We start from the raw sequence: 144,179 nt of genomic DNA, 5'->3' as shown, positions 1-144,179 counted from the left end.
AACTGTTTGCAGAAAACATTGTTGCAATTCATTTATAAGGCTAGAATAACAACTACGAGTGTTTGGATTTGGGGGTTCTGTTGTTATAGAAGATTGAAATGAGAAATAAAGTATGTCACTAAAAACTCTTTAATTTGCTTCTCCACTTGGGCAACCACTTAACCCTTCTAAAAAAGCGAGAGTCTACCTGTGCATTGGACTGGTCAACCTTCTCAGTGTGTAACCTTTCCATCTAAAGGCCCCAAAATAAGGGATAGAGGTAGATTATCACTATCCATACGCTCTTCTATCCTAAACTGGATTAGAAGATTTAGAGTGTCCCGCGAGACAAAAATGTAATCCAGTACACTCACCCAGGAACCAGACCAGCATGCGAATTCACCTGCGGCATCACCAAGCATTGTACCATTTAACCCAAACATCTCTAGATCAATCATTGTTTGATCCAAAAACCAACCTGCTAGATTGCAGCCTGGATCTTTAGATTGTCTAGGATGCAGAGGGGACGGGCAGTCCATTTCCGGAGGGAAACTATGATAACTAGAGTAAAGGTGAATATCACTATCCCTTTATGGCATTAAAATCACCTCCCACTATATAGTGGGCACTTGGAAATTGGTCCCACAAAGTGAGAAGGTACTATTTGAAGCCCTCCCATATCTTTCTAAGCCTAGCTCAGGCATTCTGAGGCAGGATGTACACATTTGTAATTACGAAGGAATGTCCTTCCATTTTAAGAGCTACTGAGTTAGCAAAATGCAAATAACAAATAATTTTTCCAATTCTACACAAAGTCTGGAAGAGATGAGAAAGCCCAAACCCCCTCTTGGCCTGCCCCAATATACACCAGGTGTAGCTTCCAGACCAAAGGATATAAAACCTTCCATCTCTACCAATCCCATCAAACATGACTCTTGTATCAGAACAATATCATAGCTAGATAGTTTATGAATGAAGGATCGCTTTTCTTCGTTGCCCAGCCAGCCACGTTCCAAGATAATAACTTCAACACTTGAGCGCTGGAAAGTCATTGAGGAGGTGTCTTTATCATACAGGGCATTACTGAAGGATCTGACGTGAGTTCACCTTGCTCCTGAGTTGTTGAGGGACATAAATCTGTACTCTGCTTTTTCTGTAAGCACAGGGAGCTTCGAGTCAAACAGGATGTTAAGGACTCCTCCCCCTTTTGATGCTCCACAGACATTAGTTGGGTGTTGTTTTGCAATGGCAAATCAGCAGTTAGTAACACATTAGGGAGAGCCAAAGGATCATTTTCACTGTTACTAGTATACATAATCAGGGGACTGGAGACCTCCAACATGCCTTGAATGGCCCTCTCCCAGGAGACCTGTGACATATCACCTTCATTTGTTACTTGTGCCTCTGTGTTAGTTCAAATATGACACAATGTACACAAGTACAGCATCTCAAAGTGGGTCTAGAAGTCCCAACTGCCTGTCACTCATTCTAGGCAGCACACTGCTCACAGTCACAGTGAGGGGCATGCTGTAACCATGATAGCTACCATTTCTATTATCAGGGTCTGTTGGTATGGCATATGCACATCTGGACAGATTTGAGAGTTCACATCTTGTGCCAGATTAAGCCGGGGGTTAAATATCAGTGGCTCATGAGAAAAAGGTGCTTACAGCATTCAATTCACAATGCCAGCGGTTGGCACTGCAAAGAAATGAAAATAAGGCACAACCCTGACTTCAGTCTTACAAACTGAAAATTGGGTCTTCCCTTGCTCATGTCTTGGTGGGTGGAAGTAATGCAACTACTTGAGAATCTATGGCACTCTGGATAGTGAAGGGGGCCAAAGCCCTCCCCCTAACCCTCTACAGTCACAATGCAACTCACAATTAGAACATTCTTGCTAGGAGGGAAGATAATTCTGTGTGCTCCAGAGGTGGGATGCCAAAGACGAGTTTCGCCTACCTGGCAGCACATGTCACCTTGCTGCACCTTCTTCAGGGACATGACAAGGTATGAACTGAACATTTGTCATTGTTCCTCCTTCTGCTCTACATGGATTTGAAAAGGAAGAGGAAGGAAGTGGGATAGGAAGTATGGAGGAGAAGAGAAGGTAAATATGTCTCCTGGATAAATGTTCTAGTCCACCACTCTTCCTCATCCTCTGCATTCCCCTCCTCCATTTTACATCTAGAGAGAGTGGAAAGAGAAACAGTAGTGGCAGTTAGCAGAAGCCCACAACAGAGGAAAGAGTAGATGTGAGGTGGACAAAGGCAGCCCCATGCTTCCTGCCTCTTCCTGCTGCAACTGCCTCATTCTACTCCATGAACATGGGAACATTGGAAGCTGCCATATACTGAGTAAGACCATTGGTCTATCTAGCTCAGTATTGTCTTCGCAGACTGGCAGCGGCTTCTCCAAGGTTGCAGGCAAGAATTTCTCTCAGCCCTATCTTGGAGAAGCCAGGGAGGGAACTTGAAACCTTCTGCTCTTCCCAGAGCAGCTCCATCCCCTAAGGGGAATATCTTACAGTGCTCAAACTTCTAGTCTCCCATTCAAATGCAACCAGGGTGGACCCTGCTTAGCTAAGGGGACAAGTCATGCTTGATCTGCTCATTATCTGCTAATGGCTGAGTCTAAATTGGTCATCCCTTTTTATGGTAATCTTCCAGTGCTCCTTGGTCCTCTGGCTGGTAACTAAAGCCAGAGTGAACTTCCCCTCGCCTCTAAATGATAGATCAACTGAAAAGTTTGGAAGAGGAAAGCAAGTGTCAAAAAAGGGTGGTTTCTTATTTATTCATAAGCATGTTCCCTCATTTGTATATTGTCTGTCTGTCTGGTGGCTTGCCTGAGGAGCTTCAAAAGAGATGTGAATTCAGCTACTACCTGTCTAAAGGCAAGCTCTGCTTGTGTTTAACCCTCCTATTTCCCATTTGCAGCACTGAATTGTACAAAGTGGCACATTTGGGGGGGGAAATGAGCGTCTTCGTACACGAGGTCAAGTACCGTTTAGTGGGGGACCCAAGAGGTGCAAAAAACCAAACATTGTTCAAGTGCCATTTACTAAGGTGTTCTATTTTCACTCTGCTTGACTGAGCTGGACAATGCCAGACGGCATGTACCTTGACACTTGACTCTTAGTGATCCTAGAAGCTCAGCAGCTACACTAGCAGTATTGTATCAGCACCGCTAAAATTACTTTCCTGTTTATTACCACAGTTTACTTTTGATTCCTTAATGAAAGAGGAACATTTAGTATTCTCTTGGGGGCCCCATGTTACACTGAAATCCTTTGCTTAAATTGCTCTGGCTCACACAGCAAGTAGTCAAGCAGAAAATAAAGTGTCACTTTCAACAAGGCTACTTAGTTTGTGGGAGATGTTATTAAATAATTCAAGCAAAAACAAATGTAGTGTTAATTAATGGGGCAGAGGAAATGGATTCAATGTAGCAATATTTTTGAAAGGCTATTAGAAGGAACTTGAAGATCTACTCAGCTTTATCCCGAGCAAAAGTTATGCATTGTGAAATGCAGCATAAATATCTTTGTGACTAGAAACTATTATGGATTGGTGATTTGAATGTTAAATGTAAGCATTATTAAGTCTAGCTGAAAGCCACAGAATGAAATTGAAGGGGAGGCTAATTCATTTTCTGTTTAACATCAATATATATCCTTCTGGCTGTGCCTTAAAACTACTCTAGAAACTATCCTTAACAAATATCAAGGAAGAGAATTGAAAAAGCAGTGCTTGTGATCTGTTTTCTTGCTTTGGATGGATTTTAGGAAGGTTTGGAAATCAAAACTTGGTCATTCCCATTTCGGTAGAGTTGATATAGACACATGTGCTGAGCTGATGTCTCCCTAATCCTTGAAGTGATTCAACCACTTAAACAACACAGAGCATTTGTTGATTCAAACTCTAATGAACATAAATTGAACATTTTTGCAATTAGTTTTACAGTGCACAATTTTTCCTCCATATCCTTAAGGCCAAGGTAATGAAAAGGAAGAATTTAACACATTCAATACTTGCAAGTTCTTATTGATAGCTCTTGGATGGAAAGGCTGGGGGAAAAACCTTTGCCCGAGACTTTGGAGAGACACGTGCCACCTTTGGACAGAATGGCAAACCGCGGGTCCAATGAACTCACAGATTGCCTCCACCCCGCTCTCTCCATGCACTCCCAGATGATAAGAATCTGAAGTCTGTGAGCTGGCAAAGGTAGTGGGTCTGGCTGTGTGGTCTTTCTCCAAACCTAGAGGGACAGCCCGCGCCAGCCAATGGGCTGGCTGTCCAAGGGAGGAGCTTCCTCCCTTACCTTCAGTTTGGGATGAAATCCCAATCTGGACATAATGGAGGAGGCAATGGACCTTTGGCTGGGTGAGTGGAACTCACTGCAAACAGAAGGTTCATTCCTAGGTTTGGGTGCAAAATCGGAACCGTGGTTTTGAGAATTTGGGCATCATGGGGGGCAAACCAGAGGTGAGTTCACCTATGGTTTGGTGTGATGTCTGAAGGCAACATCAATGTCTGTATTTGGTAAACCTCTTGCCTGAATTTTATTTTAAACTAGATCTTGTCATAGCTTTCTTAGAGACCTTCTGGGAGAGGGGGGACCAAGTTGTTCTAGTAAGAACTAAACTGCCTACTTTCCTTTCACTCTCCCTTCAACTGGACTAAATTTAGTCTAAATCAGTCTAAATTAGTCTAAATCAGGCAGTTAACAAGTTAGCCCACTTGCAGCTCAAACATTCATGCATCTTCCATCTTGAATGGGAGTGGATGACATCATCACAAACTATGTGATGATATGTAGAGACTCTATATGTCCCTACAACTGTACCAAATTTTGTCCAAATCAGTTCCCACTTGCACCTCAAACATTCATGTGTCTGCCATCTTAAATCAGGGTGGAAGACATCATTACAAACGACATCCTTGAGCCATCCATATATGTCGCTACACCTGTAGCAAATTTCATTCAGATCAGTGAAGTGGTTCATAAGTTAGCCCAATTGCTCCTCAAATGTTCACTGGTCCGCCATCTTGAATTTGGGTGGATGACATCACAAACCACGCCATTGAGGTGTCCCTATGTGTCACTCACTACAACTGTACCCAATTTGGTTCATATTGGCCCAGTTATTGTGAAGTTGATAGGGGGAGACACACACACACACACACACATACATGGCATGCTGGGTGATCTCTTAAGCCTTCTGGAAAGGAGGCTAACAATACAGATTTCTGATCTAATGCAGTTGTTTACAATTATGCTGAAAACTCCGTGGTGACTCCAGAAGGTCACGAGTCTCAGGTCTCTCCCACTAGTCACCATTCTGCCCATTAGATTATGGACTCACAGGGATCATGCAGGCTCCACTGAAAAATAAATATATACAGAGCTTCTATTTTGCAGCACTGTATTGATTTCAGCATGACTCTGTCTGTCCTTAGAAACACATCTTTCAAGATTTATTGCAAGGTCTGTTTCATTAACTGGACATTTTCTTGGTTAAAAGTATATAGCTAATCCAAATGAAAGTAAATATGGCATTCTCGGTTGCTCAGGATACTGTGAGCACTAATTATCTTTTGGAAACCCTTTTTTCTGTATTGGCAGTACATCTGAAACACTGGCGGAGTTTAGTTTAGTTTTTAAATTAGTTTGGTTAATGCAGATTTCATGTAGGGTTTTTTTGTTTTTTTAAAGGACACCTAATGAACAAGATAGAATTTTAAGTATTGGGTTAACAACAAGAATGTGTGGTTTCTGCAGCACTGCCTTAACAACATTAACGAAAAGCAGTGCTTAATTTAACTCAAGGCTGTAGAACTCCAAATAAAGTGGTGTGATCTCTTCTGAAGTTTCATAAGAAGTAATGACTGTTAAATAACTCTTGCACTTTACCAAAGCAGTGCTTTTACAATACAATTTGCTTAGAAAAGAGATTTTATGAATATAATGGCAGCAGATGAATTTTCACATGTTTTTTAAAGTTACATTTCTGTGACATTTAAGACATCTTATTTACCTCCAGTTAGTGGTGTCATTATTGTCACTTAATGCATCTGTGTCAAAGTGAGTTCCTTTTCTCATGCAGCTTCAGTTAAGCAACTTGGAGGCAGCTGCTTCTGCTCAACCAATCCTTCTGAGCAGGTTGTGGGAGGGGGGAGATTTCGGTGGCCTCATGATGACGCACCCCTACTGTGTCTTGTATCAGATGTCAAAAAAGAAACTGGTAACGGTAACGTCTGAGGCAAGAAGTAGAAATGGAACCCTTCCAATCCAGACAATATCTGCACAGAGCAAGGGCTGCAGCAGGGCTCTATTCCAAGCAACAGGCTGAAAGCCTCCCCTAGATGCAGATCTACTCATGGCTAAGCCCCCTGGGATGCTACTAGACCTATCTGAAAATTCCATCTGCATTTCAGAGTGCACAAATTGAGTGCTTGCATTTCTGCTTTCTTTGTCTAACAAACTGTTCTTGTTTTATTCCTGGCAATCTACTGAGCTTAATACAGAGTCAAAACCAGAGGGTGCTTGTAGAGGTTTTCTTCCAGTAATGTTTCTCCCCTTTTGTGAAACAGTGCAGAATTACCCCTGCTAACTTGGCAAAGAGGCAACTTTTAATATGGTGATTCTCTTTATTTAGCAGGAAGAGAGTAACTGGCCCTATCCACCCCCAGCACAGTACCTCCAGTGACCGTTGCTGGTGTCTATCTTATGTTTCTTTTTAGATTGTGAGCCCTATGGGGACAGGGATCCATCTTATTTATTTGTTATTTCTCTGTGTCAACCGCCCTGAGCCATTTTTGGAAGGGCGGTATAGAAATCAAATAAATACATAAATACATTGCTCACAACAGGGCAAGTGACTGTCAGGTGGAAGGACTGTATCCCACTTGCCAAGCGAGCTGTCACCCTGATCCAGTCAAGTTTAGCTTGACTGTTTGTACTAGAACAGGGCTGCAAAACTGCAGCCCTTCAGCTGTTTTTGGACTACAATTCCCATAAAAGCCAATAGTCAGGGAGGATGAGGATTTATTTATTTAATGTTAAATTTTTATATCACCTTTCATTAAAACAATCTCAAGGTGGTTTATACAACATTTAAAACAATATAAGACTTTAAAATTATACAATGAAAATATTAAATTAGAATATAAAAATACAAATCTGATTAAATGTTTACAAAACATGCACAAAATAACCATAAAATGGAAAGCAGCAGCAATAGAAACAGCACTCATATAAAATCCTGGGTAAAAAAAACCCCAAGATTTCACTTGCTTTCTAAAAACTGTGATGGAGACTGATGAGCAGATACCCACTGGGAGAGCATTCCAAAGTCTGGGGGCAATGACTGAGAAGGCCCTGTCTGATGTGCATGACAGCTGAGCCTCTCATTGTCAGCACATGGAGCAGAGCCCTCTCTGATGACCTTGTCAAGCAGGCAGAAACCCTTGGGAGCAGGTGGTCCCTCAGGTATCCAGGGCCCAAACTGTTGGCTTTAAAGGTCAAAACCAGCATCCTGAACTGGATTTGGAAACAAATTGGAAGTCAATGTAGCTGTTTCATAATGGGTGTAATATGATTACTACTTTCAGAAGTAACCAGATCTGATTGACTACATGCTGCTGTGACATCACGTTGGTTACATGATCTGTGATTGACTGGGATCAATCATGCGATCATGCTGTGATGAAACCCTTTTATGTTAAAGAATGTGCTCCATCTGCAGCAGATCAAGAGAAACAGTGGCTCTGCAAACAGATATGAAAAATGTGGGGGGGGGGAATCAAAAATTGCTTTCAAACACATCCAGATTACAGCTTTTTGCAGACCTCACTAAAATTTAGCATGCCATGAGGAAAAATTATGTATGTATGTATTTTATTTTATTTTATTTTATTTTTACATGTATATCCTGCTCTTCCTCCAAGGAACCCAGAGTTATGGTTATGTTTCTCCTCACAATAACCTTGTGAGGTAGGTTTGGCTGAAGGATACGTGACTGACCCAGAGTCACCCAGTGTGTCTCATGGCTAAATGGGGATTTGAACTCAGGTCTCCCCGGTCCTGTTCCAACAAAGAAACAAGTTAATCCAACATGGAACATTTTGTGCCATGTGACTTACAGATTCCTGCCAGTTACGCAATAGTCAAGCTTCTAATGCCATTCTAGATTTCTGCAGTCTATTGTCCTTTCTCCATTTTGACTTGCATTCAGTGCATAGGTTAATGGTAGGTCATTGGCTTTGCAGTGGCCCTGCATTGGTTGGAACATGCAAAAGTAGTTTTGTATCAGCTTTAAATAGTCCTTGTATTCAGTAGCGGCTTCAGAATTGACCAGAACAGTCATTGGCCTGATGACTTGTGAGATCTGTATGGAGGGTGCTGGAAGAAGGCAACAGTGGCACACAAGTCCACACAGCAGCCTACTCCAGGTACCCTCCCCATCTGCACACAATAGTGAACATGGAAGGCACCAATGACCTGGGAATTCCAGGGCCAGCCAATGGGTGTCTACCCAGAGGTCCATGCAATGACACAACTGCAAAGAAAGGAAGTTTGTTGGCCAATGGGGAAATGGGGAAGAAGGAACAAATGTGTATGCAGCAGTGGCATCAGCAGTTCAGCTGCTGCATCTCCTTTCAAGAAAAGGAAGATGGAGCCCTCCTGTGGAGGAAGAGACACCAGAAACACCAACACTGCCCAAGCCCCTGATGCCAATTCTCCACTTACCCACTTGTATTCATATGCTTGAGGGCTCCTGCTGGCGTGGAGCAAGCTCTTAGCATTTATGTGTTGGAATTTTTAGGTGGAGAATCTCATTGTGCATCTTTACAGCCATCTCCGATTTCTCCTCTTCAATTGCATACAATCTTTTTTCTTTCTTTATTTATTTATTTGCAGCAGGTTGTTTCTCCCATCACCAGGAAAGAAAATGGGAGACTAATGTAGCCATCAATACCTCCTGAAGCAGGAAATACAAGCAGCACACTTCTGAAAGGGCAGATAAAAACTAGTCTACAGTAATAATCATAGCACTTAAGATCTGTTCAATTTTTTATTATTGCCTTTACCTTGCACCTGCTGTGTTCCTACTGTGCAGCCTGGAGAACATATTAGTTGCAAGTACAAGAGCAGCCCACAGTTCAGTTAACACCACATTTCAGATACCAAGAGTGATCACTGGTGTTCAGCAGAGAGAGGTAACAAACTCCAGCCACCAAAGAAGCCTGGCTGATGAAAACATGCAGTACATTTGGTTCTTGTAGGAGTTCTAATTAGAGTAGCCAACCATAGGTTTACAAATAACTCCCACATGTGAAACTTGAGATGGATCACTCGCCTGTGTGAATACTGTACCACCTTAATTAAATACATTCGGATAAGCTCCGAGTGTTTAGCAATTCAAAACATAAAGGTATGTCCTCAATTGTGAAGTGATCAGAATACAGGCGTTTCAGCAACTGAGACTGCATTTTATATATAATATCATTTTAACCCTATCTTTTTCTCAGTGATAAGCAAATATGTTTCTTTTCTATCAAATTAGGATCATAGTTATCTTGGGGAGAAATGGAAGTGAACCCATGCCTTTATGTAGCCAGTAAAAGGAATCTAAAATGGATTGCAATTTAAATGCCAATATACAGTAGTACTTGTTTTGTTGTTCTTTCTGTTTGACCATGTGCCAGCCAAATGACGAATGCGTTAATGTGTATTGCAGTCACTTTCTATAGAGAGAGTCACAAATCACAAATCAAAATGGAACATTTTGCCCTATAAGTTTTAAACAAGAGACTTCTTAATGAGGGCAGAGAAGGTGAGTGGGCATTAGGAAAGGTGTATTATTAATAGCAGTAAAAAAACAGAGGTAATGATTGGTTGTGTTGTAGCAGAAAGTAATTATGTGTAATGAAAATTTCTTCACATTTCTAATAGAAATGTGGATTGTTATTTTCTGATCCAACTTCTATTAGTACAACAGACCAAATTGGCTTCTGGAACAGGTTGTGTTCTGATCAAATAATTTGGAGCAAACTTTGTGGATAATTGCCAGAGTTTCGTAGTTTGCAGATTCTGGTTTGAGGCTGTAAATTGTCAAATACCTTTTCAGAAATTGTGGTATTTGTTTATATTCTCTTTCTCTCATCTTGATCTAATTGTTACTGCTAAACTAGTGACAATTGTATGGATCATATGCAGTAGTCCATTAATGGTAAAATGATCACAACACTTATTTGTTTACTTATTAAGAAACATCACATTTAAAAAAAAAAAACCCACTGCTATTTTGCACTTAAAACACCCCTGTGAGATTAATTTTGTTATCTAGAACTAGAATTATATGATCAAATTATTTATTTGCAATACTTTTCTAAATTTTATATCTTTGAAAAGGTTAAATGAGTAAATGTTATATGCGCACATGACCCAGGCGGTGTGCTCCCTTGGACTGGGGGGAAGGGAGGAGCCTGGCCTCCACTGTGCCATGTGCCCACATGAGTGGTGGCACAGCAGAGGCCAGAGCTGGGACCAAGAGGAGGAAGTCCTCCCACATCCCAGTGTGCCCCACAACAAGAACGCAGTGGCTGCTCTCTGAGTAGAGCAGCCACTGCGCTCAGCTGGTCCACTCCTTCCCTGCCGCTTTCTGCCCAAAATGGTGGCAGGTTAGAGGAAGCCATCTACCCAGTGGTGATCTCACAGACAATTGCCTGCTGAGGTAGAACAAACCCATGGTTCATTCTGCTTTGGTAAAATGCCAGGTACAAAAGGCGGGTTCCACAGGGGTAATCCAGGCAGCTCATGTTGTGTGAATGCCCTCCCTAAGTGTTAAATATGTAAGTAAATGTTAAGATTTCCCTTGTAATAAATTATTACTACATCAATTACTACTTTACCACATCTTAATTATAACTAAAATATAACATTAACTAATTAACTAAATTATAACTAACATCTTAGAAAGCAATTACAATTGTTGTGCAAATTTGTAACTATATAAAATAGTATGGTCAGTGTAGAGGAAGGATGTGGGGCTGAGGCTGGTCAGACCTTGGCTGTACATCCCCAAATTTCTGCCTTAAACTGGGTTTTGCTGCGACCAGCCAGACTGGGACCTCCAAAACCATAATCTGGGCCTCCCACACTCACAAGGGATGGTCCAGTGTGTCAACACGGAGGTTCCCCATTTTGCCAGGAAGGGGTAACCTCAAAATTATATCCCAAAGCAGTGGCACATGGCCTGCATATGGCAGAACTGAGTAATTCCAGCACAGGCTAGAACAGGATTATAAGACGTTAAGAAGCAGGATTAACCTGTTTTGTTTGTTTGTTTGTTTAGGTTTTAATCTCTGGTTTATTTTTAAATTGTTAAATTGTTTTAAGTTTTTTGTATATATATTTTTTAACTTGTTTTATGGTATTGTTAACCGCCCAGACACGAGAGTTGGGGCGGTGCACAAATGTGATAAACAAACAAACAAACAAACAAATGGTCGATGAGGCCACCCAGCAACAAGAAGAGGCTCATAAGTGAGAGAGGTAAGCTTTCCGAGGCTTCCTCCCCTCGCCCCTTTGAGCCCTTCTCACGGATTGTGAGAAAGGGATCCGTATCTTAACAAAATTCAAAAACAACTAAGACTTGGTAAATTAACTTTTTTTTTTTTTGGTCAGGGCCTGACCTCAAGTTGCAGCCAGGGCCAGATTAAGGCTTTGCGGGGGCCTGGGTAAATTATGGACCTGGGGCCCTTGCTGTGGTCTTGTCCACATGCCTCCTCAGAAGCACAAAGCTATGAAATGGCTGGAGAGAAAGGAAAATAGCTTTAGGTACCTTCCCCCCGCATAATGTTTTCTGCTTTGGGTGTGTTTTTTTTTCCTGTGGGGGGCAGCACTGGTGTTCTGTAGCAGCTTCATCCATCCTTCCCTGAAGGACTATGGCATCTTAGCTGCTCATCTTTTTTTTAATATGAGCTTCCCCAGCCCCAAACACACACACACACACACACACACACACACACACACACACACACACACACCCTGAAGACTGATAAGACTTCTTCCCCAATAGGTATCTTCTCTCAAGGAACAGTTTACATAACTTAGATTACAGCTACACCACATCCACATTCCTTCTTGCCACATGCAGACTCTTATTGCCAACCAAAATGGCAGCAGCACAGAAACAATAGATTACCCAGTGAAACTAACTTTCCCATTAGTGGCTGGCTCTCTCTGAGTCCCATCCCAAGTCAGACGAGTGAGAGCAGTACAGCAATCTGCAAAGGCACAGCAGGAGGCAGGTGGCAGCCTCAGCTGTGTGGGTCTCCCTCCCCTTGGCAGGAACAAAACTCCTGTTAGCTTACCCCACTCAGGGCTGCAGCAGGCTGGCTGAGGCAGCATCATTGCTTATTGGCTCATTCTAGCCTGCCTACCCCAATTCAGGAAAGGCATTTTATGTGCATGCATGGCGGCCTTCAAAATTGCTGCTGCGAGCCGAGAGAAGGCTGACATGGCCCCAAAATGGGTTGACCGGCCTGAAAAAGACTTGGGGGAGGCCGGCGGGGGAAGGGGAAACCTTCAGAGACACACACACACTGTGGCTGAGGCAGCACCCCCTGGAGGCCGCCAGACCTGGCCATAAGTTTTTTTTTTTAATGGTTTTTTAAAGAACTTACTGAACACCTGAACCAGCCCAGGTGGTTTGGCTTGAAGTTGAACCCAACCGAATCCTGTCTGGCTTGAGGATGTGTCATTGAAAAGGCCTGGTTCAATGGTAAACTGGCTCGACCTTGAGCCGGTTCACACATCCTATCATCTATAGTTAAGAAGCTAAGGCTTGGCCAATAACCATGAAATAATTTACAAACACAGCTGTGGCTGGGATGTATCATAACACATCAGTTATACTGATTCTCGGTATATGTTGCCATAATGTGTAATTACTAGGGATATGCATGGAACTGGTTTCCACAGTTGGGTTCAAATTTGAACCAGAGCACAGGTTTGAGAACCAGATAGGCTGAACCAATGGCTGATCGGGTTCAAATTCTATTTGAACTTGAACCAGTTCAACCATAGGGAATAATGGAGATATTGAACCATCCTATTATTCTCCATGGGTAGTACCCAGGGACACCAAAGCAGGTTGGGTGGCAGGGCATGGTGGGTGCTACCTACTACTCAACCTGCAAAGCAATTAGGCAATTTTAATGAGTTTTTGAATTAGGGTTGACCTATTGACCTAGAAAAAGGACTGTTTTGGTGTCCCTAGATGCTACCCATGGGGATTACTGGCAAACCTTGTTACTCGCAAGGCTTTCATTCCTTGCCTACTGAGTTCCTCGCCTATCAGTAACGAGGCAATATGACTATGGGAAAGGGTGAGGTTAGGTTCCAGAATGGACACAAAAGGTGGGGAAATGCAAAAAAAACAGTGAAGAAACATGAAAATAATTAAAACTATTTACTGTATCATGCTCCCATGTGCTCAGGATCTGCTCCCCCCCACATACAAATGCCCCCCAAACCACAAAAAACGCAGGGAAAGCATTTTTTTTTTCAAAAAAAGAAATAAGCCACAAAATGGCTCCTGCTGACTCCACTAGAGAAAATGGCAGCTGGAAGTGACCTCCATGGTCACTTCTGGCCCTCAACTGTGGTTATGTGGGTTTTAACCCTTTCATATTCACAGGTAGTGAAACCTGATGTCAATTAGACATCCACGAATACAAAAAATCACAGATATAGACTCCACAAGTGTCCACGCTGCATCATTGGCACATAAAGCACACTGTCTGACACAAACCATTTTGACTCCATTGCAGCAGCATTTTTGCAAGCCTAGCTCAAGTAGAAGAAGAACCTCTTTATCTTCAGCCACATTGTGACTGATCATACATCTCGCAATGCAGAATGCAGATTCCAGACAGAGCACAGACCACCAGACCAGACTAGAGCACAACTTGGTTAGTCAAGAGGACAGATACATGGAGCTAATCTCACAGCAAATAATCACCAAGAAAATATTGCACACACTAGGAAGAGCTGAGTTCCACTGTCCATTTCTTCTTGCCACAACACCACCATCTCACAGACCAAACCTCAACAAGTCTCAGGCAACCAAATTCTGCCTTTGTCCATCTGGGATTCAGCAAAAGCAGATAGTCAGTCATAATAAATTGTAGCAGCAGCAATAGCACAGCAAGCATATTAGACACTGCTGCAAAAAACAAACAAACTTCGCTACCTTTCCTGCAGGTGCTGGAGCAAGAGAAAGGTGGAGTTCCACCAGCTCTCAACATCCCTAGGGATAATGTGTCCAGGTGAGTGGAACTCATGCTGTCTCTACCTGAGCATGTGCCTATCCTTCTCTCTCTGGTGGAAGTGGCCTGCCATCTTGCAGCACTTCCCAACAAGAGCAGCTGTGGCAGCAGCAAGCCCTCCGGGGAAGGGGGAGGCCTCAACATTATCTGGCCCTAGCCTTTGTGAGGCCAAATGCATCAGTCAAAACCAGGTGCAGAGTGTGTGCCATACAATTTATGGACACAAACTGCAGCTGGTGGATTGCCCACAGCATGTTGTCCCAATTCTCAGTGACCAGGAAGCCTCGGCAAAGGTTTGGCTGCCTAGACAGACATTCCTCCATCTGGCATCTGATAACTATCAAGAGATCATCTGCCATGTGGTCGGTGTCCAGTGGCTCCACACACAGCAGAGCCCACCTGGGCTTTGCTGCATGGGAGGGGCTGACCACACCACCAGCAGAAGATGATGCTCTCTCTCCTGCCTGTACCAGTGCACTGTGAGGGACAGGAAAGCAGCCTTTATCCCACTACAACTGATCCACAGATCTGTAGTGAAATGCGGCTGGTGTCAGCCTGCTGACTCCAGCAGCCCTGAGACAACCTCCCTGAATGCCCAGTACAGGGAGGGCACATGCCTACTGAAGGTCCCCACCTTCAGTAGGCATGTGCCCTCCCTGTACTGGGCATTCAGGGAGGTTGTCTCAGGGCTGCTGGAGTCAGCAGGCTGACACCAGCCGCATTTCACTACAGGGGATGAGGGGATCTGGTAGCTGGTGGAAGCCAGCATTCTTCACCATCTGGAATTCCTGTCATCCAGAGTCATCATCTCTCCAATGGCCTGAGTAACAAGATGTGATTCTGGGTGGCCAAACCACTTGTCCACCAACTGCACCCACTGCGGAACTGGCAATGTCCTCTGTTTGAGAGCAGGGACATGTTCTTTGCCACCGCTAGTTGAGGGCACACCTGGTGGCCTAGTGCTGCCAGCAGGAGCAAGGACCTCTGGAAGACACCATTGGAGCTGCATCCACATCAACAAAGTCCCATGATGCTCAGTGCCCTTCTCCCTGCTTATCTGTGCCCTGCAATGGTTGCAGGCAGCATGTGTAGAGTCACCTTAGCAGTGCTCAAGTGCTCCCACATCATGTTGCTGTCTGTCCTGGAAATTTTTGGTGGTGACAGTACTACTGGAGCTGCTGGTTTCTGCAGGGGACCAGCACCACCAACACTGCCCTCGGTCCAGGGCTGAGAAGGTCCAGGAAAAACAGGAATGATTTCCTCCTGCTCCTGCTCAATCACAGACTGGGTGGGGGTTGCACTGAGGAGGAGGATTAGTGGGAAGGAGGATGGAGAGAGCGATCTGGCTGCTGGGCTAGCAGCCAACAACACCTCTTCCTCTGCTCCCACCAAGGAAAGAGCCTCTTCCCTAACAGGGGAGGGTCGCCCTTATTTCTACCTCAGCTACCACAGGAAGTTATGCTGTGGGAGCAGGGAGCACAAGATAGGTGAGCCTGCATGCAACAACCTCTAGAGAGACAGTGGTGACTTGGGGAATGGACCCTTCTCATTGCCCTCACCCTCAACTAGCATCACTCTTCTCTCTATCTGCAACCCTGTACCTAGCTCTTTCCTGCACCCTCCTGGAGGACATGCCTTCCCTCAAACTAGGCCCTATTTAAAAGAAAGTACTCGAGTCTCTAACCTAAAACCAAGGGGGTCACTCTGTGGTTGGGGGCTTACCAATCTAATGTCGTCTTCTTTCAATGTCTTCAGTTGGAGTCAGGAGGGACCTTGGGCAATCAGACTGAGTAGAAGACACTGCTCAGCCCGATTGGCAAGGTTCAGCAGCCGGGGGGCCCAGCAGCAAGGGGGTCCAGCAGAGCAAGGCAAGGCAGGTGGCAACAGCAATGCAAGACAGCTCTCTCTCTCCCTCCAGAATCCAGAGGCAGAGTGAAGCCAGGCAGGCACTGCCTGGCATTAAATACACTTTGAAACTCCTTCCTTTCCCCCCTCCCCCCACCAATGGGGGCAGAGTTGCCCTGCCAACACTCAGATTTGAATGATAACAAGTCAACTAGGAGAAAGGAGATTGCTAGCCAATTGGAAGGCAAGGGAGAAAGCTTGTAAACACAGAGAGAAAATGGTGGCTGCCAGGCTGTTTGAATCATCAGACTGGTTTGATTTGAACCAAGCTCGGTTTGGTTTGAACACAGATCAGCCACCTCTTTTTGAGGCCAGCCCAGTTCACATTTGAACCGGACTAGTTCAAATCAATCCCGGTTCTTCACTCCCCTAATTGCCTCATTAGAATTTGCCCGGCCTGTGATACTTGGATACAGTATGATTTGAATGTTATTTCTCTCTAAAGCTTCTTTACAGCTTGGAATGGAAAATAAGATTCTGCACAGCTGAAGGAATGCTTCTTAACTTAAAATGGCCCATGTTCTCCACATCATTAGGAGACCCGCAGGGACATATTTCTGGAAGCAAACTGGTCTTCTGCACAAAAGGGAGAGAAGCAAAAATAGCTCCCCTCCCCCTCCCTGCACAGCAAGTCATACTATATACAACTAATGTCCTGGATCCCTGTAGGGTGGAGCTATTGGTCCGCCCTCCAAATGCTGCAGAGAATATGTGCCAACATTTTTAGCCCTAAGTTCTGATTACCAATTAGAGACCTAACAAATTAAGTAAATGCCCTTCCCACACAAAGGAGTTTTAAGGCTGCTGGGACCAATCTAACCCTTTGTAAAAACTCATTTCACAAGGTAACCTGCCCCTTATCAAGCTGCCCATGAATTTCCTAGTGCTCAGCAAAGTCAGAAGTGCAAAGTAATATTTTTTTAAAAAATGAAACAACATTTTTATTGCATTCAAGGAGTATGAGAAAATCATTAAAAATGATAATTGTTCTCTTAAAGATATCCTAGTTATTCTTTATTCAATTTATATTCCTTGACTTTTGCACTCTATTACTGTAGCTAAATTATGCTAGTTAATGCTTGTACTGGATGGGAAATATTTCCCTAACTAACACATTAATGAAGCTGTTCTGCATATGCTGCTTTAATGTTCCAAAGTAATTAACCATCTTGTTTGTTAATCCAGAATATTTTTTCACAGCCCTTATGGTAATGGGGTTGCATTGTTTATCACACACTTTCTACATGTCTCAAAATCCAATTGATATTTCAGCCAAATTTCTCTCATTCTCCATTGCGTGTCACTATTTTATTTGCTTTTAAATTAGATTGGCATGTCTGTTTTATGTGCTTTCCAAATTAAACCCCATGGCCCAGTTTTTATTCAATTGGTATAGCCCAGTAGCTGCAGACACCATTGGTGCAAGTTAAGAAATTACATCCTGGCTTAAATCCAGGTTAATACTGCACTGCTGCTATGGTGGAGGGATGATTTCCACTGATCTCCCTTTCCCTCTGAAGCTCACGATACCTCCCAAAAATATGTCCTTGAGTGTTGCACAACATCCAGGGACATATTTCTGGGAGGTACAGTAGACTTTAGGAGGAAGGAGAAAGAGGTGAACATCATCCCTCCCCTGTTGCCCCAGCACAGCATTCGTCTGCTTGCCAACACATGTCTTTGTGCTCTTCATAAATTGATATTAAGGGGGATGTATTTGTTTCTTCTGGAAACCTCAGAGAGTGTGCCTTCTGATCTATGACTGATTAAACTGAGCCAGTACACTTTTGTCAGTTCTGCCTAGAAGATCACCCGGTTTTCTCTGTGTGTGTGTCCATGTGTCCCTCCCTATCAACTTTGCAACGCCTGGACCAATATGAACCAAATTGGGTACATTTATAGGGACACCTCAATGGTGTAGTTTTTGATGATGTCATGCACCCCAATCCAAGATGGTGGACATATAAACCTTTGAGGCACAAGTGGGCTAACTTGTGAACCACTTAACTGATTTGAACCAAATTTGTGACAGCTGTAGGGACACATAGGGATGCCCAAATGTTGTGGTGTGTGATGATGTCATACACTCCAATTCAAGATGGAGGCTGCGTGAACATCTGAGGCACAAGTGGGCTAATTTGTAGACTGTCTAACCAATCTGAACCAAATTAGGTACATTTGCAGTGAGTGACACATAGGGACACCTCAACGGCGTAGTTTGTGATGATGTCATCCACCCTAATCCAAGATGGCGGATGTGTAAACTCTGGAGGCACAAGTGGGCTAACATGTGAACTGCTTAACCAATTTGAACCAAATTGGCTACAGCTGTAGGGACACATAGGGATGCCCAAATGGTGTGGTGTGTGATGATGTCATCCACTTAATTCAAGATGGCAGCTGCATGAACATCTGAGGCACAAGTGGGCTAATTTGTGGACTGTCTAACCAATTTGAACCAAATTGGGTACAGTTGCAGTGAGTGACACACATGATTCAAGATGGCAGATGCATAAACATTTGAGGCACAAGTGGGCTAACTTGTGAACCGCTTAACCGATCTGAACCAAATTTGCTGCCACTGTAGGGACACACAGGGACACTTCAATGGCATAGTTTGTGGTGATGTCATCCACCTCAATCCAAGATAATGGATGCATGAACATTTTGAAGTGGGTTGAATCAACATTTTACTGTCTGGAGTCTATAACATAATGCAAGGTGAACAGGCAGTGTGGAAAATTACAGCCAGTGGACAGCGTTTGGCTAATGCAATATTCACCAGTCAGGGTTCTAGATCTAAGAAAACCATACTTCTATTTCACAAACACAGTCTTGTATTGAACATAAGTGCAATTGCATGGAGTAAAGGAAAGCAGCATGAGCTTGTATAAGCGGCAGTAGCTATGCACCTTTGGCCTTATCTCTTCATGCAGAAGAATTTTATTGCATTGTATTTACTGTTGATGATCTAAGATATAGTGCTGCATTCACTGCAAGGCTCAACAATTAAGATAGTCTAGTGAGAAAGGAAATGTAGGTGCCAGCCCTGACATAGGAATGTGTTGTGGTCTTCAGCTGATGGGTAGAACTTATATTGCTGCTATTTAGAGGTAAGGGTACTACAGGATGGGGAGGGGAGTGCAAACTATTATTAGAAATGTGTGGAAACTGCTGAGGTACACAAAATGTCCAAGTTTACAATTAATATCCACTGTAAGATATCTCCCTGTCATTAAACCCTACAGAACAGGGGAAGAAAATGTTCCATACAAAATACAGAATACTTGTGGGAGTTAAAAATTGCCTTTGAAATTTGTGAATGCAGCTTTTAATTCTTTAACCACTAATTGAGCTGAAGTGCAGTTCAAGCACATTGTTTTACAATATTAAATGTGCCCCATAATTTTCATTGTTCAAGATGTCTTAAAGTATATAGTGAGACAAATCAAGAGTTAAATAGATAAAGAGATAGAATTAGACAGTGGATGTTTTAGGATTAGAATGATTTTAGCATGAATTTCCCATTTGGGGGCAAACATCCATCAATGTTGCTTTGTGAGAAAGAGATTCAAAGTGTGGTTTGAAGGCATGAAGGGGGGATCCGCTGCTGAAACAAAGGGTGTCTGGCCCTGAGGGCCAAACTATACATGATGATTAAAACATTCTCACTCTGACAATATTAATTTGGAGAGCCACCCTTCATGGATTAGGACCATGGGTAGGTTAGGGAGGTCTTAACCCTATACCTTCACCATGATTCCAATCTGCAGGAAGCCTCCTCTGGTTACTATTAACTAGGGATGTGTACAGAACTGGTTTTGCCAATTTGGTTCGAATTCAAACCAGTTCAGCTTGAATTGATTACTAAGCTTGTAAATTGCTCAAACTGCAGATGGGCAGAATTTATATCAAGAGGACCTGCTGGTAGACTACAAAATGATTTGCAGAAGATCAGCAAGGGTTTCTGACAGCCATTTGTTTAAGAGTGGGTAAGATGTATATGTCTGTGTCTCAGTGCTTTCCAGCTGTAAAATCATGTCTTTAAGAGAGCTGGTCCAACTTACTGCTCCATATAACTATATTTTTAAAAGTCAGTAATGGCTGACCTTGTGCATTAGCAAATAGCGTTGGAGCTAGGACCCTGGCAGCATCAGCTCTCAGTTTCAATGTCTCAGTGACCATTTGCAGGGGGGTAGGGTCATGGATAAAAGTGCTGGATTCCTCCCCTCTTTGTTCTCCCAGTGTTAGTCTCCATTTTGTCTCTCCAGAGATGGCTGTTATTGTTTAGTCTCTCTCTCTCCTTTCAGCCTTCAGCTCAGCTTTCCTATCCTTTTGTGACTTCTAAATAAATCCTTGTTGTTCTTTGAACTTAAAGAACTGTCTCCTGACCTCTTACTTGGCTGAATTCTCCTCAAACTGGCTTTGCTCTGCTAATGGGAGTTGAACTGCCATTCTTCCCCTACAAATAGCTCATCTACAGTGTCCTTCACTTGTAAAATAGGAGTTTTAATTGGTTGCCTTTGACTAGGACTTTGTGCAGCTCTGCTGGCCAGTTTTGGAATTTCTGTTCAAATATTTCATCTGTTGTAGCAGAGTTGTACTTGTACTTAGCAAAGTTTTAGAGATGTATAAACTATATAAGCAAACTAGTAGTAGAGTTTTATAAGCAAACTATCCCAGGATCTGGCTTATGGGGTGCAATAGGTAATGGCTTTGCCTTGTCAACCACCATGTTGCATCTGGCTCCAGTTGGTCTGGCCACCTCTGGCCACTTCTGGCTTAGAGATATGACAACCACTGTTGGAAACAGAATTATGTACTAGATGGAGCCATTGTTTGATCTAGCAGAGTCTTTTTCTTATTCTTATCCATCAAGAGCCCTACTCAGATATTTTAATAAAGATGCTGTACATGGAAGCACCTGCCATCATGGATATGGCATTCACCTCTTCAGATAAAAGCTGCTTTAACTCTGATCTGCATCCCGCTAGGGATGACTGATGGGGCCAGGGTGGGACTTCTGGCCCCATTTTACAGCATCTTTTCTAAAACATTTGTATAGGGCAAAGGTTAAAGTCGTGATAGCATGAAGTCATATCTCCCCCACCACTGGAGGGAAGTAGTCTGTTTAAAAAATTGTTTAAAACCAAGCACTTAGGAAATGAAGGGACCAGTTAAATTTTAGTGGCAACTTTGTTCATCAGACTGTCCCATGAGCTATATTAAATCTAGACCAGAGAATAACATTGGAGTATGTTGTAATGATTAGTTTCTTCATTATAGAAGGATGACTTTCACAACTGAAGCAGTCTTTCTCCCCCTCTTCGTTTTCCTGTCTGAAGGATGTTGCTGGTGACCTCGCCGGTTACATGTGTCAGACTGCTATTACAAATTTGAAATTCCCATTTAGCAGAATAATAAACCACGCTGTGCTCTGCACTGAAGCACTAAAGCTTAGTAAAGTACATTTAGACCCCCCAAAGTTCACCCATGCTGTCTGTTCAATATATGAGCTTTAGGCACGGCAGCTGAATTAGCATTTTCAGTTGTATTAAAGATTTTTGAGCAATGCATTATCTGAACTTAAAGACCTTTTCTTTTCGAACTTGTCTAGTTGTAATGAACATTAAACTTTTTAATTAAGGGTTTATATAATTTTCTTATGATTACTGCAACTCTTAAGCTTTAATCATGGCTTGTAATAGCATTTAAATTAAAAATGACTTTTTGCCTTTAAAAAAATCTTTATTTGTCCAGGAAGAAATCATTGCATATCTATTTTACAGAAATTTGTTATTAAGGTTTCTAATTTTAAACTTGAAAGTAGGGCTTTGATTCAAGTAAAATGGCATTAATAATGACTTCGTTCTTAACACACACAAGCCTGTACCTTGGGGGTCCCCCCCTCTGTTTTTAATGGTGGGGTTTATTTTTTTATAAGATATAAAGATATGAGTAATTACACTTTGAACAAAACATAAGAAGCCTTCTGAAATGTTTGTTTGAAAGATTTGCTTTTCTTTTAAAAGAGAGAGAGAGAGAGCTTGAAAGAGCAAACACAGAAACACAAACACGGTTGTGGACAAATGCCAAGTGTGTTCCTGAGCATTGACCTGAAGGCAACCTGTCTGCACTTGGATCAATAAACCATCTTGCAGAGTGTTTAGATACAGGCATCTTTTTTCCTCTAAAACTATACTACATTTAAAGGGATTGTGCACACTTTTTTCTTAATTCCAAAATAATGAATTATTTCCACAAGTCAATGTGAGGTTTTATACAGCAATGATTTCTCAGTGGTGGGTCATGGCAGACTTTTAGACTGTCCAAATGTGGATTCTGAGGCTATACATTACAAAGAAATAAGCAGGTCCCATTGGGGTGGCAGAAGGTAATATGTTGATTTCAGTGCAGGGCAAAGATTCCATATGTTAAATAACCATTTGAGAACTATTCTTGTTTGGCATACCAGAATCATTATAGGTTCATAAACTAAAAATGAATACCACCCCCCCAAGGTTATTCAAATTGCTGTCTGTTGATTTATTTTATTATTTATTTATATACCACCCTTCCAAAATGGCTCAGGGTGGTTTAAAGCTCGATAAAAACAATTAAAACAAGTTAACAGTTAAAATCAACTATAAAACAGAATAATACCAATTAAACAATTCAAACAACTAAAAAACCCTGGAAATCAGGGTTAATTTAAAACAATTTAAAACATTTTGTCAATCATTTAAAAATCCTGGAAGGCCAGGCCAAACATAGGTTTTTAAGGGCTCTCCTGAAGGACTGTAATGATCTCAAATTACGAAATTCTGCCAGGAGTGCATTCCACAGCCCAGGAGCAGCTACAGAGAAGGCCCGCCTCTGCGTTGCCACCAGACGAACCGGTGGCAACTGGAGACAGACCTCCTCAGATGACCTTAACGTGTGGCGGGGATCATGTAGAAGAAGGCGCTTTCTAAGATAACTCGGACCTAAGCCATTCAGGGCTTTAACCGTAATAATCAGCACTTTGTATTTTGCCTGGAAACATATCGGCAGCCAGTGTAACTGTTTCAACTGTTGTTGTGTTCTTAAAATGGATTCAAAATTTAAATAAGTCTATAGATATGCAGCAATGGGATTATCAGTGGAAGACTAATATTAAATTTACTGTGAATAGCATATTAAGAGAAAATTGGTATAAGACATTTTTTCGTTGGTATGTTACTCCAGTGATGATTACAAAAATGGACAATACATATTCAGAAATGTGTTGGAAATGTAAAAATCAAATTTGAACATTTCATAATATATGGTGGCAATGTTGTAAAGCAAAAGAATTCTGGGAAAAGATTTACCGTCAAAGCCCTGAATGGCTTAGGTCCGAGTTATCTTAGAGAGTGCCTTCTTCTACAATGAAGAATGAACTGCGCAGGCGCACCTCGCAGTTGGGAAGCGACGCCGGGCCAGACAGCAGGCCTCGGCGTCGCTCTGTACTCAGTGATCCGCCGCCTCCTGCCGCCGCCGCGCGGTCGCTAAAGGATAGGGGGGCTGATGGCCTTGGTACTCACTCCCCACAAGCCATCCCAGGGGGCACACGACGACTCCGTCGGGCCACTGGCCAGGGCGCAGGTAGCAGCGGCGCGAGCTGACGATAGGGTGAGGATGTTGGGGGGGGGCCGGGGGGCACAATTTCAGAGGCAGAGCTTGCCCTGGGCACCGTTTTCCCCAGTTACGCCTCTGCCAGAGGCAGAGTGAAGCCAGGCACTTTCTGCCTGGGCTTTAAATACACTTTGAAACTCCTTCTTTTTGCTTTCCCCTCCCTCGTTCTTCCCTCTCAGCCAGTGGGGACAGAGTTGTCCTGACAACACTTGATTTTGAATGACAACAAGCCAACCAGAGGAAAGGAGATTGCAAGCCAATTGGAAGGAAATTGCAGAAAACCAACTCGCAAGGGGGGAAATCAAGTAAACATGCAGATAAAAAGGCAGCTACCATAGCTGCTCTAACCTTTGAACCAGTTCGGACCAGTGTTCATCACTGGATTTGATTTGGTTTGATCATGGGCTGGCTGCCTTTCCTGAGGGCAGGTCTGGTTCTTAGTAGAACCAAACTGGTTCTACTCTAACAAATACTAGAGAACCAAATACTTGAACCAAAATGAAGCTTTTACATTTCGATTGTTTACACTGCTAAACTCCTGAGGGGAAAATGTTGAAACCAAAACAGTACTATAATATATAATACTATAATATCTCAGTGCTTCAACAATAAATAATTAAGTTTAGTGGATAATCTATCATTGTATGAATATTTTTTTTCTTTCCTGTCTTTTAAAATTCTGTTTATGTATATATGTATATATGTACAGGAAGGTATGAAGTTATGCCTTAAAAGATAACTCTAGCTGTGAGCTCTATAGCTTGATTCTCTACTCACTGTTGGTTACTCACTCATATACTACCATGTATTAATAATTTTGGTAATAATAATTACCAATTTTCCAAATGGTAAAACTGATACTGATTGATAAGGCTGCCAACCCTTACCAAAGGACAGAATGAGTCGGGTGGGGGGAGCACATTTTCATTAATATAGAACATAAAGGAAAAATGTGCTAAAAATCTACTTACTTGGAAAGCTGTTATATTGGACTTTGGTTGGTCTTGAGGTACCCCATCTGACATATGCAAGAAATGTTCACCAGCTTAGAAAGTGTCTTTCACAACCTAGATGCTGGTTCATTCATATTACCTATAAGTGGGCTTAAAAAGTGATAATGGGGGATAAGTAACTTGCCTATGGTTTATAGAATTTTTATGGTCATATTTCATCTATTCTGTATACCATAATATGTTTGCATCTTCTCTTCAAATATTATGTCCAAGGTATGCTGGTGAAAAAAGACAAACTTTTCATTATTGTATAATGAGTTAACAAAATATGATACTAAATTGTTACTGCAATGGTTCCCTGGTCAAAATCCAGCCACTTGCCGCCCGAATGGGTGGCATGGCTTGTTTGCCCCAGCCCGCTTTGCAAGGAGCCCGAGGCTGAGGATATGCCTGATTGGCTCCTTCAGGTGAAGGGGTGGGGCTTAGGGGCGCAACAGCTGCAGCAGCATTCTCCCCTGCCCAGTCTGTCTCTTGTAGGCAAGGAGAACAGACGTGGTGTTGGGAGCAGCAGGACCCGGACGTGGCAGTGAAGTCTGGGGCGCAGAAGCCAAGCAGGACCTGGGTGCAGTGGTGGCGCCAGGAGGTCGAAGGCCAGGATTTCCTGAGCTGTGGTGATTGCGGGGCATTTCTAGGCATTTCAAGAGCAGCAGCGGCTGGACTTGGCTTCTTGGGGGACACTGTTGGCTAGGCTTGCCAGCCCAGGTTTGGAGACTATGGGGGCAGGGGGATTGCTATGCCACACACGGGGGAACCTCGCAGGGTGGGGGTCTTGGCAACACGGGTTTAAAAGCGACTGTCTGGGGCTAAAATGCAGATTGGGAACCAGGGCCTGGGGGCTGTGCTTTGGAGCAGTGTTTCTTTTAGGCTTTGGACACTTGTGACGGGGTTGGGTGCTAATATGGGTCTAAAAAAAGCCACTGGTAAACAAGAGGGGAGGCCTGTTTGTCAGCCCAAGAGGCCTGCTCCTTCTCCTGAGTCCTCATCCGATGATGATGTTGATAATGATATGGGGACCATTAGGGCACTCATTATGCATTTGGAAACCTTGGAAAGAGAGTGCAAGGCACCTGGAGGGGGTCCGGAAAAGGGAGGTCCATCTGCGGTCCCAGCACAACCAAAAAAAGCTTACTAGGGCAGCTAAGTGAGATAAATTAATGCAGGGGCTTTCTGAGCAGCGTTGCTGCTCAGCAGCGTTGGCAGCGTTGGAGGCGGATAAAAGGCGTGCTGCACCTGTTTAGGTGGGAGCTGTGCTGAATTCCAGCCCAGCACCAATTGACCTGAACGCTGATTCTTGAGTTACTGCACCAACGCCTGAGGCGCATATTGGAGAGGGACGTGAGTTGGGCGAAGCTGGAATAGGTGGGTATCCCCAGGGTCTTTGGCCCTGGGGCATGCACACATATGGCATTCTGCCTAGTCCCTACGGATGGTACCCTGGTGCCTTTGTTGCTCCTTCACCTTATGCTGCCTGTAACCCGGTCTAGCAAGGGGTGCCAGGAAAAGAGTGGCGGGGGTACACCTCGCAACAGGTGTACAGAGTGTACAATGGGGCCATCTGCTTCAACACAGGAACCATATCCACCAGGAGACACGGCTCTAGGAGGGGATCATCTCCTCCCAGCAGTCAAGGAGAGGATCTGGAGGGTGGGGGGAATTCATTGAAGTCGTTCAGCTCCTCTTTCAAGTACCTGAACCAGTAGGCAAGGAGCGGGAGAAGGATAGGGACAAAGAAAAAACCTAATGAAAACCTATAGAACACAACTGGGCGAATTGGGTGTCAGGGTTCACTATTTACATGGGCATTGTGATTCAGATGCAGATACAACCTGCTAAGGGACCTGCACTGGTTAAATGCTTTGATATTATCCATAGGGGGTTTATGGACTTCATGGGTTCCCACCCAGTGTTATGATCGCTGCTTCTGCCTGAGGGCCACTCTGAATCCGGTGATACCTTGGGATAAGCAATATCAAGAACTCTGGCTGCTTATTATGACCCCGTCCAGGCCCATTCAAGGGGAGAGAGCAGACATCAGCCATTTGATTTCTAAGGTTCCAGCGGCACCGGCTGCTTCCATGACAGGTGCCCAAGGAGTTCAAAGTCCTTTGATTTGCTAGGAGTTTAACAGTAACAGGCGATGCTCACATTCCCCCTGCAGGTTCAGACACAATTATGGGTTCTGTGGGGGGAAGCAATCAGGTGTTAGCTGCCCCCGCACAAGAGCAGAGGCGTATCTAGGGAAAATAGCACCTAGGGCAAGCACTGAAATTGCACCCCTGTCCAAACGTCTGACAGATAACTTTACTAAGCATAGGGGGGAGGAAATCTCAGAGAGGGAGAGAGAGCAGGGGTGTAGCAAGGTTAAAGTGGGCCCAGAGACAAGATTTTAAAATGGGCCCCTCGCTGATACACACACACAAACTTCACAATATATAGTGCAATCACACTCACCTCCCCATTATTATTATTATTATTATTATTATTATTATTATTATTAACATTTTATATCCTGCTCTTTCTCCAAGGAACTCAGAGCGGTGTACTACATACTTAGGTTTCTCATCACAACAACCCTGTGAAGTAGGTTAGGCTGAGAGAGAAGTGACTGGCCCAGAGCCACCCAGCAAGTATCATGGCTGAATGGGGATTTGAACTCGGGTCTCCCCAGTCCTAGTCCAGCACTCTAACCACTACACCACGTTGGCTCCACATTATGAACATGGTGAATATTTATATAGTTATATTTATAACTATATTGTTATATTTATAACTATTTATATAGTTATATAGTTAATTGCCAGAACTATGTCCTTTAAAAAACATTTTCAAAAACGTGAGTACATGCGCATTGCGCACACCTTAGAGGGAACACTGGTGGTGATGGTCACTAGCTTGGATGGCTTTAAAAGGGGCTTAGACAAATTTATGGAGGACAGGTCTGTCATTGGTTTCTGGTCTGAGGGCTAGACCACCTCCAGCCTTATAGGCAGTGGTGCACCTAGTTAAATTTGGAGCCTGGACCTAAAGGCCTTCGGAGGGCCCTTCCTCACCGGAGGCCCCCTCCACCACCACCACCGCCATGACAGGTGACTCCAAACTTTTCAGGAGTCATTATTTATCTCTAGTCTAGTAAAAATATGTATTTATTTATTAGTTACCTTCCTAGTGTTCACATTACACATGTCTTTAGGAATGTCTTTTTTACTTCTAAATTTATTCTTCCTTATTTTTAACTTCTGTAAACGTTTAGCCTGGATCTCCAGGTTTTTAACTGTTAATTAGTTTTGTGCCTTTTTATAGTTTTATTTTTAATTAATTGATTTTAATTGTTTTATTTTTATGTAAACTGCCCTGTGCCATTTTTGGAAGGGCAGTATATAAATCGATTACATACATACATACATACATACATACATACATACATACATACCACTCTACAGGGGGACATGTCTAACTGCATAAAGAGAAATCCTGCCCTTTTATTAAGGCTCCTCCACACCAGAAGAAGGCCATTCTATGTGCAGCCACTGATTATTTAATCATGGATACATCAGAAATCGTGTTGAACACCTTAAAAGGGAATATTCCTTTGTCCCTTCAAAAAGTTTTTCTTATTATTAAGAAAAAGGTGCAGCATAATTAAAAGCTGAGTAACAAGTGTGTATCTCTAAGAAATAAGCTTCTGGTGAAACAATGGGGGTGGGGGTATTGCTCCACTTGCCATCCCTTCGCTAGCCACTATTGCTCCGTTAGCCATCCTCTGATAACAGAACTTTTAACTAATCAATAATGGAATATGCTGAAAATATGTACTTGGTCCCCAAACACCAACTAGAACAGCTAAAAGGGCCGTCTCCTAAGGAGGAAAACATCAGAATAGTACAATCTGCACTTTAGATGCTGATGTGCAAGTAGTTCTTCAGAGGTCTGGCTTAACTGAATATGAAAAACCTAAACTTTATGAGACCCTGCTTCAAAAATATCTAACCCACGTGAGGTTGGAAGAAGCAGAAAAGGGGTAACTAAAGTTGTTTCTGCCCCAGCCGAAGTTCCCAGAAATTCTGATGCCCTCTTCCAAGAGGTCTTGGATAGTTTGCCTGCAAGGTCCAAAAAGTCAGCAAATAGTCTGTTAAACAAGTTGAAGCGAACACAGAATTTCTTCGTGGGATGAGAAGGGCAACTTTGTAAGAACACAAGAACAGGCCAGCTGGAACAGGCCCAAGGCCTATCTAGTCCAGCATCCTGTTTCACACAGTGACCCACCAGATGCCTCTGGGAAGCACACAGGCAAGAGGCAAGGGCATGTCTTCTCTCTTGCTGTTGCTGCCCTGCAACTGGTATTCAGGGGCATCGTTGAGTAAAAGGGCAAGACTGTTAGTGGCTTCAACATACTAAATCTGGTCAAAGCAATCACTCACGTTCACAATCTACCACCCAGCCGCATTCCTAAATGCTGGGATGTTTTTTAGGAGGGCCATGATTGAATTAAATGTTCCAGCATCCATAGCAGGAAATTGTACCACCAGGGATGCTTTAGAATATCTAAAAAATCCCACCGGTGTGTCTCTGTCCTAGCGTGTCTTGATGGTTTTCTTTAAAAATATAGGAAATATAGATGGCTAAAATTTTTAAGTATGTTTTTCAGATGTCAGATACAATTAATTGAATCAAATTACAGGGTGCAGCTTGCTGCTCTGTGGGTAAGGAAAAATATATACACACACATAAAGAAAAGAAAATGTGGTGATTTGGTGGGTATCCATAGGAATAAAAAAATTCTCCCCAGTTGCCCTCTGTCAAGTAGATGGCTAACCAGCATTCTCCTAGGAAGTTGTGGGTATGGGTGTTAACTACAAGACCCACTGGTCTTGGTAGCAGTCTCTTTCTAGGCAGCCAGTCACAAGGAAAATCTACAAGGAAAGTCTTTTGGGTGAAAGGGTTTGCAGAAAGCACATGTGTTAACTGTATGCTGTCCATGTCACATATAGTCAAACAGGACATTCCTCCTGTTGTTTATCTCAGTGAGGTTGTTGAATATTCATATTCTGCCCGATTAATGAGCAGAGCTCTGTCTTCCAGTAGTTTGCCTGTAGCCTGCACCAGTCCCATATACTCAAGGGCAAAATTACGAGATTGAAAGTCAGGCTGGTAAGGTTTCATGGGCACTGGGATGCTGTAAATATAGAGGCAGGCAACATTAATGTCTTAACAATATAAATTAAAAGCCTTCCTAGAGAAAGCCCCACTAAATGCATTATTATCTATGAAACTGATTATGACAGTTTTTGGTAATTGTCCTAAATATAAATTTTCCTGATTGCTGACATGACTTCCAGCCAGAATGCTAAACACTTTCCTACTCACACGGTCCACCAGATATTTTGCATGGGTTGTGAGCAAACATGGGTTGTGCCATGTACTAACTATACAACCATATTCAGTAACTATACTAGCTGAGCTTATTCTGCCTGGCTCCCAGAAGCCTCCCTGTTTACAGCTGCATCTCCAGGCATGGAGATTGCACTTTTGCTATGCTCAGGAGCTGCACCGCAATGTGAGCTCCCAGTTTATGCCATACAGGGGGACAAGTCGCTTAGTTGGCAGTGGACTGGTCACCCCTAGATTTGGCTGCAAGTAACACAAATTGAAATGGAGATTAGCTTCACACACCCTCTCTCTATGTGCGGGCCCAACTAAGCAGACTCCAGAACTAGCTATTGTGAGTAATCTGGCATCTGAGGTCATTTTGGAACTAGGATGAACTCTAAAACATCCTCTCGCAAGAGAGATAATGCCTGTTGCTAATGAAGAAATTAGGCTAGGAAGGCAAATTGCAGCAGCAGCTTCCATCACAAAAAGGGTGAGTCAGTGACATAACTTTGAAAAGGTGCCCATTGAAACTAACCGCCTTGAGCCATTTTTGGAAGGGAGGTATAGAAATCGAACAAACAAGCAAACAAACAAACAAACTTTTGATAGAATTATTGGGAAGCCCTTCCCAACACAGGATGTTCTTTGATGCACTGGCATACTCTAGTTTTCATCACAACCAGCCTTGCACACAATAGGTGATTCACACCCTATCCTACCCAAGAAGGATGATCAGACATAAAGCATTCCACGCCAGCCTGTCTGGGCTCTTCTATTCAGCAAAGTATGACAAAAGAAATATGCCTCCAAGGTACATTTAGGGATATAAGTATCCCTAATTCCATGACCCAGTATACTTCCTTGTCCTTCCAACTCAGGATTCACATCCGCCTGGCTAAACACGGCCGCAATTGGGTAATTCACCAAACCTACATACGTATAAAAGGGTGTTATTCAAGTCCAGATAAAAATCCCCAGTCCCAGCCATGAAGAAATCCAGAGGGCAGTATCTGTCAGAACAGACAGGGGCGGAACCTCAACATGCATACTTCTCTCAATATTGGTCTGCGTAGGGACAATTTGGAACAGGTCCAGTTCAGATCTGGTGCACTCTTCGAAGCTGCAGCATATAAAGCCATTGTAGCTTGAAAGGTATCTCCAGCAGAGGGCTTCCTCTTTCTCTTTGGCCTTATCTGGTCCTTCTGAGGCTTCTGCTTGCTCACAATCTTTCTTTTAAGGGAGCAGAGAGGACCTGTTAGTTGCACACATGATGCTTTTCATTTTTAAATATATACATCAGAACTGATCCTCCTTGTGAGGAAGAGCCCTTGTTCATCCTATTCAGAACAGCTTGAGAGACGTGGCCTGCCACATCTTTAGCAATGCCCCGAGCTGCTGTTTTAATGTGTGGCTTAAGAATTTCCAATCCCTGCCTCAGAAGAGGGATTGCTATCCAGAAAAGGCTCCCAAAGATGACACCAGTTTCTGCCCCATATATGATGGGTGCACCTTTGTAGCCAGGAATGGCACTTCCTGCCTGGGCCCTGTAATAGTTTTTTTAAAGGGTGGGGTCACCATAACTTTTCAGAATTGGCATTTTTTTTAAGCTGCAGACCTCTCTGGGGGAGAAAATGTAGCTCCAAAATCACCTTGCCAAAACAGAATGGCATGTTTTTGTTCTTTTACGTTTTTATCTCCACAGTGATGGTGTCAATGTTGCTCTCAGAAATGTAGTGTGGCTTGTCACAAACAGTGTTAACATGCTCACTGTTCTGCTCAGGAACCAATATGCAGCACAAACCAGAGGGACATAAAAGGCTCCCTCTATCTGATGCTCTACTATAGTGTCCATATAAACAGTGCTGAAACCACCAGTTATGTCTGCAGGGGAAAGGCAACACTTTGGTGGGTATGTCAGGAAGGAGTCCTAATATGTGGAATAGTTCGGCTCCTGCAGAAAAGATGAAGGCATTGTCAAGGCTCAAAAACTGGATATTTCTAATCACAGGGTCATAAAGCATGGCTGTTCCCACTAGGGCACTCTGGTTGCTTGTAATTAAATTAATATCATCCACCAGATCGGTAATGGTGGAGTAATACCCCTTTCATAAGAGGAAGGACTACTTCATATTCAAAGTGGGTATCTACTGTAATAGTGGCCCAGCTGTGCAGGTACTGTATCTTAACCAGTCCCACTTCCCACTCCCCAGGAAGATCCAGGTGCCTTGCTAATTGGATAGTGAAGGCTGAACTAGCATTCTGTGGAAAAGCCTTCTTGCTAGCATTACTGAGAGTAATGTAAAATCCTCTGTCACCCATTCTATACCCATTCACAAAGGTCTGAAGCAGGCACCCAACCACTGGACTTGTCAGGCCAGCCTAACCACTTCACTAAATGTTTATTTTATTGCATTTTCTAGCTAGAATTTGGCTACTTCCATGGCCTGAATTTGGCTACTTCCCTGCCTGAATTTGGCTACTTCCCTGCCTGAATTTGGCTACTTCCCTGCCTGAATTTGGCTACTTCCATGGCCACTTCCCTGCCCGTATTTTTTAGCCTACTTTCCAGTAGGCTTATGAGACCATCCAGCATTTTGTGTGTCCGTGTGTGTGTGTGTGTGTGTGTGTGTGTGTGTGTGTCCCCATCAACTTCGCAATGCCTGGACCATTATGAACCAAATCAGGTACATTTGTAAGGACACATAGTGACACCTCAACAGCATAGTTTATGATTATGTCATCCACCCCAGTTCAAGAAGGCAGACATGTAAACATTTGAGGCACAAGTGGGCTAACCTGTGAACTGCCTAAATGATTTGAACCAAATTTGCTAAAGCTATAGGGACACATAGGGATGCCCCAAAGGTGTAGTTTGTGAAGATGTCATCCAACCTGATCCAAGATGTTAGACATGTGAACATTTGAGGTACAAGAGGTATAATTTCAATTTGAACCAAATTTAGTCCATTTGTAGGGATAGTGAAAGGAAATTAGGCAGATTAGTTCTTACTAGAACAACTGGTTTTTCTTTTAGAGGTACACCTCAAGTGTATTTAGATAGAATACCCACCACTATCAAAATGTAGTTGTAGCCTTTGTTGTATTTACAACACTGTTGCATGTCCACTAAATCTGCCTGCCATTGTACATCCATAGCTGAAACAACAGTCTTATTTCTTTTAAAATGAATCCTCACAGGCTTATGCAGAATATATGCATCCTGCTCTTAATGCTGTGCCTCAACTTGCCTTTTATTCAGCGCTTTACTGTGCTGCCTGGCCTCTTGAAATAGTGGATTTACAACCCACCCACCCCAGAGGTCTGTGCCCTCAAGCCCTTCCAAGCTCTGAAACCTTTTTTTATTTGCCCATGGTGGTGGAACGTATTTGTAGAGGGGTCACATGCCCATGTTCAGGGCATGCCCTGGCATATTCTGAGGTGAGATAAGGACAGAATTTCTGGGGTGAGGGCATACACCTGTTTCTGTCCATTTCTGTCCATAGGCCTGCCCCTGACAGCTTCCAGTGACATCAGGAAGCATGTAGTTTCCAGTGTAAACAAATGCACATGGCTTTTGTTTTAAACAAAAACACATTGGACCGGGTCTCATGATTCGTGAGACCTGGTTTGGGGCGGTGAGCGGGAAGAGCGGGCTAAGCCCGCTCTCCCCACTCACGAGCAGGGAGGGAGCCCTGGGCGGTGGAATCGGCCACCCACACAATTGCCGGTTCTGAGACGGAGCTGGCAGGGGATGGGGAGCTTGGGGGCCACGCGGCCCCCAGAAGCCCCAGTATGCCCTTCGCAAGTGCACAGGGCATACTGGGGAGACCCCTGGAGCTGGGAGGTGGCTTTTCACCTCCCCTCTTGGGGTCTACTCATGAGTAGGCATGGCGCAAAGGCGCACTGCAGCTACTCATGATAATTAAAACTAGGTTTGCGGAGCGCTCGGTCCACAAACCTGGTTTTAAAGCAGGGGTTCTCGAGCAGGTTACCTACTCTAGAACCACCGGGTTCTCGAGCAGGTTACCTACTCTCCTAGCCCGATTTTTGCTGATCGTCTGAATAGCTCCATTGTTTTTGAAAGCTAGTATGTCTCTTAACTACTGCCAGAATATAATCTGATCCAGTTTTGTTGGATGAATTTCAATTGTTGGAGTCCAAGGATGTGGACAAGGTGTTCAGTCAAGTTTGGCCAACCATATGCATGTTTGACCTTTGAACTTCATGGCTTTTTCAAGCTAACAGTCTCCTCTCCCCCACCTTCTGTCCCAGTCTCCTCTCCCCCGCCTTCTGCCCCAGTCTCTTCTCCCCCCTCCTTCTGTCCCAGTCTCCTCTCCCCCCACCCCCTTCTGCCCCAATTTCCTCTCCCCCCACCCCCTTCTGCCCCAATCTCCTCTCCTCTGCCCCCTTCTGCCTGGCACCCCATTCCCCACCACTGCAAAGCAGGCAAACTTCGCAGCAGAGCCACTTGCCGTTTTGCAGTCCCTCATGTCATCGCTACCAGCCCCAGCCATCCCCTCCGAGCTGCCCCCAACCACCAAATTTCCTCCCGTTCCTTAAGGACACTCCTTGAAACCGGGTGTCCATTGTCTCTGTGCCCTCAGGCAAGCTCCTTGGGTCTGTTTACCTCACAGGAGTCCGGTTTCCTCCTTTCTCCTTTAGTTTTCCTTCTTCCTCCTTTCCCCCGACTCTGCTGATGCCTTGCTAACTGCTCTCTCCTGCCTGCTGCCCTCACTGCGATTGCCACATGAGAGTTCCACCAGGCATCCAGACGCATCCCTACATCCCCATGCAATTCCCTAAGCGGTCAGTGGTAAGAGAATTAAATATATAGATAGGCCTATGGCTAATATCCCCTTCCTGGAAAAGGTGTTTAATTCCCTTGGACCTCTCTATACCATTCAATACCATTGGCCTTGAAATTATTTTGGATAGGCAGGCAGAACTGCAAGGCACCGATTGTTGGTGGTTCCACGCCTACCTGGATATCAGTTTCCAAATGGTATTGCTGGGGGATTAGTGCTCAACCCCTTGGCTGTTGTGCTTGGGGGTGCCGCAGGACTCCATTCTTTCCCCTATGATATTGAACATCTACATGAAACCTCTCTGAGAGGTCATCCAGAGGTCTGGCTTAAAGTGCTGTCAGTATGCAGATGACACATAGTTGTATCTCTCCTTTTCATCAGACATAGGTGAGGCAGTGACCACTCTGAATCAGTGCTTGGATGTCATAATGGACTGGATAAAGGTGAACAAACTGAGGTTCAACCTTGACAAAACGCTAAATGATGTTCAGTTCTAGATGGGGTTGCACTCCCCCTTGAAGGATCAGGTTCACAGTCTGGGGCTGCTAAATGATCCAGCACAGTCACTAAAGTCTCAAGTGGCCTCTGTGGCTTGGAGCACCTTATATCAATTTTGGCTGATATGCCAGCTGTGACCTTACCTGCAGTGGTGGATCAATGGAGAGGCAAAGTAGGCATTTGCCTAGGGCAGCAAAATTTGAGGAGCTGCAAATGTTGCCCCTCCTCAAATTTTGCTGTCCCTCTCTGTGGGCAGCGGTGGCTGCAGCAAGGGTGGAGTGGGCGAGGAGAACCCTCCCGCTTTACCTTATATAAAAAAAGACAAACCTGTTTTTGTTTAAGGTAAAAGGGCAGCAAAAGCCTTTTTGCCTATGGGCACCAAAAAACTTAATTCGCCCCTGCTTACCTGGATGGAGATAACTAGGCCAAAGTTACCCATGCTCCAGTAACCTCCCACTTAGATTACTGCAATGCATTGTACATAGAACTGCCTTATGGCTCTGGAAACTATAGTTGCTCCAAAATAGGGCTGCAAGGTTATTAACTGAGCTGGGCATTTGGATCATATCACACTAGTGCTTTGTCAGTTGCACTGGCACTCGCTCCATTTCCGAGCCCAATTCAAAGAGCTGATTTTAACCTTTAAAGCCCTTAACAGCTTGGGACCAGGTTACCTGAGAAAACTCCTTGCGCCATATGTCCCTACATGGATTTTGAGATCCTCTTCAGAGGCCCTGCTCTGAGTGCCCCCACCAAATGAAGTGAGGTGAGTGACTATTAGGGAGAGGGCCTTTCCACTGGTGGTATTCCATTTATGGAATAGCTTCCCCAGCGAGACTAACTTGGCATTGTCACACTCTTCTTTTAGATGACAGGTGAAGACTTTTCTGTTCACTCAGACTTTTAAAAATTGGTTAGTTGTTTTTTTTTAAATGTATTTTTTAAATTGTATTTTTTCTTTGTTTTGTGTGTTTTAATTGTATGTTTTATTCTGTGGTTGTTTTTTTGTGAGCCACCTAGAGAACAATTTGTTATGAGGTGGCTAACCAATAAAGTATTATTGGCATTACCCCTTGAAATTTTTAAATGCAGGAGAGCAGGATAAACTCTGATGGAGGAGGAGGAACAGGAGCAGGATCGGTAAGGCCTACCACTACCAAATAAGGCAAAATCTGGTGCAACTGGTCCATAGCCTACTCCAGACACTGTGGGGTTGGGGTGCAGTGGGGTGGGGGGACAGCTCTTCTTATTCACTCAGGTTACAGTGTACTTGGGCCAGGCATGGGAATTTTTCAGGAATGCTTGTAGAAATAAGACATCTGTGTTGTATTAAAGCTGACGACTAATACGGAATAAAAATATTTTGAATTCCTGAAGGTGGTAGGAGAAGAGAATCCTAATTTTTCAGTCTCCTTTTGCTTTCTTTAAAGGTATAAATCAAATATGAAGATCAGTGCCGTGTTATTCTTCTGCTGGGATCTGGCAGCAAAAGCTGCTGCTTGCTGTCTTGCCTGACCCAAGATGTAACTGCAGGGTAAAGGAAGAAAATGTCCCTGCTGCTCCCTCTGTGCTAAGGTTATTGTACTCTGTGAAGAGGAAACGAGAAAAGGCATAATGTCTGACTCTGTTATTTAGGTGTAAATGTGACTAGAGGGCATAGAACTGCAAATGCCATCCCTGTCGGTAACAGGAAACGAAGCACATAGCTCTGACATTGCAAACTCCCCAAGGGTTTGTTAGAAGTGGGGAGAAATGTTTAGGCTCAAGCTGCTGGAACCTGCTGCTGTTCAAATTAGGTTTGTGTGTGTGTGTGTGTGTGTGTGTAGGTGTGTGTGAGCACGCACACACATGTCTGCATGCAAACATGTGTAAGTACATGCCTCAGACCCTTTTAAAATCTAATTACTTCTGGCCTTTTAGGCCAGCCATACTGCCTTCATCAGGTGCAAACAAAACCAGGTTTCCAAAAGGAGATTTAATTCCTTTTGCCACCCCACCCCCTCACCTCATTCAGAGATGAAAATGCTTTTATTACTGGTAAAATTCCAGTTCACAGCATGCCATGCCAACATGGCTGCTTTTCAGAGCAGTTGCCTTATGAAAGAAAGCAGGTAGAGGAATTGGAAAAGTAAGGAATACAGGAAGAGGGGGAGGCAGTCGAGATGCAATTATGAGTGACCTTGCAATACTAAACTGGCACACACTGCAAAATCAATAGCCAGACAAGTTTCTGTGGCAGATCCAATAAAAGGAGAGCGAAATAGCTGGCATGGGGTAGGTGTAAAAGAAAGTAAAGCATGTATATTATATTAAAGTGAAGTGGTGATAATAATACTGTTTGTAACACACTACCTATGATTTTCTTACATGTATTTTTGAAACATATATTTTGATTAAGGCAAAAATGACAGCTGTTACCTCTTTGGCCAATTAAGAGGACCAAAGATGTGGTAATTATATGCTCTGCTTGCTACAAAAATGGGTATTTGAACACCAGGATGCTAGTTAACATGCAGGTTATTTCTGGAAAACAGGACTTTCCCCTATATTATTAGTAAATATCTAGCTTCTGTAGGAAAAAAAATGATCCTGGAGAACTGTACATGATAAAATAATCTTTTAAAAAAAAAAGATCTTGAGTCAAATTGGAGAGGCAATTAAGCTGGCTGGCAGGTTGTGAAATGTATAAGGTTTTCCTCAATGCTATTGAAGTATGGAATTATTATTGAAGTGGATTTATATCAAAAGACTATCTGCACATGTTCAGTGGGGCTCAGTCTGATTTGCCAGAATGTTTGAAAACAAATTTGACACCCCTAGGTGCATCCCCTGTTCTTATAGTGGTGATAATTCATATCTTTAAAATGCATGTAACCTGAGAAATGGTTCTGAATTCAAACAGTTTGCTAATTATAAGGCCTGACTCACTGCTATGAGCTGAGTGGTGTGTGTGTTTGAAACAGTGGCACAATATCTGATTACTAATAGCTAGTTGTTGTTTTTCCCCAGTGCATACATAACCAGTCAGGAAGCTTCATAATAATTATTTCAGCTCTTGAAATAAGAAAAGTCTGGTGTTTTGCTGCTGGAGTGGAGATAGTGCCAGAAGTGGAGCCCAGCAGTTCTTGGTGTGTCTATGTAATATCTTGTAAAGAAGACTGCAGGAAAGTTTTAAAAGAACATGTTTTCATCATTAACAGAACTCTAAAAACAAAGAGCTCTGACTCAGGATAGTGCTCTTCAGAGGCACTCTTACCTCTGGACTTTGGGGATGAAGTCTAGGACCTCCACAGCCCCTGGGCCCCCCCAAAATCCTCTTTAGTCTGTCCCAGGTGGTGTGGTTGCCATTTGGAGCATGATGCTGCTGAATTTGCAGGGGAGGGGGGCGGGCTCCAAAGGCCTTTAGGTCCAGGCTCCAAAGTTACCCAGGTGCACCTCTGATGCTCTTCTTAGAAATCAAGAAAACCCAAGTGGACAAACTAGCCATAAGCAAACTCTGCAGAACAATGCCTCTAGTGATCATTCTACATTATGATAATTTGCAGGATAAGCCTAGCTTTCTATTCACATAAGGCAAGGGTACACAACTCTGGTGAGCCAAAACCAACCAAGATTTGGTGTGCAGGAGATGAGGTAATTCTTCAGCGCATTAATGATTACATCACAATATCTATCTATCTATCTATCTATCTATCTATCTATCTATTTATATGCTGCCTTTCATAAACATTTATCCCAAGGCAGTTTACAAAAATTAATTCAGTAAAATTCCATACAATCACATTAAAATATTAAAATTAATTAAAACCATAAAAATATAAAAACACCAAAAAGCAACAAGGGTAATAACAAAACAGAGCAGCCAGAAAGGAGAGGCTGGCAACTCCTAAGGAGTAAAAGCTGGAACAAATAAAAGAATTTTCAGCTTAATTTAAAAAACAACAACAGCCACAGACTTAAAATTAAAAATATTAATGAAAGCAATTATTAGTTACCTAGCATGAGGAGAGAAAAGGATGCTGCTAGCAACCATTCCTCCTACCTGCTGCCATGCACTTTTAAAGCTTGCAGAGGTCAATTTTCAAACAGGGCTAACCCCCAACAAGGGCCATGGGGGAAGGCGACATTTTGCACTTTGTTTCAGGCACTGATGTGCCTAAATACACCTTTCTGGGTTCTTGTCAAGGCTCTTATTATAAAAGTAACCAGACAGACGAGAAACATTTCCAAGGCTTTATTTTGCTCTGCTGCAGACAGAGGGTGCCAACTGTTTCTCACCAAGCTGGGACCCTAAGTTACAATTTTCATAAGTTTTTATACCTTTTAGTATACAGTTTACACAGTTTACACAAACATTGGCCACACAACAATGATTAAACAAGCTATACCTTATCAGCATGAATCACAGACTTCTGTCTCCTAATTAAGACATCACTTAATCATTACAAGACTCTGAGTTTCTGTTAAGTTAAACACATGTACCTAAACATGTACACAATTATCACTTTTTGTGGATTCAAATACATCAGTACCACAAAACTTTGGGCCACCCCTGGGCCACCCCTAGGGCCAGCAAAAAAAGTCCCTATAGGCTAGATTTGGTCCCTAGGCCTTAGGTTGTGCAGGCCTGACATAAGGTATACAGCTTTTGAAAAAACAAAACAGCTTAGAGAACATATCTTGTTCCTTAAATTTCTGACAAGTGTCCCCAAAAGGGAAAAGAAAACAAAAACCAAACTCTGTCCAGGTCATCCCCACCCCACCCCCAGCTGTCAACTCTATTTCATGAAGGCAACTTCTTGGAGACTGTAGATGTGAGATCTTCTTCTTTTCACAATACTTGGGCAATTATCACTGCAATAGTAATAAAATAACAGTAGCATTTTATCATAACATCATTTTACTAAGTGACATGCCATGGATTTCCAAGGTATTCTCTAGAGAGTGTCCTGTAAGCTTAATGGAATTGTGTGCAGTAAATTATCACACAACTTTAAAGAAGTACATTATATTTTTGATCTGAAAATGTTCCATGTGTTAAATGACCCTTTTCTTTAAAAGCCAGTTAAAAAGGGCTCTGTCTCTAGATGTATTGAAATAGTGATATTTATATCTAGTGATTTGCTAAGTTATCTATTTTTTAATTTAGAACACAATCAAAATGAATATTTTTAATAGCTATAAATCCCACTCCTTTAGAAGAAACAAATGAAATATTTGGCACAATCAATTCTGTAAATTTATTACTGCTGAAATTAATGTTCATGCAGGTTTATCTAAAACTTCAGGTATAAAAATTAACATGATTGTTAGACCTAATCAGCTACTTTTCCATGGGTCTATTAGCTCAGGTAGCAGCTATCAGGAAGTTATAGTTGTGCCTCTTACTCTAGTTACTTCAAGAAATGGAACTGAATGCCCAAGTTGTCCTACAATGATATCACCAAGGCAAACAGAGATAGGAACAGAGTCTTGGATTGTTTAGGGACAGAGGCATTTCTCCTTTCACATCCACCCACCCACACCCCAATAATTCAGAGGTTCAGAATACATGCAAGTATACCTCTGGTCAACTCACTGATTGTGTGTGTGTGTTTGAAAAGTAAATAAATACATTTAATTAAATAAACAGTTGTATGGCCTCGGCATTAGGTACTTCTTAAATTGTACTCTGCTTTGGAGCTTACTTCTTGTTTTCTTTTTTGCCTCTCAGTTCAGCAAAATGAAGTTTACCATAAATGTTGGATTACTATGAGTTATTTGGAACTACCCTTGAGGCTACATAAACTACTGGAGTCTGCCAGATGCGCAGATCTCTTTTCTTAAATTAAAAAAGGGCTACAGTTTGATCTGTGTCAATTAACATTGCAATAGTTCTTGCAAGGTATATAAAAAAGTAACAAATGCTCCTTTACACCAACGTTTTCTGAAATTTAACCTTAAATATATTTAAGATTAGACTTTTGGAAGGTTTTCTGATTCTTGATGACTCTACTGAGATATGAGCTGGGACCCCAGAACTGACTGGTTTTGTTAATCATGTTGACAAAACTAAGTACATTAAAGTGTTATCCATATGCTGGTTCACACAGATATTTCCCTTGTAGATCTCAGATATGTGACTTGGAGAGCTGCTAGGGAAATATCTACTGAATTTATGAATTTGTCATTGTCTTCTAGGTTCATATGCAGCCTGATAGTTGATGCTGAATAATAGGTAAAGCATTAATAGCACCAAAAAATGAAGACAAGAGGCAGCATATTTGGAAGAAAGAGGCCAAAACTTTATTAATCAAAGCCAAATGTAAAAGAGAGCATAACTGAATTGGACTCTGCTCCTCCTTCACAGTGCAGGAACTATAGCTTCTTTGAGCTATGATGAAGCTTCTAACTCTAACTTTATTTGGCGATTGCTCCCCAGCCTGAGTGGCATCACAGCTCAGCTTGTACTAAGGTAAAGTGTGCCTTCAAGTCGATTTTGACTCTTGGACCCCACGGAGCCCTGTGGTTTTCTTTCGTAGAATACAGGAGGGGTTTACCATTGCCTCCTCCCACGCAGTATGTGATGATTCCTTTCAGCATCTTTCTATAGCGCTGCTGCCTGATATAGTACCAGCAGGGATTCAAACCGACAGCCTTCTGCTTGTTGGTCAAGCATTTCCCCGCTTCGCCACTTAGTATTAGCCACCTCAAATGTCTGTTGAAGCATCACCCTGCAACACACACCACCCTTTTCAGCCTTTAAAGTTGCTGATGCCCCCATGCAGTGGTTCCCAACCTGGGGGCCTCCAGATATTACTCCCATCAGCCTCATCAGTCCCAGCCACAATGAATTGGGAATCAGGTTGGGAACCACTTACCCCATGCCAGAGAGAAGTCCCATTCAAGGTTCCTCAAGCCACAAAGCCTTTAAGGAATGAGGCTCATTCTCATGCCAAATACTTGCTACTACGATGGCGGTGGCGATGAATATTTATATACCTCTCTTCAACAAAAGTTCTCAAAGCGTTTTACATAGGAAAATAAATAATACATAAATAAGATGGCCCCCTGTCCCCAAAGGGCTCACAATCTAAAAAGAAACATAAGGTAGACACCAGCAACAGCCACTGGAGGGATGCTGTGCTGGGGTTGGATAGGGCCAGTTGCTCTTCCCCTGCTAAATATAAGAGAACCACCACTTTAAAAGGTGTCTGTTTGCTCAATTAGCATGGGGCTCACTTTTTGTGCTCACCTTTCGCTTTCCTATGATTTCCCCAGTCCTGTGCTCTACCTGCTGGTTGTAACAAATGGAACTGTAACTGACTGCGGAGAACAGTGCAAGGTAGGAACATACATAATGTCTGAACAACAGTATATGAGTTCCGGTCTGTAAATGTCTATTAAACCTAATGCCTTGGGGTAGAATAAATAGGGCTACAATTATTCACATATTACATAGGAACATAGAAAGCTCAGCCAGATCATTGTTCTGTCTAGCATTGTCTGTTCCTGCATTCATGTTAAAATTGAACCTGGGCAGGGCCTTCCCTAGGGGGGTGAGGGGCTGGGGGCGAATCAGCATGTGTAGGGCCCCCTTAATATTTCATATGATTATAAAATCGTACTGACTGATGACATACTGTGTAAATAGTGTGAGTGAGCAAGCGAGTGAGTGAGTGAAGTTTTGGGACATGTTGTCCAACCAGCTTCAACATATAGTGCATTTGTAAGTGAAAAACCTTAAAAGCACAACACATGCCCCTTGATTCACAGTTCTAACTCAGGCATTTTGGATCATAAACCAACTTGAGCACAGTGCACTTACAAAAGAAAGAAAGAAAGAAAGAAAGAAAGAAAGAAAGAAAGAAAGAAAGAAAGAAAGAAAGAAAGAAAGAAAGAAAGTTTATTCAGCTCTTTAGGTCTCGACACACAAATAGCCCACATGCATGCACAGAGGCCTTCAAAATGGCCGCTGTGAGCCAAGAGAGGGCCGGAAAGGCCTGAAAACAGGCCAAACCAGCTCCATAAAGACGGGAGGCTGACAGGGGAAGGGGGAGGGGGAAGGGGAGGGGGAAGCATCAGAGACACACACTCCTGTGGCTGTGGCAGCACCTTTTTGAGGCAGCAAAGTTACCCTAGGCCCGGCAGTACATTTAATTTTTTTTTTTTAAAAAAAAATCGAAACCTGGACTGACTCGGACGCGAGCCAAACCGGGAGCGGGGGGGGGGGGGGGCGATGTTTAGGTGTGCACAAAAACAAACATGCCTGGTCCATTCTGGACTCAAACCAAACTTGGCAAACTGGTTTTGTGCACACCCCTAAACAGGCTCTCAGCACAGCCCAGGGCTGCAGGACTGGAGGGGCAGAGAGAGTGCACAGGACTCTCGTGGGCCGCCAGCACATGCCACTCTGCCTCACATCTAGGCTGGAGAGCTTCAGGCAGGGTCAGGGACTGAGGACCCGGGAAGACCTTCAGGAGAACTGCACTGGCAGAGAGGCCCCTGGAAGTATCACCCACCTGCTAAACAGCTGAGAGTTGGCAGCAAGAGAGAGAGAGAGAGAGATCTGAAGCAGCATCGCTACAGACTACAGAGAGCCTTTCTCTCTTGAGGTACAGGCCCATCAATTGCATGGTACAAATAATAAGTGTACTGCTGTACCTGTGTTCAACATAACATGTGAATAACTGTACCTGTGTACAGATCTGTACCTGGGTAAACTGTACACTCGTACAAGTGTTGAACATAATGTGTGAAATGGGCTTTTCTCACAATGAAACGTCCAAAGGTGTAGAACAAGCTTTCTGCTTCATATTAGTTTCTGGGGGGAGTGAATTTAAAGCATGGTTTGTTTAGAGAATGTTAAAGGAACGCAAGCAGCATCTGCTTGCCCATTGAACTGTAACATCCGACATTGGACTTGTGGTGTTCTACACAGATGATTGACAAGTCCCACCTCAGGCATTTCAAGAGAAGCTGTAAAAGGAGAAGCACAAGCCGTTTAATCTCAATGTGAACAAACTCCCCACATAATCAGGCACTTGGAGTATGCTTCTCTATGAATTGCAATCTGTGGTGAACACACCCCTTCCCAGTAAATTGTCTAGTTGTTAAAAGAAGGTGTTTCACTAATATATCATCAAGGAAACAGTAAAACTCCAACAGAAAAATCAGTAATATATAGGGGAGAGAATTATGTGAAGAGTAAATTTCTATATCTGCAGTTACAGACTAGTATGTGATAAAAAGGTTGCTTTGCTGAAACTTTTTCTGCTTCTCCCCCACCCCCACCCCCCCAAAGGGCTCTAATTATTTTAACTGTCCAGTAATGTCATGTTACAGTAACTCATCATCCTGTTTTATCATGTCATTTGCACTTGGTATAACATAGCGACAACATCTGACAGGCCACAAGCTTCCTATAATATTTTCTCTTCACCATGTCCCTGCTTAAGGGTATTTTGGCCATTTGCAAATTGCTTTGTTCCTAGCTTCACACAAGGAATGCAGCCACCTTCTTCTTGAAAATCCTATCACCTGAAGACTTGAAAATATTCGTTTAAAAACCAAGTTCATTGTGTCCTATATCCTCTTTGATCACACAGGGTTTTTCCCCAGGTCTGTGCTGTGCTTAAGTATTCACTGTCTTCAGCTTTAGGATCTCCTGAAATGAATAATATAAACCATGGGTACTTCAAACTTATGGAATCTACTTTTTTTAAAAAAACACCCAGAAACCTAGTTGTTTTACTAGGGGTGTACACAGAACCATTCTGGGAGGTTCGATTCATGTTTGAACTGAACTTGAATTGAACTGCCTCGTCTGCAAGACTCATTAAAACTGGCCGGTGGTTTCAGTTCATGCCCTGAAATTGAGGCAGACTCCCCTTATATATTGTCTGTAGGTCTTTTCCAGCCTATGTGACTATATTTAGAGCTAGGATGTGACCAGTATGTGACTTCTATATTTAGAGCTAGGATGTGACCAGTATGTGACTAGCAATTGGGCAGCTACCTCTTGGAGTCAATGCTCAGGAGCTTCCCAGAGTTGTGTCCTTTGCCAAGAGCTTAGGGATTACTTAGTGCCCCAAAGCATTCTCTTAAAAAATATCTTTGTGGCCTTTTGCACATATCCTTTCCCCCCACCCCGTATTTGGATGACACATAGATGAAATTTGGGGGCAGAGGCAGAAGCTGAATTCACTGAAATGGAAGCTTATTTTGACAATTACAAACATGAAAACAAATTCAAAATGCCAACATTACGAGTAGAAAACTTTCAAAAAATAGTAAAAGCGTTTTCTGAGAGTTCTCCAGGAAAGCTTATAAGTACCAAGCCAATACCAAATGAAACACTAGTTGATTCACCTCTTGGGGTAGAGCACATCCTTTGAATGCAGAATACTCTACATTCAGTCTCTGGCATCTCCAGGTAGGGCTGAGAGATAGGTCAGTATATAACCCTGAATAATTACTGTCAATCAATGTAGACAACACCCACTAGTTAGATCAATGGTGTAATTCAGTAGTGGACAGCTCTCTATGTTCTAGACATTGAGGCTGTGACCATCTAGACAGGTTGTATCGGAGGGAAGTTGTAGATTTTCTGTATTGTTCAGATGTGTGCTTCGTATGGTGTACACATGCTTAAAACTGTGTCAGATTGCCACTTTCTGCAATGTATATGTGTGGGACCAGCAGCAAACCTGTTGGCTTGACAGGTAGCAATCTTTGGTTGCCATTGCCCAGCACTCCAAGAAGACACGAGACACAAAGGTGTTGGTGTAAACAAGGGCCACAATTTTATTTAAACTTCAAGGCAATGTCATTAAAGAACAGGGGTTGGCTCTCTACCCCTACAGTGAGGTAACTAGAGGCATGCACCATCAGGGCATATCTATATAGCATAGGGTGATGCACCTTGGATCCAGGCAGCCCCCATCCTAGGAGCAGGAGCTGCCCATCCTAGCCCATCCTAGCCGGCCTAAGCCAGGCCTCTGCCATAGCAGCAACCCCCGGTAGCCATTCAGCATGTCCGGGGAGCTTAGCCTGACAGAGTAGATTGGTCCAGGCCAGATGTCCCTGAGCCGCACAGCCTCTCTGGAGTTGACCTATCCGACCTATAGCCAAACGCTTACCTGAAGGTGCTCACCAACCTCGGATGTTATCCCCTACCGCACTGTACCTGCCACAGCAGGGGTTAGCCTAGCTTACCAACCACTGCTCACCAACCACTCAAAACCTCTGCCAATCCCTGCTTGAAATCCCCAAGAAATACTCATCCCCTTGGGGGAAAGGTGAACTCCATCCCCTCTAAACAATTCAGGTGCTGAAAAAACTATGTCAGGGTGTGCCAAAGACCCCACCCCTCAAGAGACCAGGCAAAATGTGCCATGTGGGCGTTAACTTGACGTCGGGCCTGTTCAATTTTATAGGGGTCCCTGGTGCCCTTCCAAACTCTACGCTGCAGCATGTTGGACCAAATGATTATAATCCCAGGAAACCATTCCTGAACCTGCACGAGGTCTGCCCGGATGTTATGGATGATGGAAAGCCCTGACTGCGTAACTAAATCGTTCTCATCCATGTGGACCACCAGGATGTCAGGTGGTGGGTTAGCTGACAGGAACTCTTGCAGTATGGGCATGAATTGGGCAATTACCATACCCTGCTAACTGATCCAAGAGATCGATGCCCACTTCCCAAGTCCTAGCTGTTTTCCAGGCAGCGCCCCACATGCAGTCCTGTGGGCCCAGAACACAATCAAATGACCCAGGATGAGGACCTGTACCCTCGTGCCCAGTTGTGCTGCGCCTACAAGGAAAGAACAACCAGTGACCAAAGTCAAACTCTTATTGCACATATCTGTCATGGCCCAGACCTCAGAGTCTGAAGAGTCGGAGGAGGAGCGGGAGGACTTGGTTGGGAGAGCAGGCTCAGAAGCACAGCAGGAGGACTTGGCTGTGAGAACAGACTCTAGAGCTGAGGTGAGGCGGCAGCAGACAGGGGAATCTGAACAACTGGCAGAGATGAGGGCTGAGGAGACTGATCAGGAGGAAGCTGGAATTTCACCTGTGTTAAGAAGACGTCTCAAGAGAAAGGCTCAGTGGAAAACATGCAGGTGCAAGATCTCACAGGAGAGGAAATAGAAATGCTGAGTCAGGAAAGCCTGATTGGCTGCCCTATATCAAGCGGACGCTGTTCCTGAGACGGAACTGTCAGCAATGTTGCCTTCCGCAGACAGTGTTCCTCGTACTTAGAATTGTTCACCTTTTCTTGTTTCAGCCTGTCCTTGTTCTGTTCCTTCTTTGCTCCTTTGTTTCAGTTATTGCTCAGATATTGTAGAGGGGGGTATCTAGTTTAGTTTCAAGGGACTTTATTTTGCTTATACTACTTTATCTTTGACAGTCATTCTTCACTTTCATCTGTGCAGCTAAGCTGCTATTCTTATCTACAGAATTTTCATCTTGACTCACAGAAGTGGAGCTGGAGGAATCGTAAATCCTGTCATGTCAGCCGTGCCAATAGATTTACGACAATATCTCTTGTACATGCCCGACTGCCAAGGGCCAATATGTTGGATGTCCTCACCAGAAAATCCCAGCTGGGGAGCCGCGGTGGCTTCGCCAATGTGGAAAGAGCGAAGAGACAAGCACTCGGTGGAGAACCCCGCTGCTGCCAAGGGTCTGCACACCACCCAGAATGTATATTGGGAGAGGGGCTGCCCATCCTTGTTGACAAACAGGCACCCTGCACTCTGCCCATTCAAGGCCACATAATTCTTTAATGCCAGTACTGGGCACAAAGTTGGGTTGCTGAAGGGGTGCAACACCACAGACTTCCCCCTACCCCTCTGGTCGGTCTTAGAAAACCTAAGCTGCAACCTAACTGAAACTTGTCCCAGGATCCTCTCCCCTAACTGGACCACTCTGGTTGTAGAGCCCCCTTGCCCCCTAGGGAACTTGCACGGAAGGTCCCAAAGAAAATATCCAGCATGGCAGCATGGAAAAGCGACACCTCGTAGGGAGACTGGCAGATGGTGTTGAGGCATTCTATGATGACCTGAATGGCGGGGGGTGTAAGTGTCCTACAGCTGTTTGCCTGTACAGGATGCTCCCTAGCCCAACCTTCCAACATCCTCCTGACCCTGAAGTCTCCTGTGGTGTGCCGAAAACCTTGTGCCTTAGTAAAGAAAGCGACAGTAGCAAGGTAACCCGCCATGGCTCTGGGGGACAAACCCTTATTCTTTAGGGGCACCAAATACTGAATAAGATTCTGGTTGGGGGCCATTCCTGACTCACTTCTACCTGCTCCCTAAAGTCCTGGAAAGCCCTGCACTGCCTACTATATGTGGCCCAGGTGCTTGGAGCCAAGGGCGGCTCTATGTGCTTCTAGGTGCCAAGGCTCCACAGCCAAGGGGGCATCCTGTTGGGTAACGCCTCTGCCTCCAGCACCAGCTGCTGAAAGCGGTGCACCTGGAAACGAGACAGTACATCCGCCAAGCTATTCTGGATGCCTGGCACATGGCAAGCCACAAACATGATGTTATCAATCAGACACACTAACACAAATGCCCTTACTAATGCCATAATTCTGGAGGATCTAGATGGCTGTCGGTTAATGAGGCTCTTCTCACGATTGATGAGAAGAGCCTGGGGAGGGTCCCCGCACAGGAGCAGTCAGTCTGCTCCAGGCGGCCGAAACAGCCGCCCACACGACTGCCGGCTCCATTACGGAGCCGGTGGGGGCTGGGAGGATTGGAGGCCGCATGGCACCTGGAAGCTTCAGCATGCCCTGCATGAGTGTGCAGGGCATGCTACAGAGACTCTCAAGCTGGGAGGCTGCTTTTCAGCCCCTGGTCGGGGGTCTACTCTTGAGCTGCTGTGGCAACTCACTATTGAAAAGCCTGGGTTGGCAGAGCACTCGCTTAGGGGAAGGTTGTTTTAGCGGGTGACCCGCTTTCGTGAGACCGGGCTCAGCTGCAAGCCCAGTGGTTCTCACGGGCATACAAAATCGGGCTAGGCTCCCTTAGCCCGATTTTGTATGACCATTAGAATAGCCTCAATGACTTGTACTGTGACCTGGTTGTCGCAAGGGGGCCGATGCAAACTGGCCGTGCCTCCCATTTGGGCGGTGAGCAGCCTGATTCTTGTGAGCTTTTAAAATATGGTTTCTTTAGCAGGAAAAAGTCCTCAAGCATAAAGCTTTCATAATAGGGCTTGCAAATTCCCAGGTGTCAGGGAGACATGGCAACTTGAAATTTAACCATGGTGCCTAGATTAGGAGAGTTAGAGGTAGAGTAATTTAATTTTTGAAATTTAGTTGTCCAAGGCAGCCCTATCTCTGTTCCAAGTATACTCCTTCTAAAGGAGATAAAGCTAAACCCATTTACCCTCCCCCTCCACAATGGCTCCATAAAGTCCAGCAATTTTGTCAAGTGTCTATTGTGGTTCCCAACATCTATAAACTACTTCAAATCTAGGTTATGGATGTCAGGTTCAGAACGGCAAGTAAGGTGACACTGATGGGTTTGAATGACAGGACCAATGTTGGCATATCCATCCTGACACTGGAAGTCGGGCTCCTGTGTGTGCTTCAGGAACTGGCAATTTGCAGCAATTTTACTTGCCACATTACATGTGAAACCACTTTAAATACTTCACCAAGGGTCGAATGGTAGAGACTAATCCTTTGAAGATTCATTGAGAACATACTTAGAAAAAAAAATGTTTGAAGCTATTGTTGTATGCCCTTTGTAGCTCCAGGGAACGGCTGTCTCACTGATAACCTGTTATATGGCTTGTACTTTCATCTGTAGTTTGTTTACAACTACTTCTCTCTATTCCCAAAAAGTCATTTGGCACGTTTTAACTACAGCATGAGAAAGACTTTCTGTTTAGCAGTAAGGGGTCACATTTTAATAACCAGTTAGTGTATAATTTAATTCTAAGCAGTTTAACAAAACAGCTCATAAGCAGAAAACAAGACAATTTTATAATAAGAGAGAGGTATTACAGGATTTTTAGAATAATGGGATGCCCAAGATAATTATTTAAGCACTGGAGAATCACTGTTGATTTCCATTCAAAAATACTGTTTGTTTTTATTGAAAGCAGCATGCCAAATCCTGATTAAAAGAGATCAGCAAGCAAAGTTCACTGAACTAAATGAGCTGAAGAACGTAGATTTTATATTAGTAATGCAGCATATGCTATCCTTAGAGAAGAATCACAAACACATTTCACCCTTGCTGAAGGTACTTGGAGGCCCTGGACATCCACCTGGAAACATCAGACTCTACGGCCACCTCCATGTTTCAGATGAAGACCTTCTCTGAACACCCAACTTCTGTATTACTCTGTGTGAGGAAAGGTCCAAAACATTATGATTTGCATTCTGGAGGCCACAAGATTCACTATGGCTTTGAATATTCCCAGACATGCATCATGTATGCTGGGCAGTTAAGCATCAGGGGAGATGCAGTTCCTTTTAGGCCTGTAAGTAATTGGGAGAAGAATGTATTTTAGACATCCAAAATATAATTTTCAATCTCCAAAATATATATCTGAACTTAATATTGATCTCTGGATAAATAATTAGTACTAGCTGACCTGGCACAGAGCATCTGCACCCCTAGTTCTCCCTATCTCCCACCCTTCAGCCCCATTTCATTCTTCCCCACCTTTAGCCCCAGTTTGTTCTCCCCCCCAGCCCCAGTTCATTCCCCCTGCCCCAGTTTGTTCTCCCCCCTCCACCAGCTTGTTCTCCCTCGGTGGCAAGCCTGCCTAGCCACCACTTCCCCTCCACAGCAGGCCAGTCTGGCCACCACTTCTCCGTGGCCTGAATTCTACTCCAGGTTTCAAAGTCTGTGCATGTTTCATCTGAAGATATACATCCTGACTAATGCTGCACACGTGCAGCCAAAAGAAATATGCAGGCTGCATTCTTGCTTTGGATTAATGGGCACGTGCACAGGGGTAGGGGACAATATTTGCCAATCTCCACTTTCCCCACAAAGTGCTCGGTGTAACCTGCCAATATGTCCCTGAAGGTCACGCAACCCTCAGGGGTAATTTGTGGGTTGCATCCTGGAGGCCACAAGGTTCACTACAGCTTTGGATATTCCTGGACATGCAGCATGTATGCTAAATAGCATAATTATCAGGGAAGATACAATTCCCCCTGTGGTCCATCTGTGAGCAAAGTTGCCTGATTTGAAACTGATTGCCAAGAAATTTATGACCAACAAAAGGAAGTTCTTTTTCACATAATGCATAATTTAGTTAGTTAGTTAGATTTATACGTCTCCCTACTCCCATAGGACTCAGGGCGGCTTACAAGCAATAACATACACAACAACACAATTTTTAAAAAAATAAATCTTACATAGCCTCATAAACCACAACTCCATACAATACTCATTCCACATGACATAATAATCATGGATTACAAGATCACTCTACAGCCAGCTATTTCAGCGACTGAACACCCAGCGGAACATTTCAGTCTTACATACCTTACGGAAAGCCAACAGATAATGGAGAGCTCTGATATTATCTGGGAGACTGTTCCATAGAGTTGGGGCCACCACTGAGAAGGCTCTGGCTCTCATTGATTGCAATTTAATGTCCCTAGGGCCCGGGATCACCAAGGCATTACTTGTGGCTGATCTCAGGACCCAGCGAGGGACATATTGAGCAAGGCGGTCTTGGAGGTATGGAGGGCCCATACTGTGTAGGGCTTTAAATGCTAAGGTTAATACCTTAAACTTAACCCGGGACTCAAGCAGCAACCAGTGCAACTGAACGAGCAAAGGTGTCACATGTGCTCGCCAAGGTGCCTTAGTAAGGACCCTGGCAGCTGCATTCTGCACCAGTTGCAATCTCCGAGTTAAGTGCAATGGCAGCCTCACATAAAGCGAGTTGCAATAATCTAACCTAGAAGTGACTGTCGCATGGATCACAGTGGCCAAGTCCAGAGGGGACAGATAAGGGGCCAGCCACCGTATTTGGTGTAACTGAAAGAAGCCTTTTCGAGTGACCTCCATGATCTGAGCCTCCATATTCAAAGAGGCATCAAGAATCACGCCCAGGCTCTTCACAGTAGGCTGAGGTATCAAATAAGCACTATCAAGGGTCGGTAATTGAAAACTCTCCTCTGACCTCTTCAGGCCCAGCCACAGAACTTCAGTCTTATCTGGATTAAGCCATAGACGACTTTGCCTCAGCCAGTCTGCAACTGCCTCCAAACACCTGGTCAGCTGGGCTATGGTGTTCTCAGCCCTGCCATCCGTCAGCAGAAAAAGCTGGGTGTCATCCACATATTGGTGGCACCCTAGCCCAAAACACCTCACCAGCTTAGCTAGCGGCCACATATAAAAACTGAACAGCAAGGGTGAGAGAATAGTCCCCTGGGGGACACCACATGTTAGTACCTGACGTGAAGACCTCTCATCGCCCATTGTCACCCTATATCCCTGGTCTTGTAGGAAGGAACACAGCCACAACAAGGCCACACCTCGAATCCCAGCATCAGCTACGTGGTGGACCAGAATATCATGGTCCACAGTGTTGAATGCTGCTGTGAGATCTAACAGCAACAGCAGCGCCAACCCTCCCCTATCAAGCTGGCGATGGAGATCATCAGCTAGGGTGACAAGGACTGTTTCTACCCCACGCCCAGGCCGAAACCCAGACTGGAAGAGCTCGAGAATTGCTGAATCCTCCAAAAAGGTCTGAGGTTGTACTGCTACCGCTTGCTCTATCACTTCACCTAAAAAAGGCAGTAGTTAGCTGGCTCCGAGGCATCCAACGATGGCCTCTTCAAAAGTGGCCTAACAAATGCCTCCTTCAGCTCTCCTGGGAAAATCCAGGGAAAGATTGATAATATTCCCAAGGGAGGTCTGCAACCCCTCCCAGGCAGCCTTCACCAGCCAGGAGGGGCAAGGATCTATGGGACATGTAGCCATCAGACTTTTTTCAACATCGACCTCCGAAAGTTGGTTAAAATTCTCAAAAATTGGCCCGGTAGACAACCACGGAGCCTCCAATTCCTCAATTGCATCAAAAGTGAGGGGGAGGTCCCAGTGGAACAGTGAGATTTTATCTGCAAAAAAGCCCTTAAAAACCTTACAGCCAATACCCATTTCTCTAACTTCATGATCTGTACCAGAAAAATTTGTCAGAGATCGAACTATCTCAAATACTTTAGCTGGCCATGAGCTTGCGGATGCAATGGCAGCCCCAAAAAACTCTTCTTTCATGTCCCTCACTGCTACCTCATAGGACCTCATAAATGATCTATAGGATGATCTCATTGCTTCGTCTTGGATTCTCTTCCAGCCCCGCTCTAATTGTCTGAGACGCCATTTCATCTCCCTCAACTTCGGAGTATACCACGTAGCTGGGTTCCGGGGACATCTCAAAAGACGTTGTGGTGCAATCGTATCAATAGCCTCAGAAAGCCGGCTATTTCAGTTGGCAACTAGGGCATCCAACGAATCATCAAGGGGCATTGGATCCCGTAAAGCATGCTGCAATTTCAACCAGTCCATTAATCTCCTCGGGTGAACATAAACTTGCCTTTCCTCATAATTAACATGGAATTCTCTGCCACAAGATGTAGTGGCAGCCAACAGCCTGGATGGCTTTAAGAGGGTTTTAGATAAATTAATCTTAGACGACAGGCCTATCAATTGCTTCCAGTCTGAGGGCTATAGGTCATGTCCAGCCTCAGAGGCAAGGTGCCTCTAAATACCAGTTGCAAGGGTACGACAGTAGGAGAGAGAGCATGCACATACCTCTTGCCTGTGGGCTCCCCAGAGGGATCTGGTGGGCCACTGTGTGAAACAGAATGCTGGACTAGATGGGTCTTGGGTCTGATCTACCAGGGCTGTTCTTATGTGCCCATGCTTCAAAAGCAGAAACATAGTTGAACACATACTTCTTTTGGCTGCATGTGTGGAGCATAAGTCCGGATGTTGGCCAATGTGTCTAACTCACAGATGAACAAGGCAAGGCTTGTTGGTCATATCCGTTCCCCATGGCTTGTCCCTGACATTGTGGTGCCACCATGTGGTAACTAATTGTTGGATCAGTCAACCTGGGCAAAGCCTTGGTATTCCAGATAAAGCCTGTAAGCTTACATTGTGTGTTCCTTGTTTAGATTATTAGTTAACTTTCTGCTACTGGTTTATAAAGTTCCAATTTTTAAAATGTCATACCTTGTGATAAACTGAAGCCGGCTTCTATATTACATTTTTCATACACAGCCATACATTTGCTAGTATAAATACTATTAATGTGTATGTCCTATATCTAATATAGTGTGCAGACCTAATATAGTGTGTGATCATATTTTTCAGTAGAAAAAAGTTATGGTGGCGGCAGTGAATAGTTGAAAATCTACCCATTCCCTTCTCATTCTATACACGCACCGTGTGATTATCTACTTTAGAGCTATTTGTATTCTGAGGCGAATGCCACTCTGGTGATGGCTTTTAAATGCATCTCCACTACTTATTTAGTAGGTGGAACAGGGCCCCCGTTCCTTATCAACAATAAATTACACTCCTGTTAAACTTGCTGCTAAACAAGGAGTTACACTCCTATTAAAATCCAATTAAACATGCATCACAATTGATGGATGTAATTAGAACAACTGTAGAGGGTAAATGGTTCAAAGCACAGTAAGTGAAAAAAATAGTTTGGTGTCCAAAAGGGAAAATACCCAGTCCCATCAAAGGAAATAGATTCCTTCTCCTGCCTGTTGATGCTTAAACCAAAGATTATGGCTCTTTGGAAGAAAGTCAATATTTTGTTTCTACCATCCAGATGGATGCTACTTTCTCTGACTACACACGAGTGAACTGATTTACACAAATAGAAGTGACTTTGGAAACACAGATGTAGATGCCTGTGTAGCATGTAGAGATGCCTATACAGATTCACATATTTCTGTCCACCTGTGTAATACAATCCTCTATATTCTACACAAGTAATACGGCACATTCCCATTTGTCTCTCTATGAACATTGACATTTATATTTGTATAAGTGCCACTGTGAGTGCATAACAGTGAATGCATAATACTATTTGCACAAAACACTTTAATGTATGCAGCTACTGTAACTCCATGTGGTAATTAACAATTTCAGTCACAGAGAAGTCTACCAAAGGACAGTCAAGTCTGCAAAAATAAACCTATGCTTTCATCCTTAATGGAAAACTGGCATTCTTGAAAGATTCAAAGTCTCAAGTTTTCATGAAAGTGACCAATCTTCTGTTGAACAGGACTTTGTTGCCTAAATTAGCAGCTTTCTATTTTATTTTTACAACAAATCAAATTTATTAATTTATCTTAATAGCTTCAGAGATAATAGAAATTACTTGCTATCCAAGTAAGATTGGCCCAGATTCTCTTTGACAGATGCCACTAACTACATAGAGGAATCATGGGTCTCAGTACCAAATGCAAAGATTGTGCTGTGATAAGAAGGATTAGAAAACATCCTTCAAAAGTTTAAGCTCTTTCTCTGAGAGGAAAAAAGAACCTCAAGGGTAAAATTCTGGCTCATTTGAAGTTAAAGAAACATGGCCATGGATTTGTTTTTTCTCCACCTTTAGAGTTAGAAGTTATTCTAGGGACAACTAAACCAACTAGTACATTATAAAAAGTATATTTAAAGGCTAGAAGCTTTTCTAATATATTAGCTGCCTTCCCACTGTTGGAGATTTTGCAACCTTTATTTTCCCAGTTAGGAATCTTAGGTATTCTGTATAATACAATGCTACAATAATCAACACATTGTCTCCTGATCTTAGTAATGTTTAAGAGATATTCTCCATCTTATGCAGCAACCATTTAGAGCAGTAGAGCCAATACCTTAGCTCATTGATTCAGTTACTTACCAGCCAAATTGCCCAGGAGCCAAATCTTCCCTAGCTTTAATATGACTGCCAGGTTTGGAATCCAGTGTAATATAATGCAAGTTCCATAGTTCTTACAGCTACAGGGAAGGTGGAAGTGGCTTCATTTTCCATTCATATAAGAAATGAAGTTCCTTCACAACCACCCACTTATGCTTGGTGTAGAGGACAACATGAGGGTATTCTGCAGGAAGCCAAATCACCACTGGAACTGGTAGGAAGAGAAAGCCACTACATTTCTGTCCTCATTCAATTTTCTTATTTACAGTCTTCAGTTTTGTCCATGATCTTCACAATGAGCATTTTAAAAAAACAAAAGAAAAAAACCCTCACTTTCTGGGTCGATATTCTGCACCTAAAGTAAAGAGCCTTCTTTGCACGTGAAAATTTATTTAGGAATGGGGAACAAGATGTTAGGAGGATGATGCTACCATCACTATCAGTGTCTCAGAAAGTCAGCTTTCTCACAAAATTGGAATGCTGCAAGAAGGTTGTTAAAAGTCTATGGAATTCTGGCATAATCATAGTTAAGGCATTTAACATGTTCTTGACCAGCTGCAAAAAGAATTTTCTCTAACTGGAGCAGATTAGCAGAAATAGCAGGACAGTATTTATCTTGAATGCCCAAACTGGTCAAGGGATGCCTCCCCACAATTGCTGTTCTTAATGCTCCTGGATTCCTAAATATCTATTACATATATTGAACTTGCCCAATCAATTACAGGCCTCCTCCACTGGAATTTACTGTGTAACATTGTCTTAGTTCTTGTCCTAGACATGCTTGTCTATATGTATATATCTATGTTCAGGCTTGGGGGTGGAGTCTAAGTTAAGCTTCTTATTTGTTGTTCAGAATTCAATCAGGAGGTTCTCTCTCACTTGCATAACAGACTGTTATGTTTGTTAGCTAGTGTTTAAGAAAAAAATAAATGTTCAGGCTTTTGTTAGCAGCAACTAAAACTAAGCTTCCTGTGCAATTACTTGAAGAAGAGGGGTAATCACTCTGCAACAAGCTCTGCTAGTTACAATTAAAATACAAATGTCATTCAAGTCTAAAGCACAGTGCCAAAATGAATTCACCTGCTCAATTGCACCAAAACATCATTCCAGTCACAGTGATACCCCAGAATCACTGATAGAAAGTTCTTTCAAATAAGAAGCACAAATCTTCTTTGCTGCTATAGCAAATAGAGCTACATAATATATAACTTTTATGCACATCACACAGAAGAAAATTTTAAACTTCCTGCTCTGAACTGTCAGCCATATTAAATAAATAAGTCAGAAATCTCTTTCTTGGAAGCCTGTAAAGTGGATAGAATAGAATACATCCTATAGGATAATATGATATAATAAATCCTTAATTTGCTCTTAGTGTTTCCTTAATCCTTAATGTTGCCCAGACTATGAGAAACACCTATATTGGGCAGCAGTGATAAAGGAAGATGCTGAAAGGCATCATCTCATACTGCACGGGAGGAGGCAATAGTATACCCCTCTTGTATTCTACCAAAGACAACACAGGGCTCTGTGGTCGCCAGGAGTTGACACTGACATGACAGCACACTTTACCTTTACCTTCCAGCAGAGGCGCTCTTACCCCAGGACTTGGGAGCCGAAGTCCAGGGCCTCCACAACCCCTGACCCCCCCCCAATCCTCGTTAGTCTGTCCTGAGTGGTGTGGTTTGTTCCCTCAAGAACCTACATGTTTAAAAATGATGATTAACTTGCAGTGGGGAGGGGGGGGGATCCAAAGGCCTTTAAGTCCAGGCTCCAAAATTACCTAGATGCACCTCTGCCTATTAGAACCTTAAGTGGCATGGCCTGGAATCTTAATTCCTTGAAATCTTTCCTTGTGTGAGGTAACTGGTTCTGAAGCAAGCACTTAAAAACAAAACATACCAGAGAGAAGCCTGCCGCCCGCTGCCCTTCTAGGCGGCGTGGCTTGTTTGCCCCACCCCCCACCTAGGAAGAGCACGTGATGCCGGGAGCCTGCTCCCATTGGCCCCGACGTGCCTCCTGGGTGGGGCCTGGAGAAGCGAGCCCACAGCGCACCTGCGCCGACTCAGTCCAACTCTCACAAGCACAGAGAGCGGACGTGTGCTGGCGAGCTCCCAGGCGGTCGTGACCACGTAGCCAGGCCTGGTCGGAGCGGGCTGCACCGGGTGCTGTAGCGGCGGCTGCAGGCTCTTGAGCCGCGCTGCCGAGGGAGGCAACGGGATGGCTGGCCACTCCAAGGGCGGGCTTCTAAGCCCGGCCCTCGGCCACCTCCCTCACATTGCCATGGACGCGGCGCCATTTTGGCCACTCACAGCTAGGCCTGCGTGGGCCTAGTGGGTAGCTGGCCGCGCCAGGTGGCACAAGCCGCACCGGAGCGAGCCCCTGGAGGGCCCGATCGGATGGCTGGCCTCTCGGTGGGCGGGCTTTTAAGCTTGGCCCGCAGCCACCTCCTTTCTGTCTCCGCAGACGCGGCGCCATTGCTGCCACCCGCGGCTAGGCCTGAACAGGCCTTGTGGCTGCCTGCAGCTGGGCCAAGCAGGCCTTGCGCCCTTGCTCCCCTCCCACTTGGCAGGTTTCCTGGGGCATGGCAGGACTTTTTAGTTGAGGTTTGCAGCTTTAGCTGCTCTCGACCCCCACTCCCTTTTTGCTCTGTTTTGGGGGCTGGCAGGGACACAGAAGGCCTCCTAGTTTGGGGCAGTGCACCTCGGTCACTGGACCTAGTGTGGGCCTGACAAGCGTGCATCCTGCCTTGGGCCTCGAGGGCCTGAGGGGCCCTAAGTGGGACCTTGATATGGCGGGCCTTTGTTCCCTGTCCACACTATTCGCTCTTCACTGGATCAGCACACTTCAAGAACACAGCAGGCCGGGTTGGCCCGGCCCGAGGTTTGGAGTACAGGAGAGGGCAGGGGGCAGTGCAAGCCTGTGGGGGGCTGAAGCGGGGAGAGCCTCAGCAGGTGGGAGGACCGGGCTTCCTGGGCACACAAGGGGGTGGACCTGGTACTGGGGAGGAGTCACAGGCGCGGCCTTGAACCGAGTTCTGATACGCTTACGCCCAACAGCAGCAGCCACCTGGGTTCAGGGGGCTGGTGAGGTACCCCGGGAATAGCAGGGGGTTGCACTGACATCTTCTTTGGTACATGGGGTGGTTTCTTTGTGACATGGGCCCAAAGAAGGCCCCAATTAAGAAGGGCGGTAGGCCCGTGCGGCCTGCTAAGAGGCTGCGCATACCAGTAGATTCTTCTTCCGATGACGAGGGGAACCTTGAACTGGGGGCCATCAGAGCGCTTATCACATGCCTCCAGGCCCTAGAGAAGCAATGCGTGGCTCCCATGGGGGATGGGGCAGGGGGTGGCCCGTCTGGGGTACCGACACACCAACATAGAACATCCAGGGTGGCCAACAAAGCAAAACTAATGCAGGGTTTCACTGAACATTTGGCAGCACTCGAAGTGGCCGGGCCACCTACACCTGGCCCAGGAGGAAGCGGGACACCCCAACCTGAGCCCGCGCCGGGCGGCAGTGGTGAGGACCCCAGTGGTGACGGATCTGGCGGAGGTGAGTAATTGCAAGGGGTCTGGCCATGGTGTATGCCATACAGTCCCCCCCTGTAGGCCATATAGGTGGTATCCTGGCCCTATGAACTGGGCATTGCCACACGCCACCTGCAATCAGGTCTGGCAAGGCAGGGTGGGTCACGGGGTGGCCCCGGAGGGTGCCGCCATTGCCCCCCACGGGATGGCTTCACAAACGTGTCCCAATGGACACGCAGGCGATGTGCCAGTACCATTGGGTGATCACCTGCTGCCTATGGTCAAGGAACGTATTTGGAAGGGTGAATGCATGGATATATTCCAGTTGCTTTCCAAAGAGCCTGAGCCGATAGATAAGGGCGGGGTCCAGGGGAAGGACAAGGAGAAGGCTAAGAGGAAACCCATTGAATATAACTGGGCCAATTGGGTGTCAGGGTTCACAGTATACATGGGAGTGGTCACTCAGAAGTACCCTGGAAAGGGCCCTGCACTCATCAAGTACTTTGACATCATTCATAGGGCTTTCATGGACTTCATGGGCAATGCCTGGGAGCGTTACGACCAGGCCTTCAGGGAACATGCCTCGAATGACACAGCTATTTCTTGGAAGAAGCAGCATCCGGAGCTCTGACTCCAGATCATGACTCCCGCCAGGCCTTTGGCCGGGGAACGCACGGACAGTGGACATTTGATTGACACCAGCAGCGTCAGCGGCCTCTGCTGCAGGCTCCCAGGGGGTTCAAAGTCCCCTCATCTGCTGGGAGTGCAATAGAAGTGGGAAGTGCGTCCGCTCCCCGTGCAAATAGAGGCAAGATTGTGGTTGATGTGGAGGCCGACATGCAGGCCTCAATTGCCCATGGACGAAAGCCTACAGAGCAAGGGGGGGCTACCAACATCCCGGGGGGGGGGGAGAGGACCCGAGACCACCCAAGGGGGAAGTGTGGGAAAAGGGCACCAGCCCAATTAGGATTCCGGTACTCCGGCTCCTGTTGCACGACTACCCCGACAGGGAACGTGCACACTACATAGAGGCTGGTTTCACAAAAGGGTTTAGGATACCATGTCAATTCACACGCACCCATAGTATCGCTCGCAATTTAAAACCGATAGATGGTTTGGAACATATAGTGGCTAAGAAAATTGCTAAAGAGGTGGCGCTGTGCAAGGTTTGGGGCCCTTTTCCCCAGCTCCCGCTGCCAACTCTGAGGGTATCCCTGTTGGGCGTGGTTCCCAAGAACAGCTCAGCGCCCTGCACCCAGTTGAGTACCCCTGTGTGAGAAAGAAACGTGGTGAGGGAGGTGTAGAAAGGAATAGTGGTGAGGAATTGGTGACCAGTGAGGGAGCATGGCCTTGTGGAGGGGGGGGTTCACACCCACACCCACCTATCACACATATTTGCGGTAAACCTCGGACCGCCACCTTCCCAGACGTTGAATTGCAGCGCCTGAGTAGCCCATGTGTACAGCCGCGGAGGCTGCACCAATACGGAATGAATGGGAGGATAAATTATGTGTGGGCACACCAGCCATGGCAAACGTCTTCTTCATTACTGCCCAGAATTGAAACTGGGTCAGGTGTCGCCCATCAGCATGGACGATGAGGAACCCCCCCATCTCTCCCCTGACAGACAGGTAGGTTCCCAGTACTCGTACTGGGCACATGCCTTGGTCATCTGCCCCGTGCAGGGTAACCCTTTGGCCTCTGCCCTTCTGGTCTGTCTTTGAAAAGTGGAGATGAAGCACCGCAGAGGAAGGCCGCAGGGTAAGGTCACCCAACGGCAGCTCCCTGTCCGCTGGACTGTGGGCGCCCTTGGGGAACATCTCGCCAACCCTGAAGGCCCCGAAAAAGGCCACCAGGGCTGCAGCCCGCAACAGGGCCTCCTCGTAGGGGGATGAACGAACCCATCCCAGTTCCTGGAAGGCGCGCTGCAGCACCCCTGGTGTGATTGGCCGATGCTGATCGGATTGAGCTGGCATCTCCCTTGCCAGCCCTCCAGCATGTGTCTCACCCTAAAGTCACCCGAGTGGTCTGGAAGCCCCCTGGCCTTCCCAAAGAAAGCCAGCGCAGTCAGATGGTCGACCATGGTGCTTACCGCCAATCCTGGAGATGTACCAGGTACAGCATAAACTGCTCAGGTGGGACAGGCCATGCGTGCTCAATTTCTACCTGTGACCTAAAGTGGAGAAAGGCCCTAACCCTTTTGTCCTAGGCTAACCGGGTCCTGGGTGCTATCGAAGCCTCAATGGCCCTGAAAGCCTCTACACTCCAAGGCTCCACAGCCATTTGGGCACCCTTTTGGGCAGATTGGTGGCTTCGGGGGCTAGTTGCCAGAAGCGCTGCATCTGAAAACGAGACAGGGCGTCCGCCACTTCGTTCTGGGCAGTAAAATGTATGTTATGGTGTAAGCAGGTTAATATCAGTGCGTTGGACAAGCCCCATAACACGCTGTGACCTGACTCTTTGACTGTTGACGATCTGGACAACTGCCAGATTATCGCACCAGAAGCGTACCACAGAGTTCCTAAAAAGCTCCGCCCAGATGTGCGCTGCAATGACTATGGGGAAGAGCTCGAGGAACGTCTCCACCTACCCGCTTGGTCAGTGCTTGGCACACCATTGCCCCCTCAGGTACAGGCTGAAGCCTAGGCCGCCGGCTGCATCAGACTGGACCTGGAAATCAGCCTCTAACAGCTGCTGTGAACACCAGAATGATACCCCATTAAATGAGTCCAGGAAGGTCTGCCAGAGCCTCATGTCCTCCCTCATGGTGGTGGTCACCCTGATTAAGAAATGGGGCTGCTGCACCCGACAGCAGCGTCGCAGAGACATCTCAGGAAGAGACGGCCAGGGGCCACCACCCAGCAGGCGAAGTTGAGGTGGCCAATCAGCGACTGCAGCTGGCGTAGAAAGACCTTCTTGGACACACTGCACAGCCTCAATAGCTCCCTCAGGGCATTGAATTTGCTGTCAGGGAGGCGTGAAAGCTGGCCTACGGTGTCTAACTCTATACCCAAAAAGGTTAACCTGGTGGCCTGCCCCTCAGTTTTGTCTTTTGCCAGGGGCACCCCCAGATAACAATCTGGGGGTGCCATAAAAGTGTGTAGCAAGTGTGTGCATTGGGTAGATCCGGCCCTCCCTCCAAAAAGGAAGTCATCTAGTAAATGAGCCAAGGAGCTGAGCTGGGCCTGGCTGTTGGGCCTTGGTGGATTGGCGCAGACGGCGGGGCATGAAGAGAGCCCTCCTATTGCCAATGCTGCGTGAATTCCTGGAGGGAAATCAAGCACCGGATATCCTACTGCTACATTTCAGGGGGAACGACCTAGTTAGTCAGTCCCGTATTTCACTTTCTCAGCAGGTAATACAGGACCTGGGGATTGTATTAGATTGATGCCCTGGTCTGATTTTAATTTGGTCTGATATCACCCAGCACAGAGTATGGAGGGGAGCCATTAAACAGAACAAGGTGGATAGGGCCAGATGCAGGGTTAACGTGGTGATTGCACGCTTCTTGGCCTCTAAAGCTAGTGGCTGCATACTGCATGATTACATCAGGTTCTCACTACCCCTCCTGTACCAGGGCGACGGGGTTCATCTGTCGCCTACGGGCATGAGGCTATTTGTTGATGTCCTGCGTCTGGGATTGGCTCTGGTTCTGGAAGGTTTGTGGGGCGTGCAGGGTGTTAAGTGAGGCTAACGCCTGCCGTGGCAGGTGCAGTGCGGCAGTGAACAGAGAGAAAAGCGGTGCTGCACCTTACGTAAGCATTTAGCTTTAAGGAGGAGGGGCAAATCCCTTGAGGCTTAGCAGATCAGGGATGCTGCTTAGCTCCTACCTCTCTGCAAACGGCATCCTTCCGTATGGCTTGACAGCATCAGGGGGTGGCATCAATAACAGAGACCTGACCTTAGGTTGGTGAAGAAGGGCACCCCCCGCTTGTGAGTGGTGGGCCACCTGGAGCCAAGGTTCTAGCACCATGGGCTTTTAGGCCAGGGCGGCCTTTGAATTGGCCGACCCGCTAGGGACCGCACTGTTACTGGGTGTAGCGCCAATCCCAGCTGTAGTGCCTTGCGGGCACTGGTTCATCTGTAGCCCCCAATAAAGTGGTCAATTTCACCAAAGCAGAGTGTGTCCATGTCTCCTTGGGTCTGGGTGCAAAAAGTAGAAGTTTGTACTTGAAGAACATCAGCATTGACATCACAACCAAACACCCACTCACATGATTTGCCTGCTCTTCATCAAAGTCCTTAAATGAGGGCAACTAGTCCAACAAGACAATACTGGACCCAACCACCTCCTGCAATTACTCTGACCAGCACTGTTTGGCAAGATAATGATCCTCCAGGTTGTTAATGCTCAAAGCATGGCTTTGACTGAAACCAAATAAACAGCCACAACACAGCTGCAGTTCTACCAGGGTGTAAGTCAGCAGTTTCCTTAGCAATTTGTTCTGAACGGTCTCCAAGTCCATGAGATTTATTAAACCCTAAAGTTCAGCTCTATATTTGTGGCAATACTTAAGCTGTATAGATTTTTAATGTGGGATTCACCAGCTGACCTCCTCTGCAATAATATAATTTCCAGAGGGGTTGGGGTTTTTGTTGTTGTTGTTTTGTAATGTGGGCAGATATTGAACTTCTCTCTGTGGTGTTAGCCTTCAATTCACCATTATACTGTGGTCATGGTGTAGCTGCATGTTTGAACCAATCTAATGATTTCATTAACAGGCTGATTTCACTTACACATTCTGTAAGGAGACTATAATCTTTGCCTAGCAACCACGGGAAACTGAAAAATGAACTCGTAAGAACATAGGAAGCTGTCTTATACTGCATCCATTTAACTCAGTATTGTCTGTATTAACTGACAGTGGCTTTCCAAGATTTCAAGCAGAAGTCTTTCTCAGCCCTTCCTGGAGATGCCAGGGATTAAACCCAGGACCTTCTGTATGAAAAGCAGAAGCTCTACCACTGAGCTAAAATTCCATCACTCCATTTCCCTATTTATTACAGCTTGGAGCATGAGATGTGCATTCCATACATCCATGTCTTCCATGACGTGACTGATTAAATAGCAAAGCATCTCTAAACAAGAAAACTGAATAAGGATTTAAAAACCAAACCAAACCGTGTATTTCATATTCTTTTTATATAAAGTTGAAAGCCATCAGTTTTAAGAACTGAAAAATGGTTGGCTGAGTCAAATAGCTCAAATATTAGTGCTGTTCTCTAAAAAAAATACTTCATTTTCGAAGGATATTGCTTTGTTATTTCGATAGTGGGCTGTGAGCTGGCTAGTTCAGACAAGAGCCAAAAAGCTGCTGCAGCTCAGGTACTCTGGTCTGCTACTGCAGCTGTTGCTACAACTATTTATATGCTGCTTACCAACAAAAATAGTCTCAACGTGATTTATATAGAAAAGTAAATAAGATGATTCCTTCTCACAAAAGGGCTGACAATTTAAAATGCTACCAGCATTTTAACAAACTGAGGCTGAATCCAATCAAGATGGAGGTACTCATTGTGGGAGGTTGTGTCTTAGGAACTGGTTTAGATCTGCCTGTTCTGGATGGGGTTGCACTCCCACGGAAAGAGCAGGTACGTACTCTTGGAGTACTTCTTGGCCCAAACATCTCTGATTTCTCAGGTTGGGGCAGTGGTCAGGAGTGCTTTCTATTAGCTTCGGCTGATTTGCCAGCTACATCCATTTCTGGAGATAAATGACCTTAAAATAGCATATGCTGGTAACATCCAGGCTTGATTACTGCAATGCACTTTACATTGAGCTACCTTTGTACACAGTTTGGAAACTGCAGTTAGTGCAGAATGCAGCAGCCAGGTTGGTCTCCGGGGTTGCCCAAAGAGATCATATTACACCCATTTTTAAAAAACTACACTGGCTGCCAATAAGTTTCCAGGTAAAATACAGAGGACTGGTTATTACCTATAAAGCCCTACATGGCTTGGGTCTGAGGTATTTAAGAGAGTGCCTTCTTCTTCATCAATCCAACTCCTGTTAAGATCATCTTGGGAAGCCCAATCGTGGTTGCCACCGGCTCGATTGGTGGCAACTTGAAACCAGGCCTTTTGTAGAGTTGCCCCGGGACTCTGGAACATGCTTCCTAATAAAATTAGAGTTTCCCCTTCTCCGAATGTTTTTAAGAAGGACCTAAAAACATACCTGTTTAGTCAGGCTTTTAGTTTATAGTTTTATAGGTTCAGTTTTAGAGTTTTTATTGTATTTTAAGTTGTTTTAAGTATGTTAATGTTTTAATGGTTTTATATTGTGAACCAGTCATTTTCTATGGGGTGGTATATAAATGTACTAAATAAATAAATAAAATAATACATTGAACACAGTAAATCCATAGAGTTAAGCAGAGACAAACATTTCCAAACCACAGTGTCCAGTAATGGCTTCTCAGCATGTATTTCAATTCCTTCACCGAATGGGCTGGTTCTCACAATCTGATCATCGTCGTTATGCCACTGAATGTCAGGCAGCAGAGGAGGAGGAGGAGATGCACATGTTCACAATTCCCAGTTGTATGTGCAGTGAAAAGGACTGGGAAGTGATAGTATGTGCGGGCTCCATCATGGTTGCTTGGTGTGGACAACCAGCATCAGGTGCCTTCGATTTGAAGAAGGGTGGCTGATGTCAGTTGCCCATGCCAAGCAACCTCAGTGGACTTCTCTCACACTGTCATTTCCTGGTCCTTTTCACCAAGCAATTCACTGGGAATTAGGCACATGTGTGGCTCCTCCTCCCTCTGCCACCTAACGTTCAGAAGCAGAAGTATGATCACTGAATCGTGGGAACTGACCTTCTATATGCTTACATTGCCAGTGCTGGTTTTCTACTATATCTAGGCTACTTTGTGAAGTAGCACTTGTGTGGGGAGGGTGGGGATATCAAGTGGAAATGCTTGGAGTTAAGAAAATATTTAGTGAAGAGGTAGCTGCCTTTCCTTGCTTCTTTTCTTTTCTTACAAAAATTGATTAAAAACTGTTGGAGTTAGGACCCTGACAGCATCAGCTCTCAGCTGCATTGTCTCATAGAGACTACTGGGGGTGGGGTTAGGGTCATGGATAAAAGTGTTGGACTCCTCCCCTTTTCAGTCTTCCAGTGTTAGTCTCCATTTTGTCTCTCCAGAGATGGCTGTTTGTTTTCGTCTCTCTCTTCAGCCTTGAGCTACAGTTGAAATTAAGCTGCAGGCGTTTTCACATTTGTTTGTAACCCTTTCTTTAAATAAATCCTTGCAGTTCTTCAATACTAAAGAAGTGTGTCTTGCTTTGCTGCTTTCTCACCAAATTGGTTTTGCTTTGCTATTTGGGGACTGAACCGCCATTCCTCCCCTACAAAAACAGGGTACTGAAGAAGATGTTTCAGGAGCAGGCAGTGTTATTTTCAGTGTGATGGAGTGCAAGGGATAGGGACATCCACCCTACCTCAAATCTCAATTCAGCCTGAAGTTCACTGGGCCTATGTCTAGCATATGTCACATAGTTTTTCTGAGGTTAAAACAGGGATGGGGTGTGAAGGGTAGAATACAAATGTAATAATGAAAATGATAAATCACATAGATTCCATCATAAGAAGAATTGGGGACCTCTTATAGTGTTGGTTGTATGTGACTATAATATTATTATTATTTCCAGAGAATTGCCAAATAATATCCAAGTCTATATGTATAATACAACGAACAGGATAAATGTGAGTAGAACTGCTGGCAGTATGTACCTGAACCTTTAGCGCTTTTTAAGTGCTGGAATTGTAGAGGGAACTAAAATATTTCACAGAATGATTAAAGATAGCTATAACTTGGGAGAGTGTCAAGGATTTGGCATTACCGATTGATGTAGGTCCCAATCAATATCAAGCAATTGCACCTTATTTTACATCAGTCAGCATGCTAAATCCTTGCTAGAATAACTAAAGTACCAATCAATACCTATGTTTGACTGCACATCCTTCCCAAGCCAAATAGTAAAATGGAAGAAGGACTTTATAGTGATACCTCATTTCACAGTGATCCTCCATGGGCACTTGCACAAGCCTACTGGTGGCTACTAGTAAGTTTTTCAGTGAGGTTACTGACCAGTGAAGTTGACTTATCTTTCTCTGGCCCTGCTGAGCAAGTTCTCTTTCTGCTTCTGCTTTGAGTGACAGTAAAGCCACAATTCTGTAGCTGAGCCAATGACACACCCAGTTAATCACATCCACAGACTTCTGGGTTCTCATGGCAGACTTGCAAGGACTTACTAGCATTTGCTGACTGCAAACAAGTGGGGCTGCTGTCTCCTTTCTCAGTGGACATCAACTTTCACAGGAGTGACTGTTTGTCTTTTTGTCAGGAATATCAACAATATGGTGAGGCATACTGGCATAGTTTGGAACTTTTATTATGTGATAGCCTCAATTCATGCTGTGATTGCACTGATAATATGGCCAGGTGTGTGGGGAGAGGTGAAAATTCACATGGGGCCTGTCTAGATGATACTTTTCTGGTCCATGCAATTAAAAGAAGGGAGCACTGAGACCATCCTCCTTTCCTGGACATCCTGACGTTTGCCTGGACAATTCCTTTATTGTATGGGAATCTGGTTCATCCAACTCATGTTCTACATATGACCCAAATATTTGTTTAAACTAGAGGGGTTTGGTCATGACCCTTAGGAATGTGCACGAAACCAGTTCAGTTCAAAGAACTGGCAGTTCTGCTGGTTCAATGGCGGAGGGTGTCTAGCTTTAAGAGTGGAGGGGGGAGGGTTCACTTACCCCTCCCGCCGCTTCCCCCCTGCCAGCATCAGGGTTTTTTTAAAGCCCATCGGGGCGGCAGCATGCCTCCCTGCTGCCCCATTGCCCCTGTCTTCCAAATACGACCAGAAATGTCTGATGTGCCTGCTCGCACCAGCACATGCATGGGCAGGCAGGCGCGCTGGAGACTTCAGGGGGAAAGCGGCGGGAGGGGGTAAGTGCATCCTCCCCCGCTCTTAAAGCTGCACCCCCACCACCTCCGAGCCTCCCTGCCGCAGTTCCATGCACATCTCTAATGACCCTAACTACTCAGGATTTCATATTTAAATCATGAAGAGGGTTTGATATATCCACAGGAGGCAAAGATATAGGTAAGAAGTAGATGATGCTACATATAGACCTGCGAACGGTTTCTGTTTGTGTACATATGGTGATGCTTGTGTTCAGGGAGAGCACCTAGTTGATGTCTGAGTTGAGCTAAGGATTAAAACGGTGGAACTGGACAAGGGAGTCCATAAAGGGACAGGATGCTTTCTAAGGTAGTGTTTTAAAATAATATTATCACAACAAATTCAGCTACAAATCTCTTAGACCCAAACTTCAAAGGTAGAAGCATTGATGTATGGGAGGCAGACAGGGCGGGCAGAAGGGCTTAAATTTCTTTTCAGTTCAGATTAAAGTCCAAACTGCAAAACAACTGCTGAGTCATCATGCCCATCTCACTTGAGCATTATGAACATGCCAGTTTCTGCTTTTGTGATGTGCAATAATGTTTGGTGACACACTAATAAATATGGGTCAAAGATAGCTGATTGTGTTTACATTTACTCTGGCAGTGTTTATTACGATGCTATGACACAGCAGGGAAGTAACCTGCCTAGAGAGCAGGAGTCTATTGGTTCACATCCCCGCTGCTGTGCCTATAATGGGCAGCCGCGATATAGGAAGGTGCTGAAAGGCATCATCTCATACTGCACAGGAGAAGGCAATGGTAAACCACTCCTGTATTCTACCAAGAAAACCACATGGCTCTGTGGTCACCAGGAGTCAACACTGACTCTATGGCACAACCTTTCCTTTTTTACAGTATTAAATAGTTCTGCATTATTGAATTAAGGCTGTGCAAAGCAGACCTGCTTCAGTTGGGGAGCTGTCTAGGCTCCCCTAGACAATTTGAATCGGGAATACCCCTGATTCAATTTGGATCTTGGGGGGGGGGCTTCTCTAAGGCCATGGTTGGGTCTCTGGAGGTTTCCCATCCCTCACCAGCCTCCATCATGTTTCAAATCTCCTTGTTTGGGCAGTATTTGGCCCATTCCAAGCCTCACCCCTATGGTTGTAGCCATTTTGGAGACCACCACACATGCCTTCAGCGATATAGGAAGGTCATGACCCAGGCCATGCAGAGGCCCATTGGACATGTGTGGCAGCCTCCAAAATGGTCACCGCCACGGGGGTGAGGCCCGGAATGGGCCAATGACTACCAGAACAGGCTGAAACATAATGATGGCCAGTGGGGGAGGGGAACTTCCAGAGACCCCCCCTGTGGCCTCAGGGAAGCCCCTCGCCCTAATGGCTGGGCGGGGGGGAATCCAGTCCAGTGCTGAAGTGAACCATGGGCAGGGGGAGGTTCAGTTCGACACTAGACCATCAAACTGAACAGGTGGAGAATGCAGACAGCTGAAGATAGTCCATTTTGCTCCTAGCAGTCCCTGAGCTTGGGTTGTCTAACCAAGCTTTGGAGAAAAGTTTCTATATTTTTAAGTGAGAATTGTAGTGTAAGATTTTCAATAATTTCAAATGTGTCTTTTCAGAAGCCCTTTTAGGTCAAGGTCAGATTTTTTGGAAATGTGAACTGAACTTGAAAGGAATATGGGAGGGAGTCTTTTAAGACAAAAAGACACCATTTCCAGATACCTTTGGAAGCTCAATGCAATTGTTATCTGTATTGAACAGTCAAGGAATCTTGGAGCAAGTATTTTGGAGCTCAGAAAAAAATTGAGCGTAATCTAAAGGGTCACTGGCAAGACAGGTCTGGAGTGGTTCCAAGGCTTATACTAAAGCTTTTTACCAAAAAAAAAAAAAAATTAAAGTCTGAGTGTTTTGATGTAGTTTTACAGAGCTTCTTTAGACAAATTCGGGGATTACAAGGGCTTCTCTGTCTTTCCTAAGGTTTGGGAATAATTTCATGGCTTGTCCAGGGATCCCTATAACCTTATGTTGCCCCCCGCTTTCTAAGCTATATTGATTCCTAAGGCTTAGGTTATAGATGATAATTTTTCAGGCACAACTTCTAATTAAGGGGTTATGTTTAAGGGGGTTAATTAAAGGGATTAATTTACTTACTCTGCACAGTGAAACCTTGGCATTAGGAAGCCTCTGGGACTAATGTGGAGGCAGGCTGTTGAGAAACCTTTTAAAGTATTGCACAAGCACTTGTTTCTACTGGATATAGCACTGCGGACATGCCTGTGTGTTGTTTCAAGGAGCTTTGCAACAGCCCAATGCACAACAGCCCTGGGGCTGCCTTTTATGTGTGCAGTAGCCTCGGTGGCTTGCTAACATTGGCCTATGTTTAATAAAGCCAATTTCTACATTTTATTTATATACAACTATTACCATACTATGTGCCATCTGAGTTATGTATAATATATTTCATGTTCTTAAAGCTGTAAAGAAAACTTATGTCTTATAAGAAAGGAAGGCTGCATTCTCACATAGCACAGAACTGGAGATCTCTTCACCTCTGATTTCATAAACTGTACGTCCAAATGCAGGTTTGAATTTTCCAACACTAATTTGAAGATTTTTCCTGAAAAATATTGGAGAAAGGGGGATAATGTTGTTCTTTCATACTTTTTCTGGGAAACTGTTTGGAATACTTTGCTTAGTCACTGTTATCTCATCCTGATGGGTTATTTAACCCCATATGTTATGTCTGCATCTTCATTCAAAGTCATGTGAAATAGGACTTTAACTTCTGCATTTCTCTTTCACATACTTTTCCTGTACTAGTTTAAAAGTTTTAATAAAAAGCTTTTATTCCACCCCAAATAACAAAATTCTTACAGGATCATGAGCTGACTAATGTACTGACTATGCTAGATCAGAGCACTTGGTTGTTCTCCAGTTTTCTAGTATGTGAAATGAAAATAATCCCTCCTCTCACCCACCAAAAAAGTCTCATTAATGTTTGTAAGGAATTGCAAAGCTTCACCAATTAATTAATAGATGCAACGTGAGAATTATAAAAATTATCTCCAGTGGACCCTAAATTAGGATCGAATCACAGGCCTGAGACATTTTATTCCGTACCATGCATGCATTCAATTCATTGAGTCCCTGAGGGTTCTAGTTCTTTTATTTGCAGCCATATTCATCGTACTGACTTCAGAAGCAATTTCCATGGCTAAACTATAATCCCCTGTGACCATCCTTTCCTATTTGCAGATAATTTGATTGACATGGCAAGATGAATTCCCTAGAGATTTCGTCGGAGCTCAAATCTGTCTTCAGTCTTCTTTTACCCTCATTGTCTGTTTCACTCAGATCAAACTATTTTAACTTTGGGGACAGTAGGTCATGAGGGCAGAATTCCACACCCAGGACTTTGACTTGTACCCAGTTTTGGCTGAGAATGCAATGCAGTGAAAAAGTGACAAATGACTAAATGCCTGCAGATGGACGATCACACGCTTGATGCCTGGAGGCATTATTAGATGAGGTGTTCAAACAAAGTCCTTCTTGGCCCGTCTCATGAGCCCTGCCTGACAGAAAGGTTAAAAGCTCATCGAAGATTATAGTTATAGAATATAAAGAGTTCATAGGGATATAAGTTTAGTTAGTTCATTATTTGTTTCCTGCTTTTCTGCACACTGAAAGAAAGAAAGAAAGAAAGAATGTTTATTCCTTACAGGCAAAGACCAGCAAAGAATTAAAGAATAGAATACAGTCAAAACATAGAGTTTACCAAGAAGGGTTTACAGATAGCAAATCACTGCAGTTAAAGGGCTTTTTCTCACACCAGCAGCTGGGTAGGAGAAGCATCCTACCAAGCTCCAAGCCCCATGCACACTCCCAAGGAACAGTTGTGTGTCAGCAATCATTGAGGTAGGAGGAGGGGAAAATGCTTGTGTGCTAACCTTCACCTAGGTTGGGCAGCATTGAGTGTGCTTTTCTTCCACCCTCAGTAAAATGCTGGATAAAACGCTGGATTAACTATCGCCATCCCATCCAGATCAAGGCTAGCACACAGTCATTCCCCCTCCTCCTACAGAGGCGTAATGAGGGGGGGCAGGCAGGGCACGTGCCCTAGGCGCCACCTCGGGGGGTGCAAAAGTGCCACTGACCCCCCCCCGCCCCGCCCCATCAAAAATCCAACCATTTTGGGAATCGGGGGGAGGTGGCCGCACTGGTGAGCGCTCGGCTCCAGGGGATCCATCCATTGGATGGCGCTCTGGGCTGGCACTCCCTGTGCACTCGGACGAGATCTCTGTGCTGCCAGAGCATGACGCATGTGATCAAGCTGCTATTGCATCACATGTCATGCACTGCATACTTCCGAGAGGTGTGCTGGGGCGAGAGCGTCTGTTTGCTGGCTGGCTCTGCTCCTCTTCAACTGGAGGAAGGGAAGGCTGCTCAGGCTGCTGCAGAGGAGAGAGAGGATCGAGGGACGCGACGACAAGCCTGCTGGTTTTTGCTAATTTAAAGAGGAGCACTTTAATAAAGTGTGTTTATACAGCATCCCAGGTGTGTGTGTTTATTTTTTAAAAAGTCTTTATTTTACCTGGGGATTGGGGGGAGGTGTTGAGGAAAAACGGTTGGGGTGCGGGCGCATGCTTGCTTGCTTTTGCTGGCTTCATTCTTGGGGCTCAGGGGCCAAGGGGTGTCTGGGGGGAGGGTTGTTGAGGGAAACAGTGGTGGGAGCATCGTTGTGCTGCTGCTTTTGGGCCAGGGGGGACTCTCAGCCGGAGATGGCAGGGTGAGCCTGGCGGAGGCAACCATAGCCGGGCAGGGGTTGTCTTCTCCTCCACCTCCCCACATTGCCGCAAATGTTTGGAGGAGGCAGCAGGACTGGGGGCGGCCCCGGGCGGCAGAGCCTGCTGCCTGCCCTTTCAGCCTGATCAGGCAGAAGTGTCTGTGTTGTTGCACCTGGCTGCCGGCATTGCAAGAGACTCGTCCTCCTTGAGCAAGTGAGGTTCTGTCCTTCTTCTTCTCTTCTTGGCTCGAGCCGAGTGCTAGGGTGGGGGACGCCGCCACACGTGGCACTCCACTCCTCCCCCAATGAAAATGGCGGCCGGGCGGCAGCTGGCACCTTAAGCCCCTGGCCCCCTGCCCCTCTCCTGCTCGGAGAAGCTGCTCGTTGTTTCTCTGTCTCAGGGTGGTGGCGTGGCGGGGCGGCAGTGGGCCCGGTGGTGACCTCCCCCCACACGCCACACGCGCCTGGGGGAAAGCAGGCTGGCTCTGCCTCTCGCCCTCTCCAGGTGTTTGTTGGGGCTCCTAGAGGCGTGTGCAGTGGAGCAGCAGGAGGAGAGAGAGGATCTTCTTCTTCTCTTGGCTGCAGACTCATGTGCTGCTGCAGTGCACTCACTGCTCAGAGACAGAGACTAGAGCCAAAGCCCGTGTTCCATAATTGTGGAGGCAAGGTAGAGATTGCATTTCATCTTCTGTGTCTCTCGTCTCACTGGCTTCTGGATGAACTTTGCTTCAGAAAACCTGCTTGGATTAAAAGTGGCTCTTTTCTTTCCCCCTTTGAACCCATTCCAGTTCTCCTGAGGCGTGCCCTTGTTGTATGCAATTAAAGCCACACACTTCCCTTACTTTGAAACGCCTTGCCATCTGGGTGGCAGGCAGCCGTTTTGTTGGTGGTTGTTTTTGTTGTTGTTGTTGTTGTTGTTGTTGTTGTTGTTATTATTATTATTATTATTATTATTATTATTATTTTCAAATAGAATTGAGAAGAATATGCAGGCACACAAAATTATTGCAGAGCCACCATTCTTGTGATAAAGAATTTTGTGGTAAAATTCTTCTTAAGTAAAGATTGTGGTAAATTATTAGGTAAATAATTGTGGTTAAATTATTAGGTAAACCTAAGGTCTGCTCTGTAAAAAAAAATTAAAAATGGCTGCAGGGAATCGGTATGCAGCCCTTGTGTAGACTGACTTATTTGCTAATAATTTACCATAATCTTTATTTAAGAAGAATTTTGCCACAAAATTCTTTATCACAAGAATAAAGACTTCACTGTGGGTGTTAGCAGGGTTGTTTGTGGGGTTTTTTTTGTAGGAGAGGAGATCTCAAGTATTGATATAAAAAGGCTTATTTTTCCCTTCTGTGGGTTGTACATCATGTTTGTTTATTTGTGTATTTATGTATTTTTATTTATTTATTTATTTATTACATGTATATCCTGCTGTTTCTCCAAGGAGCCCAGAGCAGCGTACTACATACTTAAGTTCCTCCTCACAACAACCCTGTGAAGTAGGTTAGGCCGAGAGAAAAGTGACTGGCCCAGAGTCACCCAGCAAGTCTCATGGCTGAATGAGGATTGGAACTCAGGTCTCCCCAGTCCTAGTCCAGCACTCTAACCACTACACCACACTGGCTGTTTCTGTGGGCTGTACATCACGTTTCATCATCCTAAGTAATGCAGCACCAGTGATGATTAAAAAAAAAAAGCATGTTCCTCACATTCTGTATCAGGCATAATTTAATTCTGTTTCTTTTGGGAAATATATGCTGCCTGTTGGGTTCATTGAAAGCTTGATATGAAGTTTATTAGAATCAATTATGAACATAAACCAAATATCATTGATTTGCATGTATGATTACTAGCAATATGCTATGGAAAATGTGTGAGAAATACTACTTGAAAGTACATATTAATATTAGCTAATGTTCCATATTTTTTATTCTATCTTATTTTATTAACATTTACAGTATATTCTGATCTTCCAAGGAGCCCATCATGATTGACTCTTCGTGTGTTTCCCCCTTATTTTCATTTTTATGCTGTTTTCTTTTTAGCTGAACTTAAATAAAGAAGCAAAAAGGAATGCCTTGAGTAATCTTTGAAATTAGTATAATTTATATTAAGCATGTCTAATTCTGTATAAGTTGGGGCTTTGTTGTTTTTGTTAGAATTTTGGAAAGAAAAAAAAGATCTTCTCCATTGCAAGCTGGAGAATAGATTTATTTGCTTAACTTAAACATCAGAATGTAAACGTAGACTGTAGAAAGGGCTTCTCTTGCTCTTATAAATAATTTATACCAGTCTAGTGTTAGTGCCCTGTGCCTATGCTGATCAAATAATAATATATAGGGGAGTGGTACTAAGCATCAACAATACAAAATCATTTCAATACCACTAAATGAACAAGATGTGAACTTGCAAAAAATACTCAGATTGCTATTCTGAAGTCGGCTTCTATCTCATGGCTTAAAGACGGTCACCTGTCTCTAAGCCGTGACAGTCCATGAACATCTATAGGTGCATATTAAGGATTCTAATCCCATTGTCTTGAATAGCTCTATTTTGGCACACTGGTTGGACTAATCACAAATGCTGTATCTTTCTTAGGGAGACAGGGGCTTTCAAAAGTGGAGGTGGGGGGAGAAGATGTACAAGGTGAGGAATAGGTAAAGAACAGCCTGCTCTTTGAAGGAGACTTGGTTTCACTTGTTGCAGGTATTAGACAGGGTACAGTATAGGCGATATATACTATGCCTAAGAATTACACATAGCCACACACCCCTTGGGTACTAGTACCCCTGGAGAGCCAGAGTGGTGTAGTGGTTAGAGTGCTGGACTAGGACCGGGGAGACCCAAGTTCAAATCCCCATTCAGCCATGATACTTGCTGGGTGACTCTGGGCCAGTCACTTCTCTCTTGGGCTAACCTACCTCACAGGGTTGTTGTGAAGAGAAACTTAAGTATGTAGTACACTGCCCTGGGCTCCTTGGAGGAAGAACGGGATATACATGTAAAAACAACAAACAACAACAACAATTGTGCTAGAAAAATTATGTGCCCCCTTTAGGCTCACCAAAAAAAGGCCCATCCGCTTCATGCAATCATGCCAGCCAGCTGCAGATTTTTAAAAATGGCTGGCTGTCCTGTTTTGAAAAGGGAATCGCAGTGTTTCCTCCAGCAGACAGGAATAGTTTCTGCTCTTTTGGGATTTTATTTCATGAATGAGGGTGGGGCTTATATGAAACAGCAGGGAAGATTGTGGGCTTATCCTGGATGGGGAAAAAGTGGTGGTGGGAGGGGGGTGTTGTGCTAGTAACAAAATGCCAGAATCTTTTTGGCATTTTCAATATTATGGTTAGTATCCACAGTGGTACAAATTTCTTCGTATTCATACATGTAGAAGAGCTTTTTGGTTGCAGTGCAGCCACCTAAGGGTGCAGCAGGGAAATAACTTGACTTAGCAAGCCAAAGGTTGCCAGTTCGAATCCCCGCTAGTATGTTTCCCATACTACATTAACATGCTCAGAGGTTGCATTACTAGTTTGAAGTATATCTTTCCTTTTGCTAGATGAGATAAACCTCCACCTCCAGAATATTATAAGTGTTCTCTAAATACTATTTTCTCTCAAAAATCATTAATAGCACCTCTGCTGACTGGAAGAATTGCAGCTACACGTCACCGTTTAGCATTAGCAACAAGCCTTCCAGGGGAAGACTTCTAATGTAAGTAATTCAAACATTTCTAAGTCAAATGCAATTTAATGTTATGCAATGTAATTTATTGTAAGTGAATTAATTGAAACACTTCAATGCAGAAACAAGTGTGAGGGTGCTGGCTCTCAGGAAGTCCAGTGTACTGGAAAGCATTATTGTGTAACCAGGGGTGTCCAATGCAGAGACAGGTGTGGGGGTGCTCTGGGCTCCTTGGAGGAAGAGTGGGATGTTGACATAACAATGAACAAATTCCCTTATAGATTAGAACATCATGATGCCACAAAAGAAGGAGAGTGGAGCTGAAGGACGGAAGAGGCGGAGGTTCAAGGCAGAGGAAGCCAAGAGGTTGAGAAGGTTCTTCATGCCCTTCTTTACAAGGCCCAGAACAAGCAGCTCAACACCACCTTCCATAGAGTCGCCAGCACCTGCTCCAATGTTGTTGGAATCCGAAGGTGGATCAAGTGCGCATCCGCCACAAGCGGAGGAGGCAGTCCAGTCAGATGAATTCCAGTATGAAGAGGCTGCCACAGAGAGTGTGGACATGACAGGTGGTGATGTTGAGTCTACTGAAGAGATAGAACCCAACGACATTACACCCAGTGATTTGGATGCTGCCCAAGAGCCTCCAACTGTTAGGCCAGAAGTGATCAACCAGCATGACATTGGACTTCTGAAGTTTGACAAGGATACTGGAAGACCAATTCTGCCTGACACGCTGAGAACAGAAATAATAAAGCTGGGTTCAAAGTATTTCCAGAACACTGAGGGGCCTTTCCTACCGACAAATAACCATGCAATGAACAAGACTTGGTTCAGGAAGAGATTGGGAAGTGGTCGTGGTGAGGAGGTGGCTCGCACATGGCTAGTCTATTCTCTTCTAAGAAGTCTGCATTTTGCTTCTGCTGTCTTCTCTATTCCCGGTCAGACCATCAATCCTCATTGGAGCAGGAAAGTGGATTCAACCACTGGAAAGCACCTGAAAGGATTTGTGTTCATGAGAATACCAAGAATAACCAAGAGTACTTCACACAGTGGAAAGAAATGTAGCTGAGAACAGAGGACTCACTGACATGGAACTTCGGTCACAGATTGAGAAGGAGAAGCAGAGGTGTCAGGATATCTTGATGAGAATCATTCACTGCATCTAATACTTTGTGACTCAGAACCTGGCTTTGTTCTGAGGGAGTCACTTCAGCTAGACAAGGATGACTCCAATGTAGGAAATTTCCTTGGCTCAGTGATCTTTGACCAGGTTACGAAAGAACACCTGATCCATGTTGAAAGTCATCCTGGATCCACCTCTTATCTTTTGCCGGCAGTCCAGAATGAATTCATCCAGATGATGGCATCCACTGTTCGCCAGAGTCTACTGAGAAGCATTCGTAAAGCCAAATACTATGGCCTCATGCTCGACTCGACTCCTGACCTGGCACACCATGAACAGATGTCAGAAGTAGTTAGGTACGTGGAACTTGATTTTGAGAGGAAAACAGTCCGTATTAGAGAGTCCTTCCTTGGTTTTATCCAGTTAAGCCGAAAGGATGCTGAGAGCTTGACTGAAGACATCTTGAAACAGTTAGAGAAGGATGGAATGGAGCTACAAGATTGTCGGTCACAGTGCTATGACAACGCTGCTGTGATGGCAGGTCACAGAAGTGGTGTTTCCCAAAGGAAAAGTGAGAAAAACAACCTGGCAGTGTTTGTGAATTGCAACAATCACTCACTCAACTTGGTGGGTATACATGCAGCCAAACAGGATGTAATGATGGTGACATTTTTTGGAACCATTGATGCCATCTACGTGTTTTTCTCTCACTCAGCACAGCGCTGGGAAAAACTCAGAAATGCCGTGCCTGTGTCTGTTAAGTTGGAGTCCGAAACCAGGTGGAGTTCAAGGACAGAAGCAGTGAAGCCAGTCAACAATCACCTTGAGGAGATACTTCAAGTTCTTCATGACAGATGAAGAAGACGAGAACCTTGAAAGGATGAAGAAGTGACGCAGGGCAGCTGTGCAACTGCTTGTTGAGTTATGATGTTCTGACTCTACTAGGATTTTGGAACAAAATCCTCATTCGAATTGACCGTGTTCAAAAGAGGCTGCAGGATCCTAGAATGAACTTCCACGATGCTGCCCTAGATTTGAAAGCTCTCCAAGAACATTTTGATGATTAGAGAGAAGTGCTGGTCAGTGAGGCACTCAACGTAGGGCTTGGTCTCTGTCAAGAATGGGATGTCAAATTTGAAAGATGTCAGAGATGGAAGAAACAAATGGCTAGTGAGAAATCAAGAGATGCTGGATTAACAGCTAGGGAGGAGATGGAAAGAGTCATGAAGGGAACACTCATCAACTTAACAGAGAACTGGACAAAAGGTTCACTCGTCTACATGACACTGATGCCAAGTTTGGGTTCCTTCTTGATATCAAGGGACTGGGTTACGGTGCCGACAGAGAGAACCTAAAGAACTGTGGAAATTTTTGTACAGCTGTACAAAAACTGTACAGCTCTGGTGTTGATGTGAAGAAATTTTGGACTGCAGAATGTTGCTATCAATGTGGACTAACATGAGAGTATAAAGACCAGAAGAGCTTCTCGAATTTATAGTTCAATATGGAGATGAGAGTGTCTTCCCCAACCTCTGCATTGCTATTCAGATCATGCTGACCATTGCAGTTTCCATTGCCAGCTGTGAGAGATCATTCAGCAAGTTAAAACTGATACTTTCGTATCTGAGAGCCTCCATGGGTCAAGGCAGACTCTGTGATCTTGCTCTGCTGAGTGGAGAGGAAACTGACAAAACTGACTTTGATAACATCATAGACCAATTTGTGTCAGTGAAAGCAAGGAAGGTCCAGTTATACTTTTCAGGTATGTCATAATTTGTTAATTAAAAGATTAACTAGCTTGAGTTGTATTTTTTTGTAATTTTTGTAATTTTTCTAATTTTGAGGTAATATGGTAAAATATGTGTTTTCTGAAAGATGTGTGTCAGATGTTTGGATGGGGGGGGTGGGGCGGGGGGGCGCAATTTCAGTGCTTGCCCTAGGTGCCCTTTTCCCTAATTACGCCTCTGTCCTCCTACCTTGATATTTGCTGACCCATGAGCGTTTCTCAGGAGCAACGTTTCTTGGAGCCTGGCTGGATGCTCCTCCCACCCTGACTTTGTTTGTGAGAACCAGCCCCAAACACATTCAACCTCCCTTATATTAAGCTAAATTTAAATAAACACAAAATAAAAAACACAGTAAATTAAAAATGAACAGTCTGGAAAGACCTTCTTTTCAAAGGTCTGAAAAGTTCACCTAAACAGTACAGTCTTCACTGCTTTCCTAAAATTGAGCAGTGCAGAAGTCAGGCATACCTCCCTAGGGAGGCCACCATGGCCCATGCTTTATTATCAGAGGATGGGACTGAGGACATAGGGGATGCAAGGAACTCTCCTCGGGGAAAAACTCAGAAGGTACCATGTGGGGAAGGGAACTCCTGGATTCTTCACTTGGATGGCCTGAGGAAGTGATTCTGCTGTCATCCACTGCCTCTGACATTTCAGAGATACAGGAAGCTCCCTAGCTCTTGAAAAAACCAGTGCTTGAAAAATAGGACATGAACCGTTCAAGTCCCGACAGTTCTGCAGAGGGAGCAACATCACTCTTATGGCAGGACTGTTTAAGCCCTCAGCATCAGATAATTGTTGGAGCAACATGTTCATGGAAGCCTTGTAACTAGTTTGTTCCTGCATAGTAACTTGGCTGGGATACTTTTCCTTCATCTGTACTATTGCTGATATTTTCCCCAGACACCTTCACTGGTACACTTCAAGGTCAATCTTGGAACAGGATACCACAGATAATCTAGATGCCAAAGTAGATTATCAGTCTCTTGTGGGCACCTGACACACCTCCCTCCGGCAGTGGGGACGGGTGTCCATAGGATTACGTCACAGATAGGTTCATGCAGGAGGAACCAATTATTGAGAAATTCAGGTCCCAAACTTAAATCATTAAAGCACATGGCTTTAACAGTCAAAAGATTTAAAGGGCATCAAGTCCTATTCGCAGAAGCACAATATTGTGATAAATTTTGCTGCTGAATTTCACCTATAGCAAAACTTGGATAATGAATTTGGAAGTCAAAAGAGTTTCATTAAGACTAACATAAATGTTTTATGTGCTTTTCATGGCCTAATTATGAGACCTTCCCAGTTAATATTCTTCTAGGGCAAGATAACCAACTTGGCAGATATTTCTCAATTCTAGTTAGCTTACTGCATTGGCATTTCTGTTCTAGGTTGCTTGAAGGCCTGAACTCAATAGCCACAGCTGAATATCTCCCTGGTCAAATATCATTATTGGTTAACTACATTTTTATCCCACTCTCCATCCATCAGAAGACTTTAGGACAGTTATTCCAAGATCAAACCCTTTCCTCCTTTTACCCTTTACCCAAATCTCCACCACCACCTCCATGACAACTGTCAGAATATGCCCACCTGTCTTGGCTTCTGAAAGTAATCTGACCCTGTGGCTAGGTCATATGATTCTGCCCACACACATCTGTATACCAAATGATTCTAACTGATCAGTGTTCATCTATAATCTAGATTTTGCCATTTAATCATCATTGGATTTGTTACAACATGTACGGCAACATTTTGGGGACCTTTACAGTGAGTGCTAACCCCTGTGCAGACATAGGAACAATACAAATGGGGACAAGATTCTAAGGCAAAAAATATAGTCAGGCTTTTTAGTTTATAGTTTTAAAGTTTAACATTTTAGAGTTTTTAATCTGTATTTTAAACTGTTTTAATTATCTTAATGTTTTAATTGTTGTGCTTTTAGATTGTGAAGCTCCCAGGGATTTTTGTATGGGGCGGTATAAAAATGTGTTAAATAAATAAATATAACATTTATTGAACAGTCGTCAAAATGCACAATCTCGTCTGTGGAATCAATAAAATAGATCTCTGATTGTAATTCTAGTAAGCCAAATCATTAACATGGGGAATTTGAGAGCCTAAACTCGATTGCATGAATATTAACACAGAAGAGCAATGCATTCAATAATAACCATTGAAATTGGGTAATCATAGAGTTTTGGGAGGTACACATCCTAGCAAGTCTCCTGAATGCTGGCATGGCAGCGCTATGTGGGAATGTTTTTGAGATAGAAGGGTAGTTAATTGACAAGAGAAACAGTGAATCGGGGTAAGCGAGTAATTAGAAAGGAAAGAATAGACAAAATAAATCAGTGCAATGCAGCTGTGATTTAGGTAGACCAGATGACTTAAATCAGCAGCGTCTGCACAGTAGTTTGAGGGGATGAGATTAGGGCTAGAGAGAAGACAATTCTCTCGAGTTTGTCACTGTGATTTAGGTTGTTATTAAAAAAATCTGGATGTAGATCTTTAGTTAGCTTTTGTGTGTAGTTGGAAAAACTTTTTTGTGAATATGGATCTTCACTATGCTTCTGAGCAATCTCCTGATCACAGAAGAGCTTCAACTCTGTACAGAGCTAACAAAAGGATCCTTTGCTGGGGGCTCTGCTATACTGATAAATGACAGAAAGAATGGGGTAAGGGAATCCCTGTCCTAAACTGATTGCGAGAATTGACTATATATACCTGTTATGACGCATGCCTGGGCTGGAACCATGATGTGAGAGATCCACTTGATGAGGGGAACTCCAGGGATTAACTGCTTGTGAGAGATCGAGGGCTTCCAAAATAGTGATTTCAGCTCTTTGAACTAGAGATTATCAGGTCTGGGAATCTCTAGGACTCACCCACAGATCATGCATTCTATCTGGGCTTTGCAGTGAGATGCATGGTCAAGGTAACAAGAATCAGGGTGGACTTGATCCCCATGAACAATGTGTAGAGCGATCCATGGGCAGGTTTTTGAACTGTTTAAAGTACTAACTCTAAAATGAGGATTTTATACCCTAACAACTAAACATTTTTGACAGAAAGGTTGAGCACCTTCCACCTTACTCCTGTTCAGAAAAGGGGGAGTAAGATTACTTTTTGAAATTCAGAACTGCTGTCTGAGTATCTCTGAGGGGCAGTGATCACGTTTTACAACTGAGCCTGTTGTTTTGGGATATACAGATAGGCTGAATTGTCTAGGGTTAGCGTCTACTCTAAGTATGAGGCTTACTCTTCAAGCTCTTTTCTAATTATGAGGTTCTAGTCCTCAGGGCTAATTTATCCAGTAGTAGGAAATGGTTTTCATGCCTGAAAGCAGGGATTGCTCTGCTGAGGAATTTCTTTACTTACTTACTTACTTTCTGCTCCATTTTCATACCGCCTTTTAGGGATGTGCATGGAACTGGTTTTGCTGGTTCGGTTTGAATCGGAACCAGATTCAAATTGATCTGGCCCTGTCCAGTTCCAGTTCCAGTTCCAGTTAAATCAGACCCACAGGACCAGTTTGGACTGGTTTGTGGACTGGTTCAGGGATCTACTGGTAAGGGGGTAGGGGGGCTTCCCTAAGGCTATGGAGGGGGCAGGAATAGAGTCAGGGGCACATTGTGTGGTCATGCAAATGGCTTGTGTGCATGCATGGAGGTAACTATGCATTGGAGAAGGCCCGGACCAGGCCACCACCTCCCTGGGCTTCTCTGGGGAAGGTCAGCAGGGGTGGGGGGAGCTGCCCCCATTACTGCTGCCACTGCTGCTGCCACCACAAATTGAGTTAGTTATCCCTGATTCCCCTCCTACCACCTCTATAGTAAGTATAGTATACTTATATAGTAAGTATGCTAAGTATAGGTAAGCCCCCCTACCGCTTTACTGGTAAAGGGGAATCCTCACTGGATTCCCCTTTACCAGAAGACCCCTGAACTGGTCCACAAACCAGTTCAAACCAGGGCTGCTCTGGTTTGAACTTGGACCAGCTGACCCAGACCAGTTCGATTTGAACCGTGGTTTAAATCAAACTGGCTCGCACATCCATACCACCTTTCATAAGAAATTAGGGATGTGCACAAATTGGCGTTTGGACAGATCAGCAGCAGGGGGGGTTACCTTTAAGGAGCAGGGAGGGTGCCATGCCCTCCCACCATGTTTCCCCCACCGGCGCTGTCACCAAAATAGCTGGTGTGGGGAAGCAGTGTACCCCCTTGCTGCCCCAGTCAGCGTTATACAAATCCTGGAATCCATGATTGTAAAAAGCTGCGGGAACTTGGATCAGACTTTTGAATTACCTCATTTTGGACTCAATCATCAAAAATCACATGCAGAATCTTATCGAGAACCGTTTAGTTAGAGATGCACATAGGATTCAGAACATGCCTTCCAACATCACATACTTTTGAAGGTAGATGTTTACTTTTGTACACATTTCTTTCTTTCATTTCTCAATGTAACCGTTTTGCTTAAAAGAGTTAAAGACAATTAGCTTCAGCTCTAGGATGGTACAATATTACGTGCGATTAGAGGAGTAAGATATGTTTCATAATATCCACTCCTTCATCGACAGCGGTCATGATACCACTTAGATCAATGTCTACTCTATTGATTAGTCTGAGATGTGTATGCAAGGCTGGCAACAAAAGTAGGAAGCACTGTATATAACACACACATCAGCGTGTTCTTTCTTAGAAACTGAAACCATTTCTGATGCATTTACTATGGATTAATTTCTGGCAAATGGAATGTATTTACAGCTGATAGTCATTTTCTTGCTTGGCACTGCTAGTAAAAAGGAAATTAAATAACAAACGTTTTTAGAGTGATCTAGGAGAAGATGAGAGAGATGCATCCGATAAGCAACAAAAACAAAGGCTGACATTAGATGCTACATATATTGCTCCATAACAATAGTGTTATCTTCGAAGGACTTGCTAACACCAGGTATGAAATGAGTTACCTGTTCATTTTTACAATCAGTAGCAAAATGTCTGCAACAAATAATAAACTGGACTTTTTTCAAGCAGGATGCTAGGGCATGGTCAGATGTAGCAGCAACCTCAATCTTGCTGTCCTGCCCTCTCCTGATTTTGTTTTGCGATTGTAGTCATAGCTATTTAACAATACAATTGTAGAACATCTTCTAGTCGACAAAGCCAACAGCATTTTTGTGTATTATACAAAAGCAATAATTCATCCCTTCCAAACAAAATCTTCTCTGAGAAATACAAAGCCTGTCCCAGATGCTGTACTTGTCAGGGGATAATAACATTCTCATTGCAGCTCCAGGGTATACAAGCCGCCTAACACTTTTGATGCATGATTAGCCAACCAAAGTTGTGCTCTCCTGGATCAGTTTTTCCTTTTACTGTTGCATTGCAGGGTGTCAGAGGTCTGGCTTTTAGAATCTGTTTAAGAACTTGAGCAATTTGCCAAAGCACTTACTTTGAAGTGGTGCTGGAGGGCTCCCAGAGTCTTTGGTGTGAGATTGGCAGAACTGCTCTAAAGGTGCCTTGTAGACTGGAGTGGCAAAATAATTCAATGTTATGCCTTTTTTCTGGCTCTGACTGTTGCTGGAAAATGTGGACACAAAAGAAGCTTAGAAATAACACAGAGCTGGTATCCGCAACCTTTTGGAAATGTTCATTTAATTGGTCAGAGCAAAATTGTTTAAAAAAAAAATCTATGCAATGATTGGTGTACCAGAGAGCTTCAAATGAGGGATTTTTCAGGTGTCAGGCATGATGATTTCATGATCCTTCACTCAAAACCAACACAGGAAACTGTCATTAGTCAAAAGAGCAAACTGGAGGAACTATCAAGACCGTACACCTAGCTGTACTATGAACTGATAAGTGGCCATCTCAGGCAATAGATCTGATAACAGATGTCGGCCTTATTGTTTTAAAACTAGATTTTTTTTAAAGCAAGGTATTGTTGGGCATGCACCTTACGTGCAGACCTCATAAAGTGGTTGCTTTAAGGGGGCATTGTCTTACTCAACACGTATGCTAAATGCCATTCTGGAGGCATTTCATTTCAATCAATTTTCTGTATCTTCCCAATGGACACACCGGTAAGATACATGAAACTGAGTAAAATGGAAGAAATTGAGTGCTTCGAGAATGGTATTGAGCATGTGCATTGAGTAAGATGGTGTTCCTCTAAAGCAATTATTTTAGGAAGTCTGCATGTAGTATACATGCTCAACAACATCTTGAAAGTAACCAATGATGGATAGGGATTGACCATGTCAGAGGATGGCATGGATAGAATGGGATGGATAGGATGGGATCCAGTTTTTAATTTCAGGAGAATCATGGGTGTGGACCTCTTGATTTTGTTCCAGCCTCCTTAGCTACAATTAGAATGTCATGCGGCCATACATGGCTAAATGGAGGGGGTGGGTTTCATTAAGGGCCCCTACCTATTCTTCCAAAACTGGAGAATTGGAAAAATGTTGGGTGGTATGTTGGCCTTTTTACCTTGAATGCCAAAAAGGCTGGCTCTAGCTGTCCTTCCACTAACTTCCTGAACTGTGGTGAGAAAATTCTTTCATATCACAGCTTACCCAAACTTTATGTTATTGCCAGATTATCTCACTGGCACTGTAATTGATTTCATATATTGTATTTATTATACCTGACTTGTACTACTGGCTCATTTGCTGAGAAAGGACCAATAAAGAACATATTAATCAAAATCCAGTGGAGCTTTTCTCACAATCAATGAGAAGAGCTCCGGGATGGTCTGCGGGGAGAGCAGGTTTTACTTATCCTCCCCGCAGATTATCACTGACCCTTCCCTGGGCGGGAGGATCACCTGCCCAGATGCGCACCAGCCCCTGCTGGTGGTTCCAGGGGTCGGGTGCAGGGAAGTGCCGCTGCATGGTGTCTGCAAGGACCCATAAAGAATAAAGCTCCGGGGGTTGGGTGGAGGGAAGCGCTGCTGTGCGGTGCTTCGCCCCTGGAGCCCCAATAATGCACTATGTGAGTATGCAGTGCATTACAGGGTTCCCTCCTCCCCTCTGAGTGTGCCCCCCCCCCATGGCTGCAAGCAGCTGCAGCAGACACACAATCAAAAATGAGGTCAAGGGAGTGCTCGCTCCCTTAACCTCATTTCAGCAGGCGGCTACTTTGGCTGGTTTGCCACCATGTAGCCACCGGGACCGAGCCCAATCCCGGTGATTCACATCCGCATGCAAAACCGAGGTGGGCTCCCTTAGCCTGGATTTACACACTCATGTGAATAGCCTCATCATATCACAAATACTTGCAAAGCAAATATATGTTCGTGCAATTATCACATGCCTTGTGATAAGGGACTATTTTACAAATGACAATGACATGCTGCAGGCTATGAAATTTAGGATCATGAGGATTGTTGAAGAATACTAAAAAAAAATACAGGTATCAGAGTGATGTGATGTTACTTTACTCATGAAAGATCTGATTCTAAGATATCAGGAAAGTTGCAGGTGGAGACAGAGTATTAATCAGGTAAATGTGTATTAAAAAGCTTAGATTCTTCCTCCTCCCACACCCAGGAAGAGGAAGTGGACTGGAATTAATTTCCAGATTAATGTTTAATTGAAAGAAAGGGGAAATCATTCCTTTAACATGAGGTACTGTTGCCTTGTGAGTCATTAGGCAGCATTTATAAAACACATGTATGCAACTTATCTTTTTAGTCCTACCTTTTGGATTTCAGCTGACTCACATATTAAGAGACTACAGAAGATTTATAATTAATATGTCTTTAAAACTCACACATCTTAAAAGTCTATTTAAGAAGGTTTTGTCAAATTCTTTTTTAAAAACCCTTTTAAGAGTTCCTCTACATTTTGGTATCTTGCCCATTGCTACTTATGATATGCTATAATCTAGATCATTTTGTTAGATAGATTGGTTTTAGAATATTCGGATTTACTTTCCTTGGATTCCATTATCATTAATATAATCTGAAAAGTTTGACCTTGAATTATTCTTTTGGTATTTCTATTCAGATACAGATCTCTTTCTTTTATTTACAATTCAAAGGGAACTATTAAAACATATATAGTCCCTAGGAAATACCTTAGGGAGAGAAGACTGAATTTACTTTTATTTCTTATCTCTATATATCTCCCACTTGTTTTTGTTGGAGGGGCATATATGAATGACATCTGAATATGGTAGATAATTTACATTTATTCAGGGAAAATGGACAAATTGTCTCTTCTTGCTCTTTTCTTTTTTAAAATAGTGGCCAGACCCCAAATATAGAGCTTTTAGATCAATAATTCTTTAGGACATGTCAACTGTGGTAATTATCCTTGCCTGCTAATTGCATTTAGGGAAATATCTTTTTCACAGAAACAAATTACTTGTACATATTGGAAATATATGTATTTGCGTCCAAAGCATAATATGAATGATTTCAGTTTTGCTGCAAACTGGAATACATTGTTAACCATTAAGCACATAGTCACAAGTGAAGTAGGTAAACGGATATAAACATACATGAAATAATAAGGTATTAAAAATCTTAGTCATGTGCCAAAAGAGAGAATGTTTTAAACTAAAGGCATTGAAGATTTAATTCAAGAAGACAAAAGCACAGGCACAATTAAGAACAGCCCTGCTGAACCAAGGCCCATTTAGTGCAGCACCCTGTTTCACACAGTGGCCCACCAGATGCTGCTGGAAGCCCACAGTCAGGAGTTGAGGGCATGCCCTCTCTCCTGCTGTTACTCCCTTGCAACTGGTATTCAGAGGCAGCCTCTGAGGCTGGAGGTGGCCTATAGCCCTCAGAATAGTAGCCATTGATAGACCTTTTCTCCATGAAGTTATCCAAACCCCCTCTTCCTCCATTGATAGACCTTTCCTCCATGAAGTTATCCAAACCCCTCTTAATGCCAACCAGGTCACCACATCTTGTGGCAGAGAATTCCACAAGCTGATTATGCATTGTGTGAAAAAATACTTCTGTTTCCTGGTCATAGATTTCCTGGCAATCAATTTCATGGGATGACCCCTGGTTCTAGTGTTATGTGAGAGGGAGAAGAATTTATCTCTATCCACTTTCCCTACACCATGCATGATTTTATAGACCTCTATTAATGCTTTCCTTATATTTGTTTGAAGAAGAACTAAACTGGTACCCTAAAAGAGTGATGCAGATGAGTTAATAGGTATCATATGTGTGTCTAAATTAAGCACAATACATATATTATGGAGCTGGATGCTTGCTCATTCGCTATAATCAGATACCACACAACTCCAGTAATGTAAGGAAGATGTAATAATGTGAGACTGCCAGGGCTATGTGAATATCAATGGTATCAGCTAATGATGGATGGGATAATGGCATGGGTAGTATACAATTTGCCCATCATACATGATTCTGTGCTGATGTTCTTCACAGTCTATGTAAATAAGAAGAGAAAGATAAAATAGGGGTGGTGGGGTTATAGCTCAGGAAAAGATATGAATCAGTCCTGAGCTATAACCCCACCATCCCTATTTTATCTTTCTCTTCTTATTTACATAGACTGTGAAGAACATCAGCTCACTTTATTTGAAATCTGATATTTTCTGTTGTCAGGCAAGAAGTATCCCAATGCATCATTGCATTGTTTTTTGTTTTTTTTAAAAAAAAATTCCACCCACAAATTGGGTTAGCAGAAAATATATCTCTGCCATGTTTTATGTCATTTGCAAAACAATACGGTATGTGTTTACTCAGAAATAAGATAGATATAGATATAGATATAGATATAGATATAGATATAGATAGATTGTGTGTGTGTGTGTGTGTGTGTGTGTGTGTGTGTGTGTGTACACACACACACACTCACTATGCATAGTAGCCTACTGAGGTCAGGGCAGTATGCATGATTGCCCCACTTTTTATTTTCACAACCACCTTGTGATGTAGATGAGGTTGAGAGACAGTGACTGGTCCAAACTGATCAAGTGAGTATCAATGACTGAGAAGAGATTTGAACCTAGATTTCCTAGTCCAAAACTTTAAACACTACAGCCTGCTGGCTCTTTTTCTCATATGTCTTCTCATATATCAATAAGGGTGTATCAGGATGTCTCTTCCCTACACAACACTGTTGCTGCAGAAGGGCCCCTTGAGTAAGAGAAGAGTGGGATAGAATAGGGCAAGTTAAGATACATTGCTATAGCAACACAGTTGGGATGGTGGGCAGTCAAGTGCTTGGGGAATTCCAGTCCTGAGCCTGGAATTCACTCTCACAGAAAACTGTTGAAACTGCCAACACCTATTTGAGTGGCTGGAAAGGAAGGCTGAGGAGGATGAGGTATGGCTATGGGTTCAGATCCAGAGGGGTGGGCCAAAAGAAGCCACCATGAATGCAGGCAAAGGAGGACAAGAGAATGTAGGGAGGACGTGGCAGACATTCCTTCTCTCTCATTTCCTCGGAAGTGAGGCCTAAAAGGGAGAAGAGCCAGGAACATGTATGCTTAAATTAGGCCCAATACAATATTATGGAGTTGGATGCTTGCTGCTTCCTTGTTGCCAATGTGCTGACAGTTTGCAATGTGCATAAAACTTCAACTTTAATCTTGTTTTGGGGATCACTTGCATTGTTTCTATTGGTACCACAATGCTGTGGCTCCTCCTCCTCCTCCTCTTCTTCTTCATCATCATCATCTTCATCTTCATCATCATCATCATCATCATCATCATGCTGTTTACACTACCATATGTTATTGACTGGATTTGGTACTTTAATTATTAGGCCCTTTCCAAGGGTCTAGGATAACTAAAGAAAATTAAAAATATTGTTGTAGTATTCGTGCTGTTCCAAGTAGTGTGGCCTTCTGTAGTTGATGTATTGTAATTTTATTTATGCCCAAGGAGTCAAGATGGTGTTCAAGTTCTATTGGTACTGCACCAAGGGCACTAACAATTATTTTCACCACTATTGTTTTCTTTTTCCAGAGCCGCTCAATTTCAATCTGAAGATCCTTTTATTTATTTATTTATTTTCTCCAATTGTTTTCCATTGACTTGTCTATCCCCTGGGATTGTAATATCAATTATCAGAACCAGATTCTTCTCAATGACTGTCAGATCAGGAGTATTGTGTGCTAAATGCCTATCAGTTTGTATTCGAAAATCCCAAAGGATTTTTGCCTCTTCATTTTCTGTGACCTTTTCAATCGGATTATACCACCAATTCTTGCTTGCTGGCAATTTGCAATTCTTGCAAAAGTTCCAGTGGACCATTGCAGCAATTTTGTTGTATCTTTCCTTATAATCATTCTGTATGATTTTCTTACAACATACAAGGTGCTCAACTGTCTCATCCGCTTCCTTGTATAATCGACACTTGCTTTCTGGGTCTTATCAATTTCTGCTTTTATAAAATTTGTTCGTAGTGATTGTTCCTGGGCTGCAAAAATGAGACCTTCCGTTTCTTTCTTCAATGTCCCCTTCTTTAACCACTGCCATGTTGTGCTATTGTTGACTTTGGATTGTAAGTCATTAAAGAACTGACCGTACAATGGTTTGTTGTGCCCTTTTTCTCGTTGATGCATCATCTGCTGTTCTTTGTATTCATCCTTCAATTCCTTTATTGTCAACAGTATCGTCTTACTCACTTCCTGTAGCATTTCTTCTTGGCTTTCAGATTAAAAACAAAGTTAGAACATTATTATTTCTTGTTTACACAGTCAGACAGGTGTTATTGACTGGTTTGTTTTATCCAGACATCGAGTCCTTCCCAAGGACCTGGGATGCCAGAATTTTATCATCAATACTGTTGGTTATTATAGATATCGTCGCAAAATATAGGCTGTTCCCAGTAAAGCTGCTTTTTGTATTTGGCTGATGGTGATTTCTGTGGCACCCTATGGTGTTGAGGTGCTCTTTAAGGTCTTTTGGGACTTGGGACACCGAGGGCGCCAATTACCACTGGGATTATTTTGGTCTTTTTCTGCCACAGCCTTTCAATTTCCATTTGTAGATCTTTGTATTTGGTGATTTTTTCTATTTCTTTTTCTTCTATTCTGCTATCCCCTGGTATTGCTATGTCGATTATTTTCACTTGTTTTTCATTCTTCTCAACTACAGTTATATCTGGTGTATTGTGTGGCAGATGTTTGTCTGTTTGTAGTCGGAAGTCCCATAATATTTTTACATCTTCATTTTCTTCAACTTTTTCAATTTTATGGTCCCACCAATTCTTGGATACAGGTAGCTTGTATTTTTTGCAGATGTTCCAGTGTATCATCCCTGCTACCTTGTCATGCCTTTATTTGTAGTCAGTCTGTGCGATCTTCTTACAACAGCTAATCAGGTGGTCCACTGTTTCATCTGCTTTTTTACAAAGGCGGCACTTGCTGTTTGTTGTGGATTTTTCTACTTTTGCTCTTATTGCATTTGTTCTTAGTGCCTGTTCTTGTGCAGCCAGTATTAAACCCTCTGTTACTTTCTTCAAGTTGCCATTCTTAACACATTGCCAAGTCTTGGTGATGTCTGATTTTCCACTTATATTGTGCAAATATTGACCATGCAGGGGCTTATTTCTCCATTTTTCTGCTCAGTTCTTGACTTGTTCTTTCTTGTAGGCCTGCTTTCTTTCATTGGTGTTGAATAGTTTCTCGTTATTGACTATTTGAAGTGCATCTTCTTCACTGTCCTTGATATATTCTTCAAGGCCTCTTTTCTCCTCCTCTACTGTTTGATGGACTTGCAGCATTCCTCTTCCACCTGAGCTGCGAGGCAGGTATAGCCTACCTACATCACTGTGGGAGTGCAGAGCATGATTGATGGTCATGATTTTCCTGGTCTTACGATCTAGCGTCTCTAGCTCTGCCTGGGTCCAGTCTATTATACCTGTAGTGTATCTGATAACAGGTATAGCCCAGGTGTTTATGGCTTGTATGGTGTTCCCGCCATTGAGTTTGGACTTGAGGATTTTTCTAACTCTCCTGATGTATTCACTTCCAGTTTTTCTTTTAACTTCAGTGTGTGCGATGTTATCAGCCTGGAGAATGCCCAAGTATTTGTAATGTTCTTTCTCTTCCAGGTTCTTGATCTTGCTTCCATTGGGCAGTTCTATTCCTTCTGTTTTTGTTATTTTTCCTCTGTTCATTATTAATGCAGCATACTTGTCTAGTCCAAACTCCATTGCTATATCGCTACTGAATATACGGACAGTGTTTAGCAGTGATTCGATTTCTCACTGGGACTTTCCATACAACTTCAGATCGTCCATGTACAGCAGACTTGATGTTTTAGATGTTTGGTATCCAACGCCTGTTTTGTTTAGTATTTGTGAAAGTGGGGTCATGGCGATTACAAACAATAGAGGGGATAGTGAGTCCCCTTGGAAAATGCCTCTTCTAATGCTAACCTGTCCAAGTGCCTCGCCATTGATTGTTAACTGTGTACTCCACCTGTTCATTGCTTTTTAAATAAATATCTGAATGTTTTTGCTGATACCAGTTGTTTCTAAACATTTTAGTATCCATGTGTGAGGCAATGAATCGAAGGCTTTCTTGTAGTCAATCCATGCAACACTTAGATTGGTTTTTCTTCTCTTGCAGTTTTCTAAAATCATTTTGTCAATCAGCAGCTGGTCTTTTGTGCCTCTGGTGTTCGGGCAATTTCCTTTCTGTTCAACTGGAAGCTGTTTGTTAGTTAATAAGTGTTGCATCACTTCATCTGTTATTATTCCAGTTAATAATTTGAACATGTTTGGCAGGCAGGTTATCGGTCTATAATTACTTGGAACTGCACCTTTTGCTGGGTCTTTCATGATGAGATGAGTTTTCCCAGTTGTTAGCCATTGTTCAATATTACCTCCTTGCAAAACGTGATTGAACTGTTTTGATAGTTGTTTATGAAGGCTTGTTAGGTGTTTAAGCCAGAAGCCATGCAGTTCATCATCGCCTGGAGCAGTCCAATTTTTAATTTTCTTTGCTCTTTCACTTATTAATTCTGGTGTTATTATTAGATCTTGCATTTGTTGGTCACATTTTTTGACCTCTTTCATCCAGCCTGCTTTTTAATTATAATCTATTGGATTGTCCCATAATTTCCCCCAGAATTGCACTGTTGCTTGTTTATTTGGTGTTTCTACGTTTCATGCAGTTTCTCCTTCTATGCTTTGGTAGAAACGTCTCTGATTCGACTGGAATTGGAGATTCTGCCCATGTTGTGTAATTCTGGCTTCATATCTGCTAATCTTCTTTGACACTGCTGTTATTTGCTGCTTTATTATTTCCAGGAGTTCTCTAATTTTCCTTGAATCTAGGTGGTATTTTTGGATCAGATACTGTTTGGTGTTTTCATTCTTCAGCTTCTTGTCTTTCATATCTTTCAATTTACTAGCATCTGATCTAAGCCTGGAGATTTTATTTTCTAATCTAATCTTCCATTTAGGTGATGTTCTGCTTTCTTTTTTGACAGATCCACTGATCTTATATCCGAGCTCTTGTGTTGTTATTGTTGCTGCAGTGTACATTAGTTGGTTTGTTTCTTGCAAATTATTGGTTGTTATTTCTGCAAGTGCAGCATTGACATCTTTTAATGCCTGAGCGAGTTGTTTTTTGGCAACTGTTTTTAGAGCTGGAAGTCGAACCCTGGTGGTTGTTTGGTTCATGTGCTCAGTTATTTTTTGCTTTAGTTCTTGTTGCTTTTCTGTTAAATGGCATTCGGGTTTTTGAGGTGAAGGCAAAGGGGAGGTTGTGTGGTTTTGATTTTGAAACAGTTCAGCAACAGTGGCATCCTCGATTTCCAACACCTCCTCCACCTGTGCCTGAGTAACTTCTTCAATTGGTGATAATTCGTCTTCCATATCTTGAGCCTGTGTTGCTCTTTGCAGTTCTTCCAGCTCAACTCCTGTGAATACTTTATTTCTTATTATGAATCTTCTCTGGTCTGCTAGCCTTTGTTCTGTTATTTCTGTGTCTGGATGCTTCTCTTTCCAGATTTGGTACATTCTTTTTAAATAACCTCTTCTAGTTGGACTAGACTTGTAATAGCAGATCATTATTTCCTTGTTAGCATTTTTCGTATATTTTTTCGGTTAAGCGAGTAACTTTGCTGTCTTCAGCCCTGGTTGCTCAACTGAAGATCCTGAGTCCTGTTGCCCACTTGCCACCAGATGTCCAGGGACTATAGCATCTGGCGCGGTCCTTGTTGACCCGGGTGATGACCGATCCAGTATAGATTTATTAAAGTTACGTCTCACCATATTGTTGATGGGAGAGGCACTCTTTGTCTGGCTCCTCTGGTGAGACCTGTCCAGTATGGTTGGACCTCTGGCATAGCTCTCACCTTCATCAGAGCACACAATCCCCACAACCACGCCAAGGTAGTGCCTCACTGGGGCTATTATTATTATTATTATTATTATTATTATTATTATTATTAATTTCATACCACCTAAAACTCATGTCTCTGGATGGTTTACAATAAAACAACACATATTAAAAACAAAGTTAGAACATTAAAGCATTAAAACAATTTAAAACAATGATAAATTCCATGCAGCTAATTAAAAGCCTGGATGAATAATTGTGTCTTGACAGCCATTTTAAAAGCTGTCAGAGAATGGGAGGCTCCTATTTCAACAGGAAGAACATTCCAAAGCCTCAGATTGCAAAGGAGAAGGCCCTTCCCTGTGTAGCTACCAGATGAGCTGGTGGCAGCTCTAGACAGACCTCCCCAGATGATCTAAATAGGCAGTGGGGCTCGTAATGGAGAAGGCATTCTCTTAACATCTGGTGGAAGGTCATTAGCACAATGAGTGCAATCAAGCACTGCTCCTACATATACCTGGTCAGCTGATGCCTGGTAGGAGTGTGCAAACAGGTTTGAAACCAAACCAGTTCGATATTGAACCAGTTCAGTTCAAAGGTTTGGGGTCGAGCTGAACCCTCCCCGCCCCCCGGTTGAACTCAACCCTGAACCAAAACCACCACCCCCGCGTTTGGGGGTTCGGTAAGCAATTTTTAAAAATATTATTATATTTTATTTTTTACTTACCCCCCTCTGGGGGCTTCTCCAAGGTGGTGGTGGTGGGACCATGGAGGTTCCCTCTCCCCCACCAGTTGGGGTGTGCACAGAACCACGGAGCTGCGGTCTGGTACTGGGGTGGGGGGTTCCATTAAGGGAACCACATTTCCATGTTAAACCATTTGGGAGAGCAGAGAACAAGTTTTCTAGAATCTTCTGTTACGTTAGACCCTTGCAAGCTCAATTGACCTTGAAAGATGATGTTGTCTGGAAAATAATCTGAGGCAACTAATTCTGTGCTCCTGAATTAGGGCAGATTAAACCAGCTCTTCCCACAATGTCAAACGTAATGTTTGGAACAAGTAAATAATTCAGAAGCACTTGACCTTATAGAAGCAGATATTTTAGCCACCAAAAACAAAGCCAAAAGGATCACAAAAGCAGCAAGCACAACATGTCAGTTCCAGTAAGTCTGGCATCAGTGGATCAACCATCTACACTATGTCTTTGGTCTTTTCCCATTTTTCCTAGTGATACACAGCCACCGCCCCCCACCCCCGCAAAGAGCAGCTGTGGTTCTGATGTTATCCCATGTAAAGGGCTGTGTTCAGAAGATTGGGGGGGGGGTAATTGATTTCCCGATGTACCAGCTGACAGAGGCTCTCCTGAGCAAGGAGTTGACCTATGTAGGCTCCATGAGACACAACAAGCCAGACATATCCCCAGAGATGCAACCACCTTCACAAAGGGAACCATTGTCATCTGTGCAGTGGCATAGCGAGCACACGTTGAAGCTCTCTAGCTCGTGGCCACAGGTGGTGTGCATGGTTTCATTCCAGAGGCATACATACTCATGTGCATGCACACATCTCACCCCTGGCACTTCCATCACTTCCTCCACCCCTCTTCATGCAACCTCTCCCTTTCCACCAGACAGTTGGTCGGCTCCTGATACTGCAGTTGCTGCTTCCACCATTCTCACTCATGCCAACCTCCGCCAATTACCTCACACTTGTTTGCTCATCAGGTGGCCATTCTGCCTCCTCCTCCTCTGCCACCTTCACCACATTTCCCTCACCAAGGAAGTCTTGAGGGGTATATTGGCTCCAAGGGGCAGATGACACGTGTTCCGAGGGCATCCTGGAACACCAGTAGCTCCGCCCCTGCATCTGTGTTTGGCATGGGCAGAAGACATAGATTTTATATGAATACAAGAAGTGTGTGCCCAAGAATAGTGGACAAGAACCCGAACAAATGATGTGACGATTGGGGGTGTACATGGAACTGCTCCGGTTGTTTTGGTTTGTGTTCAAACTGAACTAAAACAAAACTGCATGGTCTGCAAGAACCAGGTGGCGGTTCGGTTAGTACCTAGAACCAGGTCGAACTGGTTTGTACCAGTTTGACACAGTTCTAGTACTTGCAAAGGGGAATCAAGAAAGGATTCCCATATACAAGCATTGGCGGAACTCTAAGGGTTTGAAAAAGGGTGGGGGCAGATAGGAGGTTAATTTATATACTGTGGCAGCAACACAGCTCCATGGCAGTGACAGGCTGGTGGTGGCTCCCCTAGGCATCAGTGCTCCCCACATCAGCACTGCTTGGAAAGGGCCCAGCGCAGAAGCCCTAACCAGGCCCCCACCATTCCATGCCGATGGGGGAAAGCGCCATTGAGGTCATGGGAGCCACCACCGGTTCTCTACTACTGCTAATCAGCTGCACTGCCATGGAACATAAGGTAACCTCCCACCTCCCCACCTGCCCTTTTTCAGCACCATACGGTTCCCCAGACACTTGTAAAGGGGAATCCTTACCAGATTCTCTCTTGCAAGCACTAGAACCAGTCGAACCAGGCTAAACACATTCAATTCAAACCAGATGTGGTTTAGATCAAATTCAGACCACCACCCCTTTTTGGAATGCCAGTCCATTTCAAGCTCGAACTGATTGAAACATGCTAGTTCAACTTGAACATGTTTTGAACTTGAATCGGTTCACACACCCCTAGTGACAATTGTAGGAGACTGGCCTGTAGAATGCAAGGCAATCGTCAGACCTGTGATGATTGCTCTTGGGTCAGTCATAGAGTGTCCTTTCATTTCAAATGCTGAGAACTGATATGCTGAAGCAGAGATTCTCATTTTTGAAATGTTCATTTTTCTTACGAATGACCCACATTCTCAGTGAGTTATGCAGTCACACAGGGTGCCATGCTTGAGATGTGTGGCTTAACACAGCACTCCCCTCAAGTGAAATATTAAATTATTGTAGATTCCGTGGTCTGGAACAGTTGGGAGGCATTCAATATAACCAATGGGACTACTTGGGAGTAGTAAGTCAAAAGTGATGGGGGGGGGGCTCATACCTTCTTGTGAGATTAGCCAAGGTAGTCCCACACTTCTCACCTTCTTCCTAACTCCAGATTCTGCACTCTCCCATGATCCTAACTCCAGCTCCATGCTTTCTCCCACTTTCTAACACCATAGCCAACTGTTTTCCCATCATCGTAATGTCTCACCCCAATGTAAACTATACATTGTCCAGGGAAGTCCAAGGAAGAATAAGAAAAATTGTCCAAGGAAGAATATATATTTCTCTACAGCATGAAAGGTGGTTTGCAAGGAGAGCAGATTGCTCTGCCTGCAAACGATCAGGGAGACATCTCTGGGCAGCTGGATTGGCTGCCCAGACAATTACCGGCTCCTTCATGGAGCCATTTGGGGCAGTGGGATTCCCAACTCCCAGAAGCAGAAGTGCACCTAGGTGATTTTGGAGCCTGGAGCTAAAGGCATTTTGGAGTCCCCTCTCCACTCCACATTCACACACTGTGACACACACAGTATTTTTAACATGTCAGTTCTTGAGGGCACAAACAGCAACTGAACTCACAAGAATGTAAGAATATAAAACAGGGATGTTTATACAAATTTGCATTGGCAGAAACATTTCAATAGGCAACATATTCCCATTCAACATATTTCTTCCCCCAATTCCCCCTCTGTCTCTACAGCAGAGGTCACGCTTGGCTGCCCGGCACATTAGTAGGCCAGCACCACGCAGGACAGATTAAGGAGGATTTGGAGGGCCACAGGTCGTCCTGGACTTTGGCCCCGAAGTCCAGGGGTAAGAGTGCCTCTGCCCAGAAGTCCCATAATGCACTGTGCATGTGTGTGGTGCCTTTTGTGGAGCCTCCTGACACTGGGAGGCTTGTTGTAGCCTCCTGGTTGGGAGGCTCCTCATGCATTGGTGTGGCATGGAGTCGTGCCACAATGACACACTTTCAAGAAACCTGCTTTTTGGGTGCTCTCACACCCAAAAGCCAGGTTTAGCAGCAGGCTCTATAAGTGGCCTTGCTGCTGCCCCACTGCCGGGAGCCATGCAGCTCCCGTTGCTACTCACGACTGGGAGTCTAGCCTGATTTTTGCCGATCATGGGAATAGCCTCATTGTTTATTATGGTGTAAAGATGACTAGGGAAATGTTTGCATAGCGTATAGTAACTTTTTTTCTTTATAGTAGTATATAGTCAGAGATGAAAATGCCACCTGAAAGTGTTGCACATTAACAGAGCAGTTACAGACCCATGTATTGCTAGAGCAACAGAATCAGAGACAGTGAGACATAGCAGCTTGCTACATCTCTCCCCAACAAGCTTTACTGCTGTCTGAGAAGAAAGCATGAGCAAATCCTGACATGAGCAAATGTTCAGGTAAAAATATTCTTCCTCTGATCTTTCCCCAAGCTCTTATTTTTGGTAGTTGCCAGGAGCAAGCACAAAGCAACTTAGACAATGCAAAATTAATTTGCATAACCAGCAAAATTGATTTGCATAACATGCAAAATAGGTTGCACAGATTTTGAGAACGAGAATATTTACAACCCTAATGATCCACCCCATGTAGTTTATGAGCTTCATAGATGCCCTTAACACTCCTACATATATATGGTGCACTCAGGGTTGTTCAGAATTGTGGGCAGGAATGAAGATATATTTTCTGATCTGGAGTTTTTGAGCAAAATTCAAATCTCTCACTGATATTCAGAGAAGAGACTGGTATTGTTTTACTTGTTCTGATAGAAATTGATCAGTATCTCTTTATCATTTGCAGGCAGAAGATTCTTTTACTTGTCTCTCAGTCCCTCTCATGTGACATGTACACACATGAAGTCCTGGAACATGTGAAACATAATAAAGGAGATATATACTTTTGAGAATATACAAAGAGCCTTTCATCTAAGAAACAAGAGGACCACCTGCATCAAAGATAAGATATGATGTCTTCTTTTGCAAAGGGTTGTGGTTTCCAAGTGGCCTTGAGACCCAGTACTGTATCTCTTACTTAGAAAATAAGAGATACTTTCCATCTCTTCAATTTGCCCAGTTCCCCCTGACCGTTTAGGAAAGGTGGAAAATATCCATTTTTTTGGTCCACTGTTTGCTGTGGTTGGGCATTATATTTGCTCTTTTCTCTTTAAGAGTTTGGCAGGTTGTTGTGAAGGTGAATGAGAAGATCCCTTGAATATGAAAATAAAACATTGAATCCTGCTCAATAGTATCACAAGGGGATACATCCATATTTAAACATCGACCTTGTGGTCAATGTGTTCTGGCATTGGCATCCAGTTATTGCCCCAATCTTAATTTAAATAGGAAAAAATCTATGTATGCCTAACATACAAGTACTTGTCCAATGGTGACATTATCTTCCTTAATAGTTCAGCATTTTTCTTACATTCAGTTGCAGAAATAGATGTTCTGAACTCAATCCCATCAACATTAGAAGTGGTGTAGTTTACGTTTCTTGGTCATTTTTAATCTGCCTGATTCTGGCATTTGCTCCTTAGCCTCCTTTTCATTGTAAGAGTCTATTCTTTCACATTTCCCCAGCTCCATATTGTAGAAAATGTGAAACATGAAGCTATGATAAACCACAGATGCACTGGGAATCTTTCCTATATTAAATTGCTTAAATATATCTATCAAAGGTCAAAGATGGTGAAGATATGGGGAATTGGAGGAGCAGAATTTTGGACATTATCTGCCCAGTTAGAACTGCCAAAACCCTTGGCTTCCATTAAAACTGTGCATTAAAAATCTATTCTTACATTTGAAGCCTGGATACAGCTTTTTCAAGTATTGAACCTAAACAATTTGGCAGGCAAACCACAATGCAGTTATCAACAACTTACTATTAGTGAACCTCTCTTATTTAACTTTTTCAGTTTTTACTTATTCATTATGCTGATATGACCTTGTATTTTAGGCAGCGTGCTGATATTTCTTAGCATGTAGATTGGTTTTGAAAGATGTACAACTTTCCTTGCAAATAACTATTTATAACAATAACAATAACTATTCCAGTTATTTTTCAATGTATATATTTATATAGGTTGCAAGTTATTCAAGAACTATATTTTTCTCAAGAAGCAGCAGTGGCAAGTTGATCAGAGAATCAGGGTAAGAACTGCTAGAGTAGGCTTCTATGTTAGGTTTGTATGTATACAGTTTTATTATTATTATTGGAAAGCATCAACAATGCAAACTCATCCCCTCAGTTTTAGCATAATCTGACTGGACAGACATCATTCAAGGATTCTGTAGCAGTTTCCTGTGCTGAGCAGAAGATTGAACCTTCATGATACCTTCCAAATCTAGCATTTTAATATTCTATGATATCATATGTTCTATGTGTGAACTAGGCATTAGGGATGTGCACAAAACCACCTTACCTGGTTTGGTTCGGATTTGAACTGAACTTGAACCAAACCAGACCAGTTCAGTTTTGGCTCCCTTCAATGCCCCCCAGTTCGGTTCGGTCTAGGGGGGGTTCAACACGCAATTTTTTTAAAAAATTAATCTTACCCCCTGGTCATGCCCCAGGCCACGCAGGCCTCCAAACTGGCTGCTGCACCAGGGAATAGGCCTGGAAAGGGCTGAAGATGCCCGAACCGGACAAGTTTTAACTCCCCAGGAGGCTGGTGGGTAGGGATGTGCACAGACCGGTTCGGAGGCCATTCTAAAGGCCTCCGGACCGGTCCAGACACAGGGTGGTTTTGGTTCGGCAAGATGGGCTGGGGGTTCCATTAAGGATGGGGGGGGCTTTACTTACCCCTCCCAACAACGGCACTGTATTTTATTGAGCAATCGGGCAGCAGGATATCGGGCAGGAGTGCTGCTCTTCCAGCTTGCTTTTTAACCCTTTCTGGGCAACCGGAGCTCCCGAGAGCCCGCCCCCGGCAGCGCATGTGCGTGTCTGTGTTTTCCTGAGCGGACAGATCAAAGAGTTAAAAGGGCTTTCAAAATGTCTGCACTAAAATGGCAGCTGTTGTGAGGCGGAGCTACATTGTTGTTCGCTCTGTTCAGCCAGAAATAACAAAGCTGCCCTCCCTTCCCTCTTGGCTTTCCCTGCCCCGCGAGCACGCGTGGAAGCCAGACACTCCACCTCCCGCCGCGCCGTGGTGGTGTCCCTGTTTCTGCAAGCGTGCTCGAAACACGCAGCTCCAAACTCCTGTGCATTTTGCAACTCTTGTGATGGTGGGGAAGATCCAGCATAAACTGGGCCTGGGTCTGCTAAGGCAGAGCGGGCGCCGCCGCCGCCCCCCCCACAATCTCCGTGCAAAAGTGGAAGTGTGGGGATCTCTGTAAAGTTTCATGGTTTAACATTGAAATGTGATAGAAACCACCACATTTTAGGGGGTTCATTTATTTCTGAGGTGCTTTTTCTCCTAATTGGCATTGCATGGGAATGGGATAGAAACCACCCCACCATTGGGAGCCCATTCATTTCGTGGGTGAGTTTCCTCCCAAATGACTTGACATGGGAATGGGATAGAAACCACCCCACCACAGGGAGTCCTTTCATTTTGGGATATCCCCCCATTATATTTTTATTAATATCATAACTTTCATAAATGGTGAGGGGTCATACTTGTGGATATATTGTGTACCAAAGTGCAGGTAAGACTATGAAAATGGCAATGTTGGGAGCGCAGTGGCTTGCTTGTTTATGCTCATTTGTGCAGCTAGGGAAATCTACCCCAAGGTCTGAATGAGGGTTGAAGACATTTCCAGACATTGAGCACTTCCTCACAATCAGTTAGAAAGGGCTGGAGGAAGAGCAGGGAGGAAGGCTGCTTGCGCTTATCTCCCTGCAGAAGATCCCTCTTTTTCCCCTGGGTGGGCAGATCATCCATCCACATGATTGCCAGTTGCCGCCGGCAGTGCGGAGGGTCAGATCCCAGCCCCTGGAACTCCCATAATGCACCGCATGAGTGTGTGGTGCATTATGGGGATTCCCCCGATGCTGGCCGGGAGACTCGCAGTCACCCAGTGGATTAAAAAAATGGGGCTAAGAGAGCGCTGGCTCTCTTAACCTCATTTAAGAGGGTGGCTGGCTTGGTGGGTTTGCTGCTGAGGCACCACTGGGATCGGGCATGATTCCATCAGTTCTCACTCACAGGCAAAACCAGGCTTGAATTAGTTAGCCCTGTTTTGCCTGTTCATGAGAACAGCCTCAGTGTGTGTTTAGCCTAGGATTATCACTTTTTTGTTCACACACTCTGTTAGGAGGAGGTGACATGACATCATCATGCATTAACCATCCATTGTCAATCTGTCCATTCACCATGCTTAAACAATCAGACTGATATTTGGAGTGTTTCTGACTCCCCCCCCCAAAAAAAATGGTAGATCTGTGTATTGACTGAACATGTGTACTGCTCTTAGAGCTACTGTTCTGTCTTTTAGATAGCCTGTAGGCTTTTGGGTAGCACTAAAAATGCTCAGCAAAACATTCCACAAGAAACTCAGTGTGGAAAAGCAATGAATTCCTAGACTTGTGGCACTACAAGAAACACATCTGGAAGTGCCTAAGGTCTTGGAAGCAAAAACTCTAGTCATAGCAAACGTGTTAGCACACAGCAAGGCTATTCACACAAATGTGCAAAATTGGGCTGAGGGAGTCCAGCCCAGTTTTGCATGCATGTGTGAACTGCTGGGATTGGGCTGATCCTGGCAGCACCACGGTGGCAGGCCCACCAAAGTAGATACCCTTTAAAATGAGGTTCAGGTAGCAAGCACTCCTTTAATGCCATTTTTTAAAATTATCTGGCAGCCTAGAAAGGAGGGATCCTCATGATGCACCTCACACTTGTGCAGTGCATTGTGGTATTTCTGGGGGCTGGGATGACACATCCTGGCCCCCAGCCCTCCCTGTTGCCTAGGTGCAGGGAGCACGCCCAACACAGGAAGAACGGTCGTCTGCGGGGAAGGTAAGTCTAACCCGTCTTCCCTGCAGCCTGTTCTGGAGCCCTTCTCACCAGTCATGAGAAGAAGCTCACTGTCATCTTGCTCTGATTGACAAGGAATCTTGCACTTTTCTTAGTATTGGTCAGAACATGCCGGAAGCAAATAAAGCAGGATATTACTGTTACACATCAATCATAGGTGAGTATGGGCTTATTTCTCACAAAACCATTGGGCAGAATACCCTTGCACAGTCTCTCTTGCATATCTGGCTCAACAAGGGCTAGGAACTATTTTAAGAAATGAAAGCTAGGAATCCAGTTCAGGTAATGACCAAGCAGGCACAAACCCCAATGCATCCATTTGGCAGTTCTGTGAATCTGTGGTGTATCTCCTCTGCTTTTAGAAGACTTGATGGCTGCAGTGGTAGTAGCAACAAAGGCTGTAGCTTTCAGAGATGGGCAGCGCTGTATCTGAAAAAGTATTTAAATACATATTTTCAATACTTTTGTATTTTGCATCTAAAATACATTTGCTAGGGTATTTTGTATTTTTAAAATACATTGCCAAAACCAATATACATCTCAGCCAATCACTGCTTTGCTTTCATGCTCCAAAAGCTGCCTTCTTATTGCAAGCAGGCCAGCCCATTGGCTTCCAAGCATCCTTGAGTTTATACTCTGTTCTTTCCTCTCTGCCCTCGGAAGTCTGAATAGTTTTACTCTGCTGCTAACTGGTCAGCCAGCCAAATTTGAAAATCAAAGGGGAAAAGAGAGAGAGAGACCGTCCCTTGGAGTAAAATGGGAAATGAGGAGTGAACAACACAGGAAATCTAGAAGCCATGTTTGCTTAGATTGGATTAAAAGCTTCTAAAGTTTTAAAAGCCATCTTTTCCCTCACAACAGCCTGTAAAATTGGTCACATATAGAGAGAGGGAGAGCAATTGCCTCACAGGAGCAGATGACTCAACGTACAGTATCCCAGGTTTTCTCCCCATTTTATCCTCACAACAATCTTTTGATGTAGGCTAGGCTGAGAAATAGTGAGTGGCCAAGATCACCCAGTGATCTGACTGAGTGAGGGCTTCATCACTGAGTGAGGGCTTCAACCTGGGTCTCCCAGTTCTCATCCAACAACCTAATCACTATACCACATTGGCTTATGGGGCAGTTAGTAGGGGTGTGCAATTCGGGTTTTGGGGTGATTCGGCTCGGACCTGAACCGAATCACCCCTGTTCTGTTTTGTGCCCGAATCTGGGTCACCCGAATCACCCTTGATTCGGTTCGGATTCGGATTTAATCCGAATCCAAATCTGAATCGATTAGGATGGGTAAAAAGGGTCCCAGGGGCAAGATTTTTGGGTGGGGTGGTAGTGCCCAATGGGTGGAGTCTGCCACCCCAATTTCAGGGGGATTGGGCAAAGGGCTGATTTTTGGCAATTTTTTAAAGTTTTAGTGACTTTGGGGCAGTTCGGGGGCATAGCATGGGATCTGGGCAAAAGGAGTGGGGTGGAGTGGTAGTGACTAATGGGTGCAGGCTACCACCCCAATTTCAGGGGGATAGGGCAAAGGGCTGATTTTTGGGAAATTTCTGAAATTTTCATGTCTTTGGGGTATATTGGGGCAGAAAGTGGGGCCTGGGGCAAAATAGTGGGGTGGGGTGGTAGTGCCTAATGGGTGGAGGCTACCACCCCAATTTCAGGGGGATTGGACAAAGGGCTGATTTTTTGAGAATTTTTGAAGTTTTAGTGGCTTTGGGGCAGTTTGGGGGCAAAAAGTGGATCTGCCCCAAAAGAGTAGGGTGGGGTGGTAGTGCCTAATGGTTGGAGGCTACCACCCCAATTTCAGGGGGATTGGGCAGAGACCTGATTTTTTGGGAATATTTGAAGTTTGGGTGTCTTTGGGGCAGATTGGGGGCAGTAAGTGGATCTGCCCCAAAAGAGTGGGGTGGGCTGGTAGATAGTGCCTAATGGGTGGAGACTACCACCAATCCCCAATTTCAGAGTGATTGGGCAGAGGGGTGAATTTTGGTGAATTTATGAGGTTTGTCTTCATAAGGTGAAGTGTGCTAAATTGATTACTTCCTAATATTATTCATAGTAATTGAGGTGTGAAAAAGTGAAAGTGGGGTCATGAGAGTTGTTTAATTGAAAAAAATCTCATTTGCTATGATAGAATGAGAATTCACACCTCAGAAAAAACTTCTGAGGTGTGAATTCTCATTCTATCATAGCAAATGAGATTTTTTTCAATTAGACAACTTTCATGACCCCACTTTCACTTTTTCACACTTACTATGAATATGAGGAAGTAATCAATTTAGCACACTTCACCTTATGAAGACAAACCTCATTAATTCACCAAAATTCACCCCTCTGCCCAATCACTCTGAAATTGGGGATGGGTGGTAGCCTCCACCCATTAGGCACTATCTACCAGCCCATCCCACTCCTTTGGGGCAGATCCACTTTCTGCCCCCTATCTGCCCCAAAGACACCCAAACTTCAAATATTCCCAAAAAATCAGGCCTCTGCCCAATCCCCCTGAAATTGGGGTGGTAGCCCCCACCGATTAGGCACTACCACCCCACCCCATTCTTTTGGGGCAGATCCACTTTCTGCCCCAAACTGCCCCAAAGTCACTAAAACTTCAAAAATTCTCAAAAAAATCAGCCCTTTGTCCAATCCCCCTGAAATTGGGGTGGTAGCCTCCACCCATTAGGCACTACCACCCCACCCCACTATTCTGCCCCAGGCCCCACTTTCTGCCCCAATCTGCCCCAAAGACATGAAAACTTCAAAAATTCTCAAAAAATCAGCCCTTTGCCCAATCCCCCTGAAATTGGGGTGGTAGCCTCCACCCATTAGGCACTACCACCCCACCCCACTCCTTTTGCCCAGATCCCATGCTATGCCCCCGAACTGCCCCAAAGTCACTAAAACTTTAAAAAAATCGCCAAAAATCAACCATGAACCGAATCACCCGAATTTTTCGGGTCCGAAATTCAGGTGATTCGGCTCGTGCCCGAAAAATATCGGGGGACATCGGGGGTGATTTGGTTCAGCCCCGAATCACCCGAAATTGTTTGTTTCGGGCACAGATCGTTCTGTGCCCGAAATTTTTTGCACATCCCTAGCAGTTAGAATCTTCTTTATTTTCTGATTTGTAGGAGGATATACAAATAAATTCTTTAGATTTCTAAATAGCTTTCTTTAGCTTTCTTACTGAGTGACAGCTTGAGTTTAGTGGAATCCTTCTGAGTTTCTCCTGTAAAGCACCCCCTCATTGCTCTCAGTGCTTCAAGAATAGCATAGGGAGAAAGGAAAGGGAAAGAAGCAGATTAATTGAGGTAAAAGGAATTGTTCTCCTCCCGATATAATTGCTTCACCATAAATAATATAATTGCTTCACCATAAATACAACTTGCTGCTCATTTGACTATGTCACAACTATAGCTTTGCAGCCTTTATCATGACTAACTTTCTGTCATTTCAATGGGTCTACTCTAAGCAGGATTAACATTGGGTACATCCTGTTGTCTTTCAATTTCTACTGGCATACTTTATGTATATTTGCTTCCTCCCTGCTCCCAGAAAAAAGCCTGCAGATGCCCATGGAGTGTGGTGAGAATGGGGAAACATAGCAAACATAGCACAAAGAAACAGTGCATTATGTTGTTTTGGAATTATTGATCTGATTGAGTGTTTAAAAAGCTGGAAATACTCCAGTTTTTGCAGAAGAAATTCAAGCACATTAGTATGTTGAATGGGTATCCCATTGTCCAATGGCTATTTTTTTCTAGTTCTAATACAAGTCTAACATCAAGTGGTCCTGTAGAACTGGTATTTTCCTTTGCTGGGATGATTCACAGCCCCAGAAAGTACAACTTGAGTAATTTAATATTTGAAAAACGTGTATTGCTTAAAAGAAATGGGGTAAAAATTCAGACAAGTAATAGACATCTCAAAATTGTTTCGTTTTCTCGGGCATTGTATTTTGCATTTTAAGTTGTATTTTAAAATGCTATTTTGTCTTTTTATTGATTGTTTACCAAGTATTTTATTCATTTATTATTTATTTATTTGATTTATATACCGCCCTTCAAAAAATGGCTCAGGGCATAATCAGCTATTTCGTATCTAAAATACATTTGCTCAGGTATTTTATATTTTGTATTCAAAATGCTTTTAATAAGAATTTTGCCCATCTCTGGTAGCTTTTGAAAAGGCTGCTATGCTCCAGTGCACATCAGGGCCTATAGTTCATTGCAAAGGCCCAGTGAGCCTTCCAAACAACAAGCGAACCTACTGGCCATGATGGATGTCAGAAATGCACTCAGACAAACCTTTAAATTTAGCTTTAAAAAAATACATTTGAAGAAGAATTTGGTGACAATCCGACCGGGATAAGAGTGGGGTTACCTTCCCCTAAGGCTTCTGGCATGACTCACTTGTTTGAGTCATCTGGAATTGCCAGCTCCTTTCTCCAAACCAGCTCTGCTTCTAGCACATCCTGGTACAAATTGTGTTGCTTTTGAGCGCAGGCCATGAACGTGCCTCTGGGGAGCATGGTGGGTGGCTTCCTTAAGTGTAAATGGAGCCGGTGCACCATGCCACCTAGCAGCCCCCACGGCGGGGAATCGCTTCCACCACTTACCTGGCTCCCACAGAGGCGAGCCCCTGCCAGCATCCAGGTGAGTGGCGGAGGCGATTCCTCGCCGCAGGTGCTGCTGGGTGGCACGGTGCGCCAGCTCCATTTACACTTAAAGAAGCCGCCCACCACGCCCCCCGGAGGTGCATTCATGGCCCGCACCTGGTTGCTTTATCTGTGTGTCCGTGTTTATATTTGGATGGTTCTGCATTTTTTGCATAGGAGCTAGACTATGAGGTCTTTCACATGACCTCAATTGGGAGGAAGGGAGGGCTGCAGGGAAGGCTGGAGCTCACCTGCTTTCCCCAGCAGATGAGCAGCTGCCCTCTGCTGCACCACACATCCACACGAGCAGTGGTGCAGAGGAGGGAGACACTGGGAGTGGGAAACATACTTCTTGTTAGGTCAGCCACTGCACTTGGCATGACCCCCTTTCCCCCTGGCTTGCCACTGGAAATGTTGGTGAGCCAGGAGAAGCAGTATAACCTGACATTGATTGCCTAGATGATCTCCTGATAAGGTTAAGCGAACCACAGTTTTGCTTAACCTCCGCTAAACGCCAGGTTAAAAAAGTGGGGCTTGGCACAGGAGCAGCGCCAGGAGCGACCTCGCTCCTGATGCTTCACACATGCAGCCTAACCCAGGCTGGGCTGCCTTAGCCTGGGTTAGGTTGCACCTGTGAATACCCTTTGTATGTTGATATGGTTTCTTCCATCTGTGCCCCTTGCAATGCATAAGCTCTCTGTGAGTTATTGGAACATGTATGACCTCTCACAGAACAAGGCATATACCTTGGACAGAAGTCTGAAACAGAGCATCCTGTACAGCACTGTAATTCACTATGCCTGGCTCACAGAGCTTTTAACAAATTCTCCTGCTTGTGAACATCAAACTGATCCATAAATATGCCCAAGGAAATGTTCTTGCAAAAATGGCAAAGCAAATGAGCTTAGACTCTAAAGCCCCTGAGTCCTGATATCGCAGGAAGAATGAATCTATTTTCACATCTTAGTGCATTAGAGAGAAATCCTTATTTAATCAAATTTGTAATGATGTCAATGGCTTCAGAAGCAAAAGGGCTTGCCTGGAACATCTGCTATATTAGGAAATCTGTGCTCCCAATTTGCTTCTGATAGGCCAAGAGGTAACAACAATACTTAACATTCTTCAAGGTTTCCTTGGAACACTTTGCTGCTATAATGGAAAGACCAGATGAAGTGAATTAAAATGACCTTGCTGCTTTGAATTAGTAAAAATTGGTGTATTCAGGCACTAAATCAATGGCTGGCAACAGCATGGCTCAGCTGTATGGAAGCCTGCGGTAGGCCTCTCATAATGTGACATGCAAGTATCTATCTTTGCAGATGCCAGCACTTTCCTCAGCTTTCTCCCAGAACCCACTGTGCTAACACCTGTCTGAACTTGAAGTTTGGATTGAAGGTGGCTTAATGATTTGGCAGTTGTGCTGTACAAAGCCACGTGGTTAACACGAATTCTCAAGCAATTCGTATTCATAGCAACGAGGGTTCTTGTTCCTCATACTATAAAGAACTCTCTGGAAACCAGTGATGACAAAATTAATCATTGCTGTAAATTTCAAACTGCATCAGTCCAAAACTTTGTATAGCATTGTCACATAAGCATCATTTAACCAAAATAAAGTGAATGGCTCACTAACTGTATTCCATGACAAAGCTTTATTAACACCACTGATTCTCATTAAAATCAGTTCTATTCTATCTATATGTACCTGCATTTTAAAGAGAAGAAATAATTTGGACATCTGCCTTGTGATTGGCAAAAAATCTTTAATAGTGACAATATTTTAAATTAAGGAAATATTATATATATATATTCTTAATTTTAACTACTTTCCATATTTTGACTAATGCACGGGTGTTACCATGTAATGGTGACATACTGGGAAATCACATAGACATAACAATTATTCTAAATACCACCAGTATTCACAACCACTCTTTATATCTACATAAACAGCAATGCTACCTATAAACATAACTGTGTTGGTATGTTAGTATAATGCATACTTTCACACTCATAAATAGTATTGTCATTCAACTGCTATTTCTGGTCTTGCCAGCCATATAAACCAGCATTTTTTGCCCTTTAATGTTTCACTGATAAAATTGCTCTCAATACTCCTGCCATGCCCTTCTTTCCACCTTGAATCCAGGATGTTAGCTCTAGCACTGCTAACAGCACAGCTCTTGCAAATGCAAAGAAATGTAATCCATTGTATGTTTTGATTTACTGCCTCCATTTTGTTTTGTTTGTGACTGTTACTCATGTGCAAATAAAAAGTAGTTGTTACAAGGGGGAATTTTGCATGCTCTCCGAGGGACATTGAAGGCATGGTTATAAAAAGGGCAGTCTTTCCCAAGAGACACAGGGAGTCAGGTCACATAATGAATTAGGTCACATAATGAATTAGGTCACATAATGAATATATTTTATTGAGTATAATAAAAGAAACATGAAGAATAAAAAACATGACGGGCATTCCCACATTACTCATAACATGTAAGATGGAACACATGTCTAAGCACACATGTAAGATGGAACACATGTCTAAGCACACAACTTAACTTCTGTGATCAACTGTCCTATTTCTAAATTGAACATACCTATATATGTTTGGAGTATGGATTTTCTAATTGTGAAGTGTAGACTTTTTGATGTGTAGTTAGTGTGGATCCTCTGATAGGAATACTAAGTCTAATGTTTAGGGGAAAGGCACCAAAGAGGAAGAATTAACCGACATGGGGAAGATCGACTAAGGTTGGGAACACAGACAGGATAAACATAAAAAAGACAATGAGCAGAAAGACAGGGAAATAAACTTAAACAGCCCCTTACTGGGTCACGTTAGAGGAACACCTTTAAACATTAGGCAAGTGAAGGGGAACAGAGACAGATGAGAGTTGGCCCAAGAACCCAGGGGGTGGGGAGCAAAATGCAAACACACACAAACCACAAAAGAATTCAGATGCACAGAATGGATAAATCCCGCCCACTCTTCCAGAGCAAGAACTGAGACTAATTTGACAGGGAAATCTGAACAGACTCAGATACACACAAACCAGAAAGAAAGACCTGGGCTGGCTGAGTCAGGGAAGCTCATGCTCTGAGAATGGTGGTAAAAGCCAAGGAGCACCTGACTGTTTTTGGATCACTTTCTTCTACCATGAGATTGCATGTTGATCAGATGACCAGATGCCAAAATAAATACTTCTTTGGCATCTGCCATCATGGGGTGCCACCCTCTCCTAGGGCAGGGGTGCAAATTGATGTTCAGCACCTCTCTGTTGCTGAATTTGTGGTTTTGTAGTTGACCTGTTTGGGTCGAGACCCCTATAGGGGTCTCTTTTTATTCTGGGGAAAAGGTAACTGCCCTCCCCGTGGGGAAGGGGCCTGGACCCACCCTTCCCCAATACCTTGGTAAAAGATAGATTTTTTTAAAAGGGGAAACTCATAGATCTAACCAGACACATAGTAAGCCACCAGCTGCATGGGTGTAACCCGCCGCCGGCGGCCCCTAGGCACCCTAGCCATGCTGCTGTGTCTGATGTCAGATCAGGCATCTCAGATCTGGGCCGGATGATGATGTCATTGAAGACTTGCATAATACTTGCTTCGCAGTATTATGCACTAGTGAGCTTTCTCTATGAAAACTTACTTCTGTCAATCAAGAGCTAGACAGGCAGCCAGACAGACAAGGTGGATTGCTTTCTTTATAGCTCTCTGCCATATTGCCCAAAGACAACCTATCTTATAGGGTTCAGATTCTTAGATCTGCCCCTATAGCTTTCAGATGGATTTTTCCATACAGTCACCCTGGTACTGTAAACAATTGCTCTAGACTCAGCATATGCACACTTTGGAAACTTTGCCCCCCCCCGGTCACCCCTTTCCTTCTATGTGGGGTTCTTATCCATAAAATCCTGTCTCCAAAGAAACATGTACATAATTTTCACAGGCACCTTAATGCCTCTGTCTGGGTCAAAATAAGGAGGGGTGTCAACAAAATAACCAAAGGAGGGGTGGATACCACATTAGAACACTGGATCATGGTTCAATGATCAGAACTTTTCCTCTACCAAGCATTTCAATATTGTTTAACAAGCAATTCCACTATAGCACAACAATATTCAGAATGCTCCAGACAGATAGATAAAAATCAGTATGTTCATTACTACCAGAGAATAACAAAATGTTGGCAAGAATGCAAAAGCACAAGATAGCATTCAAGGCACTTAGCAATTATCTAAGAAGAACATGTCTAGTAATCTTCCCCTTTTCTCTGGGTAACTGGCTCACTTAATTTTCAGTCATGCCCCTAACTAGAGTGTCCCTTGTAGCAATTGCAAGGATTGATATAGGCCTCAACCTGTCCATTGGGGGGACCTTCGAATATAGGTCCCAGTTGGGCCCCTTGCTCCAAACATCAAATCTCTTGATTCTCTCTCCCAGTGGTTTCATGTAGATGTTAAAAGGAGACAATATGTAGCCTTGTGGAACTCCATACTTTAGCATTCACTTTGTTTCCAACAATACCATCTGGAATCTGCCAGACAGGTAGGACTGGAACCACTGCAAAACAGTAGGGATGTGCACAAATTAGTTCATGCACTCCTGGGAGGTGGGGAGGTTCCTTTAAGGGGGCAGGGTGGTGCCCTTACCTGCTCCGCCGCTTTCCCCCAGCCATTGCTCTTCCCAAAATCAATAGTGTGGAGTTGCAGCATACCTACTTGAAGCCCTGTTCAGCATCGTACCAGAAGTGGCTGGCACGAGTAACTTTTCAATTGTACGGGTTAACGCTATGCACACTGAAAAATATTTTTGAATGAGAGGAAATTCCTTAAAATGAGAGGGGGAGAGGCAATTTTTGCTGATATCTGCATCCCACTGTCCCACCCAAAAATATGTCCCTTGAGGGTTGTGGAACCCTCAGGGAAATTTGGGGGTAGGAGGAGCTGGAAGAAACAAGGATTGGTGAAATTGTTGTTATATGTGTGAAATGTTTTTCAGTGCACAAAAATGTTAGTTTGGATGTCAGCCAATCTTTATCAAAATGGTTCACAATAACTGCAGCAGATTTACACAGTAATGTTCAGAATACAAGGTGTAGTTGATAGTGGCTCTTAGCTTTGCTCCCCTAAAACCAGGTGGAGGAAGCAAAGAAGGTTCCTAGAGGATAGAGAGTTGCCTAGTGTATCAGTTGTGTCTGCTGCTGTCATTCTGCTACTGCTCTGAGAAGGTGGTATCCACAACCTCTTAGAGTTCATGGCCTCTTTATTATCCCTCTTCTCCCTAAATATATTACTTCATAAAGAGAGTTCCAAACACCTCATCTCAAATGCTGGACTTTCGAATCAGTTCGGCGCTCCATAAAAGGAGTGCCGAACCGGTTCGTGCACATTCCTAAAAAACAGTGCCATCCAATCCCATCTCCCTCAAGCAATCCAGAAGGATACCATGGTCGATGGTATTGGAAGCCACTGAGAGAGCCAAAAGGATCAGCAGAGTCACACTCCCTCTGTTGATAGCCAATTGGAGATCATCCATCAGGGCAACCAAGGCAGTCTCAACCCCATAGCCCACTTGAAAGCCGGTTTGGAATGGGTCTAGGTTATCTGTCTATCTATCTATCTATCTATTTATCTATCTATCTATCTGATTTATATAATGCCCTTCCAAAAATGGCTCAGGTTGGTTTACATCAAAATAAAAACAAAATCAATGAACAATTAAAATCGAAACTAAATCAATTAAACAGTTAAAATCATTTAAACATTAAAAATCATTAATGTTAAAATCATTTTAAAACAATATTAAAAATGAAAAACCATGAATCTAATTAAAAGCCTCGGTGAATAAATGTGTCTTCAGTGCCTTTTTAAAAGTTGCCAAAGATGGGAAGGCTATTATTTCAACAGGGAGTGCATTCCAAAGTTCAGGGGCAGCAACAGGGAAGGCCTGTTCCTGAGTAGCCACTAAATGAGTTGGCAGCAGTCGCAGACAAACTTCTCCAGATGATCTTAACAGGCGGCGGGGCTCATGGTGAAGAAGACATTCTCTTAAATACCCAGGACCTAAGCTGTTTAGAGCATTATAGGTAAAAATAAGCACTTTGTATTCTGCCTGGAAATGTATCGGCAGCTAGTGTAGTTATTTCAACACAGGTGTAATATGGTCTCTCCTAGATGACTCAGAGACCAACCTGGCTGCCACATTCTGGACCAACTGCAGTTTCCAGACTATGTAGAAAGGCAGCCCCCCATAGAGCGCATTGCAGTAATCCAGATTACTATTGTATGTACCACCGTTTTGAGGTCATTCATCTCAAGAAATGGACGCAGCTGGCATAGCAGTCGAAGCTGATAAAAAGCCCCTCTGGCCACTGCTTCAACCTTGGACACTAGGGAGAGGTTTGGAACCAGAAGCACCCCCAGACTGTGTACCTGTTCTGTCCAGGGGAGCGTGACCCCATCCACAAATGGCAGATCAAAATTGTTTCCTGAGTTCTGACCCTGAACAATAAGTACCTCCGTCTTATCTAGATTCAGCCTCAGTTTGTTATCCCTCATCCAGCCCAATACTGCTTCCAGCCAGGCATTTAGGGAGGTTATGCCTTCTCATGATGATGTTGACATGGAGAAATAGATTTGAGTTTCATCAGCATGTTGATAATGCCCTACACCAAATCTCCTGATGATCTCTCCCAGCAGTTTCATGTAGATGTTAAACAACGTCGGAGACAATATGGAGCCCTGAGGGTCACCATAGGAAACCTCAGATTTGGAAGAACAGTCTCCAGTCAACACCATCTGGAACCTGCCCGAGAGGTAGGAGTGGAACCACTGCAAAACAGTGCCTCCCACTCCCAATCTCCTCAGACATTACAGAGGGATACTATGGTCAATAGCATAAAAAGCCGCCGAGAGAAAAGGACCAACAGAGTCACACTCCCTCTGTCAATTCCTAATTGGAGATCATCCATCAGGTTGACCAAGGTAGTCTCCACCCCATAGCCCACCTGAAAGCCAGTTTGAAATGGGTCTAGATAATCAGTTTCCTCCAAGACCACCTGGAGCTGGGAAGCCGCCACCTTCTCAGTCACCTTGCCCAGCCATGCAAGGTTGGAGGCATGCCTGTAGTTGCTTAACTCTGAGGGATCCAAGGCAGGCTTCTTCAGAAGTGGTCTAATAATTGCCTCCTTAAGGAGGCATCCTGCCCTCCCTCAGAGAAGCATTTATAATCTCTGCCAGGCCCTCTACAACAGCCTCCCTGCCAGATAGTATAAGCCATGTTGGGTAAGGATCAAGAGGGCAGGTTGTAGGCCGCACCATTCCAAGCAATTTGTCCACATCATCAGGAGTCAGAAACTGAAATTGATCCAGGGCTGTCACATAAGAAGAGCTGCTGGACACCTCGGCATCAGACTCTGTAACAACTGTGGAGTTGGAACCAAGTCGGCCCGAATACAAGAGATTTTGTCCACAAAAAACTCATTAAGAACGTCATAGTGGGTAATTGTGGGTTCCACGCACTGATTCAAGGGGGGAAGGGCTGCACATTAGCCCCTTCACAACCCTGAACAACTCCACCGGACATGAACTTATGGACGTAATATGGGAGGAAAGGAATTGCTTCTTTGCAGCATGTATTGCCTAAACATAGATCTTCAAATGCACTCTATGAAGTAATTTGTCAGATTTGGGTCGAGTCTTTCTCTACTTGTGGTCTTGTTGTCTACCTCACCGCTTCAGCCTCTATAGTTCTTCCATATACCAAGGGGACAGTTCTGAATCAGGTTGGAGAGGATGCCTAGAATCAATCATGTCCACTGCCCTGGTGAGTTGATTGTTCCAGTTCTCAACCAGAGTGTTGACAGGGTCACCAGGAGAGCCAACACTAAATCCTTCCAAGGCTTCTCAGAATCCTATTGGATCATCCTAATGCCCCCCCCCCCCCCACACACACACAAACATCTGCGGAGGTGGGATGTGGTTGAGAGTTAATCAGATGGTGGTCCGACCATGACAATGGGGAAATCACAGGAGTCACCACCCACGGAACACCACCCTGTTCAGAGTGAAAGACCAGATCAAGCGTGTGACCAGCAATATGCAGTGGTCCTGAGACCACTTGGGATAGGCCCATAGTCATCATGGTTGCTATGAATTCCAGAGCCTCCCTGGACAAATTGGTCCCAACGTGAACATTGAAGTCCCCAAGCACCACAAGGCTGGAAGACTCTACTGTCACTCCCGAAACCAAGTCTGTCAGCTCAGTTCGGGACTCCCTTGGGTAGTGGGATGATCAGCACACCAACAGAAGTCCCAGTTTATCCCTGGTCCCCAAACTTAGGTACACACATTCAATATGGTCAGACATTTCGACAGGGATCCTGGCAAGGAAGATATTGTTCTTATAGACCTTATAATCTGTATATATACATTCTTATAATCTGTGTCATCCAAAACTGCCTGGAGATGAGAGGCCATCACCCGCTCAATTGCCTTGCCTATGGAAGTTTAGAAAAGGGTCTGTAATTAGGCAACTCCAAGGGGTCCAATGCATGTTTCTTCAGATAAGGTCTAATAATATCCTCCTTAAAACAAGGAGGCATCCTGCCCTCCCTCAGAGAAGCATTTATAATATTTACCAGACAGTCTCCAATAATGTGACTGAAATAAGCCAAGTTTGGCAAGGGTTGAGAGGATAGGACATGGGACGCACAGTCTGAAGCAGTTTGTCCACATCCTCAGGAGTCACAAACTGAAAGTGATCCAATCAAAACCTACAAGAGGAGTTGATGGACACCTCTACAGTAGACTCTGCAATTACTGTAGAGTCTAGTTCGGCATGAATATGTGAGAGTTTATAAGCAAAAAGGTCTTTAAAGACATCACAGCAAGTGACAGATGGTTCCAAGTTCAAATTCAAGGCAGAAGGTGAATAAATTAGCCCCCTCACAACCCAAGACAACCCAGTTGGATGTGAATTTGCAGAATCAATGAGGACAGACAAAACTGCTTTTTTGCCTCCTGTACTACCAGAGCATAGATCTTCAAATGTATCTATCGGATTTGTGCCGTCTTCCTCCACGTGCACTCCTGTTGTCTCCATCACCACCTCAGCTCCTGTAGTTTTTCTGAGTAATATGGGACTGACTTCGAAGAAGGTCAGCGAGGACGCTTAGGAGCAATTGTGTCTACCACTCTAGTGAGTTCATTATTCCATATTTGCACCAGAGTATTGACAGAATCACTAGAAGAGCCAACTTGAAACACTTCTGCGGCTTCTTGGAATCCTGTTGGATCCAATAACATTTTAGGATGGGACAATCTAATAGGTCTTTCACCTTTGCAGAGGGGGGTTGTGCACCTGTAAGCATATACCTGTAAATACATCCTGTAAACCAGGGGTTCTCAAACTTGAGTCCCCAGATGTTTGACTACAACTGCCATCATCTTCAGCTACAAAGACTTCAGCCTTCGTAGCTGGAAATGATGAGAGTCATAGTCCAACAACATCAGCGGACCCAAGTTTGAGAACCCCTGCAGTAAGCTCATTGTGGTGTAGGATATGTGAATCCAGACCTAAAAGCTTGCACAGAAATGCATTGGTGGATGATTAGTGCTCTGGTCTGAATCAAAAGTCAGTTATGCACAAACCACCCTTTTGCTAAGGTACTAATAGGAGTAGTATGGGAGAAAGAGTTATTGTTGCAATGAACAGTGACAGTAGCTCCAAACCTCCACTTTACAATGTGCTTCTAACGAGTTACTTGCTATTGCACTTCCTCTTTCCACACTACTATTGCTCCTCAGGGAAACAAATACTCAAATATTCCTCCTTAAATCATGTATGGATCTCATGCTTCCGCTTCATATTTTATTGCACCAGATAAATCAGGTCTATGCACCTGGTGACCCACCAAGCATAGCCTGACTGGCAGCCTTTAATATATGTGCTGATTTTAGAGATGGAGCAAACAAAAATGATTGGGGGAATTGTGAGCAATCCCTTCAAATAATCACAAGAGCAAGGGCTTTAGTTACCAGGGGGAAAATATGCTCTCCTGCTACTGCATCCCCCAACGCATCTGCCTCAGTAAGCTATGCATTAACTAACCATAAAGCTCTTATCTTTGCCTGTGAGAGGAGGAACAGAAGTGGAAAGCAGTCCATCTCACTAACTAGGCAGTCGTTTTGACTCCCTACCAAGTTGCTATAGAAATGACATACTGAGTATGCTAGCAGGATGGGCTTCTTCCCACTCTCATTTCCCCTCCATGCAGGGGAAGAATTTGTTTTGCTTTTGCGAAGGGAGGGAATTTGAAAAGGGAGGGCATGCATGCCATTGAGCTCCATTTTGAGAACTGATCTAAACATGGTCTGGGTCAACTAAAAATGGTTGTGAAGGGTTGCTCCCCCCCAATTAAAAAAACCCCGCCCCAGAAGGATTCTTTGCATTTTCAGTCCCCTGTCCCTGTTTTTGACTATCAAACCTGGGAGGAGGAAAAATGTCAAACACTCAGCAAGCCACTATATGGAGATGTAAATATCAGGTGGTATAAAATATGATTGATTGATTGATAAATAAATAAATAAATAAATATGTGGCTTGAGGACTGCATTAAGTATGGTTGCATTCTGTCTGAAATGCACATTGCATTATATCTTTAAATTTAAGGTTATTTCCATGCCTTTTCTGCAATTATTACCCAAAGGTAACAGATTCAGTTTTTCTTCCATAGCTATGCATAAGAAATTTCATAATGCTGCAGACAGTGTTTTAAGTAAAGCCAAAAGGACATTATCTGGAAGAAACTAACTACAAATGAGAAGAAAGTGATCCAGGAGTGGTAAAGGTTAAGAGACATGTAGCTATCTTTATACAGTGGTCCCTCTACTTACGAAATTAATCCGTTCCGAATGCACATTTGTAAGTCGAAAAATTCGTAAGTCGAAAAGCGGTTTCCCATAGGAATGCATTGGGAACGGATTAATGCGTTCCGGAGCCTAGAAAAAAGACCCAGACCCCCAGTAAGGCTTGCAAACTGCACAGGAACATTTCTTTTCAAGAATAAACAGGCAGTAAACAGGCAGGCAAGTCAAGGAAACCGCATGTAAAATTCGTAAGTCGAGGAAACCCCATCTAAAAATTTGTAAGTCGAGGAAACCCCATCTAAAAATTTGTAAGTCGAAAAAACCACATCTAAAACCGGATCTAAAACTGCCATTTGTAACTCGAAAAATACTTATGTCGAGTAGTTTGTAAGTCGAGGGACCACTGTACTTAGTTGTGCTTGAAAACACTTGCACAGAATAATCTAGTTTGTTAAAGTGGATATTTTCTACATTGATTGTCCTTTAAGATTTTTGTTTTACTTTTTTATACCTGCTACAGCAACAGAAAATGTTTCTGGATGACTGGTTAGAATATAAATAGTTTATTACAAATCATAAACATGCAACACATAATTCAAGTGATTCAAGTAGGAGAATCCATATAATTTTAACCTAATGTATCTACCAGAATGCATAATGGATCAAACCAAGTTGTAACAAGATGAGATGCAAGGGGAAGAAATGGGAACCAACTTTTTTTAATGCCATGAATTAATTGAAATAGAGAGCAAAGTATGGTTTGTACAAAGATTTACAGAATGTAGAGATGAAAGCATGGTAATTAAAGTATTTAGTTTAAGGAAGTAGATGCCATTTAATTAGAAGCTGCAATTTATAAACATCAAGATTCTGAAATGTCTCTTTTCAAGTACCTGCACATGCTTTGTATTTCATTGATGGAATATGGATCTGAAGGTCCTCAAAAATAGAGTATTTTACTGTTGAATTTCTCAACTTAACCCTTATTCGCCTTTGTAGATCTCCACCATTCTCTGTGGAACAATGAGGAATACTGAAAAACCTACAGAATTATTAAGTTATTATATTTGTTCCATCAAGTAAATAGAGGTTCTGCATTGTGCAGGAAAATGCTGTGATTTTTGTATTTATATATAGTGAAATGTGTGCCAGGGCTGTAGAATCAATTTTGTGTCCTCCTTTTGACACCCCCGCCCCCAAATAAAATGCCTAAACTAAATTACTTCTTTTTTCAGTATATTTAGATGATCCCTTTGGGATAGAAATGAGAAACCCTGAGTCAAATAATAACTGTTGCCTACACTGTGATTCCATCCAGGACTATACAAGGCCATTGGCCCAGCCAGGATTGAATGGAAGTGCTATTAATATGAACCTGTGCATCCATGTGGGATATGATCACCAAAGTTTGTACAATTGTGGTGGCAGCAGCACACACAGTTTTTGGCAGCAGCACACTGAGAAGAATATGTGACTCAGACAGTCTCAGTGACAGAGCCATTATGGCCAAGCACACTCCCTTCTCCAAAGGCTGCCTTCATTCAAAATAATTCAGCAACAGCCTTTTCATCTGCCAGTTTCCCTCCTACCATTTCCCACAGTTTCAAACCTTACTATGTTACATGTAGGGATGATGAAAAATGGCAGCCAAAGCTAAAGTCACGATCTCGTCTACTATTTCTGTGTCGCTGATGTCAGTTCTGGGAAGACTCATTTTTATTCCTCCTGATCCACTGACAAGGAAGAATAAAAACTTCCTGTTGCTAGAGTTTCACTGAGGACTACTCTAAGCTGCTCCTTACTCAGCAAAGACACTTCTGAGCATGCTAGGACCCTGCTTTGTGTTTTCTGTTTCTTTGTGTATTGTATTTCTGAGTCATTGCCTAAAACATAAAGAACTATACAACCCAGAGAACTATTTAGGGTAGTGAAATCCACAACAGATTGTGAGGAACTCCAAAAAGATCTCTCCAAACTGGGGGACAAAATGACAAATGTGGTTCAATGTAAACAGGTGTAAAGTGATGCACATTGGGGCAAAAAACACCAACTTCACATATACACTGATGGGATCTGAGCTGTCGGTGACTGACCAGGAGAGAGATCTTGGGGTCGTGGTAGACAGCTCATTGAAAGTGTCATCTCAGTGCATGGCAGCTGTGAAAAAGGCTAATTCCATGCTAGGAATCATTAGGAAGGGGATTGAAAATAAAAATGCTAATATTATAATGCCTTTATACAAATCTATGGTGTGGCAACATCTGAAGTACTGCGTACAGCTTTGGTCACAGTATCTTAAGAAGGATATTGCAGAACTGGAAAAGGTGTAGAAGAGGGCAACCAAAATGATCAGGGGCCTGGAGCACCTTCCTGATGAGACTAGGCTACAGCATCTGGGGCTCTTTACCTTGGAAAAGAGGTGACTAAGGGGAGACATGATCGAGGTGTATAAAATTATGCATGGAGTTGAGAGGGTAGACGGAAAAATTTTTCTCCCTCTCTCCAACACTAGAACCAGAGGTCAGCCCATGAAACTGAAGGTTAGGAAATTTAGGACTGACAAGAGGAAGTACTTTTTCACACAGCGCATAATTAATCCATGGAATTCCTTGCCATGGGATGTGGTGATGGCCACCAGCTTGGATGGCTTTAAAAGGGGCTTAGTCAGATCCATGGAGGACAGGTCTATCAATGGCTACTAGTCTAGTGGCCATATCCAGCCTCAGAGGCACAATGCCTCTGAATACCAGTTTCAGGGGAGCAACAGCAGGAGAGAGGGCATGCACATACTTCTTGCCTGTGGGCTCCCCAGAGGCATCTGATGGGCAACTGTGTAAAACGAGATGCTGGACTAGATGGGCCTTGTGCCTGATCCAGCAGGGATGTTCTTATGTAGAAATAAACAAGGGGGGGTCAGAGACAAATGGCCCACTGACTGGGTAACAGCTTCTTCTCCTCATGCCTCTCTGAAGAATATGGCAGCGGGCAGGGTCCCATCTTCACTTTTTGTCCCAGGGTCCACTGCAACCTTGCTACACTCTTGTCAGACATTAAAGCAGATTCCACGCAGATTTGGAAATTCATTGCCGAGAGCTGGGAACTTAGAAAAAAATCTTCGCTAGGTGTCTTAGTTACCATTTTGCTTCCTACACCATGACCCTCACTATTTTTCAAGTGTGGGGCACTTTGGCACAATAAAATAAAATAAAATCTTCCTATTGTGCTGACCTTCACATAGCACTACTATTTTTTGAGTGCTGGAAGGGCCCTTTAAGAGAGATGGAGCCCTCTCATAAGAGCTCTCTGGGGAAAGTGCTGGGAAGGGCTACACTTTGCAGCACCCTGTGCACACTTTCCAAGATGGTGCATGGGTTCAAGAGGGCTCTGTTTCCCTTAAAGGAGCCTCACCAGCCATAGGCAAAGTGCAGCACTGCATGGTGGTAACAGTCACCTCCACCTGGTGCTGGGGGACTGTGCAGAGTATTCAGTTTCATCTGAAGCTTGGCACAGGCTCAATAAACAATTGGTCAGAGAGCTGCACTTAGGACTTATGGGAGCTGCCACTGGCTCTTCAGTCTTACAGTGAAGAACATTGTCCTACACCATCCCTTTCTGTCCACCCCCACCGCCGCCACAGCAACTGTGAAGGACCTTACCTGGGATGGGACTTCACTCAGTGTAATTGTACTGAGAATGTGAGAGGCTTGTTTGTACCTGTTCTTAAAATATGTGTGGACACTGAAGAATAAAGGAACATCTTGCAGAATAGTCCCTTCAGAATTGCTGACTGCTGTATGTTTATGTGAACTAAGTCTATACATAAGCAAGAATGAACATTTCCTGAGATTGGGGAGATACAGCAGAATTTTATGGAGGAAGAGTGAGCTGAAAGCTGACCTTTGATACATGTGATTAGTCTTGTGAAATGTGTGGTTATCAGACTATTGGGGTTACAGTTATATAAATGACATGTGTGAGTACAAACATGATCCTTTGAAAGTGCAATAATGCAGTACTCACCACAGTTTGTCTGTGGAACTTCTACCCCTCCTTTCACAGGTACTTCATATCGTTTGCAATCTTCCTGTCACAGCCCACAAATTATTTTATCAGTCCTTCTCTTGTACGTAGATTAATTTTAAGATCAATGAACTCACTTTCCAATCTGACAGAATAATCAGTTGTTCATGCAATTAATTAACGCTTATATTTTTTAAAAACCCTAAATGTTAACAGATCTTGCTAACTTAATTGCTACTCAATCACTCATTGAATTTTTTTTTATTACATTAAAATCTTGTTCAGCTAGGAGATATAGAGTTTAAATGGCTTCCTGGACTTGCTTGAATAAGATGGTACTTTCTGAAATGTATGCTCTTTAACTATGCTCTTCTGGGAAACATGTTTCCATTTTAAACCATGCTGTTTAGAATGCCAGATTAAGGTGCCCATAACTTTATTATAATTTTTCAGGAATAAACCAGCAGTCATCCAAACGTTTGGGAAGAGCATATGAAGGAGTTAATTTTATACATTACAGAAGAAAAATGTGGCTATTATACACCAATGAGATTATTAATCACATGTAATGCTCCAATTGTCATTAATTTATCATAAGAACCACATATTAAACCTACCAACTTGTTCAGAAGTTCCCAAGCCAATTTGTGCCTAGAATTTAAAGGTACTTTCCCAATATATGTCCAGGTCCTGATCTTTTGAAATTTTGATGGGGACATGAAATCTTCCAGAATCACACCCTTCAGATGCTTACAAGTTCTGGAACTGCTTTCCAGTCTTCCTTTTCAAATACCTAGCTGAGCCACTGAGGGATTTCCCAACAGCATTCATTCCTGTTTAGTGCTGTGGGGGCTGACTGGAGATCTTCTGCACCATTTTGTTCAACTGAAGGCCAGAGGCCGCCATTTTGAATGACCAATTTGAGAATCACTGCTTTAAACTAACATTTCATGTTTTGAAGGTAAAGTCTTTTTGGTTGCATGTCACACCTTTCAGAAGGCTGGAAAGTAAAGAAATATGGAGACTGAAGCTAAGAAGGAAAGCAGGATGTTAGGGTATTTTATATTCCCTTAGAGTTGTTGGGAAGATGTGATCAAATATCTGCTCACTTTATTTTCATATGCCATTGCATGCAGACGTTTTAATGTTTGGAGGTGGTGGGTAGAGATAAGGGTTTTGTTTTGCTGCTCCACCAGCTTTAGCAATTATTTTTCTATTAACTATTGAACATGATTTTATCCATTCCAAGCATCAATGCTATCAGCCTTTCAATGTAATTCCTTCCATCCTGATGTTTGCAAGAGCTTATTGCCTAGTTCAGCTTGCTTCTTGTATTATAATTATTTATGATGGAAGGAAACATGTTTAAATTTGTTTGTCAGGATCTATCCTTGGGACAACCAACTCAAGCAACGCTAACAAAGTGCACTGCTGGGGTAACTGGCCTTGTCTGTCTTATCATGACTAATAAAGACTGATCTTCCTGTGGCTTCAAAAAGATATCATAATGTTGTCTCTAGTTTTGTTATATATACTGTTTTCCTAGAGTAAAACTCCTAGTAATGTTATTGTAGCCCTAGTGCATGCAAACTGCCATTACCATTTTGGACATCATAAGTTACCCAATACCCTATACTGCTGTAGATTAAGACCTAATTCTTGATGCTTCCACACAGAAACCGAGGATGTCAGGGAGTTTTCTTCCTGACAAAGTTTTCTATGTGAAGGGAATTTTTGTGTGGGAAGAAGTATTCATTATAGTATGTGTCCACCAGCAGTATGAAATGATACTGCCCAAACACAGATTAGCACTTCAATGCAAAGATTTACAGTACTATGATGGAGTTAGGTGATTTACCATTTCCTAAACAATCATGGCTCTTTACATCCACAAGGGCCATAACATGTTTTGCTTTACATTGAATGTCTAGGCTTGCAAAGAGCCCTATTTAAATCTACTAAGATGAATAAAACAAGGAATAGTAACAGTATACAAAAGTGCCATTTTATAAATAATTGACTGATTAAAACTAGGGGTGTGCACGGAACCAGCTGATCCAGTTTGGTTCGAGTTCGGACCGGACTCGAAGCTGACTGGGCCAGTTTGGTCTGGCACCCCTCGAACCTCCCCGGTCCGGTCCGGGGTGTGTTCGTGAGGTTTTTTTTTTAAACTACATTGTTTTTGAACTTACCCCCTTTGGGGCTGTTGCTGGAGGTGGTGGGGGTGTCCGCAGAGGTTCCCCCTCCCCCTGCCAGTCTTCCTTATTGCCTCCTGACCCTTCTCGGCCGGTTCCGACTGTCAGCCAAGGGTGGCTGGCTGCGGCACAGCACGGTGCACCAGGCAGCAGCTCGTAGCACTGGCTCTGCTCTCAGCCCAGGCAGGGAGGTGGCCGAGTTCTCAGGGCCTCTGGCAGCTGGGCTGCATCACAACTGGGAGCCGGTGCTGTAGCTTTTGCCACCAGCCCTTGCAGTTTGCAGCTTGAACTTCCGTCCCCTGAACTTGATATCTCAATCCGGGAGCTTGAACCCTTGCAGCTTGAACTTCCGTCCCCTAAACTTGAGATCTCAATCTGGGAGCAAGCAGCCGGCTGCCTTTCGGAGGCAGGTCTCAGCGCCTTCTGAGCCCATCCTCAAAGCGTTGCTTAATCTGCTCCCGGACTCACCTGACAATGAACATCCGCTTTCATGGGCGATTTAAATTGTCCTGGGGTCCCCTCTGCCCAGTCTAAACCAAGCCATCTATTCGGATGGGGGGGTTAAAGAAAATTCTGGTTCACTGCAGCTGAAATGCCTGGAGATATTCCTTTTAAAAAATGAGTCTGGTTTAACTTGGCTTCTTTGCCAAGTTAGCAGGGGCTTTACATGAAGAAGTTCCCAAATCCAACCCATGCAATTTCTAGCTAAAAGGCAGAAATAACCTTCAGATAGTTAGGAAATGCCTCATCCAGAAGTCTTGAGTGCTGCTGCCAATTAGGTAGGATGAGGATGATGACGACGATGATGATTGATGATAACTTCATTTGTTACCTTCCCCATAACAAATTGTTCTCTGGGTGGCTCACAATAAAACAACAGAACAAAACATTCAATTAAAAACACATTAAAAATTGTAATAGTAAATAGAAAATATAATATAAAAGATTTTAATTTAAAAAAAAAAAGTTTTAAAAAGCCTGAGTGAACAGTATCTGATTCAGTACAGGGCACTTTCATATGTTCATAAATGATTAACGAAAGAAAAATACCCAGTAATAGGATCAAGCACATGTATTTAGTAATATATATTATTTAATTCTTGGATTTAGGATAATTAAAGAGAGAAAAACTAGTTCGAATGAGAAAAAAAGAAATCTCTTACCAAAGTACAAAAAATACAGCACAGATTAAAGTTAAAATGTAAAGTAATTAGAAGTAATTAGATAGATAGATAGATAGATAGATAGATAGATAGATAGAGATAACGGTGAGTCTTACGTTCAGCTGGAGTTAACTAGAAAACTTTGTCCATTGCTTGAATGGAAATTATGAATGAAAATTATCACTTACCTTTTAATAAACTGTCTGGATCCTGCCTTTTAATAAACTGCCAATGCACCATTCCCGTATTCTGCTTTTGTGACTGTTATTTAAATAAATATGTTTTATAGTTAAATAGTTTGTTTTGAGAATGGCTGACGTGATGCACTGCAGTATGTTGACTTAAAAAGAGCTGTGGGACTGCAGGGAGCCTCTAGTGTTGCTGCAGTGACAGCCCACTGCACAGCCAAATGGGCGCAGAGGAAGGGGAAGTTATTTTCGCTTCTCTCCTCTTCATCCATAAGCCCTTTCCACTAACATGAGTATGTTTTTCGGGGCATTGCACTACTCAGGAAAATCCTGATGCAAGCAGAGAGAGATTTCAGAGGAAGGTGAGAGAATTGAAAGTCACTTTCCCTCTCCCTCTCTGCCTGTTTGGCTGCACAACAGGATGTCACTGCAAGGACAATAGATACTCCCTGCAGGCCTTAAACCAACATACTGCTGCACATCATGTCGGCCAATGTGTCAAAGATTGTTTTTTAAGTACTTTCCTGTATGGAGCTGGACGTTGAACTAAAAGAACTTGAAAATCTTGATGAAAGACATCAGCAATAGCCAGACCGAAAAGATTTTGTGCTGAGCTGAACGTAGGGTAGAACATGCTAAATGAATGCTTGTATGTTTTGAGGCCATATCCAATGTAGTGCGTGCCTCCAGCATACAACTCTTGATATGATCCCTGTGGATAATACTATGATGATTCCTAGACTGATCACCTTTCTAGTGTTATACAGTACAGTATATTTTATCAGCCTTATAGTGTTGCACCTGCAGACATTCCCTGTTGGAATTTAAAGTATTTAAAAGTTATGTATCTCTGCAGATAGGCATATATACTTCCATGTTGGTCCTTTGTACAGCAGCCCCAAATTGGCTTAGAGATTTGTTAGCATTCTCCTTTGAAGCCAAAATGTCAATTTACCATTTATTTATTCAATATAATAGAGCATTTAGGTCCACAGGTATGCATGGAAGATTCAGATACAGAAGCATTAGACAGAGGAACAGTACAGAATACAGTTCATAAATCAGTTTTCTTCTTAGGAAATCAGGTCACTTGGTATGCAAAACCTACAAGAAAAGAATCTATTAAAGCTTTCAACTCCATGGGGATAGGCCCCTACTTGTATTAATTACAGGGTCCTAAGTCAAAGACCACTTTCAGAGCTGGATCCAGGCCCAATCAGTGAAGACTGGTATTTACTGCAATTGTCTGAATCAGAAATCAGTCAGAAATCCGAAGCAGCAGTAACTACAAATATACTCCATATGAACAAGGCGATCCTATCAGAAATGTTTCAGGCCACCAGAATTCTGCCCTTTTACTGGGGAAAAGCATCCAGCTCCAGAGCCCTTGCCCTTGGTGAGTGGATAACAAAAGAAAACAAGAATAGGTGTGCTGGATCAGGCCGAAGGCCTATCTAATCCAGCATCTTGTTTCACACAATGGCCCAAAGGTGCCTCTCAGAAGCCCATAGGCAAGAGGTGAGGGCATTATCTCTCTCTTGTTGTTGCTCCCCTGCAACTGGTATTTAGAGGCACCTTGCCTCTGAGGCTGGAGATGGCCTATACCTACTAGTAGACATTGATAGAACTGTCCTCCATGAATTTGTCTAAGCCCCTTTTAAAGCCGTCCAATCTAATGTCCCTCACCACATCATGTGGCAGAGAATTCCATTGATTAATTATGTGCTGTGTGAAAAAGTACTGCCTTTTGTCGGTTGTAAAGTTCCCGGCCTTCAGTTTCATGGGATGATCCCTAGTCCTAGTGTTGTTGCTCATGCACATCCCTAAACTAGCCATCTGCTGTCAACAGGAGAAAAGTGGTAAGGGCAGGAAAGAAATGAATTTACTTTCTAGGTAGAAGGCAACAATCTATGTAACGAGCAGATCTGATTAACACTGAAAGCTTTGTGGGGCTTTTGGAACTTGGGCATTTTTAAATGGCAATTAGTCAAGCCAAGCAAACTCAGAGTCATCACACATGGACACACAAACTTTTAGTATGAGCAAATCACTAAAGATGATTCCATAAACTAGAGTTACCTATAATTGTAGCCTCCTTTTATAAGAGTGTTTTGTATCATTCTGTCATCAGTGTCTGTTCCTAAACTCTTCTAGTTGGAGGCTGTGAAGAATAATGGGATGAAGGATGCCCTGCAGCAAGCTAGTATGTATCAGACCTTTATGTACCAGACCCTGACCTGAAATACAGAACAGTGGGATTGACGCAAGGGAAAAGTCATAAATGCATGTATATATCTTAGTGTATTATCCACCAGTTATTCAACACTATTTGCAGTTCACTTCACACTATGTATTTTTTAATGCAGAATGACATATTTAAGTGTACTTCTAAAATTACAACGAATACATTCTGCAAGCTTCTGAATCAATGAAGATCCCCTCATCAGGACATCTACAACTGATTGTATTGTTATAGGCTACAACTCCCTCAGTGGCAAAACTGACTTTCTCTCTGCAGAATAACTGGAATCTGGCTTGTTTATGGGCTCAGTTCAAAGTCAAAGGATTATATGTAGGGCAAGATATAAATCTAAATAAATAAAATAAATACCTTCTCCCATATTTGTTTGCATTTGAGCAGAGGAGGGCATCATCTTCTGTGTCAGTGATTTTCATTATTTTTCAAGTAAGAGTCACTTGAAGGATAAACTTAAGTATGTAGTATACACTGCTCTGGGCTCCTTGGAAGAAGAGCGGGATTTAAAATGTTAATATTAATAATATTAATAATATTAATATTAATATTATTAATAATAATAATAATAATAATAATAATAATAATAAGAAGAAGAAGAAGAAGCTATTGTAAAAAGATCGCACAGACTGGCTACAAACAAAGGCATGACAAGGTAGCAGGGATGATATACTGGAACATCTGCAAAAAATACAAGCTACCTGTAGCCAAAAATTGGTGGGACCATAAAATTGAAAAAGTTGAAGAAAATGAAGATGTAAAAATATTATGGGAATTCCGACTACAAACAGACAAACATCTGCCACACAATACACCAGATATAACTGTAGTCGAGAAGAAAGAAAAACAAGTGAAAATAATCGACATAGCAATACCAGGGGATAGCAGAATAGAAGAAAAAGAAATAGAAAAAATCACCAAATACAAAGATCTACAAATTGAAATTGAAAGGCTGTGGCAGAGAAAGACCAAAATAATCCCAGTGGTAATTAGCGCCCTGGGTGCAGTTCCAAAAGGCCTTGAAGAGCACCTCAACACCATAGGGGCCACAGAAATCACCATCAGCCAATTACAAAAAACAACTTTACTGGGAACAGCCTATATTCTGCGACGATATCTATAACAACAGCAACAACATTGACAATAAGATTCAGCCATCCCAGGTTCTTGGGAAGGACTCGATGTCTGGATAAAACAAACCAGTCAATAACACCTGTCTGACTGTGATGATGATGATGATGATGATGATGATGATGATGATGATATTTAAAAAATGAAAACTGGCTGCCTTCTGGGTGGCCACAGCAGTGGCACTTTAAAATGCTGCCTGTTTGCCTCTGGATTTGCAATAACCTGAATAGCCCAGATAAGGAAACATTTCCTCATTGTACTACTGAGAGGGAAAATGAGCACTCCTTATTTTGCAGGAGGTGCCCATCTCTCCCCTCCCCTCAGAAATACTGGGGAAAGGATGCAATTTTTTGATGTTGGCATTCTTACCTGGGGCACTGGGGGGCGATTCCAGAGGATAAAAGGTGGCATTTTAAAATGCCATCACTGTGGCTGTCAGTTTCCATGTGGAAAATAGAAGGGAGCTTGCTTCCTGGTTTCAGTAAGCTCCCACCCACCGGGCACTCATACTGTTTAATCTGAAACAATAAGATATTAAGGCTGTTCACACGAGCAGCCCTATCCGGGCTTGCGCAACGCTACTGGGATGGGGCTACTTGTGTGAAGCGCTCGAATCGAGACCCATCCTGGTGCTGCCTTACTGAGTAGCCTGTTTTTTTGTTCCTGGTCTTTTACTGAGGTAAGTGGGTATGTGCGCACCCTCTTACCTCAGTCATCAATTGTGTGTCTGCAGGCAGCCTGAACAGAGACAGAGTCGGGTGCCCAGAGTGCCTGGCTTGTGAGGAAATTCCCCAATGCACCGTGCTTCTCATGCGGTACATTGAGAGATTTCTAGAAGCCACGCTGCTTCTCCAACAAGCACGGCTCATGTGGGTGCACAAGTGGCATGGCCAAGAAAAAGACAACAATTGTCTGGAGCGGGGGTAGTTGAGTGTGATCCCGCCCTCTGCCCTCCCCTCCCGGATCACAGGTTGTGTGAATAACTTCATTGAATTGTATCAAAGCGAATTTTTTTAAATGGAGAAATTTTTCACTGGATTGTATCCAGTGAAAATTTGTCCAATAAGGCTTGTATCACTTCAGTTCCAATTGTGGGCCTGATGCAATGCACAGCCATAATAATGTGCGTGTGTGTTTAAAGTTATATAACTTCTATCCTGCCCTTCAGTTTTCCATAGAACACCTGGCACACTTTACAATATAAGTGGCAAAAACATAGTACATTTCAATCATATATAAATACAATAATAAAATAACATCTTTAAGAACAGTTTGAAATGAAAAAAGTTAAAATAGTCTTGGCATGGGGAAATATAATTTTTAAACTGGTTATTAAATCTTTCACATCACATGATGCTACAGCGATGAAGATGACCCTAATGATATATGAACCCTATGTCCCTACTGATCCAAAACACATTCTGTATAAATGAGTTTATACAAACTGGTTACTAAATCTCTGATATTTAAACCGGTTATTAAATCTGTGACAACACCTTTTGATAAGGATATGTTTACACAGAAGAGCTAGCAAGCAGATAAACTTGCAACACACACAAAGAAGAAGCACAAGAAACTGTCTGGTACAGAAAGTAGATAACATTTTTCATGGCTGCTGCCTGTGCACTTGATATGATCTTTTAGTGCAGTCCTACAGTCCTACAGTCAATCCTGTGACTGTACCAGATTCTAGAGTCCTCATGGGTATTCATCCTGGGAAACAGACCCAATCAGTCCTGTCAGCACCAGAATTCTCACCTGTTATTTATAACCAGGCTTCTGAAATCCTAAAGTACTATAAGCACACTAGCTGACGTCCAGAGCCAAGGAAGCACCTGGGCAGCAAGAAGAGCAGACCAACAGCACTTCCACACTAATTGCACCAATTCACTGAGGAAGGGGCAGTTACTGACAACCTCCCCTTTCCCAGGAAGCCCATTGTGCCACCTGAAAATATGTCTCTGAAAGTGCAGTGTGTGCATATTTTTTATGGCATAGGGAGCTTCCTGGGGAAGGGGAGGTAGTAAAAAAACACCCCTTCCATGGTGCACTGGTGCATTTAGTCTGAAAGTGTTCTTAGTCTGCCTCTCTCACTGCACTGGTTCTTCCATATTATGTATGTCAGTCACTATGATCTCTCAGTGTCTTTAAAGGCCCAGGGTGTACAATATTTCCTCTAAAGAGCCTTTCCAGCTGAGTAGCCTCACAAGACATATTGAAAAGCATGTTAGGAGGGCAATCTCTCTCGAAGTCAAGACTCAGAGAAGCCCAGAAAGCCAAAAAATCAACACATTTAGAGTTGATGAATAGACATATATTCACATACACCTTCCCTGCTGAAGTTAACCAGTGTAAAAACCATTTTACAATTTTTAGCTGAACAAGTTTAGTGTAGTTTACAAATATTAAGCCAGACTCTGTGTATCTCATACATCATTATCAACAGTGGCCAGGTAATGAAAGGCAAGAGCTGATTCTGAAGCAGTTATTCCCAGAGATGCTAAATTGTGATGTATGAAGCCAAAAGAAATGTAGTCAGAGTGCTGTGAACTAGGTTGACCTCAGAGCACTGAGGAAAAGCAAAATAGAAACTTGCCTACATTAGAAGATTAAGTGAGCATGACATGAAAATCGTAGTGGCAGAAAAGATGAAAACACTGTAGAAGTGTTAAATATTGTGTTAGAGGGAATATCTATATTATATGTGACTGCGATGCCCTATTTAGATTAACTCACTTGGTGCAGTGCTTTCTCCTGAAATATGTAAGTGTTTTTAATTTGAATATCATAAATTTCATTTTCTATTGTCACTTTAAAAAAATAAAATACAACATCTTACTTGTTACTGGATATATTCTTGAATTTTTATTTCAATGCAGTGCTCAGGGTGGACTGTTCCTGAACCATTTGCAAGGATGAAGCCCGCATTTACTGCTAAATTGGTTTGATCTGACTTATGTGGCAGGGAAGCTAATCGTTGATTCATTGGTTCTTCCAGTAGATGTGCAATTACAAAACAAACAACAGACTGAGCTCTCATCTCATGCAAGCTTTGAATATGAAGAAAAAGCATTCTTAAACAGTTTTAATAATGTTTTATGTTTAGTCGTGCCCATAATGTATTGAGAATAGTTCTTTGGTAGGAGGAGTAAAAATAACAGATCTCTGTCTGAGGTACTTTTCCATTTAGTAACTGAACACCCTGAAGTTTAAGGTATGGGATACTGTATCTCCATTTAAAAGATGAACATAAAAAACTTATAAGCAAAAAAAGCATTTCAATAGCAGAGGGCCAGTTAATATATTTAGCCCTAATTGCAGCCTTCAAGAAGGATGTCTTGTATAATGATGGGCAAGTTTCCTCCCATTTGTCTTTAACTGGTTTGGGAATGATCTGAGCTTCCCCACCCCCACCCCAAATGGGGAACAAAACAACAGATTCTTTACCTAGACAATTCAGAAAATGTCTGATTTGCTATACCTCCTAAGCAGCCACCCTACCACTCTTACTCCCTAACACTCCAGACTTTACTGCACTCTCTGGACTAGTAGGATGAATGATTGAAGCAGAGGTGATGAATGGGGGGGGGGCTTCTTCTCACTCACCACGTTTCCCAGAGCTTCTTGCACCTGGGATGATGCTTCTCCCAGGTTCTAGATTTCCTGGCAGAAGGCGCATACAGAAAGAAAGAAGTATCTTGCTGCTACTGCTTGCTGCTGCTGCTGCTGCTGGAAGATAAGTTGAGGAGGAGGCAAACAGCAATGCCAGTTTTATTCCCATGGCAAATACAACAGCTGTAGTGATGTTGAGGGGAAACCTGGACCGAGGCAAAGGGCTGAAGAAGACCTCATCTTTCCCCACTCCCCGTGCCATAGTCCTGATTCTACCAGGGGACCACAAAGCTATTTTTATTTTTAAAAGAAGACATATTGGACCAAATGATTTACAGGAGACCCTTGATTATTACATATGTATGTAAATAAACTGAGCTGCCCACAGGGAATATATTACAATATTGTGACTGAAGGTGTTGCTTTCTATAAGATTTTTTTACAATCCTGCTTTTCAATTTTTCCTTATTGCATATTTGCAATATGCAAAAGTGCATATTTTCTCTATTTTTAACATGACTTCATCTTGTTTAGCAATCTTTGCTCATGTTATGCTCATAATTATGCTTCTTTTATGCTTCTATACTTATAATTTGAGTATCTAGTCAGGAAGAGAGTTAAGCAGGACAGCTCATTTCTAGGTACGTGCAAAAATTGATTTTTTGTTCTGTGTCCGAATGTGTCCACCTGAATCACCCCAGATTTTATGTGAATTTGATTTGGATTCCCTTATAAATGGCCTAGAGGCACCAAATTGGGGTGGTGGGTAGGTCCCCATGGGTGCCGCCTACCATTCAGATTTCAAGGCAGTGGGGCACTTGGTTGATCTTTAATGATTTTTTTTTTTACTGATGTTGTATATTTCCACCATAGGAAATAATGGGGATTTGAAGTTGCTCTATCCTAACCTAACATGGATCCTCAGCTTTAATTAAAAACATAAAACAAACACCAACCTCTAGCCTTGTGGAAGTGAGTTATGGAGCAAAATATGTAGTCACTATTTTTCAAGAGTTCAGATTCTTTGGTGTATAATATTTTTCCTTCATAATGAATCCCTATGAGAATTCATTACACACCTTCATTTCTTCTATTCATTTTGACTGTCATTGGACAGTGCCAACTATAAACTGCCATGTGCTAACTACACCCCGCCCCCACCCGCCCCCCACACACTGGGGCACTCAGTTTATTTTTTAGGATTTTTGAAATGTTTAGATTCTTTGTGTCTTCATTACAGACCTTCATTACTTCTGTTCATTTTGACCACACTACTTTGTAGGTGGGGTGGGGGGATTAGTGGCATCCCATGAGCCAACTACCCCCCCAACCCACAAGCCACTGGGTACTCAGTTGATATATTAGGAATTTTTGAGGTGTTTAGACTCTTTGGTGTGTAATGAATCCTCATATGAGGAAAGGTTATTAGACACCAAAGAATCTAAACACTTGAAAAAATACCTAGAACATATACTGTGTAGTACCCCACTGCCTTGTGGTGGAGGGGGGGTGTAGTTGGCACATGGCAGTTGACAGTTGGCATGGTCCAAAGACAGTCAAAATGAACAGAAGAAATGAAAGTATGTAATGAATCTTCATAGGGATTCATTGAGGAAAAGTTATACACCAAAGAACTGAAACACTTGAAAAATAGTGACTGCACATTTTGCTCCATAACTCAACTTCTAGAAGGGCTAAAGCTTAGCCTTTAAAAAAAAAAAGAAATCTGGAAATCTGTGAGAATTATTAGGAGGAATCAGAATCTCAAATCGATTCAATTCCAATCTGAAGTGATTCGATTTGTACCCAAATCTAGCCAATGGACCAAGGGGTGATTTCTTCTGTTTCCAAATTGTCTGAATCAGCTAGATTTGGGTACAAATCAATTTGTACTCAAATCAATTTGCACATCCCTACTCATTTCCACTTTGTTGCTATATTTATGTTTCAGGCTTCAGAAATACAGGAAATAGGAAGGGTGAAAAAAAGATATAAAGGAATATAAGGCGAGAGGAAGAAATTAAAGGGGAGGGGCAAACTTGTAGAGGGTACTTTGCTCACATCCAGTTTTAGTTTTCCTTCTAATATGGTTTGTGTGGGAAATATTAAACAACAGGAATATGATACAGATGAATAAACATAAAAAGAGCAGCACAAAAAAGGATTTTGTCACCACATAAAACTTTACAAATCTCTTCTCAGGGGCCTTACTGGAATTTAACTGAACTCAATAACATGAACTGTAATAGAGCTCCATGCTGAGCAACTTTTAAATATAAATGCAAGGCAAGAAGTATGATGATGCCTTTAAAAAATTAACAAGTCCTAGGTATTTAATGATCACACTCTTTCCATTAAATATGATATATCTTGCTATTTCTAGCCTCTGCTTAATCACAGTGATGGAATTACAATTTTGTTTTCACTAACGGTGATTTACTTAGTGCAGCTTGATTTATGGCATCAAGGATTTGTTTAGTTAATGGAACATTTTAATTTGCCGTGCGTGACAGAAAGCACTTAAAATTACTTTGAATACGTATATTATATTACTGTTGACTTCCAGCCACAGCATGAAAGCAGAATAAAATTACTTATGTAAGCATTTTTTCATGCTATCTTTATATTAGGAGATGGATTTCATACCACATACGGACATGAACTGTGCATTTACTGTTTGTTGCCTTTGTTGTCTTATATTGTGGCAATGCTCAAAGGGCCTAGCTATAATTATCTAGGTGGATTTTTTCCCCAGTTTGGAAATGAATGTCACACATAATTTACATAACAATGCTTGAGCACATGCTTAACTGCATACTCAGAAAAACACACTGATCTTAAGCACATACAGAGCTTTGCTTGTGTGGGCAGCAGGGGCGTAGCAAGGTTGGAGTGGGCCCAGAGACAAGATTTTAAAATGCCCCCCCTCACTGAAGCTCAGCTCATGAAATAAAGAACTCTGAATAGTGGTAACAAAAAGAATACACACACACACACACACACACCCTATGTGCCACAACAGAACATCACCCTAAATTATTTTTTTAAAGGTTTTGTAAATTGTGGATGATGCAAGTCATTTAATGGTACTAGAGAAAGACATGCTGTTCTAGTAGCTCCAGGTCTTAACACTCACATCAGTTTTGGAGGATGAATACAACTGAAGGAAGCCCGCCCAGGTGTGCAGCTGCGGGAGTCAGTCATGTGACTTGTCTTTGCCACCCCCCGCCCCAAGGCAGTGGGCCCTCAGACAACTGTCTCCCCTTGCCCTATTATAGTTATGCCCCTGGTGGGCAGAAAGCTATTAGTCTTTTCTGTAGAGAGGTTGGGGTCACCACCTTGAAAATGAAAACATGGTTTTGTATAATCAAACTCTGGCTGCAGTTGATTTTCTTCCCAGTTAGTTTAGCACCTTTAGTATTAATTGACAGCTTTACATCTAAATGGGAAATAGCTTTAAAAACAAAACTGCATCAATTCGGCACGTCCCAAAAAAACCTTATAGGGAGGAGTTTAGACCAGGCGATATGTTTTGTTAGGCAACGACTATTGGACATAGATCTGCAGGAGGAGTATGCTCGGCTACTAAGGGGAATCTATATAGGCTCTCAAAACTTCAGCCACAAACTGGCTGAATATTTAGATCACATGTTTTAATCTAAGTTTAGGAGAGCATTGACCCTTGCTCATTAGAATGCCCTTCCCTCTGCACTCCTAGACGGGAAATATAAACGAGTTCCATACGCACTGTGTCATTGCCCTTGTGGCTCAGGGGATATAGAGTCAGTTCTTCATGTTATTCTGTATTGTCAATTTTATAGGGATGCTCGTATTAAGTTTATTGCTCCTCTCTTAAAGAACCATCCTGGCCATACAGATCAATTTTACTTGGATTTTTTGCTGACAAATTTTAAATCTGTTATATCTGTAAATGTGGCCAAGTTTTGCTTTGTTGCATCCAAACTTCAGGAAGCTTGTGTTGGCAGTTTGAATGTTTTGTAGATTATAATTGTATTATTTTAAATGTTAAACTGGTCTAAGGACCTTAATAAATTTACTTACTTACTTACTTTTCTGTATCCTTCGTAACATCAGTAATGTTGTGATTCCTTTTCTTGCATCCATGGTACCTTTTTCATCTCCCCACTAGGGCCACAATTGCAGATATAGGCTGGATCCACAGCACCATGGCTGACATGATGTGCAGCTGTACGCACATCACTGCACAGTGATGTATGCACACCGCTGCACTCTGTATGCACACCACTGCACCAGCTGTATGCACACCACTGCATTCTATGTTGAGGATGCTGCAGACTCGCCAGGCAGTCATAACACTGCAGAGAAACTATAGTTGTGCAATCAGCACTACTGCATTTATGCCCATTGTCACAAAAATGGGAATAACTGCAGCAGCTTTGATTGTGCAGCCACCCGTTCTCTGCAACATCCCCTATGCAGTGCACAGTAGCACCATAGCACTGCGCATCATGTCAGTCCATATAACTAGACAGCATCTTTACAGGGGCTGTCACCCCAGTTTTCTTGAATATTGGTTCTCTTTATAGTTTATCACATGATAGTAGTTTATAGTAGTTTATCACATAGTAGTTTATCACATGATAAACTACTTCTCATCCTGAAGATACTTTCAGGGGTTCTGTCAGGGGGAGTGAAAAATCCCAGGCAACATGCCCAAGTTCTAAAATAGCTCTTTTGGCCTCATATAGATAGACACTTACTATCTTTATTTCAATATATCATGCCTCCTGGATTGTGCCTATATATGCCCTATGGTTTTGCCAGACCACACAACCAGCAGAAGTCTAACCAGTTTGCGCCAGCAGAAGTCTAACTCCCGAAGGGGCCGTGTGGCTCCTTCGGGAATTAAATGGCCAGCGCTGCATTCGTGCTGTGGCCCAAAGCAGCTCTTCCCTGCAGGGAAGGGCCATTCCAGGCCGCGCCGTGAATGCAGCGCCAGCCCGAGTCTAGCTCCCAAAGGGGCCATGACCACGCCCAGACCACGCCCCCATGGGGTGTGGTCTGACTACTTTGGAGGAGCAAGTGGGCTAACTTAGTGGGCTAACTTAGCCGATTTGAACCAAATTTGCTACAGCTGTAGGGACACTTCAATGGCATAGATTGTGACGATGTCATCCACCCCAATTCAAGAAGCTGACACACAAACCTTTGAGGCACAAGTACACTAACTTGTGGACAGTCTAACTGCTTTGAACCAAATTTGCTACAGCTGTATGGACACATAGGGATGCCACAATGGTGTAGTTTGCGATGATGTCATCCACCCCAATCCAATATGGTGGGTGTTTGAACTTTTGAGGTGCAAGTGCACTAACTTGAGGGCTGTCTAACTGATTTGAACCAAATTTGGTACAGTTGTAGTGAGTGACACACAGGGACACCTCAATGGTATAGTTTGTAATGACATCATCCACCCCGATCCAAAATGGCAGATGCATGAACATTTTAGGTGCAAGTGATCTAACTTTTGGACCTCAATTTGAACCACATTTAGTCCAGTTGTAGAGACAATGAAAGGAAAGTAGTCTGATTAGTTCTTACTAGAACAACTTGCTTATTACTCAAAAGGCAACCTTTAATATACTTTATAATGACACACACACACTCGCTCTCTCCTCCAAACCTGCCTCACAGGATTGTTGTGAGGATAAAGGTTTGGAAGAAGAACAGGATGTTTGTCATAATAAAATATATGTATATGTCTGTAACATATACATTTTTATGTTGGCTTTTAGCCACATGCACTCCAATCCTAAGCATGTAGTAGTCATAATAATAAAAAATGAAAGACCGTTGGGATGTAGTATCTTATAACGTGGCGAAGTATTGTTTTCTGGATAATAAGACTAGGATAAGAAATGTTGAGAAGTGAGATATGGGGTTGAATTGAATTAAATTTTAGATTATTATAATGCATTATTATTATTATACGCACAAAGCTAAATAAAATAATATTTATTATAAGGAGAAACATATTGTGAAATAACAATTTTCTCTTTTGCGATTTAAGCCATTTTGAGAACTTTGTTGCTGAAAAAAGCAGAACACAGTATAAATATTCTTAATATAAACCCAACAACACATGCTAAACCAAAAGGCAGGACTAACAACAGATCTATTTGGATAGAGAATTTTTCTTCCCTCTTATTCTTTTTAAAACATTAAAAACCTTTACTGACTAATTTCCTCACAAGAAGGTATGTTGTTGGGTTGTGGGGAGGATTTTTATTACAAGTTTTTAATGAGGAGGGGGGAGAGAGATTTTCAAACCAGGGAAGGAAGCAGGGGAGAAAACACACAAGGAGACTGGCTTTTCAAATGCAGGCACATCGATGTTTTTCAAATTGGGAGAGAGGAAACACATACATGTACACGTACATGATGGATTAATCAAGGAGAACAAATAAAACAAACAGATATGGGTTGGGGGAACAGGGTTTTTGTGTTACTGTCCTTGAGGAAAGACCAAGTTCACAGTCCCTCCACTTCCCATCTGCCTGGGCTCCCTCCTTGCCTCCTGTGATATGCCAAGAGCAACCAGGAAACAGCTCAAGCATGCAGCTGAGGCTGCTGGAAAGAGGGCCAGGATTCCCAAGGTTAACCCTTAGCTACTGCTGCTGACAATTTCACTGCTGCTGCTGCTGCCGCCGCCACCGCTGCCACTGAATCCACGCTCCCAACCAGAAAGTGCTTTGCAGGGCGACTCATGGGCAAGCGGGGGACAAGGGGGTCTGGCCTTGGGGGCTGTTGAGGGCTTCTCTGACTGTGAGGGCCCAGGTACAACTGTCCTTGCTTGTCCAATTGACACTACGCCCCTGCCTCTCTTACAGAGACTACAAGGATAGCATGGGCAGCACTGGGAAGTCTTCTCTTTCTGGCACAACAGCACACATATAGAATGATGGCGCAATGTTCACTGTGTTTCCACAGAACCTCATAACACGTGCTTTGCTAGCTAGGATGTCAGCCACTCTGGGATGGTTCAGATGAGCTGAAGCAGCAGCCCCTCACAAATAGCAACGCAAGAGCATACCACTGTCACCCCACCCCTCACATTGCCATCTCAGTCCTGTATAATCAAAAGTTTCTTGCAGGAGAGTAAGATAAACATAAATAATAAATAAAATAATAAATATATTACATTGCATGGGGTCATGTCCAGAAAGGTAAAGGAGCCCATATTTAATAATAATAATAATAATAATAATAATAATAATAATAATAATAATTATTATTATTATTATTATTATTCGATTTCTATACCGCCCTTCCAAAAATGGCTCAGGGCGGTTTACAAAGAGAAATAACAAACAAATAAGATGGATCCCTGTCCCCAAAGGGCTCACATTCTAAAAAGAAACATAAGACACACACCAGTGACAGTCACTGGAGGTACTGTGCTGGGGGTGGATAGGGCCAGTTACTCTCCCCCTGCTAAATAAAGAGAGTCACCACGGTAAAAGGTGCCTCTTTGCCCAGTTAGCAGGGTCTAGGATAACTAAAGAAAATTAAAGATATCATTGTAGTATTTGTGCTGTTCAGCCTTTATACTTTAATCTGTGGGATACCCTTCTTTATCAGGATATGGTGATAATGAGGAGTTCCTAGTTTCTAAGGGAAATCTCCAAAATAGCTTACGTAAAGAAGTTACTTTACTCTAGGGCCATTTAAGAACAGGGATGTCAGAAAACCTGCCTACCCTATTGCTTCCACCCACAAATAATTAAATGCAGTAGCAGCTAAAGGCTGCTGAAGAAGGTTGCTAAATACTGAAGAAGTATTTAAGAACATTTAAGAACAGGGATGTCAGAAAACCTGCCTACCCGATTGCTTCCACCCACAAATAATTACATGCAGTAGCAGCTAAAGGCTGCTGAAGAAGGTTGCTAAATACTGAAGAAGTATAGCTGAAGAAGGTTGCTAAATACTGCCCCATTAATACTGCCCCTTTAATAATAATACCCTTGGAATCATATTCCTCTTCCCCCCTTTTTAAAATGCAGGAGGCAGAAGATAATCTTGCCACCTTGCTGCTACTCCAATAATCTGCTGCCTGAGTCAACCGCCTCACTTTGCCTCATGGAAGGGCCGCTCCTGACTAGATGCCTTGAATATTCCTTCTCCTTCAGTTGAGCTACTGAAGATTCAGCCCTTTATTACAACAGTGACCAAGATTTCTGAGCCACATGCAAAAATCTTAATATGGATGAGAGCGCATAATAATAATATTGAATATGTGGCTAGATTTTTAAGTGTTCAAGGCACTTCGATGTATTATATTGTTGCTATTGTTACAACAGTCCTGTAAGGTAAATAGGTGTTTATCCCCATATTGCCGGTGAGGTTGAGAACTCACTAGGACTACCTAGTGAGTTCATAGCAGGGGCTGACTTCAGAAAGGGGACTTGGTGCGCTACACTTTCTCAGGATCTGAAACCAAAGTCAACAACATACTGGCCAAGCTAAATTCAACTTGTCTGTAGCTTTTATTTTCTAAAATAGAAGGGACTTTGCTCCTGCTACTATGTTCTCTATTGCAGTTTTATAACCACCATGACTGGGAATTCCCATCTGAGATTACATCTACTTCCCTGTTGGCAATGTACATTACAAATTACTTCCCAGTTTGACAACAGAGTTTGATTAAGTTTTAATAGCTTTAAATGCTAAATGCTTGAAGGTTAAGAGACTAATTATGTGTAACATTCCAAACTTTTGTTGAATCCTTATGCTAATAATTGCTAGCAGCTATTACACTACTAGTTGTCTACCCACTATATACTAATAGCATTGCAAATGGTTTGCGATAATTTGATATAAATCTCTGAAAACTGAGGTATGAAGGTAGTGCTTTTATAACTGCCACTGTAAGAATTCATTTCCACTCCTGCCATGGAAGCAAGAAGAGACAAAAATCAGGAATAACTAGGACACAAATGAAGGATCTACAAAATAGTTCTTAAATTTCAAATCAGCTACTAGCTCCCCTCTCTGTGCAGTCTATGACTACCTTCAGAAGGAAATGAACTTCTGTACATTTCATTCACCCCTCTATGAGAGACTCTAGCCATGCTCAGAGTGACTGAGGCTGAACTGTTCCATTCCCATCCCTCAGCTATGCCTATTCAAAGACCCATCTTGTTCATACTGAAGCAAGGCTTATCTCACTTCAGCACTCACAATCCTTAGATATCTTCAGGTAGCTAATGAGGCTCTCCACATGAGAAGTGTGGTGAGCCTGCAGGGCTTGTGTGGGGAGAGTGGGCTTAGCCCGCTCTCCCAGCACACAATCAAACACCTAGCCCTGGATGGCTGGATCAGCCACCCACACGACAACCAGCTCTGTCATGGAGCTGGTAGAGGCGGTGGGGATTGGGGGCCAATCGGCCCCCAGAAGTCCCAGGATGCCCCACATGAGTGTATGG

General features: G+C 43.4%; 1 long non-coding RNA gene across 5 annotated transcripts; it reads left to right on the top strand.

Moving 5' to 3' along the window:
* The first annotated feature begins 42,212 nt into the window (after nt 1-42,212).
* LOC128345647 (uncharacterized) lies at nt 42,213-122,031 on the top strand. 5 transcript variants are annotated; one of them, XR_008316557.1, is made up of 6 exons: nt 42,213-42,889; nt 59,916-60,029; nt 77,374-77,454; nt 77,706-80,312; nt 100,445-101,793; nt 115,977-122,031. It is a non-coding gene; the product is annotated as an uncharacterized LOC128345647 (long non-coding RNA). The 5 variants fall into 5 exon arrangements; XR_008316559.1 differs by lacking the exon at nt 42,213-42,889 and adding an exon at nt 43,639-44,159 and having other exon boundaries at nt 121,149-122,031; XR_008316555.1 differs by lacking the exon at nt 42,213-42,889 and adding an exon at nt 43,639-44,159.
* The last annotated feature ends 22,148 nt before the right edge of the window (nt 122,032-144,179 follow it).

This window comes from Hemicordylus capensis, chromosome 2, assembly GCF_027244095.1.
Source record: "Hemicordylus capensis ecotype Gifberg chromosome 2, rHemCap1.1.pri, whole genome shotgun sequence".
Classification (NCBI taxonomy): Eukaryota; Metazoa; Chordata; class Lepidosauria; order Squamata; family Cordylidae; genus Hemicordylus; species Hemicordylus capensis.
Note: the sequence above shows the minus strand (reverse complement) of the source record. Positions and strands in the feature narration are given on the sequence as shown.